Source organism: Phaenicophaeus curvirostris, chromosome 9 (genome assembly GCF_032191515.1).
Source record: "Phaenicophaeus curvirostris isolate KB17595 chromosome 9, BPBGC_Pcur_1.0, whole genome shotgun sequence".
Lineage (NCBI taxonomy): Eukaryota > Metazoa > Chordata > Aves > Cuculiformes > Cuculidae > Phaenicophaeus > Phaenicophaeus curvirostris.
This window is the reverse complement of record NC_091400.1, coordinates 9,729,020-9,873,198: the sequence shown is the minus strand read 5'-3', so window position 1 is coordinate 9,873,198 and position 144,179 is coordinate 9,729,020. Positions and strand designations below refer to the sequence as shown.

At 42.3% G+C, this 144,179-nt stretch overlaps 2 protein-coding genes across 2 annotated transcripts; one reads left to right on the top strand and one right to left on the bottom strand.

Moving 5' to 3' along the window:
- The first annotated feature begins 47,712 nt into the window (after positions 1–47,712).
- On the top strand, positions 47,713–100,528 carry PDZD8 (PDZ domain containing 8). The gene is made up of 5 exons (XM_069863187.1): positions 47,713–48,652; positions 67,598–67,720; positions 72,397–72,499; positions 94,760–94,922; positions 95,970–100,528. Exons 1-5 carry the CDS (start codon positions 47,811–47,813, stop codon positions 98,216–98,218), a joined length of 3,480 nt encoding a protein of 1,159 aa, XP_069719288.1. The 5' UTR covers positions 47,713–47,810; the 3' UTR covers positions 98,219–100,528.
- A 2,444-nt stretch (positions 100,529–102,972) lies between these two features.
- Positions 102,973–133,366, bottom strand: SLC18A2 (solute carrier family 18 member A2). Its single transcript, XM_069863769.1, has 15 exons — positions 133,227–133,366; positions 131,121–131,472; positions 123,020–123,078; positions 121,088–121,171; positions 118,590–118,682; positions 118,080–118,169; positions 117,945–117,988; positions 117,809–117,869; positions 115,777–115,872; positions 110,583–110,661; positions 110,290–110,341; positions 109,783–109,846; positions 108,162–108,281; positions 106,257–106,390; positions 102,973–103,612 (listed from the first exon to the last, which is right to left on the bottom strand). The coding sequence occupies exons 1-15, from the start codon at positions 133,345–133,347 to the stop codon at positions 103,508–103,510; spliced, it is 1,554 nt and encodes a 517-aa protein (XP_069719870.1). The 5' UTR covers positions 133,348–133,366; the 3' UTR covers positions 102,973–103,507.
- Positions 133,367–144,179: the final 10,813 nt, after the last annotated feature.

The window sequence follows — 144,179 nt, the reverse complement described above, 5'->3', positions numbered from 1 at the left end:
AATTCTCCCTTCCTCCCCTCTTGTGTGTGTTTCTTTTTCTCTCCTGAGAAAGCAGCTGAATTCTTTCCTGAGTTAATTGTATCTTTCTGGGTTGGATGAGGCATATCTCATTAGAGGGGAAGAGAGATTTAATGTGAACTTCAAGCTGCCTTCTCCATGCTACAGAAAAGAAATCCCTAATCAGCACAGTATATATTTTGTATAATTGCTCTTTGACATTCCCCCTTTCTTGCTAATTAAAGTGAAAGAAAAGGGTGGTGAAATGTTCCAGGGTGTTTTTATAGGACAAGAAAAACTAAAACCTTCTTTTGTTTATAAATACAGAGCATTTTAATAGTCCAGAGAATCAGCTGTTTCCAGAGGCGCGCTGATGAAATGTATTATTATTTCTCTTTTGAGCCAGGCACTGAGTGGATCTGCAGTTCCCACTCAGCTTTGCAGGGGTGCAAAGGACCTTGGCGTCGCCAGTTGCTCCCCAGCCCATTGTGGGGTCAGGAGAGGTGATGCAGCAGACCTGCTGAGAAGCACAAAAAGGACTCTCTCCTCCTGTGTGAGACCCTCAAACCAACGTATTTTGAGTAAAATACTGTTTTCTATAGTGAAATACATTTTTTTCCTTCCAAGAGTGAAAATTAAAGGAGTAAAAAGTGAGTAGAGTGTGAGCAGTAGCGTGGTTCTATAACTACTGCTGATTATTTTTAGCGTTCTGGAAACTGTACAATGATTTTTTTCCAGTTTTGCTCTAGCAGTAATTGTTCCCTCCTCCCTACAGGTTTGTGTTTTAGAGACTTCACAGTTCATCCACACCTAGCCACCTTTCCTGACGTCCAGGCATGGAGATGGTCTGGTTGCTTTTCTCCCCATGTTCTTGCGAGGTGAGATGGTACCAGGGCATCACTACCCGTTCTTCCGACAGGACCTCCTTCATTGTGATGTAAATACTTGGCATCTTTTTGAGCCAAGCAAGACTTACTTTAAAAATCTTCCATCACATAAAAAGCATGGATGAAAATGTGTTGGTTTAGCTAAGGAAAAATGTGTTGGAATATGCACAGCGTGTGGCCCTGCTTTGAGAGGTCCCCAGGGTATTAGTTCGTGTTGAGGCCCACAAAGATGATCTGAGGGCTGGAGTACCTCTGCTATGAGGACAGGCTGAGAGAGTTGGGGTTGTTCAGCCTGGAGAAGAGAAGGCTCCGAGGAGACCTTAGAGCAGCTTCAAGTGCTGAAAGGGGCTCCAGGAAAGCTGGGGAGAGGCTCTTGATCAGGGAGGGCAGGTGTAGGATGAGGGGAAATGGCTTTAAATTGGAAAGAGGAAGATTTAGGTTAGATTTAGACTAGACATTAGGAAGAAATTCTTCACACTGAGGGTGGTGAGGCCCTGGCTCATGTTACCCATAGAAATTGTGGCTGCCCCATCCCTGGAGGTGTTTAAGGCCAGGTTGGATGGGGCTTGGAGCAACCTGATTCAGTGGGAGGTGTCCCTGCCTATGGCAGAGGAGTGGAGCTGGATGGGCTTTAAGGTCCTTTCCAAACCAAACCATTCTGTGATTCTATGATGTATTCACAGGCCACACACAGAGGACTGCAGCACAAGTTTCTCCCTCCTGCCCTGTTGATGATTCCCACCCTGGGCTGGAGGACTATCCTGCCTCCAGCACACCCAGTTGGGCACACTGGTTCCATCAGCCCAGCTCCAAGTGATGACACCATTCTGCCTTGTTCGATAACACCTTTGTTGTGATGACATTAGTTTGCATGATTACCCTCTGTGAAAGACCTAAAAGGTCATTCAAAGCTGCTGATCAGACAGAGGAGCCAGACTAGTGAGTTGCTGACAGATTTATAGCTTTTAGTCCAATCAAAAAGCTGTTTATTGCCTTTAGAAGAGGCCTGTTTGTTTCTAATTTTAGAAGTAGATTTGGGAAGTGGCTAGTGTGGCAGCAAATTGTGAGTATGGGACCTGAAATTTTCCACTAGTGCTATTGTTATTATTAATTACTAAGTATTATTAATATTTGGCCTTATTCTGCCATGGCAGGGCAGGAGTTCAGGATACCACCCAAAGAATCATAGAATCATAGAATGCTTTGGGCTGGAAGGGACCTTCACAGGTCATCCAGTCCAGCCTCTTTGCAGGAAAAAGGACATCTTCAACCAGATTGGGTTGTTCAGAGACCCATCCAACCTGACCTTGAGTGTTTCCAGGGATGAGGGCTCCACTACCTTCCTGAGCAACCTGTGCCAGTGTTCCACCACTCTCATGGTAAAAAAATTCTGCCTTGTATCCTTTCCTTTTTACCCGGATGCTATCCACCTCCTCTGGAGTGTTTAACTGCCCCCTTTCCTATCATAGAATCATAGAATGGCTTGGGTTGGAAGGGACCTTAAAGCCCATCCAACTACAACCCCCATGCATTTCTTATATATATATATATAAGAAATGTGGCTCTACATACCATGGCCTGTTGGATGTCTCAGGCACTGCTGCATGAAATGAAAGCCTTATTGTTTTTCTGCCTCTTTTTTTTTTTTCTTCCTCTGTTTGAATATTAAATGCCAGGGAGATCGGTAAAGATTTCAGAGAAACAAATTGATGTTTGGCCTAATAAAATACTGTACACAGTTTTCCTTTTTGCTTTTACTTGCCAGAAGAGTGTGTGAAAAGCTCAGAGAAGAACTATTCCCTTTTTCCTGCAGAGAGGCAGGAAACCATTAACATACAGTGCTGGAGCACAATATCCTCATATGCCCTTTAAAATTAGCTCATAAAGACACAAAAATGTGAGATCTGTACATTAAGATTAAATTGAGAAGTCACAAATGTTCTGGTAGGAATTGTTCTCTCTTAAGCAAGGTATCTTGTTGTGAGCTGTCATTATTTTTTCATGTCATATGTAACACTTTCTTTTAATGGTTCATGTGCTGAAAGTATGCAAAAAGGATAAAAACTATCAGATTTTTGGATTTTAATCCATTTTTTGAGAAAAGTATTTCTAAAATATGGTAAAAAACCCTCTAATCTTTCAAGGTCAGAAGGGAATTTAGGTCAGAGCCCCATATATGGCAGGGGGTTGGATCTGGATGATTTTTAAGGTCCCTTCCCACCCAAACCATTCTATGATTCTATATGATGCTTTTATCTTTAAGATAACCCCAAGCATTTGGGGACTTGATTACCTTCTCTTTAAAATATTTCAGTACTGGCAAGTTTGCAAGTTGTCTCTCGACATTTTGTTTTGGGGCCACATGGTGGACTGACAAGCCCCACACTCCTTTGCCTCCTGGTTTCTCCACACCAGGAGCTGTGTTAGCTCTCTGGGCAATTTATTTGCTCTCTCTGCCAAACAACTTCTCCTCATGTGTCCTCAGGGCCACTGGTGTAATGTCCCAGAGCTCCCAGTGCCCCCTATTCCCTCAGTGTGACCTGCTGATTGACAGCACCATTCTCCTCCTAGTCAATAGTGATTCATAGAATCATTCAGGTTGCAAAAGACCTCTAAGTTCATCAAGTCCAACCATCAACATGACACCACTGTGCCCACTAAACCATGTCCCAAAGTGCTACATGAACATGTTTTTTGAACCTCTTCAGGGAAGGAGGCTCCACCACTGCCCTGGGCAGCTGGTTCGAATGCTTAACCGCTCTTCTGGAACAGAAATGTTTCCTAATATTCAATCTAAACCTCCCCTGGTGCAGCTTGAGGCCACTGTGGGGATAGGCCACAGAAGTTAGCATTCCCTTGGCAGCGTTCATAGAATCACTGAGGTTGGAAAAGACCTCTAGGCTCATCCAATCCAACCATCAGCCCAGCACCACTGTGCCTACTCAACCATGTCCCAAAGTGCCATGTCTGCACACTTTTTTAACACCTTCAGGGATGGAGACTCCACTACTTCCCTGGATAGCTTGTTCCAACGCTTGAGTAAAATAGGGTGTCTGGATCTGACTACAAGTGGTCGTTTCTCACTATTCAAAAGCTGGGCTTCCACAGGAGGTGAAAACTGCAATTTTATCAACCCCATGACTCAGAGGGTCAAAATCTCCCATGCAGCAATTGGTCGCGATGGCTGTCAGCAAAATTCTGTGGCAAACTGGGGGAAAGATAACAAAATTAAATTTACTATGGAAACAAAAGGCAGAAGGCGTAGTGGTTTTATCCACTAAAATCATCCAATTCTCAGCTTACTGAAAGTTCTCCTTGTGTTGCCAGTTTACCATGAAGCAGATGGCTGTCATCGTGCGGCACTTTGGCGGTGTGAGTCAATGGTGCGGTTTCTAAAGGCTCCAGATAGAACACTAACCCATGCAGAATGCTGGAAGACAATAAATAGCTCGAAGTAAAATATGCTGATAATTTTAAGCTGCATAACTGGAAATGGGTCAGTGCCATGGCTTTGGGAAGATTTGTGACTAATTTGGGTCAGTGGAGGTTGAGTTTATAGGTGTCAAAAAGGAGCAGGTATAGAAATTACAGCAGCAACAAATAAGAAGCCCAGTGGCTGTAAAGGAGCTGAGATGTTCTGCCTGGAAAAAATACAGAAAGAATTAAAAAATAATCATAGAATCATAGAATGGTTTGGGCTGGAAGGGACCATCTGGTTCCAACCCCCAGCCATGGGCAGGGACACCTCCCACTGGATCAGGCTGCTCAAAGCCCCATCCAACCTGGTCTTGAACACCTCCAGGGATGGGGCAGCCACGACTTTTCTGGGTAATGGTTGAAAAAAGGAAGATCCTTCCTCTCACCGAGATGAGCAAAGCCAAGGAACGCAGGAGTGGAACACTGAAGTGAAATGAAGAGCTTTGCTTCTATCAGAAGACAAAGGAGAAACATTTCAGGGGACAAACCAGGACTGCGGAGAAAACGCCCTGGAAGAGGAGTCGAAGGGACCAGTGATGAGCTGCTCCAGCTGCGTTCTGGGGGCTGTGGAAGCAAATCCTGGCATCTGCCCGGCTGAAGTGCCCAGTCAATGGAAGACACCGTGCTGGAACATCTGCCACACTTGTTTGGTCTTACATTAAAAACAGGGCACAGACAGGAGTGTCAGAAGAAAAACTGCTTTTACTACTGTCTACACTGAGTGAGTGTATGAACAGCTACTGGAACCCAGCAGAGGAAGGCTGTCAGCCTGGCAGAAGCTCGGTCAGATTTTCAGCTGATGTAAATCAGGAGGGCTCCGTTATTAATGCCGAACTGGCTTACAACAGCTGAGGCTCTAGCCGAGCCACTGAAGTGGTAAACAGTGCTGACAGCGAGTTGTGGCTTAAACAACCTTAAATGAACTCCATTAAGTGCTCATTTCTGAAGAGAATGTTGTTGAAACCTGGAAATGAGTCTTTCAAAGGTTTAACATATTTGTCTGTTGTAGAGGGTTTATTTTGAAACCAGATGCACTGAGCAGCTCAGCGTTGCTCCACGTGGCATGGTAAGGACAGATCCTGCTCTCCCCTTCCTGCTGAAATTGGAAGTAACCTCTGCAGAATCAATGTCATCACATTAGTGTCAGGGAGATCAGAGGTAGGGCAAGAGTGTGTAATTCCTTCCAGTGAGATGGAGACGATGACAAGCTAAAACCTATCTGAATAAGTGAAAAATGTTGTGGATGTTGCATTCTTAGAAATAAAACTGGCACACGTTCTGCAGAAATCTCAAAGTGGCTGAAACAATTGATCACAATCGGGTTGGGTGAAGAAATGAAGTTGACTTTTGTCAGCTTGAGCGACTCACAGGCAGTTTTAGTAAAAGATACAGCGGGCAGGGGCAGAACCAAGTGGCAAAACTCAGGACAGTGGTACTTGGGCTGAAGTCTGCCCCACAGATTGGGCTTGGAGAGTCTGGGATGTGGGGCCAGCAGCTGAGCTAGGATTTCAGGCAAGAGATTATCGAAATCTAATGTGCAACCCAATTCAACATTAGTAACAAATGCAAGAACTAGCCTCAGGTTAGAGCTGGTAAGAGGACTCTCCAGCAAAGGACAGAGGCATCTCCAAGAAGAATTGCAATAGAATTTCAGACAATTACAATGAAATTACACAACAGCACAGAAAATAAAACTTGTTGGTTATTATGACTTGTATTTCTGTGGGTTCCAACAAAACAATCTCAGTGTAAATATTCTAAAAGCCATTGGAGCCTATTCTCAAAAAGAAGAATTAATAAAGGCAGATAGAAAGCTCTAGTCAGTGTATTGTTGTTTGTTCATTCAACAACCCTTCCAAACCCAGTGCCATCCAAACAAATCCTACCTTAGAGAATTTACCCACTGAAGGTTTAGGCTGGAGAGAACACAAACCGTAGGCTAAAGGGAAGAGCAGGCGACAGACAAGGTTCCATTTAGGCTGCAGTATCTGGGAGACAGGGTCTGTCTTTTTGCTCTGTTTATGCCATCCACAGCACAATTGGGGCCCTAGGGTTCTCGGGCTTGACTGCAGCAGAAACTATAAACACCAATAACACAATAAGGTTGAAAATATTTTAAGATTTGTTGTCTGGAGGAAATCATTATGCATCCATCATGTGGCAGTGCGAACACATGCTCTGTATGCCTCAAATTGGGAGAGATTTTCGGTGCCTTCACAAAGCTGTTTGTTTTTCAGTTGAAACATGCAGTTATAAACAGCATGCCGATTATCTTTGCATATATTGATGTTGTTTTTCAGACTACAGGCATATTTATTGCTGGGGAATAATAAATATGTTTCATTTTTCACTCCTGCTTCATACTGTATAAGGACAGAGAGATTTCTTTGATTATGAAAGCCTGTTTTTTTTCTTCCCAGATTGCTTGTTGACATGAATAGTCTTTGTCTTTTGTTTTCCCACATTGCTGGAGGATGGTAGCAAAAACACTAATGGATTTGGGACCAGCACCATCACTTAAAGACTGGGAGAGGAGAAAGAATGTCTCGTCTTTCATTACTGATGCCTAATGCTAATTCACTATTTAAGCCATGGCACCAGCACTGCTGCCAACAGATGCACATTCCAGAGGCAAATGAGCCACTGAAGGGTAGAAAGTCTTTCTCAATATGTTTAAACCTGATCAATGGAGACCAAAGAAGAAATCAGCTCATGCAGATTCCTGTATCAAGTCACACCTAGCATCTTTGCCTTCCTGTCATGTAGCAAAACTCAGTCTGGGGTATGCATTGCACAGAAAAAATTAATAAGAAATCAGAAAAAAGATCATGGCGATCAAATATAAAGTTGTAAGCATTATGTGAGCCTTCAAATGCAGAGGGCAAGCATACTATTAAAACCACAAAGCTTAATAATAATAATATCAGTTACAAGCTGTATAGGTAATCAATACTGAAATGTGATACTTTTTAATCAGAGGATCTTTTAAACAGCCCTAAGAGGGGGGAAAAAAAGGAACGATTAAGAAAAGGAGTGTTACATTGCAAGAGCAATATTTGTTACTCAGGAAGTTGAAATCTATTTGTGATACGAGGCTTTCCAAAAGAAAGTAGGTCAAGAGTTAGGATGGTGTTAAGCAATAGAGTTTGTAGCTCTTAGATTGCCAGTGAGATACAAGGCCTTATTTATTGAAGTTAATTCATGTGGCTTAGTCCATTTTCTATGTTCAGAGTATAATAAGGGGAATGAAGTACCTTATCTAGAGGACTCCATCCAGACTTGTGGATGGAGTACAAATGGAAGCTTCCTGACCATAACCTCTGGACAAAACCAACAGCTACCCTAGGGCTAATATGCTGGAGAGGCAGCTCTTTCCCAAAATAAATGGTGTCCAAAATACTTAAAGCATCTCAGCAAACTATTCTTTTGCATTAAATTCTCAGCCAAAGTGGATTATTCCCACACCAGAATATGTTTGGGTTTTTTTCATCTAAGAGATTTATACAACTCCAAACCACCTCCACTGTGCGCAGGACACTGGGGTGATGAATCAGGCTGGAGCTCTCACTCACTCCCTGACTGTCCGCCCTGTTCAGAGCTAGAGGAGGAAGAACCATTGTTTGCATTTGAGGGTAAGAGAAGACACACAGAGACTGTGCTGTAGGAAAATCTTCAGCTAAACCTCTATCTTCCATATACGATTGCCTACACTTAGCCTATTCAAGGAAGTCTTTGAGAAAATACCTAAGAGGATTTTTGCTTTCAGATTAAGAGATTTCTTGATGATTTTACCCAGAGCAAATCAGCAGGGGGTGAGTTTAGCTGCATTTTGCCTACACCAGAGGAAGAGAGGCTCACTCTTCTGCAAATCAGCCACTAAATTAATGAAGACATGAATGTATGTAAGGCTGAATCTATTAGCTTATTAAAATCTCCTCTCTCAGAGCATTTCTATTTCTCTGTGTCTCTACATCATAGGCACTTCTGTTTGTAATTTCCAAAGCTAGGAAAAAAGAGAGATTATATCTTTTTTAGGGGTTACCCTCAGCTTTCAGCAGTCAGAAACGATATGCATGGTAGTCAGCTCAAAATCCTATAGGAAGACTAAAGACCACGATGTATGTAATTAATAAAATAATGACCAACGTCACTGTACTCATCAAATATAATCTGAGGTGAGTGTCACTGTTAGCAAGGAAGAAAGAACCTAAATGTGATGTCAATTTACGTTTTGCTGTGTTGGATGCATTACTGGAATCTTTGTTCTAAAAAACTTTGGCCGGGATCATTCTTACTCTCCTGAGGAAAAGAAAATGTTTTGTCAATGCCAGCTTCTTTGACTCCCATTGTTTCACTGCCTTTGGGAACAGATCCTTATTTTTTGCTTTATTTTTTTTAATTCTCTTTAACATCTTCCGATCTAATGAATAGACTGGTGCAAGAAATCAGCACAGAAAGGAAATTGTGCTGGTGGAAAATAAAGAAGCTACAAAAAATAATGTGGAGGCCATTTCAGGAGAAAGTAGAGGAATTTGCTGTAAGATGAAGACTTTTCTCCTAATGCTTTGGATGCTTCTTTGAGCAATGCAGGTAGAAGAAGCTGAGGGGGCAGGGGAAACACACTCTCTTCTTTTCCTTTGAAATATACCCAGAATCTTTCTGCTGTGGTTGGGCTGAGGTTCTCAAATACCTCCTGCACAGCTTTTGTGCTGCTGAAATAGAAAGAAAAAAGGCAAAAAGAAGTGACACATTCTGGTCTGGAGTCAGAAAAGCAGGTAAGCATCCTCTGGCCTCCCAAATGGTTTGGTTATGTGACCTCTCACACCTTCCTGCAGGAGGACACCGTGGATGTGTCCAAAGAGAAACCTGTCTTCCAGCTCTAGAAGATCCACAAGGAAAACAGGCCTTTTCCCAAGCAGGATAAGAACGACCTGCATTGCAGAGTCCTGACCTCCCATTAACCATGTGCTCATGAAATAGGTGTTATGAGTTTGCATTGTCAAGAAATTAGGTTCCTTCCAGGAATTTCTATATGCTGAAATATCATGTTCTTTTGCGTTATTTCAGCAGCTGGTGTATGTTGGTTAAATGGATTTAAAGATGAGCTACCATAAATTCTCCAGTCCTATAAATTGTAGTGGGTGGAGAGCAGCCTTTGGCAGCAGGAGTTTGACTACCAACAGCCCTGAACAGTTGTACATCTCACCCCAGAGAGCTACAGGGCATCCCTGGTCCTTCTGCTGGCTCAACCACTTCAGTAACGCATGCAGGACCTTATTGCAGAGCCTGGACCCACAGCCGTGGAGGAAAGACCTTGGCTGCTCTGAATGTCTTCTACAGCATCTTGTCTTTAGGGATCTTGCTTTGATAACTTCTTATTTGTTTTTCCTTTCCTTCCCCCAACCCCAGCTACATTTCTGTCAAATCTCAGTTTCCACATGAAGTTTTGCACCAAACTGGGTGAAAGCTCTACGATAATATATTTGTAATAAAATACTTTCCCTTTACTTTAGTAAACTTAGCGCTTCCCTGTGAAAACAAACTCTTTAGTTATTCAGGTGTGACTAGTCATGATATTAAATCACCATTCTACCTCCTCAGCGTAATAATACATTTATTTAAAATTTCATTTTAGAATCTCTCTTTTGCTGACATTTAATTTTGCCCAGGAGTAACACTATCATTAAAGAGCCCAGGTGTAAAAATATTACGTTTTGAGTAATTATGTACTGTCCGTTATTACTCAAAACTAGAAAAACTATCAATATTTCTCAAAATTGACTGGAATTACTAAGTTTAAACATTTAAGAGGAATCATTTAAGAGCTACATTGCAGCATAAATGCCTGTGTGCCTCTGCCACACTCAGCCCTTTGCTGAGATCCATTTTTATGTGAAGTTGTAAGCTTTTGCACAGGTAAGTGGGATTTTTTTTTAGCATTTTAACATTAATATTGCTAAAATATAGGTCTATCAGTCAAGGAGAGATGAGGATGAGTTTCATTTTTAGTGAATGACATTTTGACAGGTTCCTATCTACGGCCTTCAGATGATGTTCTGGGCCCCTCACCACAAGAAGGATATTGAGGCTCTGGAACGAATCCAGAGAAGAGCAACGAAGCTGGTGAGGGGGCTGGAGAGCAGGTCTTATGAGGAACGGCTGAGAGAGCTGGGGTTGTTTAGCCTGGAGAAGAGGAGGCTGAGGGGTGACCTCATTGCTCTCTACAACTACCTGAAAGGACGTTGTAGAGAGGAGGGTGCTGGCCTCTTCTCCCAAGTGACAGGGGACAGGACAAGAGGGAATGGCCTTAAGCTCCGTCAGGGAAGATTTAGGCTGGACATTAGGAAAAAATTTTTCACAGAAAGGGTCATTGGGCACTGGAACAGGCTGCCCAGGGAGGTGGTTGAGTCACCTTCCCTGGAGGTGTTTAAGGCACGGGTGGACGAGGTGCTAAGGGGCATGGTTTAGTGTTTGATAGGAATGGTTGGACTCAATGATCCGGTGGGTCTCTTCCAACCTGGTTATTCTATGATTCTATGATTCTATGTTTTGGTCTCCCAAGTGAAGCTCAGGCTCCTCCAACAGGAACAGTTACGACTGTAGCAGCATTCAGTTCTTCTCTTACTTTGATATATTAGAGGAACTTGAAGGGCCTGACTCTGACTATGGTAAGACAGACTGGAATGAATCTCTATGATATTTGCAGGGAAGTTTACCAACTAGCAGGTAACCAGTTAGGTGCCTTCTTTCATTCATGGACAAACGATCTCCAGTGAATAAGACTATGAGCAGTTCCTGTGAATGACTCATAGAATCATAGAATCACCAGGTTGGAAAAGACCTTTGAGGTCATCAGGCCCCACCGTACCTCATGCTGCCCTCACAGGTATATTAAATGGGTGAGTCAGTATGCATGGTTGGTTCTCTCTTGCTCCACAGACCACAGCAGCAACCTAAAAGATTCACTTAAATGAAATATCCAGCTTGCACATGTTTGATGTTTCATTAGAATAATCCACCCAGTTGACATAGACACTACAAGGGCACATGCATTTGGAACTAGAGTTTGCCGGAAAAAAAAAGTCATAGAATGCTTTAGGTTAGAATGGACCTTTACAGGTCATCCAGTCCAATCCCCCTGCAGGAGCAGAGACATTTTAACCAGATCAGATTGCTCAGAGCCCCATCCAACCTGACCTTGAATGTTTCCAGGGATGAGACCTCCACTCCCTTTCTGGGCAACCTGTGCCAGTGTTTCAGCATCCTCACTGTAAAAAATGTTTTCCTTATATCCAGTCTAAATCTCCCCTCCCTTAGTTTAAAACCATTATTCCTTGTCCTGTCACAACAAGCCTTGCTAAGAAGTCTGTCCCCAGCTTCCCCGTAGCCCCTTTCAGTGCTGGAAGCTGCTCTAAGGGCTCCCTGGAGCTTTCTCTTCTCTGGGCTGATCAACCCCAACTCTCTCAGCCTGTCCTTGTATGGGAGGTGCTTCAGCCCTCAGATCATCTTTGTGGCCTCCTCTGGACTCAGTCTAACAGCTCCATGTCCTTCCTGTGCTGAGGACTCCAGAACTGAACACAGGGCTCCAGGTGAGGCGCTGTGAGAGCAGAGTACGGGGGGAGTATTCCTTCCCTCACCCTGCTGGTTACACTTCTATTGATGCAGCCCAGGACACGGTTGGCCTTCTGGGCTACGAGCACACATTGTTTGCTCATGCCCAGCTTTTCGTTCATCAGCACCTTCAAGTCCTTCTCCACAAGACTGCTCTCAATCACACTATCCCCCAGCCTCCATTCAAACCGAGGATTACATTTAGTGCAGTTAAAACTTTTTATTTGGAGAAATGCTTGTAAAGATGTTTGTCCAACTTAAAACTCTTTTTTTCCTTATGGTCGGGAAAACATGTTGGTTCTGGGAAGAAGATTTCTCTGGGGAAACTGGGGAAGATTTCTCTGGAATTTCTAATCAAAATGAAGAAATAAATGCAACAACAATAAAATCTTGTGGTGACCCACACGAGACAGGAGAGAGCTAGCCTTAACAGTAGGTCTTGACAGGCAGGTGTCAAAGTCACTCGGCTAATACGTGCTGTGCTGAGGGGATTTCTTTTCCTCTGGTTGTTCGTGTAAAACATCAGGGATTCATGGCTTCATTCTAGCACAGACCAGACCAGACCATTTTTACAATAGAAGTTTTCGTAGGGTAGAAAATATTAATTCGCCTTTCATCACTCTGAAAGAGTATTCCTGAGGGCAGACAAAAATCTGCACTAAATACCAGCTGACTTTGTTTTTTGGCTTCCTTGCAATGGCCAATTTTATCTTTTTCAGGCTAACAAGAGTCAGTTCATTCAGTTTGACACTGAGGTTTATACTATACTCTGCTGTGTATTGTTTGGGCAGTTGTCTCAGAGTGCTAGCAGGGGAGAAAAAAACAACTAAAAGGACAACCTCTCTTGCAAAACTCTTAAAAGAGCTGAGGTTTGCTTCCAGGGCTGACCTGTAGCAAGGCAGCACTGTGTTGTAGTCCAACCTCCTTCTTCAGGCAGAGATGTTTGAGGTGAGGCAGAAGATCTGCTATGTTATTCCTCCTTTCATAATGCTCATGAATTGGTGAGATTCTCAGGCGCTATTGCAAATTTTCAACTATATGTTCTACAATTTCTTCCCTCTAGGATTTTCTCCTCTACTGGCCTTTCAGCACATCTGCATCTCTTAGATTCCTCTTTATGTCAATCATAGAATCACAGAGTGGTTTGGATCAGAAGGGACCTTAAAGCCCATTGAGATACACCCCCTTACCGTGGGCAGGGACACCTCCCACTGGGTCAGGTTGCTCAAAGCTTCACCAAACCTGGTCTTGAACACCTTCAGTGATGGGACAGCCACAACTTACCTGGGCAAGCTGAGCTAGGGCCTCCCCACCCTCAAAGGAAAACATATCTTCCTAAGATCTCATCTCAATCTCCCCTCTTTCAGCTGAAAACTGTTCCCTCTCATCCTATGACTATACCCTCTGGTAAAGAGCCCCTCCCCAGCTTTCCTGTAGGCCCTTATTTTTCTCCCCGATTTCTCTCAGAAAGTTTCTGCATGTTGTTCTGCCGCTCCTGTCTCTGACTGGTTGGTATTCTTTTCTCTGAGCTGCAAGTGGTTGGCCTGGCGGTTTCTCCCATCATGTTTTTATTAGGCATCCTCAAGTAACATTCCTGCATTTGCACTTTTCTTCCCAAGGTTTTGTTTACCTTCTCTATCTGCTCCAGGGTTGCATGTTTCGGGGCTGTTGGATTTCTCATAATTGCAGTATTTGAGTATATTTTTTGTAAGGGTTGGCTTTTTATCTTACTAAGATGTTTGTTTCTCTTTTGCTCCTGCATTGGACTGTTCATTTAAAAAACTTTCTTTTAATCAAATGTAAGGAATTAAAAATGAGGAGGGAAAGCCCAAGAATTTAAATTCCAGTCTCCTTTCTACCACAAGGAATCAAGAATTCTTTCTATTTAAGACAGTCACAGATTTTATCATTGTGACTGGTTTCCATTAACTTTGCAAGTAGAAAGACATTTAGTAAAGTTGAAAGCTGTCTCTTATGTGATGACAGACTTTGCCTGTTTTAATATTTTTACTGGTTAACTACCAAATCCCGAGTCTACCACTGTCTACAGCCAACATTTAGTGTTTACTACTCCTCTGGCAAGAAATATGACTTAAAAATTATATCTTCCATACTTCTCTTGGAAATATATGGCACTTTGTGTTAGAAAAACAACAGTTTCAATGTGTGAAAGAAATTGCCACAGCAAGGCATCCACAGGAGAAAGAAACAGCAAGAAAAAAAGGTGTAAACGGTCAGGTAGAGAGTCTGCTTTGGCAAACACAAGGTACAAGAAAGTCTACTTTAATTAATATTAATGCATGCACCTCATGAACTGGTTATGTAGACTGAGAAACTGGTTAAATTGAAAATGGTGCCGTGTTGGGATGCGGTGATGCCCAGCAGGATTTTGTTTCTGGAAGTCGGGACCCAGTTTACTCCTGTTGAAACCCTTGTTGTTGCCACCAGTGAGCAGAACAAAGCCCTCTACTACCACCCCTGGTACCTTGGCCATGTGCAGCTGATCCCACTCCTCGCCTCACTCAGGAAAATGGGAGCAACAGAAGCCAAAAATTCTGACCAGCTTAAAAGAGACATTGAAATGTATACAACATAGTGTCGTCTCTTCTTGCGTTTACCTCAATGTCTGGCAAATTTAATTCCACAAAAAGAAACATCCCTGGAGATACTGTGATTTATTTAATATTTTTCAACATAATTAATATTGGCTGGATGAAATAGTTGACTCCAAGACCAGGTCCAACCAATGTCAGGAAGGCACTGCCAGACCCATTCTACTGTAAGGAGAAAAAAATCACATCTGTCTGGGAGAGTTACGTTCTCCCAGAGCACATAGGTAGAGCTGATGTCCAAACAGCACAGCTTATTCACAGCAACCCAACTGCAAACCACTACTGGTGGCTCCCCTGGTCCTCAGTGGCTGCTGGGTGGGGGGCACAGAAGCAATGAATCTCATCTGGTCTGCTTGATGGTGCAGGAGGTGACCTGAGATACCTCTTTGCCCACTTGTTTTCTGTCTCCATTGAGCAAGGCAGGCAAGGCATTTTGCTCTGCCCCTGAAATGAGAAATTTGCTCTTTCTGGCTCTTTCAAACTTTGGCTTCTGTGCTGCAGTGTCTGTCTGGCACCATTGTGACATAGGGTGTGTTCCTTAGAAGTTCAGCAAAGCTACCTTCATCTTCTACAAACAGGCTACCACATGAGTACTAGCAGATATCCATTTGATATAGCAGAGAAGTCAGATTCAGATAGAGGCCAGAGAGGAGAGGCAAGATCCTCCCATGGTCCATTTTCTATCTGCCTAGCTGCTGCTTCTTACAGTTTTTTGAGAGAGCTTTTCTGTTACAAATGTTCTTTTCTGATGTCCTTCCACACTGCTTTGAGTTGCTGGTCTCTTCTCCCAAGTAACAAGTGATAGGATGAGAAGAGATGAACTCAAGTTGCACGAGGGAGGGGTTCAATTGGATATTAGGAAAAAATTTCTTTACTGACAGAGTGGTGAAGCCCTGGCAGAGGCTGCCCAGGGCAGTGGTGGAGTCTCCATCCCTGGAGGTGCTAAAAAAGTGTGTAGATCTGGCACTGTGAGACATGGTTTAGTAGGCACAGTGGTTCTGCGTTGACAGTTGGACTGGATGATCATAGAGGTCTTTTCCAACCTTAGTGATTCTGTGATTACCTCAGCATCTGAGCTTCTCAAAGTCTCCACAATAAATTGCAAAAAGCCAAAGTGGGGTCAAAAAACTCTGCTCTGCAGAACTACAGTTTTGGCTTTTAATCCGGAGTGTTTGCTTCTCTTCAGATACAACTGTTGCTAAATTCATCCTTAGTTTATTATTGGAGAAAGGCTTTCCTGTTTAATTATTAGAAACAGACAATCCATAATGTAGTAAAAGCTGTGAAAACTTAATCCTGGATAATTTTTACTCTCTGAGAAAAGTCGCTAGGACTGATCTATTCTTTCAGTCAAGTACACCCTTTTGGTTTTTTTTAGCATTCCTTTCATTATATTATGAGCTTCTTAAGGATAATGAAATAATTGCTTGTCTCTTTGATTGATCTTTGTTTTGAAAGGAAACTTTAATAGTGTTATTTAGAGAGCAGGCTTACAATATAATACAATTAAAGGGAAACATGACATTAAAACACATTAAAGTACATGTTCCAATAATTAGACCTACAATTCTCATCAGCCACAGCACTGTGCAGGGAGGAGTCACTGTAAGAATTTATGAGGGAAGAATACATAGTATTTTACTTAATAAAGCAAATATATTAATAATGACATTTATTAACATTACATAGCTGAAGCAATAATGAACAAGCTCCTTCCCAGGCTGCTCTGGAAAGCTGTTCTCATGCTACACAGAATCCTAAATCCTGGGGCTTCATTTTCTTGTCCTGAAAACATGTAAAAAATAGGGTAACTTGCAATCAGTTCTAAATTTGGCCCTTCTGTGAAAGATTTTGTGGTTCTTCACGATGAGGGTGGTGAGGCACCGGCCCAAGGCTGCCCAGAGCAGTGGTCGCTGCCCCATCCCTGGAGGTGTTCAAGGCCAGGTTGGATGGGGCTTGGAGCTCCTGATCCAGTGGGAGTTGTCCCTGACCATGGCAGGGGTGGAACTGAATGGACTTATAGTCCCCTTCCAACACAAAACATTCCATGATTCTATGAGTCTGTGAAAGGAGAAGCAGGGTCGAAACCTCTGCTGAGGTTTCAGTGATGCTTTTGTAAAAGCAGATGAGGATTCACTAACAATAGGGAATCTTTTTAGCATCCACCCACACATGGCACTAACAATGCAAAACCACATCAGCAGTTATATAGTGTCTGATAACGTAATTTGGCAACTTAGGAGGGAAAGTGAAGACACTGCGTGAACCAAGGAGGCTTAGGTCATGCTCTGTACTTGTCCAAACTAGAATTACAGGTTTAACATTTCTGCTTGAGAGGCTGGACCACTGATGAAAGCTGACCAGGGGTATTTCTGCAGCGTGGATAGGATCTTCTGGTCTTATTTAGAGGCATCCAGGCTGCAGGTATGCTTAAGGAGCAGTTCACGTCTGGGACTATCCGAACTTCTGAGTTCACACCGGAAAAGGCCATCATCCTTGTTTTTCAGGATGCCTGCAATTCAGCATTAGTAAACACAGATGATGGCAATTATGCCTTTAAGGGAATCTCGGCACATTGGGACTGACCGGTTTTCTGATGAAGAACTGAGATAGCAGGAGAAACCTTTATCCCGTGGCTGAACAAGAACATCTTGAATCTGTTTATGCATGTATGAAAAAAGTTAATCAAACCTCTATGGGCTGGATTCCACAAGGATGATAAACACTCTGCAGACTTCATAATCCTACACAAAAAATATGGGTTAACCTGGTGAGCTGTTGGACTTGATATAAACTTGAGGAGCAAGGCTGTGGGGCATGCATAGTGAAAGGCTATCACAGGGAGAGGTCAAACCTTTCCTGTGCGCAGAGCGAGTATTGAGTCACTCCAGTTTTACCCACTTGGGTGTCTTTCACTTTGTGTTACTAATAAAGCCAATAAATATTAACCTCCTCTTTGCTCTTACTAGATGTCCCAGAGGTCAGAATCTGATCTCTGCCAGGATGAGTAAGGATGCTGACTCAGTGGCAGATAAACCTTCGAGTTTCAGTTCAAGGAGGATTAAGAGGAAATCAAGCACTGGTTTCTCTGGGAGATGGGTTAGGGGAAGGTGAGCCCAGCCTCTTCTCTGGTTGGCTGAAACAGATGATAGTTGGATATAGAAGTGGTCTGGTTTCACCTGCAAGGTCAAAGAAAGCCTCCTGCTTGGTTCAGTACCTTGTCCCAGCATCCCTGCATCTGAGGAGGTGTGGAAGGATGCAAGCGAAACAAGTAGCTGGCCAAACCTCTCTCACCCCACCATTCCCTATACAGCAAAATACTGATGATACACTCCTCCAGGGGGTGGATTCAAATCCACTTCCCCAGAGAGATTTGAACCTGCATCTCCCACACCTTGGCTGAGTGCCTTAAGTATTTGGTAGAGTATCTGGATATGCTTTGCAGCATTGTAAACCTAGGCCAAAAATAGTTTCCGGCTGCAACTCTATGACTAATTTGACCTGGGACCACTTTTGGGGGACAAATATTTTATTCACACAAGAAAACTGATTGTCTTTCCCTGTTAAGAAGACAGAGAGGAAGAGGTTCTACTGCTACAGAAAATGAGCCATGAGATCTTGTAGGCAAGGTCAGGAGGCTACACTAACATACATGACCTTTTCCTAAGCTGCAGTTTGAAAAATCTTCCTCAGCACAGGAAGGACACGGATCTGTTGGAGTGAGTCCAGAGGAGGCCACAGAGATGATCTGAGGGCTGGAGCACCTCCTGTATGAGGACAGGCTGAGAGAGTTGGGGGATTTCAGCCTGGAGAGGAGAATGCTGAGGGGAGAACTTAGAGCAGCTTCCAGTGCTGAAAGGGGCTCCAGGAAAGCTGGGGAGGGGCTCTTGATCAGGGATTGCAGAGGTAGGATGAGGGGGAATGATTTTAAGCTGAAAGAGGGGAGATTGAGATGAGGTTTTAAGAAGAAATATTTTCCTGCAGAGGTGGGCAGGCCCTGGCCCAGGTGGCCCAGAGAAATCATGGCTGCCCCATCCCTGGAGATGTTCAAGGCTGGGTTGGATGGGATTTTGAGCAACCTGATATGGTGAAAGGTGTCCCTGCCTATGGCAAGGGGGTTGGAACTGAATGGGCTTTAAGGTCCCTTCCAACCCAAACCATTCTGTGATTCTTACTCCCATGTATCACAACAGCACCAGCTTTTGGAAGGGAAGGGAGCTTGACCTACCAGCTCAGAATATCTTATAGCGTTTTCTCACTGTGTTTGTTACATCAAGGCACGAGTAGCTTCATGTACTTAGTGAGAAATTTGTAAAACAGTTTGCTCTGTGTGACTTAAATGGGTAAAAGTACTGATCCTAGGTTTTAAAAGGCATTTGCAGACGAGTTTTTATGTCCAGATTTAGTCTTATGAATAAATAATTCAATTTTCACATGTGCTATAGTTGCAGGTGGAGGCCAATATTTTTGAAAATCAAGATACTTACTGAAGGGCTTGAAGGCAAACTTGAAAGATGGTGCTCAAGGCCAGGTTGGATGGGGCTTTGAACATCCTGATCCAGTGGGAGGTGCCCTTGTTCATGACTGGGGGCCTTGGAACTGGACAGTCTTTAGGGTCCCTTCCAACCCAAGCCATTTCATGATTTGCAAAGGGAGTTAGGTGCCCAGTTTCTATTGAGACAACATTTAGGAGTTTCACAAGCCTAATTTTCAGGTATCCATTAGGAAAATCTCAGCTTTGCTGTAAATGCCTCTGGATTCCTTAGATTTCACTCATTTGGCAGCCAGGCACCTAGTCCTGTCGTCTGATCTGAAAGAAATTTGCCAAGTTCCCTATAAGTTATGTAGTCTTTCTTTGGAAAATAAATAAATCATTCAAATGGAACTACTCAAATAGCTGGGCACTCAGCCAGATACAGTATGCCTAGCTTAGTGGCAAAAAAGCTACGGCACATATCCTGTATTGTCAAGGACACTGAATGTTTTGGCTGCCCTAATAGAAAAACAATAATTCAATCATGTATTATAAAGGAATTTCCTGGAGAAGTTTGGCCCCACTCAATCATCCTATTAGATTTTTCCTTAATGTGCAAGAACGGCACATTACATTCATTACATACATTAGCCCAGCTACATTTCTTTCCAAATGGGTTTCTATAAAGTGGCTGAAATGCCCCCAAAAATACATTTTGAAGATGCCTTTATGTGTAACTCAAATAACATAACAACAACACCACAGTATTCCACCACTGTATCAAAGAATCATAGAATGTTTTGAGTTGGAGGGGACCTTAAAGATCGTCTAATTCCACCCCCCTTGCCATGGGCAGGGACACCTCCTACTGGATCAGGCTGCTCAAAGCCCCATCCAGCCTGGCCTTGAACACCTTCAGGGATGGGGCAGCCACCACTGCTCTGGGCAACCTGTTCCAAGGCCTCCCCACCCTCATTGAGGATAATTTCCTCCTTATGTCTAGTCTAAATCTTCTCCCTCCAATTTAAAGCTATTCCCCCTCATCCTGTCACTACATACCTTTGTAGAAAGTCCCTCTTCAGCTTTCCTGGAGTCCCTTTCAGTACTGAAAGTCTCCTCAGAGCCTTCTCTTCTTCAGGCTGAACAACCCCAACTCTCTCAGCCTGGCCTCATCTGGGAGGTGCTCCAGCCCTCTGATCATCTTTGTAGCCTCCTCTGGACCCATTCCAACCGTTCCATATCTTTCTTATGTTGAGGATTCCCTGTAACTCCTTCTCACAGTGGAAGGACACATTCAACACAACTGGCTGTAAGGATTTGAGAACTCAATAATAAGCCCACAGGGCTGTGATCATTGTTTTATTTTGCTGGCAGGGGGCCACAAGGCTCAGATATTATGCAAAGATGCGAGAGGATGTGTGAGGAGATAGTTATGCTAATATATGTCATTTTCCCCCTCCCTGGAGTAACTGCCTTAACATTACATGTGGTGAGTTGTCCTCAGCAGTTCCAAATCACCGACACCTGATGGCTCTGGCACATTAAATAAATACCCAGTTCAGCATTTCTCTACTCACAGAGCGTGAGGAAAACATACAAAGTGCTCTGCTGCAGCTCTACAGCTGTCACCGAAGTGTTTTAGATAGCTTTCAGGTGGATAGGAGTTAGATCAATAGCAAGTCTTTGGAAAATATAGCTGCAGAGAGCTCTTGATGCAATTTTAGGGATTTATCTTTCCCAGAATATGGCCTTGCACACTTGGTCCTGGGCAGGACCTGGGATTGTGCTGCTTGAAAGCAGCTCTGTGCTCCCATCAGGACCTGTAATGGGTCTATAATGAGGAGACTGGAGCTCCCCAAGTAAAACCTCCAGGGAGGTTTGTCATCTCCTTTTCATGCAACTCTAGCTAGAACCCCTTCCCTTAAAGCTTCTTGAAGACCAGAATGTCCCCTGTTTGTGAAGACTGTCCTGCATTGCCTGACTTTCTCCCAGCTGCAAAACTACAACTGTCGGTAAGCTCCTGTGTTCACAGGGTACATTTTGATGTCTCAAGGCCCTTTAAATGTTCCCACAGTCACCTTCCTCTCATGAATCTGCTGTGTGTCCTGCTGCCTCTCTCTAGCTCAGAGACCTGGATGCTGCCAATTAGCCAAAGAACCATGATCACCTTCCATTGGGGTCCTAGGCCAGAAGAACAGCACTTTGTGGGCAGCCTAGAGGCTGTGCCTGCAGGTGTTCATCTAACCAAGCAGCACGTTATCAACATGCACCCACCTTTCCTACCTCATCCCATATAGATGGGATGGTGGACCCAAGCCACCAAGTTCTGGTGTAGAGCACCTTCTCTGTCGATAACATTGCACGCTTTACAAGTGGGCAGGGATGGGCTGGAGCACTATTTCAGTAAAACGTCACCCCTGAACTGAAATTATATAGAATTCCATGTAAAATAGGCTTCAAAAAAACTAGTAACACAGGAAACTCTGCTGAAGTGCTTAGTTTTTTTTTTTTGTTCATGCTTTTGCATATACACAGTGCCCTAACCAGGCCAGGACAAAGCCGTGGGCATGGAACAGGTGGCCATGCTCAGCTACCCTGGGCTGGGTGCTATTTGGGTGCTATTCTCCTTCTCTTTCAGGTTTACCAGACACTTGGAAGTCCAACAGCAGAAGTCTTGACTGATGTGGACACAGATAGCCGATAATTACACCTAGGGAGTGAGTGCAAACTGCCATTTCAGCTGTACTTGGGGCTGGGAAAGGCTTACTATTCTTGGATATGTCACAAAACCACTTCAAGTCTTTACAATGCCTCTCTGAAAAGAGGCAGAAGGCTCCAATATACCAGTGGTGCCAGTGCAAACAGTTTCATAATTGCCTTCACTCAAGCGGCTCCTAATGATACCCCTGGACCCTGCTTTGTGCTCCAGTACCCATTTGCCATGGCATATTTCAAAACCATCTCCATCTTATGCATATGTAAATGCACCTACTTTGCATTCATGCATGTAGTACAGGTATCGCTTTCCTACATCTACAAGACATTTACTGGTGCACATGCATGTCTTCTGCATACTTAGAAATTATAACAACAAGATGCATGTGCCAAGATTCTTCAGGAAGGAATCTGAACTGGGTAATAACAAGACAAGCCAGAAATTGTGGAATATGCCCATAAAATAATGCTACACACGCTAGAGCTGTGTGTTGCATTGCTTCCAGTGCTGGCAGTGGGAAAAGGCAGGATGCTTGGTGATGGCACCTGCAGTCCTCCTGCACACACAGGGGTTTCAAGAAAGGTTCCCTGGGTGTCTCTCTGTAGGCTGCTGGTGCGATTTGCCTATAATATAATAAAGAAGGTGTTTGGACTGCCTCTACAGGCTTCAAAAATGTAAAAAAATTATGTATTTGTAAAAACCTTGGCTTGCCTGATGAACTGGAACCTTATTAAGTGCCTTTCACCTGAAGTGCTGCGTTCAGTTCTGGAGTCCTCAGCACAGGAAAGACATGGATCCATTGGAGCAAGTCCAGAGGATGCCACAAAGATGATCTGAAGGCTGGAGCACCTCCCATACAAGGACAGGCTGAGAGAATTGGAGTTGGTCAGCTTGGAGAAGAGAAGGCTCCAGACAGACCTCAGAGCAGATTCCAGTGCTGAAAGGGGCTCCAGGAAAGCTGGGGAGGGGCTTTTTATCAGAGAGTGCAGGGATAGGATGAGGAGGAATGGTTTTAAGCTGAAAGATGGGAGATTGAGATGAGATTTTAGGAAGAAACATATCAGGAGGAAACCTGATAAAAAAAGTAAAACTAGGTAGTAATTTGTTACTTTTGCTACAGGCACATTTTTCCACCTTGTATGTTTTCCAACCTTATTTTTCTCCATCACTAGCATTTACACAGCCTCTCTCTGAACACAACTCTACAGACATCCCATGATCACAGGCTGCATTCTGATTTCTCGTATGTTAAAGGAATACAGTATGATGCCGATTACTTCAGGGGGGAATGACTGGATTTATACCACTGTATCTGAGATCATAATTTGACTCCTTGTCAGTAATTGAGGTCATGTGTCTTCCTTTTTAACTTCAGCACTGCAATGCCTATGCCTCGTGCTGTAGGGTGAGCTGCTTGAACCATCCCGGATGACTGACTCATGAACATTTTTTCTAGATGAATACATGAGAGTTTATATGAGAGCAAGTAATTGCTCTTCGTATGTGGCTGGGATATTATTTCATTAAGCAAACTACTCCCTGTTCATGCAGAAGCCCTACAGATCAAGCATCTGCTAGTGCCAAATTAAGGTTTCCGTGGGGTTAGAGCACAAAGTCAAAACTCTTGGGTCCTTTTTCATTAATTCCCTCAATCTGTGACTTTGGACAAATTCCCTAGGATCTCAGTGCATCAGTTACCCACCCATAAAGTGGACTGAAAGCTTACTTTACAAGGGAAAAGATATGTAAAAGTTAAGCATGTGGGGCCAAATTCTGTCCTCTTACTCATACAGAAACAGTCCCTTTCTCTGTGCTCCTTAACTGTTTGACTCCATGACATCAGTGAGGAAAGCCGGACTTGGTGTAAGTTCCTCTGTTTACCCCTGGCTCTCCAGGTTGGTAAAACACACTGAAATTCTGTGCTGAAAGCTGCCCTATAAACATGAAGTGTTCTTGTGGCTCAGGTTCAGTCTTTGTTTGGGTACAGATTTGACATCTCACTTCCTCAGTTTATGAGACAGGTTGTTATTACAATGCTCTTTCCTACCTCCTAACACCTACTTAAACAGAAATAATTTCTTCTGCTCTCACATTCAGGGCTCAGAAATCTGTTTAAATTTTCCTTTTGACATGAAGGAAATCATTAAAATCAACCTCAATCCCTCTCTCCCTGAGGGACCACTGTCTTGTTACACCCAACCTCTACAAGCAAAACCTATAGCATGTCTTTAACTTTGCTTTTCTTAGGAAGGACCTCAGCTTTTGAGACTGAAGAGACTTCTCTGAAGCCATGAGCAGTTTGGGAGAGCAAAGGCATGGGGGAAAGGAGAAGCTGAAATAAGAAGCTCTTGTCTTTGAGCAGGAGTTTTAAAATACCTGAAAAAGAGAATTAAGACTTCAGATTGAGGCTTTAGCACCATGTTATATGGTTTTAAGCTAAAAAGGGGGAGATTTTGATGAGATATTAGCAAGAAATGTTTTGCTGTGAGGGTGGTGAGGACCTGGCCCAGGTTGCCCAGAGCAGTGGTGGCTGCCCCATCCCTGGAGGTGTTCAAGGCCAGGTTGGGTGGGGCTTTGACAAACCGGATCCAGTGGGAGGTGTCCCTGCCCATGGCAGGGGGTGGGACTGGATGGGCTCTAAGGTCTCTTCCAACCTAAACCATTCTATGATGCTATAAGTGATATCCTCTAACAAAAAAATTACTGTATTCAGGGCAAGTAGGGCATTATCTATGTTTCTATAATCAAAACTGAGAATCTCTTACATCCATGCACGTGTAAGTGGCTACGTAACCTATAAGGCACTAGAGGTCTGTTTTGATATATGTTCTCCTTACAGTAGTGACTTTTCTTCCCTATATGCAATATTTAAGCTGTTGTCCTCCAGGTTAGTGATATAAAATGGTTATTTTCACACTCCCACAGCTGCAGAGGTGGCAGGTTGTGTTAGTACCCGGATGGGGTCAAACGGAATGGCTCTGAGCCCTGCAGACACCCACCCAACACCCCCAGCACACACCTCGACCCCAGACACTTCTTACCTTGCCTCACACAAGCCCAAGGATCCAGAGTCACCCAAACCCAGATGTCTTCCAGAGATCTATTAGTGCACACACTGAAGAGCATATTTATGATACCACAAATATTTAAGTGTGGTCTGTGCAAGTGGGAGGAGAAACTGCTCTCTCCAAAAGCTTTTGGCCGCAGGATTTCGCTATCTCGCCAGCCTCCACGCATCCCCCTGAAGCTGTGGGTTTGGTGGGAAGGCCTCAGATATTCATCTGGCATCTTTCATAAGGCTCATAAAAAGAGTTGTTGAGAAGTCTTTAGCATAAGTATTTGAGTTTCCGCAGGACAAAGCAACACTTCCAGGAAAGGAGGGCAAAAGCTTGCAGCTGGTGCTAAGGCATTTGGGAAGTTATCTGCCAGGCAAGGGAGTGGAGAAAGAAGGATCCTGCCAATGTGTCTCCAAAAGCTCTAGCCAGCTCCTTCCCTCTTAGCTTTCTTGTTAGGAAAATTCAGCTTTACTAGCTCAATATACGGTATGATTGTGAAATGAAGCTGATGAAAAGGCTTGCTTGGAAGTGCTCAAGGCCAGGTTGCATGGGGCCTTGAGCAGTCTGATTCAGTGGGAGGCGTCTTTTCCTATGGCAGGGAGAGTGGAAGTGGAAGGGCTTTAAGGTCCCTTCCAACCCAAACCATTCTATGATTCTATGATTCTATGAAAACACGATTTCTATTTGATATTCAGTCTCCTGTGTTGGACTGATAAATGGCTTTTCTGCAATGCATTCCTTTATGGAATAGTGACCTTTCTGCCTAGCCTGAGCAAGAGCTAAACTGAGCCTGTGTGAAATTGAAATGATCCTTGCCCCAGAGTTTACATCTTCAGCTGTAAACAAGGGATCAGGTTTCTTTCCTTAGGCTGAGCAGATTCTTACTCTGGGAGTAATTCTACTGAAACCGATGAGACTACTTGTGGAGATGAAAGATGTACTGGCATGGTGTAAAGGCCGATGGCTTTGGTTCCAAATGTAGAATCATAGAATCATAGAATCACAGAATCACAGAATCATAGAATGGTTTGGGTTGGAAGCAACCTCTAAGATCATCCAGTCCCACCCCCTGCCATGGCCAGGGAGACCTCCCACTGGATCAGGTTGCTCAAAGCCTCATCCAACCTGGCCTGGAACGCTTCTTGCTGGGGGGCAACCCATTCACTTTCTTTGTTTATTTCTATATTAAAAAGCTTTTAACCCTACAGGCACTGCAGTATTTTGGGACTGAAGTGAAACTGACTGAGCTGTGTTGGGTGCTGGGCTCTCCCAGGGTATCTAAAGAAACCCAGCACGTGGCACAATGCAGCAATTTTGACTGAAATGACATTTTGTTTATTCTGTTTGGGGTTTTTGGTTGGTTTTTTTTCTTTTCTTCCTCCCTCCAGCAAAACTCCCATTCACACTGGCAAAGTGAGCTGTACTTCACTGGATACCTTATCTTAAAAAAAAAGGAAGTATCTTTTCCAGTAGCAGAAGAAAAAGGCAGATTCCATGTGCGTGGTCTTGCTGCTCCTTTTTCTGAGCAAAGCCAGCTGATTAAGTGAAGTACCTGCTCTGTGCACCCTCTCTGCTGTTACATGCAAGTACTTCTTTCATTACCCTTGATGTTAATACAGTACCTAATGCCATTTCCCCACGGCATCAATACGGCTCTGCTCATAAGGAAACAGGAGGCAAAGAGGAGCTGTGCAGAAGACCTCCTTGGGTTATCCTTTAGCTCTCACTGAAATGGGCTGGAAATTTCAGAGTGGAATTATTTTTTTTATGCTGGCAAAATGCCAGACAGATAAAATCAAAATGAACCTCTCAGCAGCAATCAGACAAGTTTCTCAGGTTTCCAGTGAGCTCAGTGGGCTGGTAGGCTGCTGCAGAGCTTGGTGATGGGGAGAACTCAGTCCCGTTAGATCTACAGCTCTGTTAGATAATTGGGAGTTGGTCACCACTATCTTTACCTGGCTTTGTCACTGTAAGTAATTCATCAAGTGGATGTAATCCATGCTCTACCAAGCTCCTGCACTGAATGAGGAGGCTCCAAGGCCATGATCTGCTCCTTGAGAGCCTTTAATGGGCCTTGGGAACCCTGGAGCTCAGAAGTCCTCTGGTTTGAAATCACCTGAACCACTGTGAACGACAGTCCACCACGAACTGGTTCACAAGAGGAAGATACCCACTCCAAAAATGACATTCAAAACACTTCAAGGTGGCAAGGACAAGTTCAAAGGCAGTAATTTTGGGCTACCATTAACAACTTAATTCCACCTTGTGCGTAAAATCAGCTCTCCATCCCTCTAGCCCTCTGGTCCTGTTCTCCTTTCTCCTCCCAGGCTGTCAACCAGTCTTTAAATGGCTCAAGGAGCCCCCGCTTGCCTAACGGGGAGGAATCTTGGAAGATTCTAATTATTAATCTCTAGAAGCCACTACTGAGTATATATCATTTCTCTTCCAATTTTCTTTCTTAAAAATAGATTAATAGTTTTATCCTCTTGTTTTTCAGCTTGAGGCAAAAGAGTCTAACAGAAATTTTCAGCTTGCATGATGAAAGTTTAGTGAAGCTGTACCAAATGGGAAATAGGATCCTCTCCTGGGAAGCACCGAGCAAGCTTGGCATGAGGTGGGACTTGGGATGCGCTGACAGAGGGCTCAGCATAGCACTACACCAGTGGAGCTGGAGAGCAGCATCCAACCACATTGAGTGTGTAAATGATCTGCCCTGAGGTGCCAGTGAAGCAAGGCTGATTCCTTGTTTAATGATATTTTCAGTGCAATTGCTCCAGAACCTCCTCAATTTCCCTTTCCTTGCCATAAAAACCCCACTCTGTCCTCCAAATCTTGATCTAATCTTCCCTGTTCCTTCCCTGGTGCCCCATTTCACCTGTTTCTATCAGATTGCCTCTCCTCTTGTCTGTGGGGATGCCAGCAGGGCAGAGCAAAGATAGCACGGAAAAGAATCTTTTTGTCCTCTCATCTCTGCTACCTCCTTCACTGCAAGGCTTCAGAAGCAGATTCACTTCTCACCTGATGTCTATGCAAGCATCCAACACAGTGGGATGGATCTATAGAGAACTCATCTTAGTCACCTGGCAGGTGCTTTGGGTCTACTGCTTTTTAAAATTGATGCTACACGGGATCAGTCTTTTATCCTCAAGAAAATAAGATCTGCACTATTTCCATAGGAGAGGCAGGGAATGTGGTGATGAGCTGGCACTTTGCACAACCCCAGACAAGCACGGAGCTGGATCCCAGCACTCGCATTTACCTCCTGGGGTCCCAGCATCCTTGCCTGCCTCCTGGGGTCCCCAGCTCATGAGCCCAGACTGCACAGAGGTTCTTCTGCTCCACACTGGCCCTGACGTGGTGTCATCACTCTAGAAGCTGTGTTTTCTTCTCCTTAATCCTGAGGTCTCTTCCCCGATGAGAGGAAGCTGTCTGGCAGCACATGAAAACCGTCTGCGTGTGTGCTCCTGTGTAGTCACAGGCAAGGTGAGGGAGGTGCTATGCTGACTTAGGAAAATAAGTTGAAAATCTCTCATAAACAATAATAATAAGAAGTAGAATAAGTAGAATAATACTCCATTTTCTCCAACTTAGACGGGGGTTTTGTTTTGCTCTCAGAAAAATCTGCTGGTCCTCTGAAATGGATCAGTAGTGACATCAAGTGGCCACAAACCGAGACAGCGATAGCAGTTTGGGGTTGTAATAGAGTGCTCTGGATTTAGAATCATGGAGTCACAGAATGGTTTGAGTTGGAAGGGACCTTAATGTCCATCCAGTTCTAACCCACCTGCCATGGGCAGGGACACCTCCCACTGGATTAGGTTGCTTCAAGCCCCATCCAACCTGGCCTTGAACACCTCCAGGGATGAGGCAGCCACCACTGCTCTGGGCAACCTGTACCTGTGCCTCCTCAGTCTCACAAGAAAACATTTCTTCCTAAGATCGCATCTAAATCTCCCTTCTTTCAGCTTAGATACATTTAACCACTAGTTACATGTACCCTAAAAGTGTTCTGTAAGCAAAAAACTATCTACAGTTTTTACAAGTACTGTTGCCCAGGGAGTGAAGAAAACCACTATATCCACTCAAATTGTCTTTCTGAGCTACTGGCATGACTTCATGTCCTTGAAGCTATTGCTTTGATCTCCTCCACACAATGAAGTATGTTCCTCCCATTGAGGCTGATCTTTGAAAGAGCTTAACTCTCTCAACAAGGTGTTTGGAAGTAAGTTAAAGGAAAATGTCCTACAGAAGAGTTTGGGTTGCTTTTGCAGGTTGGTACTTTAGTTTTTTTTCCAGTTTTCTTACAGAGCTTTATGGCTCTTGGATGGTTTCTGTTTCTCTGCTCAGCTTCTTATGCTTCTTCTGGAAATGCTATTTGAACTGAGGGGCTACCTGCCAGTTGTGCAGATGGTGTGGTTTGTGTGTGATAGGGTGAGGGGACTTCTAATAATGCTTTTTTAAAGGGAAATGTGCATGAAATAGAGACTTTCCCCAGCACAGACACCAGCCAAAACTTTCATAGCATTATTTTCAGAGCTTTAGAAATGGCCACTAGACCTAGGTAGTTCAAGTTCAGCTTGGAAATCCTACATCATGAGTGCTTCTTTTCTACAAAATTATTTTTTTTCTTATCATGCTATCATAGTATTCCTACCCACAACGTGCTGAATACAGTGAAGTGCATACTTTAAGCATCCAAATAGCTCCCTGACCTTGAGCAAGCAGACACAGGAGCTCTGCCTTGGATTGCAGCCACCCTGATGCACTTCTTGCTGATGCATGGTTGCAGAGTGACTTAACTCCTGATGGGGAACACACATCAGGCCACTAATGAGTGAGTCAGATGGTTTGTACAGTCTAAGGAACTTAGAGAAGGACTCCTTTCTCTTTCTTGGAGTGTTAGAAAAATACTGAGCAGCCTAGCGTGTGGTCAGGAGAAGAGCCCAGCGTGAAGTAGGCACACAATGTTTTTTACTGACTAAAATGTGTATTAGGAAATGCTCAGCTCTCCCTTGGAGACAATAGGCTTTTCTTTAGGAAAGTGCTGACACCGTGGCTCCATAAAGTAAATCTCCAGTAAAATACTGTTTCTCACTTGATCTTGCTTGCAATTTAAGAAGTTAAAATTTACACCCACTCTGACAGCCTCATGCCGCTCGCTCGATTCTAATCTGAAGTAACTGCTGTGGTTCAGTTCAGGGCTGAGAGAGATAATCAAGTTACTGTTGGTTGGAGAGTGACTCTGTGTTTGTCAAGGCTGGGGGTTAAACCACAGGCATACTTCTAGACCCTCGCAAACACGCAGCAAAAATGCATTATTCTAAATCTTTTTTATTTCCTGATATTTAAGTGAACGCATTTTGCCTCAAATATGTGACAGGCCAAGAGCATCTGGCTCCACTGATGCTCAGTAAGTAACTCTTTACCCTGCAGGAGCTCACTCATTTTTTGAGACCTGGGCTTCAGCGATGCTCTTGCCTGATTTTTGGCACTGGTGTTTTTGGTTTGTGCTTGAGCTAGGATTTTATATTTAGGTGCTTGAGCAACAAATTCTGTGCAGAGATCCAAACCTTTAATTCACAGCCATGGGAAGCATTGGAGTAAATTCTCCGCTCATTTCTCGTTGTTAGCATTTAGAACAAGGATGCTTTGAGGAATGACAAAGTGTGTGTGCTGAAACTAAAAAGCCAGCCTTTCTGATCCTATTAATGCTTTATCTGAGGTAGCAGCCTGATGAAACATCCTGCTTGTCTGTTTAGGATGGTTGCTTAAGGACAGTATGATTACTGACATTTCTATCATGTCACTTGTTCCGTGATTGCAGGATGGCTGTCATTTCTCTTCCATTTCTTTTAATGTTTGTTTATTTACTTGGCAATGCTTCATTTTCTTTGGGGATTAAAAGATGCTAAGACTACAAATAGGACACAGATGGCAGCAAGCTCATGTTATTTAATGGTAAAGCACCAAACAAATGCAACTATTTATACTCAGCTAGTACTTGCTAAAAATCCTATCATAGATCATTCATACTAATTTCTAACAGGTGTTAGAAATTTGAGGTTTGAAATCTTCAGAATATCTGGATTATTCTCCTTACAGGAGATTTTGGGATGACTTCCCAAAAGATATCCAAGGAACTTACCACCTCTCTCCAAGAAGTTGAACTGAAAATTACCACCTCTCTCCTAATGTGCTGAACAGGCCTAGTAAAGGGGGCCAACAGAGCTCCCTTCAAAGACATTTGAGAAATACAGAGGGACTAGTATGGCACAAAATTCTTAACTTATGATAAAATATTGTGCAACTGTCCAGAAATGTCTCAGCTCTTGAGACACCCAGGAAAGAGGTTACAGGCTTGGTGATGGTGTCACCACAAGAAGTGGATCCCCCAAGAATGAGTGAATTCAAAGCTGATTTTAAGTGGAGCTCTCCCAGGATCTTCTGAATGCAGACAAGTGTATTGCTAGCTGGCTGTCACTTATTTTCTCTCAGCTGTTCTTTTAGGACATCTCTTGTAAAAAAAAAAAAAAACAGTTCATTGCACCGTTATTGATTATCTACGGGTGAGGAAACTCAGCTGTGTGGATGAAATTGTACTCACACTCTCCAACAACTATTTAGAGTCGTGCTCCCCAGTGATGGTAGCAGTTGCATTATTGTCATAGAAGAAAAAAAAGCGTTCTGATTCTGCATATTTTCTTCATGATGAGGGTGGTGAGGCACTGGTATGGGTTGTCCAGAGAAGCCGTGGCTGCCCCATCCCTGGAGGTATTCAAGGCCAGGTTGGATGGGCCTTGAGCAGCCTGGTCCAGTGGGAGGTGTCCCTCCCATGGCAGGGGGTTGGAACTGGATGATCTTCAAAGTCCTTTCCAATCCAAACCATTCAATGATTCTATGATTTTTATGATGAGGTCAAGTCTCCTTGTGCTGATTCTAGCTCAATGGGGGCTCAGTTAGGGCCCAATAAAGGAAGAAGCTTAAAGTCATTTTTGTTGTAATGATTGCCTGAGTGTGCCTACACAACTACAAATCTTTCCTGTTAACATCAATAAGGAGCACTGAAACCAATAATTTAGACAAGATATAATGGCATATTATTGCCTGTGAAGGAACTGCACTTAAGTTTTCCGGTATCCTTCTACTGCTAGATTTAGTATTACATTACAGGAAGCCTGACTGAACAAACCTTGGCAAGATACAATGATCTCATGTTCGTCTCTGTTCTGTTTCACAGGCTGATGCGCTGATGCTGATCTGTTTGGGATAAAGTACGGGCTGATGGGCTGACTTCGCATCTTTTGCTGTTCAAAAAGAACAAAGCTGTAGAGCCCCACATCCCAGAATACCTAGGATGAACCTTTGGACTGTATTTTGTGACTTCAAGACAAGAATATTCCTCAGTCTCCAGAAGAATCTCCACAGAGGGTCATGCATTTTCATGATGCTGTTTAGTCAGTAAAGCTTTTAATACCCCAGGAAAGCTCAGGGACACAGCTATGAGTCTTGCTGTGGTTAACTCCTGAAGCACTTTAGTAATATTCTGGAATAATATATTCCATGCTTAGCTTTTTGTTTTTAAAAAAAAACCCAACCAAACAAAAAACCCAACAAAAAAAAATAAAAGAAGATAAATCACAAACTCCAGCATCTGTAGTATGAGAAGACAGAGGGTTCCTTCCATTCTTACCTCCATGAAAATGTATTTTTTTTTTATTATAACCACTCATCCACTCAGCTGTATTAGTCTACAATATTTCTTAGCCATAGTCTGGTTGGTTCTATGCGTCCAGCAAAATCTTGCCAGTTATTCCTTGCCATCTTTATCCCGTTTACAAATAACAGGCTATGTTTTTCAATTTCTCCCCCTGCTACTTCCTCACAGCACACAAGAACATACGCCCCGTCTGCCAGAGCAGCTCAGGACTTAATTTCCTTAGAGGAGCTAATCAGCACAGGCGCCAGCTAAAGCAGAATGAACCAAGGCGATTGCAGAAAAGTCATTGAAATTTCTGTTCTCAGACAAAAATAAGAGAAGAAGAAATGCATGAGGTTTATTGAGCATGAAATCTTCAGATGCTAAGGATTAGATAGTGCAAATTCTCACCATCCATCATGAATTCTGGACTGGAGAAGCACTAAGCTCATCAGTGGTATTGCTGAAACTCTTAACAGTTTGGTCTCAAGTGGAAACAGAGTGTTATGGAAAGGAGATGTGTTTGCATGAAGATAAGCATTCCTCAGAAAAGCTGTCATCCCAAACTCTTAATGGCTACCAAGAATCCTTCTTTTATTGTTTACCAAAACCCTGTGTTTCTAAATGCTTCTCTATTAGAAAAGAGTACTTTGTATTGTTGGTAAATGGGATAATAAGGAAGTGTGAAAGATGAGTCATCAAGCCACAGGGAAAGAAAATGTAGTGTGAGCAACCGCAGCACCCTCACTCGCCCTGTGGTCCTTCGATAGAGCATAACGGAGTTTCCTGCAGCTGTGGCCTCCAACAAGAGCAATATTCAGCTCACCCTTGCAGATGAAGTTTAAGGATATTTATTCCAGCTGTCCCAGATGTGCCTACATGACCAAGTTATCTAAACAGCTTGTAGTTTACACGATAAATTCATCCTGATCTTACAGGTGTGATGTTAAGGCTTGAAGAACTAAGCCCATCTTCTCATAACATTCAGGTGACAACACTCCTTCTGAAGATATGGAACGACTCGGCTGATGTCTGTGGTGAGAGTTAGGGTGGGAATCCTGGCATTGCTGTTCTAACAGGGCTGTCCTTCTCCCCATGTGTGGAGATTATGGAACTCTCCCATGTGGGGAGCACTGGATCAGCTCCCCAGGGAAGCAGTCATGTTGCTAAGCCTGATGATATTGCAGAAGCGTTTGGACAAGGCCCTCAGACACATGGTGTGAATGCTGGGATTCTCCTGTGCAGGGACAGGAACTGGACTCAATGATCCTTGTGGGTCCATTCCAATACAGGACATTCTATGATTCTACGTTTGGTATCCAAATTACTACAGTACCCTCCTTGAATGCTGGGATGGGTCAGATTCAAAGCAAAATCACCCTGGAAGCTGGGTAAGTCGAGCCCGGACACAGAATAACACAGTAGCAAAGTGTTGAACCAAAACGATGAGCAGAAAGGGAAGATGGGGCTGTGCTGCTGAATTCTGAGCATCACATATTTCTGTAGGTAACACTTGTGTCAAAGAACCAAAACAACAATAAAATGAACTACAAAATGCAAACCAAGTACACACCATGATTAATGCTACTAAAAGTGGGCAAAGTAAAAAGGAAATTCAATGGTTCGTGGTAGGATAATAGAATCACTAAAGTTGGAAAAGACTTCTAAGATCACCCAGTCGAATCATCAGATCAATACCACTGTGCCTACTAAACCATGTCCCAGAGTACTCCATCTACATGCTTTTTGAACCCCTTTAGGCATGGTGACTCCACCATTGCCCTGGGCAGCCTCTTACAATGATTAACCACTTTTTCAGTAAAGAATTTTCCCCTGATATCTAGACTAAACCTCCCCTAGCACAACTTGAGGCCATTTCCTCCCATCCTATCACTTGTTACTTGGGAGAAAAGACCAGCAACCACCTTGCTACAACCTCCTTTTGGGAGTTGCTGAGAGTAATGAGGTCTCCCTTTCTCCAGGTTAAACAATCCAAATTCCCTCAGCCACTCCCCATAAACCCTGGGCTCCAGCCCTTTTCCCAGTTCTGTTCTCCTTCTATGGACACGTTCCAGCCCCTCAATGTCTTTTTTTTGTAGTGAGGGGCCAAACTGAACCCAAGACTTGAGGTGTGGTAGAGCAGTAATAACTTGTTTTTAAATCTTCCTTGCATATGTGACCTGTGCCTTCCCCTCTATTTGAACCTGTGCTTGCTCTCAGTGTCACCTATCATGTATCTACTGAACAGTGTCCCCTCAGTAAGTGCATCTTTCCAATAAAAGATGCTAAAAAGAAAGATGCTGTGGGAAGAGTCACACTGAGGAGAGGAACTGCAGGAAGTGAATAAGAACTTGGCCTTGTGGAAAAGCAATGTTTTCGCTGTTTTGAGAGTGCTTCACAAACAACTTGGCACACACTATGAAAATGTCCTTGATGGTGCCCTTTTAACCAACGAGAAAGCAGCTCAAGTTACAGCATCAGATACGCTGAGCAACTGGTGCGGAGGAAGTATTAATGCCCACAAATCTCCTGTGTAAAATCAAACACAGACAATTACCTTAGTTATGAACCACGGCGGTGTAACAGGCTTCAGCTAGAAGCCTGTCCAGCTGCTCTTTGGCATAGATCCTTCACAGACCTTACAGTTGTTCCTAAATCTTCAGATCCCTCCCTCCTCCCCCATCTGCTTGGCTGGTAGCCCTCCCGGTCACATTAAGCATTCACATAGCTGCTGAAGGCTGCCCTTTTCCTAGAGATATGGGCAGTTTGGCCAAATCCCATCCACAAGCTCTCTCCCAGGCTTTCCCAGGAAAACAGCATAGGGTGTGAGCGAAAGGGAGATACAGTCTTGAGAAGGAGAACGTCTTAGGCAATCATCATTCAGGACAGAGCTGTAATTACCTAAAGAAATCTGTGCTTCCTTCCTAATAGAGGGTAAAGAGAGGAACCCCTAAATTCCATACAATCATAGAATGGTTTGGGTTGGAAGGGACCTTAAAGCCCATCCAGTTCCAACCCCCTGCCATAGGCAGGGACACCTCCCACTGGATCAGGGTCTCCAAGCCCCATCCAACCTGGCCTTGAACACCTCCAGGGATGGGGCAGTCACCACTGCTCTGGCCAACCTGGGCAAGGGCCTCCCCACCCTCACAGCAAAACATTTCTCCCTAAGACCTCATCTCAATCTCCCCTCTTTCTTACCATGTAATTTATACGTGTCTACCTGTGATTCTCCTCCCCTGTCTTTGACATCCTTTGTGCCGAAGCTGCTCTAGAGACAGAACAGAGGTATGTGAGTATTACTAGAGTGGATAACAGCTGTGTACATGCTCATGCTTCCTGGCTTGTGCTCCCTCTGAAGCAGATAATTCCTACATAGTACAAATAGCATTGCCAGACTACATTTTAAGCATTTAAGCTAATGAAACAAAGATTAGCATCTCTGAAGTCTATTAACAAACTTAGAGGATTTTTTTACCCCGTATGCCTATTTATACATTATTAATGAAATCCAAGAGTTTTGCAGTGTATGCCTCTACTATTCCTATATCACTATGTATAAATTATTCCTGTTATCGCCCTTGCTAGTTGCCCTTAAGAATGAAAAAGAGCTTTCTGCTCCTTCCAGAAATTAAGCTTCGCTATGGCACCAAGCATGGGGCTGAGCTTGGTCTACTCTATGTTTTATCTGCCTGAAAGGTGCATTCTTCTTGCAAACTACTTTGCCTTCCATAAGGGTGAAGAATCCAGCAGAAAGCAACAGGATTACCCTGAGGAAACAAAGAAAAATGCCAGGTATGAGGTGGTCTGGGAGCCCACATCATCCTTCACTCAGTCTTTACACTGGAATCCACAGGGGACGGAGCTCTGGGAAAACAGATCTGAAGGAGGGGTCTGCAAGAAAAACACACGTGCTTCTTCATGTCTCAGGATGAGTTCTCATTCTTCCTTTTCCTCCCCCAGAAGCAGTCATCTCTGATCCTGGAGATAATCTCTGTTGTTCCTTGTCTCTTAACCAAGCTCTGCTCCTGCAGCAGCTCCTCTGCTGCAGCGCCTGAAGGAATGGTCATGGGAGCTCAGGGAAGTGCCTTCCAGCTTCCTTCTCCTTTTCCTCACCACCTTACCTGCAAACTCTCCCTCCCCCAGCTGTGCTCCTGAACACAATGTGCTTCTGCAACCTCCAGTTCTCTACATGCTTTTTGAACCCCCCCCCAGGGATGGAGACTCCACCATTCCCCTGGGCAGCCTCTTCCAATGCTTCACCACTCTTGTTCCGATGCTACTAGTTTTGAGGATCTTTGGCCACAACCTTCTCAAGTTTTCCTCCCTAGGTCCTTTCTACCCTTTCATCCTCCTCCCAAGAGGCAAATGAGCTCTTACAGGTTCATTTTCCAGACCAATCATGTGTTGACAAGCCATTATGCAATATTTAGTAAAGTGAGCTTGCAGTAATCTGCAGAAAAACGAGGCAGGGATCATCTTTTCAAGCCTTGACAAAGGAGTTTTGCTGGATGACTGGCTCACAGCAGCATTTGCAGTGGTAACAGTTACAGTTGTATTTAAAAAAACATGAACATGAGACTAAGGTAGAACATTTAAAAATAACTGTTCTTAATGTTGCTACGGAGACCTTTGTTATAGCCATTGTACGTGATGTGCATTGATTACATTCCATGTAGGCAACGTTTCTCTCTCAGACTAGGAGAAGCTGACAAGACTCCTACTCATAGAAACATTAAGATTGGAAAACACCTCTAAGATCATCCAACCCAACCATCAGCCCAACATCAATGTACCTACTAAACCATGTCCTGAAGTTCCATGTCTACATGCTTCTTGAGGAACTCGGGATGGAGACTCCACCACTGCCCTGGGCAGCCACTGCCAGTTCTTCACCACTCTTTGGGTAAAGAAATGTTTCCTAATATCCAATCTAAACACCCCCTGGTGCAACTTGAGGCCATTTCCTATCACTTGTTACTTGGAAAAAAAGACAAGCACCCACCTCTCTACAACCTCCTCTCAAGGAACTGTAGAGAGCAATGACATCTCCCCTCAGCCTCCTGTTCTCATGGCTAAACTGCCCTAGTTCTCTCAGCTGCTCCTCATAACACTTGTTTTCCAGCACCCCCAGGTCCTTTTCCGCTGGGCAGATTTCCAGATGCTTTTCTCCAAGCCCGGAGCAATGCATGGGGTTGTTGTGACCAAAGTGCAGGACCCAACACTTGGCCATGTTGAATCTCATCCAACTGGCCTCAGCCCATCGTTCCAGCCTGTCCAGATCCCTCTGCAGAGCCTTCCTGCCCAAGGTGGTGTCATCTGCAAACTGACTGAGAGAGCACTCAATCTCCTCATCCAGACCATGGACAAAGATACTAAACAACACTGACCCCATCACTGAGCCCTGGGGAACAAACTTGTGGCTGGCCACCAACAGGATTTACCTCTGTTCACCACAACTTGTACAAGATGGTATAGACAAGCACACGGGCTGTGGAACTAAACAGTTGAGAGGAGGTTTACTTCGCTTTTCAACTCAAAAATGTGTGGATGTGCAGTTCCAGTACTCTATTAACAGTTTTTTGCCCTTCTTTAATACATTGCACCTTTTCTAAAGCAGAAGTGCTTGGGATCATTGTAATTGGGGTGATAAAGGCACCAATCCTATTATAAAACGAGGGGCCGTAATTCAGAGGGCTGGCAGTGCATGCATCTGGAGGACTCTCAGTTAATAACTATCAGAGCGGTTTCAACACATGGCATTCAAACAAAAATGGTATTGACCGCATTAAAGATTTTATTTGTCTTCAAGCCTAGTTGATTAGCTCACAGTGGCTAAGGCAGAAAAGGTATCAGTGGTGCCCGTGTCGTTACATGGACTGCTTTTTTAAAATGCTTTTGAGAATATGTTGCAGATCAAAAGCGGTTAAGTCAAAATCTTGGCGAAAAAACCCTCCGAGGTTTCATTACCATATTCTAAGCTTTACCCATTCCAATAAAAATAACAGTATTTGGAAACGCAGCCCTCACAGAACTTCAGTTTCACTTTTTATATGACAGCTTTCATCTTCCTGGCTTTTTTTTTTTTCTTAATATTGACTCAGATTAAATAACCTTGTACGGATGACAAATTTTAGCAGAAATTATTCAGGAAGCCAAGCTTCTTTAGGGCTTATTTCAGTGAAGTTTTAAATTTCATATTGAAAATATTTACTTCGGTTTTTCCATTTGTTAGACAGAGAGCTCAATAAGTAAATTCAAACAGAAGCGTACAGGCTGCATTTTAGGCAGTCGTGGTTGTCGAGACATGCTTCTAAAATTATGGGAATAACTGAAAAGTTGTAGGCTGGTAGTGGGAGGAATTTCTAATTTGCAGCGATACTAGAATCACAGAATCAGAGAATCGTTAAGGTTGGAAAAGACCTCTAAGATCATCTGGTCCAACCAACAGCCCAACACCGCCATGCCTGCTAACATATGTCCTACACACTTTTAAACCACCTTCAGGAAAGAAGACACCAACACTGACCTGGGCAGCCTCTTCCAATGCTTCGCCACTCTTTTTGTAAAGAAATTCTTCCTAACACCCAACCTAAACCTCCCCATGTGCAACTTGAGGACATTTCCTATTTTTCTATCACTTCCTTTTCAAAGAACTCTTATCAATCTGGGCTAAAATTTCTGTGATCCTCCCTCTGGCCTGGAGAATCAGGGTGGCTTCCCTTAAATCTCCTCCTGCTCCCTTACCTAGTTTTTCTTTCTGGCTGAGCCAGCGTCTGGATACACGGGAGCTGTGAGCAGCTACAGACATCCAAGGCCTGTCAAGGCATGTCACTGATCCCAGGGCTGTAGCTGGTGAAATTGGATTACCTGGTACTTACAGAAGTAAGCACTTTCTGGAGACCAGGACACAGACCTCAGGCTCAGATCATGGAAGTGCCAGGTGGTTCTTTCCCACTACCCCTGTGCAGCCCTTTTGAGCCCCCATCATGACCATAAAGGCTAAGAAAAAGCCTCGGCACACATGTTCGGCTCTGACCTTATCACAGGGTTGGTGACCTCCAGAAGAAGTGAGGAAGCTTCTCACCGTGGCCTTGATGTTGCTGAGCTTACCTGGAGGCTAATGAGAGAGCAGAAACACTGTGACCGGCTTCTGCTGGGACTGGAGGCAAAACCCCCAGCCCAGTAGTAAACCACTGGCAGACCAAGGTAGGGAATTATACTTTTAATGAAGTGCAAGTGAGGCACAAAGCCCTGCATGGACCCTCATGTCAAAAATGACTTTTGTCTCTGAAGGCATATTAACTCTTTATTCACTGAAGCCTTACACAAACTCAAAATTGCTTTTAAATGCAGTTTCTTGATGCCCTTCCATCAGTCAGAGGCTGTTTTGCACTAGGAATAGAGCCAAGTATTAAAAAAACTCATGTGAGCTTATGGAACATCTAAAACATATTGATCAGAGGGTAATCAGACTTGAAATGTATTAGGGGAAGTAGCTAAAACAATCTCCACTCTGAGAAAGACGATTTTGGAGCTTGCAAGAGAGCCTCAAGGAGGCTGCCAGGAATTCTTACCAAGGATGGTGAATCTGCTTCAGACCATGTAAGGAGAAGGTGCTTGAGTGAACACTAAATGACATATGTGATGATAACTATCCCAAATATACCACTTTCTAAAGCTTAAGCAAGCCAGCTTTTACATGAATACCAGAAGTCAGCAAAGCAAATGCAGTAAGAAGCCAAATGCTTGTGACAATCCTCGCTCATGTCTGCGAATTAAAGAACAGTTCCTGGACTTAAGAAGTAACAGCAGGCAGGGAATAAAGGAAACCTTCCGTTTGCCTGGATACTGGTAATATAAAAAGACTGAATTTATATATTTACATTTAAAATGGCTTAAAAAAAAAAATCTTGGACAAGTTATCTCAGAGCTACAGTTCCTAAGTGGAGGATCTTGTTTCATGATAGAATAAAAGCCTGGGCCTGGGTGAGACAGTGAGGGAATCCCTAATTAAGAGCCACGATACTTTAAGCTTGAACATGAGCCTCTTGAAATAAGTAAGTATCCAAAGCACCTTTACATCCAAAATGTTAAGCTCCTGATTAAACAAGCAGAACATGCTTTTGATGATAATTAAAGATGAGCTTCAGTCAAAATACTGGATTTGTATTTGGGCCAAACTAAACCTTGGATGAAAACGCTTGCTCTCTTTTTGTTTTGACACGTTCTGATCCCAACTGTTTGGGCTCTAAGATGTTATTGCCAACCACTCAAGTGCTTTACTTGTTGCATGTAAGATTGCAAAGCTGTTTTGTAACCAACCAGAGCATCTGTGTTGGATCATAGAATGGTTTGGGTTGGAAGGGACCTCAAAGCCCATCCAATACCTGCTGTGGGCAGAAACACCTCCCACTGGATCAGGGGCTCCAAGCCCCATCCAACCTGGCCTTGAACACCTCCAGGGATGGGGCAGCCACCACTGCTTTGGGCAGCCACCACTGCTTTGGGCAGCCTGTGCCTGTGCCTCCCCACTCTCACAGTAAAGATACTTCATATTAGATTGGCAAACTGAGACATAATGTTAAAAGCCACTTTTTTTCAGGAGTGAATGTCAGTTTGGGGCACCTGCATCTTTGGGCAGTCAATAGAGATTTTTGTTTTTTTCCTTCTGCTGCACACAGTACTGACAATTCCAAATTAAACTCTGCAGTTTCTCAAGTACTTCAGAAATTTGAGGACAAAATGTCTCAGGTAGGATCCAACCAAAAAGCAACATTTAAAGTGTGTTCCAGTCCTTTTCTGAATTCATAGGATACCAATAACCCCCCTCTAAATTTCTCACTTGGAATGCTTGAAAATGTCTAAAAGTTGTAGGGACAGATTTTTCAGTAGGATAAATGAATACATTCAATGCAATGGATCCAGCCGATGATCTTCTGGCAGTTCTCCAGAGCACTAATACAGCCTAAACAGAATTGAGTCACCCAAACCATAGTTTCTGACTGCATCTATGAGTAAAGGAACTTGGCTTATAACAGTGAAATGTCCTTGAGGGGTTTGGAAATGAATCCTGAGCCACAAGAGGTGGGCTCTCCTCTCTGCAAGGAATGGGCTCTGAGGGATCACGACAGATGAGTTCCTCCAGGTGAGCTGCACAGAATCTTCCCAGGGACCAGCTGGAGGTGGGGAGAGCCCTTTCTGCCAACATTGGAGTGGACTCATACTACAACCTGCCCCTTCAAAGGCAGAATGAAAAAGAAAAACCACAAAAGGAACTTTGATGGCATCAAAGGAAATCTCACACACTCTAAAGCCTTTTTAATGAGGTTCACTCCAATAAAAAGAAAGATCACCTGATAATAAGATGACATCGTGCTTGGCAGAGCTCAGAACTGGAACTGGAAGCAGTTCTGATCACTGCATTTCTTTTTTTTAAACAGATCTTCAGAACTGGACCAGACTGGCAGCTCCCAACAATTAAAAGAAAGGACACCCTGCAGCAATCTGTCAGCAGCGTAACTTCCAGCAATGTGTGTTGAACAGCCTTTAGTGAATTTTTTTCTTCATAAATTTACCTAATCACTTCTAAATCCCATTTCATGCAGCACCACAAGAATGATAATCTAATTTGGGTCTCTAAGACATGCAATACAAAAACAACAGGAGGCCCAGGAAAGAATGAAACACATCTGCCAACAGATATTAAAAAGCAGGTAAGGACTCTAGTCCAACAACGAAGAAAAGTACTGAAATCGCTCATTACAAAACAACCCAGCACTTCCTGCTTTGAATAAGAATCGATTTAGACTGCTCTACAGTTTTGAAAGAAAAACCCCTCCTGTAATCGCTTTTCTAAGCTTGTGATATGGATGCGTCTTCCCTTGGTGATGTGATGTAAACTTTAAAGTGTGCTTATAGTGTACTTCTTTGGCTGATCCATCTGTCTGGGATTAACTAAAACTGCTCCTAAACCGGAAGATCCTTGGATCAGTCATGAATGAGATGAATCAAGACAAATCATAGAATCAAAGAACATCCTGGATTGGAAAGGACCCACAGGGATCATAGAGTCCAGCTTCTGTCCCTGCACAGGACAATCCCTGCTTTAGAACCATGTGTCTGAGGGCGTTGGCCAAATTCTTCTGGAATATTATGAGGCGTGGCACTGTGACTGCTTCCGTGGGGAGTTGTTCCAGTGCTCCACCACCCTCTGGGGGAAGAACCTTTTCTTAATGTCCAATCTAACTCTTCCCTGGCACATCTTCCTGCCATTCCCTTGGATCCTATTATTAGTGTCCAGAGAGAAGAGCTCGGTGCTGCTCTTCCTCCCTTTGTGAGGAAGCTGTAGAGCACGATGAGGTCTCCCCTCAGCCTCCTCTTCTCCAGGCTGAACAGACCAAGTGACTTTAGCTGCTCTAAACCCTTCACCAACATTGTAGCCTCTTCTGGACACTTCCCAGAGGAGAGCTTTAGATCCTTTTTATGCTCTGGTGCCCAACACTGCACCCAGTACTAGAGGTGAAGTCACCCCAATGAGGAGCAGAGCACGACAATCCCCTCCCTCGCCTGGCTGGCAATGCCACACTGGAGGCAGCCCAGGACACAGTTGGCCCTCTTGGTTGCCAGGGCACCACTGGCTCAAGAAAGGACAAACGCTTCCTGAGTGTCACTACTCTCTGCTCAGAACAGGTGAATTGGCTTGAATGCATCCCCTGCCTGTGAATTTATGCCACTTGCTTTCTATTAAACTAACGGGCTCTCTATATTTTGCAATCTTTGTAACCTATCGCTGGTGCAATCTCCTGTAAAACGCTGAAGATCAGTTTTGAAACTTAGGGGTTTGTTGCTGTCCTGTCCTTAACAGACTTGCAAAAGGAAAACAGCTTTTTTCATGGTTTACATATAGGTGAAAAATCCCTTTTAATAAACTCTCCCCTAGTGCTTTTTTAAAAAATTCAAATATACATATAGGGTTGTTATTATTATTATTGCATGTTTTGCATCCTATTTAACAATTTCCAGCTGTTCCAAGTGCACATAGTTGAGTATTTTCGACTGTTTTACAGAGCTCTATGTAACCAGGGTGGAAACTGCTGGGATTGCATACACCTTTCTATTTATTCAGGCTTCCACAAAATGCAAATAAATGCTTCCAAATTGAAGCCAAAGTAAAATATGCTCTTAAGGACCATTTTTAGATGGTATTAAGATGAATCTTTTTTTATTCCTCTACCTGATAAATTCAAATAATTCTCTTTCCTCTCTTATTTCAATCCCATTTTATGTTATATAACAGGTTTTGCACATCCTTTTTGTATTCATGTTAATGCGTTTGCTTCTATTTCCCTTTATTCTTTCATTCTCACTGAAAATGCTAAAACATGACCAATTCTTGCTTCCTAACTCGTCTTTAAGATAACACAGCTTCTGTTGAAAATATTCCTGGGAGAGGAGAAAAGCGATTACTAGGCTGAACATTTCACAGGCACTTTAAGCTGCCATCAGGTGCATAAAATGTGCCAAATTTCCTATTCTGTGTATTTAACAGAAGAAAATACTCAATTGAGACATCTGCAACGTGACTTTATTTCTCCTGCTGTTCCTCCTGACCCAAACCCAAGCTACTCTTGCCTTTCTGAATATATTATTACTCCTTATCGGAAAAGCCATTTAGTTGCAAATCCAAACCCTTTCCATTCTTGCCGCATACGCCTGTATTAACCCTGGTAAGGGCCAGTAACAGAGCAGCTCAAACGTCGGGTTAATGACCTCTCTGGTATTTCTATAGAAATGCTCTGTTCAACACCCAGGCACTTCAGCTTTCAGTCACAAGACCTATAACAAATTCATACTGTGAATCTCTCGTTTCAAACCACAGCATTGCATCACCAAGAGCTTTTTCAATCCTCCCACCCCACATGCTTTATGAAGGGGGACGGGGAAGAGGGCTTCTCTCTCCCTGGAGTTTTAATTTAATATTTTCTTCTCTTTGCATTTTTAAGCAGTTTTGAACAACTGATAATGTCAGCTCAAGTTTTCTTTTATTCTATTCAAGTATAACATCATATAAGAACTTTTAAGGTAGATATTTCACTAAGAAAGAAAACAGCCATAAAACCCCCAAGCCCTATGATTTACGCAACTTCTGCCTTGACTGTGGCTGCCTTTCAGAAATTATAAGGCTTCTATTTCAAGATTGAAAGAGAAGACAGTCCCTGACACTGGGAAGCACCTGGAATAACAATGTGCAGCTGTCACAGCATGCTCTACAGCTTTGATTTGGCCTTTATATGAGTTTGCTGGATTAGAAGAACAGCTTTTGGGGGGGGGAGTATGTCTGTATTTTCAAGTAAAAATATGGTTATTTTATATTGCACTTCTGTTAACCAAATCTGAATGTAATGAGCCAGTCTCTTAAAATGTCCAAAACTACTCATTCTGAAGTCTCCACAAATTCTTCCCACTCACTGTAGCCCTGTATCATGTCGCATTTCTTCTTTCTACCCTTCTTCATTGTACTTAAAGTAATTTTAACAAATGTCCATTCTTCCTGTCCCTCAGCGTGATTGGCTGCTGCTCGCCTTCTTCCTACCCTGATTACATCCGCTGCCTCCCCTGAAAGGGTTGTGCGCACTGTGGGAGGTGAGATGCTCTCCTCTCTTTACATCTCTGACTTCAGTGACTTTGTCTGCCCTACAAAGCCACGATTGTCCTTGACTGTCACAGTAGTTCAGTCCTACATGCTGAAACCAGTGATCTCATGTACCTCACAGCCTGAAATATCACCATATTGTGCAAAGTTCTCAGCTTTCTTTTCTTCATATTCCTTTCCTCCGTATGTTTGGTTGTTTTTCTTCCTACTTCATTTGTGCAATGGCAGGTTTTAAGCATTAGTACAGAGCTGGAGAGGATCGACACAGATTTATATCTTATGACCAATAACGGCAGAGCTCGATTGTGTCATTTCTGTATTTTCAATATTTGCTAGATACGGCTCTCAGCAGCAGGGAACGGAGGTTCTAAGAACCATAGAACCATGAAATAATTTGAGTTGGAATGGACCTCAAAACCCATCCAGTTCCAACTCCCTGCCATGGGCAGGGATACCTCCCACTGGATCAGGTTGCTCCAAGCCCCATCCAACCTGGCCTTGAACACCTCCAAGGATGGGACATCCATGACTTCTCTGGGCAACCCGTTCCAGTGCCTCACCACGCTCGTAGGAAAATGTTTCTTTCTAACATTCCATCTAAATCTCCTCTCTTTCAGCTTAAAACCGTTCCCCTCATCCTATCCCTGCACCCTATCCCCGTATCCCATCTCTATCAGGAGCCCCTCCCCAGCTTTCCTGGAGCCCTTTTCAGTACTGGAAGCTGCTCTAAGGTCTTCCTGCAGCCTTCTCTTCTCCAGGCTGAACAACCCCAACTCTCTCAGCCCGCTCTTGCATGGGAGGTGCTCCAGCCCTTGGATCATCTTTGTAGCCTTCTCTGGACTTGCTCCAAAGATCCACATCCTTTCTGTGCTGTTGCAGAACTACCACAAAAACAGATTTTGTCTCTTTGCCCCTCTCCAGGGCAGTTTTACTAAGAACTCCTCATCTACCTGGCTATGTTTGAGGAGACCTAAGTGTCCTGTCTCTCTCATCATTCTCTGTACACGTTCCTCAGGCTACCAAGCGTCCAAGGAAACTGTTCACCTTCCCACGGGTGGGCGGTTTTCCCCTTCACCTCCTGCTCAGTGGCAATGCCTTCGTCACTCGTTAACCTTCCCAGACACCCCCTGATCAACACTGAGCAGCACCCAGGTAGCACCAAGAGGAGTTGAACCGCAGTCACAGCCAGCTGCCAGAGAACCCCCTGGCAAGGGAGATGGGGAGAGGGGAAACGATGAGAGAAGAGAGGGGAGAGGAAGGGGAGAGGGATGATGGAGAGGAATGGTGGAGAGGTGAGTGAATGGGGGAGAGGGTTTAGGATGGGGAAGAGCAACGGGGAAGAGGGGAGGTGATGGGGGAGAAGGAGAGGGATGGGGAAAGGGGTGGGGGAGAGGAAGAGGGATGGGGAGAGAGGAGGTGATGGGGGAAAGGGATGGTGGAAGAGGTGAAAGAATGGGAGAGGGACGGGGGAGAGGTGAGACTGCTCCTTGAATACTGTGTTCAGTTCTGGGCCCCTCACCACTAGAAGGATGTTGAGGCTCTGGAGCAAGTCCAGAGAAGAGCAACAAAGCTGGTGAGGGGGCTGGAGAACAGGCCTTATGAGGAACGGCTGAGAGAGCTGGGATCGTTTAGCCTGGAGAAGAGGAGGCTGAGGGGTGACCTCATTGCTCTCTACAACTACCTGAAAGGAGGTTGTAGAGAGGAGGGTGCTGGCCTCTTCTCCCAAGTGACAGGGGACAGGACAAGAGGGAATGGCCTCAAGCTCTGCCAGGGGACGTTTAGGCTGACTATTAGGAAAAAAATTTCACAGAAAGGGTCATTGGGCACTGGAACAGGCTGCCCAGGGAGGTGGTTGAGTCACCTTCCCTGGAGGTGTTTAAGGCACAGGTGGATGAGGTGCTGAGGGGCATGGTTTAGTGTTTGATAGGAATGGTTGGACTCGATGATCCAGTGGGTCTCTTCCAACCTGGTTATTCTATGATTCTATGACAGGAGAGAGAACCGGAGAGAGGGATGGAGAGGGAAAGGAGTGGGGAGAGGGGAGAAAATGGGAGAGGGGAGAGACTGGGAGAGAGATAAGTAAGAGGGATGAAGAGAGGGACGGAGGGGGAGAGGGACGGAGGGGGAGAGGGACGGAGGGGGAGAGGGACGGAGAGGCGAAGGGATGACAATGGAGGAGAGAGACAGGTACGGGGGACGTGATGGGGGAGGGGGGAGAAAGGATGAGGAGGCGGGAGAAGGGAAGGGAGGGGGAGAGAGGGGGAGGAAGTTGGGGGAGAGGGGGAGAGGGGAGATGATGGGCACAGGCGCCGCCGTCCCCATCGCGCGGCGCGGAAGAAGGTGCGGGCGCGCGGTGACGTCACGCCCGGCTCCGCCAATGGGGCGGTTCTGGCCACGCCCCCAGCCGGGCAGCGGCCTCTGCCAATGGGACGGGGCAGGGCGGCCGGGCTCGGCCAATGGGGAGGCGGAGAGGGGAGAGCTCGGCCAATGGGGCGTCTCGGCGGCGCTGGCCCCGCCCCCTCCGGCGGCGCGTTACCCGGATGTGGCGCGCGGGGCGGCGGGCGCGGCCCCCGCCATGGCGGCGGCGCGGTGAGAGGGCGGCGCGCTGCGGGGCGCGGCGGCGGAGAGGATGCCGCTGGTGTATGTGATCGCGCTCTCGGCGCTGGCCGGCTGCTTCCTCACCCTCCTGCTGCAGCTCCTGCTCTTCTACAGGAAGGCGCCGGCGCCTCCCGACGCCGCTCGGGCCGCCGGTGGCCTCGTCTATGCACGCGTCGCGGCCGAGCACGGCCTGAGGGAGTACCTGCAGGGCTCGGAGCCCGCCGGCGGCCGCGCCTCGCCGGAGCCCAGCCCCGAGCCCGGCGCCAAGCAGCCCCAGCAGGCGGCGGAGCCCCCCCCGTCCCCCTCGTCCCGCGAGGAAACGTGCCACTTCCTCAATGCCATCTTCCTCTTCCTCTTCAGGGAGCTCCGCGACACGCGCCTGGTCAGGAGTTGGGTCATCAAGAAGATCAAGGTGGAGTTCGAGGAGCTGCTGCAGGCCAAGGTGGCTGGGAAGCTGCTGGAGGGGCTCAGCCTCAAGGAGGTCTCTCTTGGCAACACGCTCCCCGTCTTCAAGGCTGTCAAGCTCATCCGACCCGTGCTTTGCAATGAAGACGGGTGCCCCGAGGAGCTGGGCTTCGAGATAGACCTGGAGTACAACGGCGGCTTCCACTTGGCCATCGATGCCGACCTGGTCTTTGATAAGTCGGCCTACCTCTTCGTCAAGATCTCCCGGGTGACTGGGAAGCTGAAGCTGGTCTTCACGCGCCAGCCCTTCACACACTGGTTCTTCTCTTTCATGGATGACCCCGTGATAGCGTTCGAGGTGAAGTCTCACTTTGAAGGGAGGCCCATGCCACAGCTCACCTCCTTCATTGTCAACCAGTTCAAGAAGGTCATTAAGCGCAAGCACACCTTACCCCATTATAAAATCAGGTAAGATATTCTGTGTCCTCGGTGTTACTTTGGGAGACGTGCGTTAGCGTTGCTCTTTTACTCTTGATAAGTAGAAAGAGGTTTCTGTTGGTGTTTTACAATAGGATTGCTTGTATGTTGCTTGTCCAAATGCTTTCCGTGAAGATAACCATAGTTTTCTATTTATAATAGGCAAAGAAGCCAGTGCACAGTGCAGTTGCTACATGTCCTAAACTACATAAAACTAATTGGTGGAAATAGTAGATATCGAGTATTTTGGGATTCTGTCATGTGTCTAGTGGGCCCATATGTCCAACAGGACCATGATAGCCTCCTTTGGAGAAAGTAGAAGACTAGCACTGTTGAACGCTGTGTGGGTTTGGTGTGTGCTTCTCCCAGGCCTCTGCCACTGCTGAGCCACCTGGGCGGGACTTGCAGCTTACCCTTACCTGTAGAGGTAAGGTGGTTGTTATTTAATGTGAGAAAGGATGAAGTTCCATCTCTAGGGAATAGTCTTGAGATCCCATGGTAGATGATTTCCTTTCTGGTTTGCTGAATTTCATCTATAACTTCGAGGGAATCCGAAAGTTGATAAGAGAAATATTGCTGCTACTGGGGCAAGTAAAAGTTTGGGGGACCTCTTGGTTTGTTTTGGTAATATAGCATGTTTTATAAATGCACACAGTGCAGCATAGATCACATTATAGACTGAACATAATAAAACATGCAGTGATGTTTCTATAGCAGAAGTGACGAGTGACATCTTTACTGTGATTCCACCCTCATTTCTGATTCAAAGATGCTGAATGTCTTACCACTGTTCAGGTACCATGTTCCCTCCCTGTCCTGTGGCTTACCACTCTTAGGATAGCATGTTTCCTTTATCTTTTGTTTATTCTCTGTAGTTTGTGTTATGTGTTGGATAAGTACTTTTTTGTTTGCCACCTTCTTCTGTAATAAGCCTTTTCTCTGAAATTCCTCAGAGGTGAGTAACTGAAAATGCCTGTTGGAATTTTGAAATGTGATGGGATTTGTAGTGGTGTAGTTTTTAATGCCTTTTCATTTTTAGCTAGTTCTTCTACACTTAAATTTGTAAAAGCTCTCATGAAAGTGGATGTGCAAAACAGCCAATATTTGGAAAGCCCTGACAGGGCAATGTGTAGCTTCTTCGAGTAGTGTGGTGGTCCTTTCTGATTTTTGAGGCAGTGAATTGTTCTCCAGAAGAGAGAAATCCATGGGCAGCAGGGAAGCTGTCAAGAACGAATTAGCTTCCATTCTCTTCACTGTGTTGGAAAGAGGCTGCAGTTGTTCGGGAGAGGCTGGGGTAGCACAGTCACTGTGCAGAGGGAGCACTCTTGGCATAGCTGGGAAGCGCAGGTACAGCAAACTCCCTAGATAGGTCTTTAGGGTGCCTGTGGAACCAGTGGTGATGTGCTCCTCCTCTTCAGCAGAGGAAGATGAGCATCTTCATTTTTCCTTTGGGGGATGCACCTGGGCAACAGGGTGCTCTGATCATTTAATTAGAGGTAATGAATTTTTCACATATTCCTCAAGCTTTATGCTGACACATTAAAGGGCCTTGAAGGGGAAGTAAGGAAAGAAGCAGAGCACAGTGGTTAGGGTAGGAATGAGAAGTGTGAGGACAAAAGGTAAATGACACTGAGAGCAATGTAGGAAATATAAATTATTACAGAACTAAGAAGAATAAACTGTTATTTGAAAACATTCTCTTTATGTTATAAGGAATTGGGAATCTGTGGATGCTTGAGAGGGAAATGCAGTACTAAAGATATTTTTCAGACTGGGTAGTAGGCTGGTAACACAGTGAAACAGTGTCCAACCCTGTATATGATGCTTTTGACCTTTAAGTTGTATGCCGTGTTCTGAACATGTCATTCTGACCCACTGTGTCATGGAGGGGGAAGGCAAGACACTGAGCTTAATGCGCATTAATGCAATTATCTTAACGAAGATCGCATCATTGGTGTCCTGACTGTCTAGAACTTTACCTTTAAAGCTACAAGCAGGAACACAGACCCTTGCATAGGAACCTTTAGCTGTCTTGGAATCTTCAGCTGTCTGCAGTTGCCCAAAGTTCTGTGGAACATGGGCCGAAAACACTTATTGCACACCAGTGTGTCTCAGATGAGGTTATGTAGGTAGACCCCTAGACAGCAAAACTTGTTAACAGCTGAGTAGTAATGGTGCACTCTTATGTGGTGGTGTAGTTGAGAGCTAAACCATTTTGCTCTAAAGATGTGAAGTAAAATGTTTAAGAGTACATTGGCTTGAGATTCTGGTATGTTAACATATTCCTTAGTAAAGAATGTATAGGAAGAAGTCAGTTTCACAACAGCTTAATTACCTGTTACCTTACTTGGAGCTTAGCAATTTCTCATCTATAGGGAATGTGCTTATCCCCTCCCCGTTTTTATGCTGTGTCCTATTAGAATTGCCTTTAAGTACACCGTTGGTGTTTGCTTGTATGTGTAGTTCAGAACCTTTATGGTCTCCCTACTCTTGCTCAAGTAACTTCACAACTAAATCTTTAAACAGCAGTAATTACAACCTTGTAAACAAAAGCACTTGGAAGAGTTCTCTTTTCAGCTGGTTAAGAGAAGCACTTTGTTACGCAGCTAGCTTCCAGACTGAAGTACATGAGGTAGTTTTGTCATGTTTCAAGATGCTAAGTAGCATTAAAAATAAAAATATGCCATTTCCTTTGCTTTTTGTACAACTTCTAGAGGTTATTGCTTGGTAGTGAATGGCATAAGAGGAGAACTTGTGTCACGTTGATTTTGAACATCCTGTAACTAAGTTTGCGTAAAGCACATCCTTCATTCTCTGTTGTTTAATTGTAAAATACTGCATTAAAAAAATAAGTGTTGTGTCTTCACATGTGTGTCTGTTGCTGCAGCCAAATTACACAGGTACTTTTGTAGTCTTTCCAGTTATGTACAACACTTTATGCAATGAAGCAGTCATTACTAAGATCATCTTCTTTTGTATCATCCATTGCTAGGAGTGGTCTTGTGTGATGTGTGTAACTGTGGCTTGAAAGCAGAAGGTGGCATCTTGCATTCCTAACACCCTCTTAAATGTCTGTGAGGGGAGGCAATGCAGACTAGTGAGTGCATTTTAACATTTGTCTAGCACTTCATGTACAATTTTCTCCGTAAAAGCAATTGTCTGTTAATTGCAAGAAGGAGGGATGAACGTGATGTCTAAACAACTAAGTAGTAATTTGCTTTTTATTCTAACAGTGCGTAATCACTTCCCTTTTGCACTTAAAGAAGTGTGTTTGTGTCTGGGAGAAAACTCTATCCTGAAGCTACTCTGTGATTGATTGCTAATTGCTATCTCCTGTAGAAGAATTTGGTGAAGTCTCTGGAAGCAAGGCTGCTGGTGAAACTTAGTGAATGGTGGGCTTTTCTTTTTAAGTCATCATTGATAAAGGATTTGTGCAATTCACTTGGTAGTAGTGAGAGTTCCTACTGTTTTACAGCTGACTTTAACGTATTTGTTGTTGATGTGTAATAGAAACACGAATAGCTTTTCTGAAAGTCTTGTGATCCATCAGAGGTTTCTTGTTCAGATGTGAGGAAGATCTAAAATGACAAGGGTTTTCTTGTCCTTCTCCAACATACACGGTCTCTGGTGCACTCTTGAGAAACTAGGTAACTGTGAGCCAAGATTTGTTTTTTTATAAGTAGCTCTGACTTCAGTCACATAATAAAGAGCTCATTTATTTGGCTTTGCATAATCTGTGACTATTTTGACTTAAATAAGATGGGAGGAAGTGGCCTCAAGTTGCACCAGGTGAGATTTCAATTGGGTATTAGGAAAAAATTCTTTACTGACATGAGTGGTGAAGCATTTGGAAGAAGCTGCCCACGGCAGCAGTGGAGTCTCCACCCTTGAAGGGGTTCAAATAGCATGTAGACATGGCACTTTGGGACATGGTTCAGTAGGTTGGGCTGATGATTGGACTGGATGATCTTAGAGGTATTTACCAACCTTAATGGTTCTATGATTCTAACTGTTTAAATTATGCTACATTAGTTCTAAGATAAGCTGACAGTTGTGGAGCTTGGGAATGAACACGGGAAGCGTTGGCTGCCCATTGGTTGGTAGTGATGTCAACTGTTGGCGTTCTGTAGGGTGGCTACTGACCCAACAGCTGTGTCTCATTGCCCCAAAATCTCGGCAACCAGATTTAGTCACTTGGCCATCAGTGTAGGTTGACTTAGCACTGGATTTTTCACATAGGTTTCTTTTACCAGAGCAGGATGGTGGGTACCAATTACTAGCACAAAGTGGAACTTATCTAATGGCCAGAATCCAGCCTTTGTTTTATTGTATACACTAAAATGGTTCTTTAAAAGTAGTACCAGGGACTTTGTCCGTGTTGGTTTCAACTTCCTATATGATGTGCTTTTAATAGTAGGATAAAGCGATTAATGCTGAGCTGTAGTTACTAGTACTGCCATAGCATGTTTAGTATTTAGAGTTGCGTAGCAAGGGGTGTTTCAGGTGTCTCTCTCCTTGCTGGTGCTTTTGTAGGTGTCACAGGTTCATCTCTGTTAGTTCTCTAATGAGCTATACCTTGCTCATTAACCTACTATTAAGCTGCTTACTAGTGGTGACCTTGGTTTCCCCCCATTGTCTCAGGTGTATCGGTACACAATTATGCCGTAATTTCTAGCCTATTCTCAAGTCAGCTGCAATTTTGTTGTTTTGAACAGGTCTTGGTGTTGCTTTGTGTACGCTTTGCAGAGCTTTGGCATTTTGGGCTCTTTCTAGACAGCGAAAATACATTTTGCCATAATGAAGCAACAAAGCCCTTTGTGTGTCTATATAAGGTGAGGAGGATGTACTTGCAGTCTTGGGTCTCCCTCCAGAATTTAACTTCCCACAATTTCTTAATCAATGTCTTGAAAAAAATCTGACAGCTGCAGGGCTTTTTTCCAAATTTAAGGTCTTGCAAGTTCATCTGTTTAGATTCTAAGCAGATTAGTTATTGTCTGATCAGTGAGGCAGTTCTGTGTATTTTAAGAATACCTGATTTCTCAGTTCGTTACATTAGAGAACCTAATATTTTGTATTAATACCAGTCTGTTTGAGAAACTATAATTTGCTTTATTTTAATGAATGCTACCACAGAATGGAATAACTTTCTTTTCTTTAGAAGTAATTCCACAAAGGATTACTTCTAACACTACTATATCTGGTACTTAGATGACCTCTTGATGTCCCTTCCCACATGAATTACCCTTTAAGCTGATTATTTGCAGTATAGTTAGGTATGTTGAAGAGTTTGGGGTATGTTAAATAGTTTTGTGCTTTATTTGGAAGCTGCAGCTATATTGAGCTTCACTGGGAAGAACCATTAGAGAAGCCTATTTTAATTTGCCATTATAGAATGCACAGCAGTTTCTTATTTTTGGCAAAACTTGAGCTGAGAAGTAAAGTAAGCAGCTATTGATTTGGAGTGTGTTTTATAATAGCAATGACTTCATGATATGGTAATAGAGTTATTGGGAAACATCTACAATTTAAAGTATATATTATTCATATGATATGGTGATGCTCAGAAATACCAGAAATAACAGTAGAGATGGGGACTGTGAGCGTCTGACTTCAGAAATCAGCAGCCAGTAGCGATACCATCTGCTCTACAGCTCCTTCAAAAGGAGAGGACATGGAGAGTTTTCGCTGAGTGGATTTCTGCTCTATTTGTTATACAAACCTCTCTCACTATTTAAATCCGTAAGGCATGCTGTTTCAAGTTCTCATTCCTGTTTGCTGAAAGGACAGAGGGGCTTTTCTTTTTTTTTTCTGTTCATGCCATACTTATTCTAGGTGCAAAAATCTCCTATACAGGATTTGAATCTTTCTGCTCTGCAAAACCTGGTGTTGAAGCAGCACTGTGATACTTGGGGTTTTCAAACTGTTCCAGAGAGTTAATGCTCTAAATGATGCCAGCACCAACACTTGTTCTGCTAATGGCAAAGTAGTGGTGACTGGAGTCAGTGGATCTGTCTGCATTTCCATACTTGGAAGATTTATCATGTAGTGCATGGACAAGTTGTTATTTTTATTCATACAGGAGTCAGGTAAATGGTTCTGTGGGCAACCTGACACACAGTAAACAAACCCAAACCCCAGAACATTAAATATTTTCCTCTCTTCAAGGGAGCTCCATGTGCAGAAGAAAGCTTTTTGTAGTGCAGAGCTTCTTACTGTCTATTTTGGGAGTGGCCTGCCTCAGATGTACTTTATTTCCAGAGGGGTCATTAAGTACAGATTTCTTCAGATTAAATGACAGTATGTGGTACAAAGTATGTATATAAATCTCCTTATGCAGATAGCAAGCTCAGAACCTTGGTTCTAGGGGCTTTGAAACCTCTATAGTTGTCATCCCCAGCTCCAGCATTTCACAGGCTTTCACACTGGAAAGGTAATTCTGAAAGAATGCCGGTTTGAAACTCATTAATTTTGAGGTCAGATTTAATGGGTGACCAGCCACATTCTGTGTATTTCCCTGTGTACAGGTTGTGCTCTTTACAGGTTAAGAGCCAGCCTTTTCCTCTGACTAGTCAACAAATATTACATTTGTGTAACTAATTTGAAGTGAGAAGCTAACACAATGCTGACCAGTGATGGGTTAGTGAAGAAACTGGAGGAGCAGAGGCGTAGTCAGGGGAGAGAGGAAGTCTTGGTTGGAGGGAGAGATGGGTGAAGACACGAAAGAATGAGTTTTAGTGATAACTGTTTGTGTTTGCAGATAACATTCCTATAGGCATTAAGGTTAATTGGTCTGTAAGGGAAAATAAAACCTCCTTCAGATTCTCTTGCTTGTAACAGTATCTAGAAGGTTCTTTGTGTAATAGTGATAAAAACAGAATTGCATCATTTAACAGGTCTGCTGTTTTGTATTTAAAAATGACTTGATCTTAGTCCTGCAGTGAACTTTTTTCATGTGGGTAGAACATTAAGGCTCTGGAAGATCTTAGTAATATTTATTTGATACTTTATGGTGTTTTGTGTGCCCTGAAATTGAGACTTCGCTGTCCTGGTCATCTGATCATAAACATTTCAGCTGATGTTGCTGCTCAATGAGAGCAATACTTCTTATTTGGTTGTCGTAATTTGAATAGCCTTCATTTATTCTAAATAAAATATGAAATAAGCAGTAACATTTTGTATTTTTGAAAGGTAACTGATTCCAATGTAAAGGGTGTGTAGGAGTTACTGACATTACTGCGCTGTAGGCATCTGATGAATGTCTGAGTGTGGTTCTGGGTGGTCTGTTGTAGCAGAGAGTAGTGTTCAGGCACTGGAGTTGTGCTGTTCTGAATCACTTTGAGTTTCTGTGTATAGATAACGTGACAGTCACAAAACCGAACACAGGATTTTCCTTGAAGGAGATTGCTTCAAGGAACAGAGGCACAGGATTTACCTGTGAAAAGGGGTAGCTAATACAGCTCTTAGTGTCTCATTTGGTGTCAAATTAGTCTTGTAGCACCTACTTTATATGTATTAAGCATGTGAAATAGTTAATATTTTTATGTTTTTCTTGATCAGAAAGCTCTTAATTAAGCAGCCTGGCTAAGAGCAGTAGGTTTTAGTAATCAGTAGAGCAGTGTGGTGCTGCAGGGATGGTGAGGTTTAGTTTCAGGCTGCTGATCTTGCTATTGGAGCCAGTCCTTTCATGTTCCTGGGTTTCTATGGGAAACTGCTTATTCTGCATTCCTGCAGAGATTTCCTGAAGTCACCCGATGTGCTCCGGTGTTTACAGTTCATGCTCACTCTTGTTTGATTTAAAACTATTTCAACATTTGGTTATTCTTTATATTATTGTTCTTTAGAGAATAGTAAAAGGCTTCAAATTTAAAACTCCTTCTAGGATTAATAAGCTTTATTGTCTAAAATAAATATGGAGAGGTTGTTATACCTATGTGGTTTGTTAATTTAAAAGATAATGTGTGCCACTCCAGTCTGCTAAAATCCATTAATTGTGGAACTACAGAAATCTTTGCATGAGGATCTCAAACTGTGCTTTTGTCCAAAAGAAAGCAATGATTCAATATTATAAATGTTAGCTGGGAGCAATTAGCTTTTCGAGCAGGTTCCATTCTGCATGATACAGGAATATCAATAGTTGATATAATTAAGAAAAAATGCTCTGCTGAAAGTGTTTTGATGTTGGAGGGTTGAAGAGGCCTTGTTCCCAACAGTGGAAATGAGTGTGGCTGCCAGTTGATGTGAAGGGTATTTGGGTGTTGCTTTATAAACATTTGTCATAGAATCATAGAATAACCAGGTTGGAAGAGACCCACCGGATCATTGAGTCCAACCATTCCTATCAAACACTGAACCATGCCCCTTAGCACCTCGTCCACCCGTGCCTTAAACACCTCCGGGGAAGGTGACTCAACCACCTCCCTGGGCAGCCTGTTCCAGTGCCCAATGACCCTTTCTGTGAAGAATTTTTTCCTAATGTCCAGCCTAAACCTCCCCTGGCGGAGCTTGAGGCCATTCCCTCTTGTCCTGTCCCCTGTCACTTGGGAGAAGAGGCCAGCACCCTCCTCTCTACAACCTCCTTTCAGGTAGTTATAGAGAGCAATGAGGTCTCAGGTTAACTGTGACATCTTAAGCTAAACACAGAACTGATAAATGCTTTTTTTAGTAGTTTCTGCTGCAGTCACTGAGTTTCTGGTTAAACTAAAGAATTTACTGCTGGCATGGTGTTCGTCTCAGTTAAGAGTCATAAGTAAGATCCACACAAGTTTTGAAAGATTTTCCTCTTATTATCATCACTATTTAATGAGTAGCAGTTGTTTCACAAGCTGATTGAATCTAGGCTAGAATTCAGACCTTAGATGTTCAGTGATCCTGGCCAACGCATCTAGTGAACAAATGAAAAAGCTCTGTGATGAAGGCTTCAGCAGTTTGAGGTGTGAAGGAGGTTTCTGTATTAAAGTTCCCAACCAGCAGTGAAATGAGTGTATGTGCGATGTCATGGATGCAGGTGTTCTGGATGGTTTACCCAGCGAGCTAGGCACGTGCTGTGTTGGGTTTGGTAGCTCAGGCTTCTACATCGCACCTGCATCTGCTTCCTGAAGGACTTCTGTTTCTGGAAGGATTCTTGTGGAGCCCTGCCTGGGTTAACGAACCCTCTCAGGTCTTACGAGTGCAGCTCTGTTTGCAGGACCTAGCTGGAGCCCAGCAGCATTTTAGACCTGTCGTTGGCCTTAGCTATGAAAACTGCTCAAGGAGATACTGGGTGTAGCAGAGAAGAAAACCTTTTTTTTTTTTTTTTTTTTTTGTGAGATGAGAAAAAGGTAGAAATTGTTTTCAGCTCTCTGGAGAGCTACTTTGTTCTTTTTTTTTTTTTTCTCACTAGCTGTTTTAATTAATTTTAACCTTATAACTACATGGGAACAACTTACCTTTTAAGTACTTCATTTCCCCTGTGCAGTTTGCAGCTATGCTGTAGTGCAGCAGAACAGTCTGGAAGGAGTGGCGTGCCCAACCTTCATTAGAGATGTTCCATTTAATGGAAAACACAGGGATTCTACTACAGAAGAATGCAGTTTGCACAGTTTTGTGGAAGTACCAGATGTCATAAAAATCTGCCAGCAATAAAGGGTGTATTATAGAGATCGGCTGCTGATACAGTTAATCAGACCGTTACACATGCTCAAAGGCAGTAATTAATTGCCAGATCTGACTAGCACAACATTAAATTAGGATGGTCATTTGAGAATAGTTTTTTGGTTTTGGCACTTTTGTGTTGCTTTAACTGTCAAACCTACTAGGACAATTAGGAATATAAGTTTACAAAATTATTTCTTAATTTCTGTCCCCATATTTTCAATTATCTTTGGATCTCATGGAAATCATAACTCTTACATCCTTTGCTACTGACTTCCTTAACTTAGTCTTAACACTAGGCTGCAATATATTGTCCTGTGTCAGTTTTAATCACAGAATGGTTTGGGTTGGAAGGGACCTTAAACTCATCCAATTCCAACCCCCTGCCATGGGCAAGGACACCTCCCGCTGGATCTTGTTGCTCCAAGCCCCATCCAACCTGGCCTTGAACACCTCCAGGGGTGGGGCAGCCACCACTGCTCTGGGCAACCTGGGCCAGGGCCTCACCACCCTCAGCATAAAGAATTTCTTCCTAATGTCTAATTCAAATGTTCCCCCTTCCAATTTGTAGCCATACCCCCTCGTCCTATCACTTGTAAAAAAGCCCCTCTCCATCTTTCCTGTAGCCCCTTTCAGTACTGGAAGGCTGCTATAAGTTCTCCACAACCCCTGCTCTCTCAGCCTGTCCTCATGGCAGAGGTGCTCCGGTTTTCAGATCATCTTTGCAGCCCTCCTCTGGACCTGTTCACACAGTTCCGTATCCTTCTTATGTTTGAGATTCCAGCAATGGATACAGGACTCCAGGTGGGGTTTAGCAAGAGCAGAGTAGAAGGGAAGAATCGTCTCCCTCGATGTACTGGCCACATTGCTTTGGATGCAATGCAGGATTCCCCCTTCAGAAGGAAATATTAAGATCTGCCTTTGTAATGGCATTAAGTGCAAGATTATTTTGTTTGCCATTGTCACTGAAATGAATGTGCTAAGACTTAAAATACTGATACCACATCTGTAAAACACTTTAGATGGTGCTAAAAGCTTTGAAAATATACTTTTAATGTAGTATTTTAAATGTAAGCCATTGTGTTTTAAGAACTAAAATGGACTTTAACATGCATGTCGCTAGTGTGGTAAATGACCTGAACCATTATTCCTGATTACCAGAGCTAAAATAGGAAGAGTCACAATTAAGGACCATAGTCTTGCAGTGAGGTGGCAGAAGGCTTCATGGTGGTGGTTGAATCAGTGCTGTGAATGAGCTGGCAAAGTGATTAATTCCTAAGTAATTCCTCAGTAATTAAGCAGTGGAAATGCTGCAATGTAAGTCAAACTTCAACAGTTTTCATTGTTATTATAATAACTCGGCGTACTTGCTAACAAAACTTAATGCAATATGGTAGGATAAATAAAACAAATCCTAATGTTGCCAAGCAAAGACCCCAGTGGATTACATGGGGAGGGTGGGAACAGCAGTGTTAGTCAGTAGTATTGTTCTAAAACAATACTACAAACACTCAGATTGTTTTTCTTTTTTCCCCCTTTCCTCTGAAAGAAGGGCAAATTAGAGCAAATATCCAGATTCGTTATGGGTGTGGGGGGAAAAGATCATGGTAGTTTGAGCAGCTTCTTTCAAGTGCAATCACAAGGCCCAACTGTAAGTCGCCATCAGTTGTGCAAGATTTCAAAGTGCAGGAATCCTTCCCCCTTAATTAGTCTTACAAGCCCTCCTGTATTTGATTAACAGTGTCACAGTTCATGTCCAGATTGACCTTCTGCCTTATTTGTTTGTTTGCAGTACTGGTCAATTAGTAAGATGCTTTGACTCCCAAATGGTGACACCTCTGCTTTGGGGACAGCTGGCAACTGTCCCCATCAGTGCCCTCCCCACCACTGCAGCCTGAATAGCTGAGTTGTCAGGAAAACAGATCTTTCACTACTGCTGCTTATGGTTTTAAAAGGAACTGTCATCTCAGAGTTGAAAATGGTAGTTATAATCCTGAGCTATGTTGTCTCCACTGTTTTGGAAGTCTTTAAGGGTGTGAACTCAACCGTCTCCTGTCTTGTCAAAGTGACTCAGTAAATGTAGATTGAGGTGAAGCTTCTGTAGTTTGAGCATTTTTGAAACTTACTGGAGAAGTGAGGATAAACCTCATAGTTATCATGTCTAGGACTCAGAACAGATACAAATACCTTCTCGCTTTTGGTTTGAAACTTACTGGAGAAGTGAGAATAAACCTCATAGTTATCATGTCTAGGACTTAGAACAGATACAAATACCTTCTCACTTTTGGTTTACAGCTGTCAGAGACTGTTCTCAGCAGCGAGATGGTCATTTTTTTGTCTAAAAGGATATTAGTTTTCATATGGACATAGTCTAGTGTGTAAAGCAGAGGGCTGAAATTCAAGCTCAATGAATGAGTCGCATACGGAACTTAGACTTCTGTTAGAATATCGACATAGTTTTCCTCTGACCAGGATTGCAGAGAGATGATGTTTGTAGAAAGACTCGAGACCTCCTAGTGGGAGAATATACTGCTGAAGTGAGAAAAAGCATCCATTTCAATAGCAAATCTTTAGGACTTTCCTTGCCATATTTACAATCACTTCTGTCATCTAAGCAGGAAAAAAGTTGTACTTTTTGGAAACCTTTTTGGAAGGAGCTGCTTGACTCTTTGCATTTGTTCTTTTATTTGTCCTTGCGGAATTGGTCTTAAAGGTAAAAGTGTTTGCCTTGAGTGTCTGATTTGCGATACACCTCAGCAGTCCTGATAGCATGGAAAGAAAGAAAACTGGTTTAAAAATCTGCAAATCAGTGAAATGTCTTGGAAGGAAAGAAAAAAAGAATAAAAATATTTGCTTTTTTTATTGAGGTCTTGGTTTAAAAAGTGACTGTTCATATATTGAGAACTTGTGTGTGTGAGCCTCCCACATGCCTGTGGCAAAACATCCTGTAATGCAGTGGGTGGGGTGCTAGGACTGAGTCGCAGTTTTCCATACAATTTCCTAGAAAATAAACCCGCTCTCTCATTGCAATGTTTTCCAGGTTGTTTGTTAGCCATATTTTCATGGGCGTGGGTAAAGCTGAAATTAGATTTCTATAGTGAATAAGAGTATAGTTTGAATAGCTGCTCAGTTCTGCAGCTCTATTTCTTTGGAAATCAGTGGAAGCTGGAGATTTCCTTTGGCAAAGCTTTCTTTTTAATTATTTTTCGAAAGAAGGATGTGTTCTGTCTTTCTATTTTCACTCTGAAGAACGATATAAATGACTTGTGCTATAATCCCTGAGCCTAACAAGCTTCAACGTTAGCCCATCAGTATTGTTAAAATCTTAGTAATATGATCATGCCTTTTTTAGGAGTAGAAGTTTACTTTTGTAGAAGTAAACTTCATCTTAAATTACACACAATGTAAAAAAATAAGGACTTCTTATGACTGAAAAAATCTGGTGTCAATCACTCTTTTTGAAATGTAGACACTTTACAAGTACATGACTTATATTTCTGTGAATCGGATAAGAAAGGCAGTGTGAAAATGACCGCATTCTGATCTGTAGTTGGTCGAACCTTCTGAGTGCTCCCAAAACTGAACTTAAATTCAGCAATTATTCTTTGAAAAATACTTTACTAGAATCTTCAAATCCAATAGCGTTGACTGTGGTACTTTGATGCTTTACTAAACATGATTCCACTTTGGATTTTATTTTCACTTAGAGTGGTAAAAAAATTTCTGTGTACAGAGTAGTGTTGTGCTAAGGACACTTCCAGTTTTAGCTGATCTCTTCTGAGATTTCAGGTCTCTCTTTGCCTTGTTTTTTAAGATTTAAATGTTCGGTTAAAATAACTCAATTAAAAAATTCATAGACCTGATAACGTTTAATCTTTCTGGCAGTAGAGTAGCACTGGAATTCATATAATGCAAGTGATTAATGTGGTCTTAAATGGATATCCAGTAACTTTTAGACCGCTGTTTGAGATATCAAATTTCCTTTATAAAATGAGAGAATATTTTAAAACTTACCCCAGCAGAGCATTCTCACTTTTAGCCAAAGCTCTGCAAAATTCCAGCCACCTCCTGCGTTTAGAAGTGATGCTGGAATTCTGTCTGTATCTCCAAATAGGAAATGGAGTATGGGGAGCTTTTGAAGTTTGCTTCTATCTGTTTTACCACGATTCGGGATATTCTTAACAGATGCCATGAACAGAAGTGTGTGCTTATCTTTGGCCAAATAAATGGATTTTTTTTTTTTTTCCAAGTTGTTACAGATTTCCTTGTGCAACTGAAATATTGTAGTTAATGTAGGTGCTGGTGGGAGCAGTTCATTTAGGGAATAGGTTAAATTAAGAGACTTGTGTCCTCTTCTCTCTGAAGAAGTTGGGTAAAGGACCATAAAACAACTATCACAGAGTAATGAATACAGATTCTTGAGAATATAGGTCAGACATTTCTGAAACTGCTGGATTAAAGCCGTGTTCCAAGTAGGTGAGTTACTTTCCGGTGGAACTGGCAGCTGGAGGGGAGAACAGAGTTTTTCAGGGGCTGCAAACACCCAAAATGAAGGGAACAGACTGGGTTTGTTTGGTTTTTTTTTTCTTACATGCAGTTTTGATCTAGACTTTGAGGCAGTGATGAGAGAACAGCAAAGGAGCCACTGAAGGAACTCTGAAATGCAGCACGAATGGAGTGTAGTAAGGAGACACCCTGGCTGTGTGCAGGGTCTGGAAACACTTTTACTGTGCTTTGTATGTGGAAGAGTTTGGTATTAGGCTATTTCAGCATCTAACTTTAATCCTATATTTTAACTGAGTAACTTTATCTTAATTCTCTTACAGTATCATCATCTGACCTGATTTCTCATGGGAAATGACTGGTTTTGCTGTTTGTGTCTTGTGGTATTTTTTGATAAACACTTTTGCTACTTGGTAGCTTTTCTTAAGCTTAAAGTTTTGTTGTTTTTTTTCACTTGCCAAAATTTCACGTGAAGTTTGATAGATGGATATTCCTCTTCATATTCATATTACTAAGTTAAAATGCTGAGGGTTAGCTAACGTTTTCTTAGTAGTGTGCTATTTGAATTTCAGGCTTTTCGAGAAATTAAATGATACGTTTGTGGAGGGAGACATAATTTGAAAATGAGACTATAAGCATCTAATATAAGGTACTTATAAAGATTTTTGGTTTTAATAGCATGACATATCCAAGCACAGGTTTGGGGCAAGGGTGTAAGGGGAGCTCTTTTCACAATGTGCCTATTTTGTCCCACTGGAAAAGATGAAATGTTTACAAATGCTTAACAAATAAGATTTAAAGACAGTAAAATCTTTCCCCCACAAAATCTACCTTACTTCTGGTGCTTGTTTAGTATCACTTCACAGGTTTAGAATTGAAATGGAGACTTAGATATGGATGGAATAATCATGCTTTGTAAGTCAAGGATGTAGGACGTGAACATGAGTTTTGCCTTTAAAACAGAAAATACTGGTTTTATCTTATTCAGAGTTTGCAAAGAGCCCTGAATTCACAGGAGCAACCCTCCAGAACTGACCAGAGCCTGGGGTGGCTGCTGTGATGGGGGCAGAGACCAGCTGAGATTCACTGAGGCTTTTACTTTGTGGTGGAGGCTTCTTTACAGCCTTTGTGAATGGAAGCTTACTGATGGGCTTTCATGATCTTTTTTCTTTCTTTCTTCGGCTATGTGCTGAGTTTCTTTATGGCATTTATTAAAGAACTGTGGCTCTTTAAAGATGGGCTGAATGTTAGAGAGTAGCAAAATACACTCTTTAAGCTATTACAGAAGTTACAGCAAGTAACACAAAGTATCTAGTAAGTTCTACATTGTAATAATGAACCCAGAATGATGGAAACCGTCTCCTTTACATAGGAAGGTTTGGGACAGGAAGGTGCTGAATTGCTGAAGGTACCACAGTCAGCAGAGCTTGGCAATCAAGTTTGTCTCTTGTTTCTCTCACTGAATTGTGCTAGTGGCAGTATTAGCTAAAAGCTGACTCTTGGCGCTTTAATGCGGTGGAATACAGCTTTGCTTTCATATTAAAAGCATGTTTTGTTCTCCCTACTGTAAATAATTTATGAAATAAAATTGACAATTACGTTTCATCTGGTGATACGACTGTTTTCAAGCAGGAAAATTAAACGTTGCAGAGATGGGTAGTGTAGTTTCTCTGCTGAGAGAACATCTGTCGCTGTTGTGCTGCGCTCCTCCTAGGAAGAAAACAATTGCGGCAGGGATCGCTCTGCAAGAACACGATCCTCAGTGCCCTTTGTTATATGTGGCTGTGTTTTTAGAAGGTAGGGTAGCTCGCAGGCTTTCCTTACCACAAGTTAACAGACAGGAGAACCTGTGATGCTTAACTTGGTGAATGTGCATGGATTGCTGCTGGTTTTACAACACAAGCGTAGAGTCTTGCTGTGTTCCCGACTGTTGCTGTCTGTGTCTGTTCACCGGTTCCCATAGGAAAATCTTTCCAAATAAATTTGGACTGAAGTAGTTTGTCAACGGTTCACTTACCTAATACATAATTAAAATCTGCCTGAAATAGTAATTTGTTTAATTTTGGAAACGTACAAACTACACCAGTGAATGACCTTAAATAGATACGTTCTGTGTGCAATTAATGTGGGATTTGTTGCTCTTTGTATGTTGCTGCTGCCAGTGGAACTAGGTAGCATGTTATTTTTTTGGCTAAGGATCTTGCACGTTAGTTGCAGTGGTAAGAATGTGAGCGTAAGCATTTGTTGTAAATGAAAAACAATATTCAGACTGCTTTTTAATCCTATGTTTGTGGAAAATTTAACCAGTGTGGCACCAAGTCCAGCATACAAATTTAAGTGCCTTGTGTATTATTGTATATAACTGCATCTTTGATTTTTTTTTCCTGTTTTAATTCATTGTTGTATTAATTCAAAAAGTCTCTTTTGAGAATAGAAATAAAAGTTCTAGTAAATTTCAGCCAAGAAAAAGGCTTGTTCTGAGGATTGTTTCATTACTCTGTGCTGCAGCAGAAGATAGCAGTGTGTGCTGTGCTTTATGCTTTGTTCTGAAGTTGCTCGAGAAATGATGGTTTTGGTTTGAATGTGTATGTAGATGCATCTGACTCATTACTGGAGTAGTTTAGTCTCTTGTTTTGATTTTTTGTTCTTATTTCTATTGATAATAGGTTTGTCCAGGTTTGTATTTGTGTTAAATAGCCTGCAGGCTGTTTTATGGTGTGTGTGTATAAGGGAAAGATGTTATCAATGCTAACACTTCAAAGCCTGGCATTTAGAGAAATTCAAACCTCCTGAATCCTCTTTCTGTCTGTTCCTCCTGCCCAGAAATCCTATTGCAGTACCTCAGTGAGGCTCCTGATGGGTGGTCATTAGTTACAGGTTCCCGTTGAGAGAGGGCTTTTCTCTAATAGGTTTTGGAGAAGTTGTATGGGCAGTTGTTGGGATGAAATGAAAAGTTGTTTATTTGGGCTGAAAAAACCCCAAACCTAGGAGTATTTATTCACTCAAAACTTAGCATCATTTTCCAGTGTGCTAGTGTTTTGTAGAGTGAAAAGAATGGTGTTGTCTTGGTGATATTTTCCCTGCCCTTGTGATGCTTACAATTTCTTTGATAATTCAAGAATGATAAAGGAAGATTACGCGTAAAATATTGGACCAGATAGTAAAGGCACAAGGTGTATTTTCTGTTGGTTATTTATGGTATACTTGTAAGCCTAAACCATAGCCAGTGTGATTTAACAGCTTTCTATTTCTCATACACTGACTTTTAAAAACAAAAAGAAAGGAACGAAGTATTTAAAATTGATTTTTTTTTTCACTTGACCAATTTCAGAAGTTTCCTTCCTAGAGGAGTTAATGAGGCGGAAACTTGGAACCAAATTAAAGTTAGAAGTTGAGTTTCAGGAAAATAGCTGGAGTGGTGAGTTTCGTTTATTCACAAGGAGAACAAAAGGAATGTCTGCCTTACGGCTCTGTCTGAGCCCAATTCTCATACAGAAATGAAGTGTCTTGAATTGGAGCACTGAGCTCCCTCCCAGAGTATGTGCCGACAGCTCACGGACACACAGTTATGGATTTGGATTTCTGAACCTCCTCAGCTCAGATCCATGCGACTATTTCCTGAACAGATTGCGATCCCTGAATGTGACAAGCAGATGCCTCTGATTGAGCAAACAGTACTTATGAAAGGCTCCTTTCTCGTGAAATGGCAGATCCATCCCGCAGGCAGTGGTGCTCGTGGTCTGCTGTTTGTAAGTCTTCCCAGCAGAGATCATCTCTTGAGAGGTGGTGTCAGTGGCAGCAGATGGAAACCAAGGTGCAGGGCAGTGCTAGGACACAAGCAATCAATAAAAACAGAAAGAAGAAATACCCTGCAAGTGCTTTTCCAAATATTTCATATGACAGCCAGTGTAGATTCCACAGTACCTTTCCCTTTGCAGTGTTGTGGCTCTTGCTGTTAGGATCACGTGTGTGTGTCTGCCATGGGATGGGGCAGCCGCTCCCTCTCTTTCCTCTCCTCAGATCTCGGCTGTGTCCAACGCTGAAGCGCTATCACTTCAAAACAAAATCAATATTTAAAACTCCGCATATTCTAATCAGAGAGAGAATTATGGAGTGAGATAACGTGTGTAAAACATAGTATTTTAGACATGAACTGCTCTTCCTGTGAATCACATGCTGTGAGGACGGAGATAAAGCTCCAGGGCAAATATTTAGAATGCCTTTAGAATATATTTGTTTTAATTCAAGAAGACCCTTTGAAAGGAGCACCCAAATGTTTATCACAGAAGGAGAGAAGTATCGGTCTGTGTAATTGAAGGGACTGTTCATCAGGATCCACCAGCCCTCGAAGTAACATTTTACCACCAGGCCCCATGTCGTAACATTTTACGCTTTAAGGTCTTAGTGTATTTTCACCTTTCAACGCTGTGATGTTTTATGCAGATGAACTTAAAGACCTGTCAAGATATTTACTGCAAAAGGACTGTGTTAAATCCCATATGCAGTCATATTCTGTGATTTGATCAGCTTCCCATTTTCTCAGAGTTATCTGTGCTGGTAAGTAAGTATAACTCAGTGTATTCCTGTGAAGCTATCTTTGTGTATATTTATATCACTGTCTGCATTCAGAAAGCTTTAGTAGCTTCTACTTGTTCTTTTTGACCAATGACTATGTAGGAATGGCAGTATTTCTCTTTAGGAGTATTAAAGGTATATTGTAATCCTTTTTTCCTTTCTCTTTATTTCTGTGTTAATGCTGTTTACATCACTTGAATTGAGATGAATTTGTTCTGTATTTTTCAGATTCAAGCCATTTTTTCCATTTCAAGTCATGCCACCTGATGAATATGAAGACAGAGACATCTGTATACAGGATTTGCTATTGCAAGAAGGTCGATTAAGAGTCACGTTAATTGAATGTGCGAGGTAGGTTTTGCAGTCTTGCTCACTTCTGACTAAGCAAGTACATGTATTTAATTATGTAGTAATTACAGCTACAGTCCTGTTGTGATTCAAGTAGTTGCAGCTTTGGGGTTGTAAGTGAGTAAACTCTGATCAAGAAATATATATATTCTTTTTAAAGCAAAAACAAACCAAAGTTGCAGGAAGTTTCTCAGGTCCTTCTGCGTTGTCTCTGGGCACATGCATTTGCCTTTCGTTTGACTTTTGCCTGTTTGCAAGCTAATCTGTGCCTCCTTTTTGGCGGGGAGGGGTGTGTTGTTTTGCCACACGAAATTCTGAATCTTTCCAGAACAGTATTAAATGTTGTAATTATCCTATTGTGTTATGTTGTAAGCAAAGGGAAGTAATTGTTTCATTCAGTCTTACATTAATCCAACTAACTTTTATAAGGCACTATTTATTGTCTTTGTCTTCAACAAAAGAATTGAAAGAAATGAAATCTACTTCCTATGTTCATGGGAGAGAAAATAATTCTTTTTAAAGCTGGGGAAAAGGTGTTTAAGCAGTTGGATTTTTTTTTTTTTTTTTTTTGTCAGACCTCTTAGTTCTTGGTTTATGTTAAATCTTCCCCTAGTAGCTCTGAGGCTTTGATCCATTCATGTGCCTTTCTGCTCTTTATGAACTAAACTCTTGTTTTGCAGCAAGATTTATTCTTTTAACCTCTACTTTTCATTGCTTGTATAGTTTTATGAGCTCCTTTTTGCACTTCTCTGTAGCCCAGTACAACTATTTGCCTTGTATTTGATGCACTAATGTGGTTTGTCAGTGCTAGGGATTCACAGAAAATATTCCTCTGCTTCTAAAGATTGTGGGCCACAGCAGGGATTTATTGTGATAACACTGCTGCCTACCTGTCTCCCTGGCTTTGTGATAACACTTTGTGTGAATGATCCAAGAACACTCGATGACTCTGTACTCCTTGGCTGTGAGAAACATTTCCTCCTTACCTGTACTGAGCTCACGATCTCTCTTTCTAGGCAGCCTCCAGTTCTGGTTCAGTAGCATCCTCATTTTTCCTATGAGAGAGCCCAAAATAACCATCTTAACTTGTGTGCAGTTAAGGTATTTTAGGTTTTGAAAGTATTTTTAAACACTCTCAGAATGAGCCTGAAACACTGTGCAACATTGCTGGGACATCACTGCTGTTGCGTTTCTTTCTGCTGCCTTTAAGAAGCCAGATTGCTCAGTCTGAAATTGCCATCCGACCTCTCTGTATCTTCAGCTGTCACAGATGCTTATCAGATGGCTGAGAGAGGATGCAGTTGCTTGCTTTCTAAGCTTCAGGTCTGAATTAATCCGAGTGTTTTATGCAGCTTGGAATTTTGCAACAAAACACTCTCAATCTAAATGCCTGCCTCTGGGTCCCATAGAAGTTCCTCAGCTCTTCCAGGTGTCCAATTTCTTTTTGAACTAAGCTTCCAACTGCTGCCCGCGGAGTCATCCCCCTCTGTGTGGAGGTTCTTGCTTACTTGGCACCCAAATGTATTGATGAGGCTTGACCATATAAATTCCCTTTCTGCTATGCTGCTGAAAGAAAAACTCAACTTTGTGCATTTAAAATATTAAATTAATGAAAGAATGGGAACTTTGGTGTAAATAATAAGGGATATGTTTTGCAGATTTTTGTCTGACCTGTTGAAAATGTAAGTGAAATGCTCTCACAGAACTCAATCGTTGCAAAAATGCTGATATCTGTCATACCCTTAATTTTTTTAAGGAACATAGGAGAACAAAACTATGTGCTATTAAGTCTTGCAGCATTAATTTTTTTAAAAAGATACTATGAAGAAAGGCTTAAAGCCTATGAACTGATTATAGACAGTGAGAATGCTCTTCCAAAACAACTAAATGAGCGTTTGTTTCAGTAGATAACCTTTGTGGATATGGACATTTCCTAAGGTAGTTATTTAATGAAATACCATAGAGAGTACCTGGGACTGCCTTGTCAAACAGAGAGTTTTATGGGTTCCTTTCCTTTTTGTCTAAGAGGACTTCAGTGTGTGGCAGTGGCACCTTTAAGTGTGTGAATATTGAATCTACTTTTGACATTCTTAACGTTTAGGAAATGTTCTGCTTACTTCATCTTCTAAAGTACTTGCGTACAGAGAGACCACAGCTCAAATTTAAAGATTAGGAAAGGATTGTAAAGGAAAAATTCAGCTTGCTTGTAAGTACTTGATAATACACAGCATGTTACTAAAGGCTGGTGTGTACTTCGCCTGCACATACTGGATTCTTGTTGGATTTGCAGATCAGTACTGCATCAGATCAGTGGCGTCATCCCACAAAAAGCAGGAAACTTGATAGCCTAATATTACATCCTGCTTTCTGGAAGACAATAAAGGCTTGCTAAAGTTCTTAGCTTGGCTCAAGCATTGAGGTGACCACAGCCACCACATGCTTCTGTTGCCCTGTATCAGAGGGCACATGCTTTGTATCCTAATGTCCTTGTAGCTCTCACCCTGGAAAGCAGGACAGCTACAAAAACCTGTTCTCATACCCATAGCTGCTGTTGAATCACTTTGTTACTTCACGCTCCCTTGCTGCAGGGAACCATCCCTTTTAGAAGTAGGGAAAGAATTGAAATTCACTTTCTGGATGCATATTTTAATTACTCAGGTGGTAATTTAATCACAATTCCTTACTGATTTAATTGTAGCCGAGTATCTTTTAGGGTATTCTTCTTACACCCTTTCATACTGATTTATAAATCTTGTGTCTGTATGGTATAGTTAACTCCTTAAAGTCCAGGTGGTTTGGGTGAGTTGTGATGCAGTCCTAATGTCAGTTTTTATCTGCAGCTGCATTACAGAATACAGTACCTCTGTTTGTGTGCTGGTGTGGGTATTATTCAAACAAACACTTCCTTGGTGTTGTAGCAAGTAAAATTTCCCCTTTGTTTGGAATTCAGTTCCCAATTTCAGAAAGACTCCAGCCTGAAGCATCCTCAGACCAGTGCTGCTCTTTAAAGTTCAAGTGTGTAGCTTCGTTGTCTTGCCAGTGCCTTTCTTCAAGCTGGGTGTTAGTAACCTAATGTAAGGTGAAATATCATTATGGTTAATTGTTTTCTGAGAGACAATTCTGGCTGAAAATTTCATTTTCTTCCTGTTGTGAGACACCTCCTGTCCTTGTTCTTCTCACTGAGCTGTCATCAGTACAAAGCAGCTAAATAGCTTGCTGTACTGATGGTTTAGAGGGACGGTAAGTACTCCTGGAACATTTCCTGCAGCATGTCTGTCTCTTTCTCTCTCTAACTGCATTGAGTAACTGTGATTTTGGTCTATCAGCTTCATTGTCTGCTTCCTCCCGTTTCCCTGTCTCGCTCTGCTTCCCTGTCTTCTGCAAAGCCAGGGGGAGAATTTCTACCACCCTGTGTCCTCTTTGAGGATAACTGTTCACACCTCCCTTCCCTTCAAGTCTTCTGTGAAGTGAGGTGACCAGAATAAGGAATGTATGCAACTAGTGGCCAGCTGTGGAGAACCTTTAATGAACTGGTATCAACACAAACCAGGGTTCTTCACAGAGAGACAGAGAAAAGAAGTATTGCTTTACATCTACTTGTGCCGTGCAAGCTGGAGAGCTGTTGTAGCCACAGAGGCGTTTTTCCTTTGGGACTGGTTCAATTTTATCCATTCTAACTGTTGGTAAAAGTTGTTTACAATAGCTTATCTTAATCTTCAATGTATGTTTGCTCTATATCTGCACATCTGGAAGGTGAGGCACTTTTTGATTGTAAATATTTAACCTAGAAACATTTAACAACTTCAAGATGGAGCGAATGGGTGTGTTTTTCTGACAGCTTTTGTCTGTGTCATCTGAAGAGTTATGTAACACTTCCCAGTCACAAATAAGATCCTCTGGGTGAAAGCTTAGAAACTGTCCTTTTAAAATGAGAATTTAACGTTTTGGGGGGGAATTAAAATCTTTGAAATCAGAGTAATATTTGTTTGCAGTTTTTATTTCAAAGTATTTATCTGCTTCTAGCTACTGTGAGATCAGCTGTGTACAACTATGTTGCTGTTCTATTGCCTAGAGATTACTGTTTTGTCTTTTATAGGACCTGAAGAGCTTTATAGCCTTCTCGAATAGGGTGTCATGCCTGAAGAACCACTCTCTGGTGTTATGAATGTTATAAAAGTTTATGGATATGAGAGGACTACAGTATAGTTAAGTAGAAACATAAGCAGTAGGAAACTAAGACTTTCATCTACAGTAATGATCTCTGCAGCATATTGTGAAGTTTAAGACTAGAATGGAAGACTCTTGTGGCTGTTTTTTAAAATATAAAAGTTATTTTATGGAAAAATACTTATCTGCCCATTGAGTATTTTATTTAAAAAAAGAAAAGAGAAAGGGAAACACAATAGGAAAAGTAAAAAAAACCAACCAAAAAAACCCACCTAGCTAATAATTGAGTTACATTTGATATTTGTGGAGTTCTTCCACTAGAGGGTGGCAGTGTCTTTCCTTTGGAGTAAAGCTGTGCCTGTGGAATCTTCTCTGTGTGGGGTTCTCTGTATGTACACTTTGATTATAATAATAGTGTATAAATGAGGAATGATGAGTTTAATGAGATAGATAGGGTATGTTTAATGGCATTACAATTTTTACTATAAGAAATTCTTACTTTTCTATTTCAGATTACTCATATTTGAATCGTATGAAACAGAAACAAATGTCCACTGCACAATGGAGCTGAGCAGCAGTGTTTGGGAAGAAAAATCAAGAAGTTCAATTAAAACGGTAAAAAAGGGTATAATTTTTGCACATTGCAGTATGTCTTATGCTCTGAATACATTGTCTAGAAAGAATGTGTCTTTGGGCAAAGCCAAATGGATGGTATTGCAGGAAAAAACTCTAAACAGAACAGAGCAGTTCTTTACTTTTTAATCCAAAGTATTTCACTGTCAAACTGCCACATGTGGATAACATCATGTTCATCAACCTGGCTTGATTATTTTGTCACCTGTCCATCTGCATTAAAAGAAGCATGGTATAAAATGTATTTTTATAGTGCTGCTGTGTTTGGGTAGGGCAGTGTTTAGAAGACAGTGAGTAAGATTCACCTGCCTGTTGCTGGCTGGTGGTGTTTTCCCTTGTGGTGTGAGTGAAGACAGGTGTGCTCAGAGGATGCTGATGAGATGACTTTCTCCTTTTTCCCTGCATTTTGTGACAATGCAGGCAATTGCCATAAATTTCTAACATTGATCATAGGAATCCAACTTTGCTAAAGACAAATACTTCTTGCTAAAGGCGAGTGTCTGCAAATATGGGAAGTAGTAATCATGATGGTATTGTGAGCTAGTCTTTTACTAATTATCGTATTTGGTAATATGAGTTTGGCAGCACACAGCCTTTAAATTGCCTTTCTTTTTGTGTATGCGTGAGGGTGAGTTACCTTTCTTTTTTGCTCTTCAAACAAGAGGGGCAGTGTAAGAAAGTCTTTCAGTTTCACATTAGAGTGATATTGTGCTAGTCATCAAATTGAATTTGGCTTATGCTGAGCAATAAGTAATGTACTTATTGAAAAAAGAACCCAGAAGCTTGAAAAATATTTTGTGTTAACAATTGGTTTCATGCAAAGAAATCACTGGGACAAAAATCAGTGTCCTGCATTTACCATCTCTGTGCAACTAGCTTAAACCCTGTGTCTTTATTATATCTGACTGGAGTTACGCTTTGAGACCAGCCTCGTTTCTCCACTGGAGCAGTAAGAATCCAGAATTTCAGCATCTCATTTGGTTTCTGCAATTAAATTCAACTTTGCATTGTTTTTAAAGCCCCTTGTGACAAATGCTGTGATACTTGTCAGCTTACTGGGTATGATATTTTGCCAGAAGGATGCGTGGTTGAATGGCAGACACAAAGCCTTTTTTTGTCTTAGCTGCTGTATTCTTAGTCAAGTGAAAAACTTGAAGAGAGGGTAGAGGTTCATCTGTCCTCTCTTAGGAACCCTTAAGGCTGGGTGGCAATGAGCTTTGAGTGCAGCATGGAAATGACAAGCGGGGAGCATGCACCTGCAGTGCAGACTGAAACAAGAGAGAATGTTCCCAGAGTGTGGTTCAGCTGTGGACATCACAGAAACTGGTAGCAGCTCAGGACCCCATTCTCCTGAGTTAACTCTGTCTTGGTGCCTCTCTACCTGCACCTAAGGCATCCAGCAGTGTTTGTGATTGCAAGTTCTCTGTGTCAGCTCCCTGAGTTGGTTTCCTGCGTGATAGCTCCAGTGCTGGTGGAATGGAGAAAGAAGGGTGGGATGGCAGCAGCTTCAGCTAGTTAATCACATTGGTGCTGGCGTAAAGCGTTCCTGGAGCCCTCAGAGGGGTTGCTGAGCTTGCTGAACTCTGGAGGTTGCTAGACTTCATTGAAGTACTAGGTAGGAGGTAATTTGAGTAATTCATTAAATAAGAACGTCTGAAAATCTGTTTTATGCAGTGGTTTTAAATTTTGCTTAGCTTTTCCTAGTTTGTTTGAATCTAAAGGTTTAAGCCTCTTCACGTGATCAAGTAAGGATAAGGTAGGAGCAATTCAGCCTTCACAGCCTGGGCAGTTCATAGCCTTAACACTTTCCCGATAGTAATAAATACTTCAATATTGCCAACAGATAAACGTCACGCACAAAAAACCCAAACAATATCAGGATATGGACCCAATTGTGCTAATACTTTCTCATGTGAATGATCCTTTGTTGAGATGAGCTGCGTATGAAACCACACGCGGGTCTGCAGGGTTCATCCTTTTGCAGTTAAGGCGATGGTGCACTGATTTGCTACTACGCTTCTCTGTAAAAGATTAATTTGTGCATGTTTTTAGAGAATTCTCAGTAGCAATAGTGGAATCAATTGTTTTATGCTCTAGCAATGAAAGAGGGAAGAAAAAACTCTGCAGACAGCGTAGCACCAGTGTGTGTGTGTGACAGCAGATGGCAGCAGGACTAAAGTGATAGAGGGTGGAATGGCTCCTTTTTAAAACTACAGAGAAATACTCAGGAACTTGTCTCCTGTTCCAGCATCTAAAATGAAATAGCAATTTTTTAAGATTTCTTAAGCTTTTGGAGATCTGGACTGTAGTATATGGAAGAATTTTCTATGCATCGGGGTTGCAATCCTTCATTAGGCATTGTTTGAACGCAGTGTGCCAGAGCGCAAAGGCTCCTTGGTATGAGTTCCTGCATCTCTAGCTCTGCTGTCAGTGTGAAGAATTCACGTTGCTCAGACATCTCAAAGTTTTGGCCACTGATTTTTAATATGCTGCTCTGGAAAGGTTGATGTGGTAGAATATGGAAACTGAAAATTAGCAACTTGCAGAGTTAACTTGAACATTTAACCTGATTTCTTAAGGCAGAGACTTACATGATTTCATAGAATCATGGAATGGTTTAGGTTGGAACAGACCTTAAAGATCATCTAGTTCCAAACCCCCTGCCATGGGCAGGGACACGTCCCACTGGATCAGGGGCTCCAAGCCCCATCCAGCCTGGCCTTGAACACCTCCAGGGATGGGGTGTCTGTTGAATGTAAGGTGAAAAGCAAAGAGTAGCTCTGCAAGTTACTCTGAGTGGTTAAATTGGAAGTTACAAAGAAAAAACATTGATATTTTCCAAACAAACAGTTTACTTTTATATTTAGTTATGATTTTTAGCTCTAATGCAATGTTAATCACAAAGCAGGTAATCATAATACCTAATACAATATTCAATCTTTCTTTTAATGCCTACACATACAATAATTATTTCAGATGCTGTTGCTGGAATTAATAATTTCAGAAGCTATGGAGGAGAAGTGATAGGCTAAGTTGAAGTAAAAAGTAGAAAGATATGTTCTGGTTTAAAAAAGTCTTACACAGGCACGTCAACGCATCTGCCGATCCAGAGTGTGTCCCACAGCATTCCTGAGGGAAATTCTCATAACATTCTATACTTTCTTGCATTTTCATTCTTTTCATTGTTAGTGGCAGTGACAAAAGATTAGACAAGTTTTAATACTTCATAATGAATTTCGGCGAGACTTTAATCTGATCTTATTTATGGAACATTATGAGGTGTCAAAATTGGTTTTGAAAGATGCTAGTGCGTTATTGAACATATCTCAAGCATTATTGAAGTGTCTAATATTGAGGTGCCTTAGGCTTCTGTTTATCAAATCATTCTGGAACACCAATATGACTTCCAAGAGATTCCAAGAGTTGTTCTGTTTTGCCTTGGAGCCCCTCTGTTCAGAGTGGACCCTGATCTTGTTGCACTCAGTGAGAGTCTTGCTGCTGGCTTTACCTGTGCCACTGCATCATGGAGGGTTTTGAAGGAATAACACAATTTTTCAGCAGAAACTGAAGCTGCTCTATGAATAAAAGGAAAATATAGTCTGCCTTTCTTAAAAGTGGCAGAAGAATGGAAGTAGAAATGATTTTGAAGTATGAGTAACATAGAGCTTGAAGTACCCTTACATTGACTGGGTAATACCTTGACTGCTTTGTGGATGCCTCGCATCCTGTGAGTGGCAAGTTCCTCTGGGTCCAGCACTGCATAGAAGAATTAATAGGCTGTAGTTGTATCAAACTAATGATCTTGTTTCTTATGAACTGCTCCGGATGTCTTGGTAGTCCTATTGCCTTTCTTTGAGAACTGATTTTTCTGACAGATAAATTAGTTTTCTACAAATTGTAGAAACTATTGCAAAGAGATGGGTATCTTCTGATGCTCTGACACCCAGGAAGCATTTACAAACACTAAATGGTGTGTGCTTTTTATTGCAAAGTAATGGGGGAGAGGTGCTTGACTGCAAAACAAAATTGATCTGTCCCAGGTTCTCTCTGAAGTATTTATTTTTCTTAAAAATTCAGGAGCACAAGAGAATCATAGCGGATCTTCAAATAATCAAGTCAGATAATGTAATAGAAAGGTGAGGAAACACATTTATATTCTGATTTCAAGTAATGCATTGTCTGAGGAGGTACTGTAGGAATGGCCACTGTTTTGTACTCCTAAAGGCAGTAAGTACTGGGGCTCTTTTGTAGGTTGTGGGGTTCTTTGTTTTGGAAACCCCTTCTGTAAATCCTAAATTAGCAATATAGAAACTGCGTTACTTATTCTGCAAAGCAAAAATGTCCATCTATAACACCACGTCTAGTAGCCCATGAGATTTACTTCTGCAGCAATTCTCTCAGAAGCACACAAATATCCTCCAAAGTTGTCTAATTATAGAAAGAATTGAGGAATTAAGATAAGCACCTCAACACTTTTTTAGGAATTCTGCATGATGTTTTCTCCAGATTGTTCTGAACATTGTGGTCAGCACTGGAGTTAGATGAAGGGGGTGGCCAGGGTGCAATACTGTAACACTTTGTTAGTGAATTTGTGTGTGTTTATGTGGCTTCAAGTTGCACCAAGGCAGGCTCAAATTAGACCTAAGGAGATGTTTCTTTACCAGAAGGGTTCTCGGGCACTGGCAGAGGCTGCCCCAGGGCAGTGGTGGAGTCACCATCCCTAGAGCTATTTAAAAGATGGGTAGATGGGGTGCTCAGGGATCTGGTTTAGTGGTGGACAGGTATGGTTGGACTCTACAATCTCAAAGGTCTTTGCCAAACAAACGATTCTAGGATTCTGTGTGCACGTACACAGCCTCAGCCTCCATTTCTTTTGGTGTGGTTGTCTTGATGGATATGGCCTTTTATAGGTCAATTTAACAGTAACTGAAATTGCTGTAGGCAGGCTGTTTGGTACCTCTTTATAAAAACAAAGCAGTATTTCTCAGCCTTTCATAAAGGTAAATTGCCTTTACCAGGGATTTAGGGAAACTTAAAGGCATTCCAGTACTGTAACATATGAATGTAAAATGAGAAACAAGGTAAATCAAATTTGGCACCTTCTGAAATGAGTTGCCTGAAGATACTAAACTATAATGTCAAAATTTAAAGCAACTGTAAAACGTTAATTTATAAATACATGGAGTTAAATGCCTCACAGTTGGCATTTCAGTGTGCTTATGGAACAGCCTGCCATTTCAGCCTTTAATCCTATCAAAAGAAAGAGGGAGGATTAAAGCAAGGGAAGCTTTTTGAAAATGTCACTTTTTATGAAAATTCATGATCTTGTAAAATTTGATAATATTTGTAAATACAACAGGGAATAGTCCTGAGCTTTGTGCCTTACATAATGTTCTGTAATCCGCCTTTCAAATAAACTTGAAGGCCATCAGGATTTTTTTGGTCTCATCCTAAACATTGAAGCTTTCTGACTTGTGGCTTCAGAAGGCTTTTTGTGATTTAATGAAAGACCTTCTGTGAAAATGCACTGTAGATCTTTACTGCTCAGAGGCTGTTGAATATGTACATTACAAAAGGGCAGACAACGCAAACAGCTTTTTTTCCTGGTACCTGTCTAGTCAGATAGTTGTTCAGAACCAGATGTTGTAGTCGCAGCCTGACCTGGCGGTACTTGTCTGTTTATAAATCATAGAATGGCTTGTATTGGAAGGGACCTTAAAGCCCATCCAGTTCCACCCCTGCTGTCATGAGCAGGGATACCTCCCGATGGATCAGATTGCTCAAAGCCCCATCCAACCTGGCCTTGAACACCTCCAGGGATGGGGCAGCCACCACTGCTCTGGGCAACCTGTGCCAGTGTCTCCCCATGCTAGTTGTGAAGAATTTCTTCCTAATGTCTAATCTAAATCTTCCCCCTTCCAATTTAAAGCCTTTACCTATTGCTCCATACCCTCCTAAAAAGTCCCTCCCCAGCTTTACTGGTGCCCCTCTCAGTACTGGAAGGCTGCTCTAAGGTCTCCCTACAGCCTTTTCTCCATGCTGAACAACCCCAACTATCTCAGCCTGTCCTCATAGCAGAGGTGCTCCAGTCCTCAGGTCATGTCTGTGGCCTCCTCTGGACCTATTCCAACAGTTCCATATCCTTCTTATGTTAGAGATGGTGGAACTGAACACAGGAGTCCAGGTGGGGTCTCAGGAGAGCAGAGTAGAGGAGGAGGATCCCCTCCCTTGACTCATTCAGTCTCTTGTGTACTGCATCCTCGGGCATGCATCTTTTCCTTCAAAGAACGCGTGTAAAAGCTACAATGGGCATGCTGTTTTAGTGTGTCACTAGATGTGGTGCTGATGCATTTTATTCTTGTAATCTATTCTGCTGCATGTCCAAATATTGGATGTATGAAAGAGTTTTAAGTAGGTTTTACAGCAGCTGTGTTTCTCATTTGCAAAGAAATTGATTTACAGTGATAGCTGATCTTGCTAAATAAATAGATGGTTGATGCAGGAAAGCAGGCTTTGTTTGCATAAACAGTGTGGCCCATTGTAGGAGAGATAAGAGGGTTTTATTGACCAGAGTAAACAAAGCGGTTTCTGGGTAATTCGGTGTATTTCTGGAATGATTTTCTAAACTATTCTGTACATCCTATTGCAAAATTCTACAGCCAAATGAGCCAGCAGCTCAGGCTGGAGGCTGCTGCACGTGGCTGGTATAGAAGGGGAGGACTCACTTAAACAGACATCCACAGCCACTTTTGGAAAAATAAGCTGTTGTCATTCTCATAAGAAATGAGCTTATTAAAAATAAGCTGTTTGTCATTTTTTGTCTTTTTCCTTCTAGATTACTTCTTAAATATGTTTTCTCAGAACACTTTAATAAAAGTCTACCCTCTCCTTAAATTTTTCCTTTTTTAAAGTTTTGTTTCTTTTCAGATTGAGAGATTATGATCTGTTCCTATTAAGGAAGTAAAAATTGGATTGAAACTAAATTTATGCATTTGTATGAATTTACTGATGTCCCAGTGTTTCCCTACCAAAGCAAGACCTGGCCAAGTAAACTGCTGAACGTTGAACACTGTTGTCTTCCACTGGTGACCGATTGACAACTAAGAAGGGAGCCTGTGTTAGAATGCTTAATTGTGGACTAAAAATGTGTTTTCTGGGTTATAACAACACAATGAACACAGAGTAAGCTGGGGAGATAAGAAAGAATCTTGGAAGAGGTGCTGTGAATAAAAATATTTGCTAAGAAATATTGAGGTACTGGCATTTTGTGCTCTTATGCTCTCCTAAAACTGGATAAATTCTGTGTGGGACATATCAGTGTTTGACACATGGCAAAGTTGTAGGGGTGTTTGCTGACTGCCGTCTGCTCGTTGGTAACTTGTCTGAGTTGATGAACAAGGTGTTCATCATCAAGAAGTTCATCTTGGAATTCAGGAGAAGTAAGTTATGTTGTAGTTTCTGCAGATTTTCAGGGAATGGGCAAGTGCTTGTGGTTATCGCAGAACAGGTGAGGTTTCACTTCTTAGCCATTACTGCCTTCAGCCATCTGTATCCCTTGGTTCAAAGTATAAAGAATTTGCCTGTTCATAGACTTTGAAGTGCAGTAATAACGACTGAGAACTCTTCAATTCTATGAAATGTAAATGGGAGTCTCTTGGCTGTCGAATTGACCACGCATGTTAAAAATGTAGATAACTTGTAAATACAGTAAATGAGCCCTGAGAAATTGGCTACTTTCACCAAAGATGATGTTTATCAGAGCAGTTGCAGCAATCTGTTTCTAGGTTCCTTGGTAGTTAAGTCTTGCATCTCTGGGAATATCCTAAGAGCAGGCTGTACAGCAGCTTGTAATCTACGTGTACAATCGCTTTACATAATAAAGTGAACTACATGTGAAGTGAGCAGAGGATTACAGTGTTCATAACTTCATAGCACAAACGTGTGGGCCATCTCCACTGTAATCTCTTCTCCTTTCCAACCAGTGATTTTTCACTGGTCTCAAATCTGTAATAAGTGGAGATGAAAATACACAGTCTGGGAAAGAAACCAGTAGTGATGGTGTGTTGGTGAATATGTTCTTCAGTCTAGGTTGCTTGATTTCTTGTGTGCCTAAAACAAAGCAGCCACACTTGCATTGGTAATAATTTGTTAGGTCTTTGAACTGTTGCTTTACTTTAGTAGAGTCAAGTCTAGTGCTGAGTGTTTGAGCTGAGAATTTTGAGGATGTTCCTGAGTTTTTTTTTTTCTCCTGTTAAAGTACGGAGACGTGAGAGAGGTGAAGGGAGTTTGTTGATGGGTAGGGTTGGCCTTGCTGTCCCAAAACCAGTCTGAATGTGCTTGAGTTGCAGGCACATGGGCACACAGTTTTGACCTGAAGAAGGGCCTCCATTGAGATGTGCTAGGATGTGTTAGGAGGAAACACTGTACTCCATCATCAGCGTGGGAGCTTGGGAAGGTGAGGGCCTTGCTTATTTATGTGGCTGGGCTGGCAAGAAAAAATAAGGTGCTCAGGAAAGAGTTCAGCAAGCCAGAATTTCCTTAAAAGCTTCCATAAGGAAAGTACCCTGTGTGCTAGGAACTGTATTGCTTACCCAAACCAGTTCTCCAAGCAGCAGTCAGATGTAATATCTGTTAATTATTAAAGGAGAAAGCAGGCATGGTAGTAAGGGAGAGTAAATAATGGCTGTTAGCTTGTTGCAGTCAGGAGACCAGGTGCAGTGGTGAGTTCAGCTGCATAAATAGAGAGCAGAGATGTACAACAAGAATGGTACTACCATCGCAGTCAAAGGAATTGTAAGGTCTTGGGAGCAGTGTGGCCATAAATATTTGCTAGTGTGGAATCTTTAAAGTATCTGATTGATGTATGTGAACTGTACATTATAGAGACTCCCAGGAAATGTGGTTGGACCATCAGAAATGTTCAACAGCTGGCTTCAGCAGAAAGATTGGCTTGGTTTCAAGCATTTCTTCATATATGTATATAATATTCCAAATACAATTTAAATGGTATTGGGGCAAGGTATCTGCTTTGTTATTCAGTTGGAGTCAGAATGATTTAGGTCAGGAGGGCTTTCTGGGTGTAACCTGGTGCTGACTCCAGCAGGTCAGGGCTTGACTGGCTCCAGCTGCTCAGGACCCTGCTTACTGCCAGTTGTTTACGACATCTTTCTCATCATATTTTTTCCTCTCACAAAATACTATGTGATGGACTGTGCTGTTCCACAGGGAGGGAGGGCAGCAGAGCTATCTGAACTCACTTCAACTAGTTAAATACAAGTAATTCATAACAAGAGTGATTCAGTCCTGGGACCAGTCAGGAGGATTTGTATAGGGATGGATTCAGGTGGGGTGAATATTTTGTGTTGCAGGGAGTCCAGACAGTTTTAGCCTAAAAACACTGTAACGTTTCTTCGAGGCTATGCTTGAGCTCACCGACCTTCTGGGGAGAAAAAATTGTACATCTGTAATATTTTTGTCTTATTAAATTTCCACAGTCTGGCTGCAGCGGGTGCTGAGCCAAAAAATGGGAGCATCTATCATGGATTTTTACTCCCTGCAAACAGTATTTGAGCAAAGAATTATTTTTTTAAACAAGTCTTTTTTGCCAGGTTTGATAAATGTTTCTATTTCCACTAGTTTTTGAAGCTTTAGTTGTTGGAAGAGAATCTGAAATAACGTAGATTCTCAAAATATGTTTGTAATAACTAGGAATGGGCTGTTGGCTGCTGTTTTGAGCAGAGGTGTTTGGATTCTGGCCAGCTGATGTGTAGACGTGCATTGGGAACCACAGGCTTGGTTACATCCGATTGAGGTAACCAAGAATTGTAATTAATTCCAGAACTTCAAGAATAGGTGGAAATAATTTTGTAAAAAGACATGAGAGAATCTTGCAGTAATGTCCAATAATTAGAATGAAAGTAAACAAGATTTACCAGAAAGTAAAGTATTTCTATATAAGTCTTCAAATGAATCATAGAATGATTTGGGTTGGAAGGGACCTTAAAGCCCATTCAGTTCCACCCCCCCACCGCTATGGGCAGGGACGCCTCCCACTGGATCAGGGTGCTCAAAGCCACATCCAACCTGGCCTTGAACACCTCCAGGAATGGGGCATCCGTGACATAATTGGATGATGGTCAAGAAAGTACAGTATCATGGCCTGATATCAAGTATTCAAATTATTTTGCGCAGAATGTTTTCATCAACTTTTTGGATGCAATTTTCCATTTATTTTGTGTGCTAAAGTTCATTCAGATTATGTAAACTGAAGTATTCTCCATACTTAAGAAATCAAAGAAATAAATCAGTCATGATGTTAGAACTGATACAAATCCCATCCCTGTAGTATGTAGAAAGATATTTACCACCTTACAAATATTTACCACTTCTAAGGAAACAGGAAAGATCTGTTTAAGGGGTCCCTTCCAGCTCGGAACGTTCTCTGTTTACATGCATGTGCATTTTACAGTCTTGTCCTACCCCATCCCTCACTCAGTACAATTTAATTTTAAAATATATTTAATTTGCACTTCTAAAATAAAGGAGTGAATTTTAAGTTCTCTGGGTAGGGCAGCTGCTTGCAGTCCCAAGCGAGCCCTGCATCTGGTGGCAGGAGAGAGAAGGGGAAGAGGGAAATAATGTTGCATTATTAAATTTGCTGGATATTTTTTTCATATATTTCACCAGCTGTCAATAAGATCTGTTGCTGATTTAAAAATAATAGAACGTCAGACTGGAGTGTGTGAAGTTATAGCAAGTGCTGAAGTAAAAGAAGATGTTTTTAAGCTTGACACAATTTCCTCATCACTCTTTCACTTGCCTTAAGACAGGAGGCTGAGGAATCGGTGCTTGTTTTTTCCCTGAGCCCAAAAAGACCAGCCAAAATAAATGAATTTTCCTTCCATTTATGGGTAATGTCCTACTCCTCTTGTAATTATATCTTTTTAACACCTATTAAGGTGTTTCTGAAAGAATATTTGTTTTCTCTTAGCACTTTTGTGTGTTTCTTCGTTAGTGCTTTGGGGTCTAAAATTGTTTTATAGAGAACCTGGATGTCCTGCTGTCTCCAGAAATAATGGGAGGAGGTAAATTATGGGAGTGAGTTCCACCAGAATTGTTACTAAGCTTTGTAGTAGTGCACAATCCCAGGCTCAAAATGTTTAACAGAAATCTTTGTGCCATAGCCAAGTGGCTTTTGTTTGTTTTATTTTTTGGATGAGCATCATAATAAAACTTTTCCATAGCCTAGAAATGGAGGATATTTAGTTCTTTATCTAAGTAGTTACAGCAGTTCTGCTTTACACCTACAAGGGAGAAAATTCAAGTATTGTAGTTAGGCAAGTATATGATCATGTTGATTGTACAGAGAAAGCTGCAACGCAGACTCCTCCCAAACCATTCTATGATTCTGTGAAAGATTCAGACCTTCAGATCCTCATGAAGCCTTTCTAGAAGTCAAGCTAAGTTGGATAGCGTGTGGATTCCAATTCACAGCTAACATTTAGTTTTTGAATCACTCTTCAAATTTATCACAAAGCCATCTGTGTGTGGAACCCAGAATATTTCTCAAGTGCAAAGCAGATGTATCGAGGGATTGATTTCTTCTGCAAAGTGAATTGCCAGTATTTGACTCTGTTGGCATAAAGGGCTTTTTGAGTTTAATAGCTGTGGCAATTTTTATAAGTGATGACCAGTAACGGTATGAAAATCTGGCTTCTAGGTGTGCCGTCGTCTTGGTGCTGCTGATTATAGGTGACATCGAGCTGCTGTTTCAACTGCCTGGCAGCGACTTGTGCCCTGTAACCATAAACAAATTGATTTGATGTGATGTGTGCAACAAAATAACCAGGAATAAATATACAGCCATGGCAATCTTTACTGGTTAGAGAAATGTGTGTTTGCACTGTTTTGTCCAGAACTTAATGGAAAACAACTCAGTGTGATTTGGCTGCCTTTTTACTTAAAGATTGTTATACACAAAACCTTGGCCTCCTTGCAGCAATTATTCAGAACAGATATAAATCCTCATATCTTCTGGCCTTGGTAATATAGAATTTGAGAAGAAGAGTGATTTTTCTGGTTTCACCAGACAAAGGGTGGGGTCAGGAGGTTGTGTGCAGCAGAACTTTGCTTTAGTACAGATGGATCTGCGGTTTAATCTCTGAAGAGCTGTTATTATGACAAATCATTTCACTACATCTGCTTTAGTTCCTTTGGGTTTAACCAGTTCGGTGGGAATGCTGGAGTCTGAAAAATTAGCAGGCCTTGCAGGATATAATTCAGGCTGTGCTTTTCTTTAATAGCCCTCTAGCCATTTAATATTGATGAGAAATATTAACAGTTGTCAAGAAGATGGTGTGTTTATGCAGCACAGAAATCGCAGACAGCGTTCACCTAAGTCCTACAATATTTCAGATTGTAAAATTACCTTGATTCTAAGTATGGTTGAGGTTTCTGTTTCTTTGACTGTGTTATTGCTAAGGGTGTAATTTGTATTACTTGAAATTACAAGGTTCTGTTTGTTAGAGTACGCTTTTTTACCAATTTTTTGCACACTCGTGTAAGTAATCATTGAGATCTGTCACATATTTAATAAGAAATGACACTGATTTCCTCAGTGCTGGTACTGAGCTTAATCTGATAATCCTGTTAGAGCTGAGGGTCAAGTAAGGGGTTAGCCAGGCTGATGGGCTGGGGAGAGCCGGGAACACCAGTGCTGCACCTGTGGCTCTGGCCTCTCCTGGGGTTGCCGTGCTCCCAAGCCCTGCTGCTGCCCCCGGCAGCACCCAGCACTTCCACCAATTCTGCTTCTGTTTCTAATCCTGGCCTTTTGCTGACAATTCCCAGGTGAGAAATATTTTTGAAGCTCCTACTCGCTCCAGTAGATGTGCTGTGCTCCAGATGTGAATGCTGGCATTGCTGCTGCTCTAGAGCAAACGTCTCTGCTGCAGAATAAAATCAGCCTATAAATAATGCATTTATTCTTTCCATCAACACTTTTCCTTCAGAAATGTAACTTTTAAGCCCTTTAAAATGTGACTTTTAAGCCCATTAGTGAGATCTAAGAGTTATAATGAGTAAGAAGTATTGTATGTTCTCTCTCCATGGAAACAGGGATCTATGATGCTTGTTAATGTAATGACAGTGGATGATAACTCCTCGTATTTTGAGTTGGCAATATGCATGCCAGTAATCAAGGGGTTGGGACCGTTGGGTGCGACAGTCAGCACTGTCAAGCAGTTTCTCTGTGTGGAGAAGAAAACTCTTCCCCATGAATGTTATTTCCATTATAAAGAACTTTACCTGAGACTCTATTTGGAACTTATTACATGAAGATTAATAGGAGTTTTTATCACTATTAATTAGGCACCTCAAAATAAATGAGTAATTACTGTCTGTTCTGGAGGGTTTGCTTTTAGTGTATATACTGGAATGTTTTTCTCTTATTGGCTTTAATCTCAGAGGAACAAAACCCCATTGTCCTGTCTCTGCCCTCCCTGATCAAGAACCTCTCCTCAGCTTTCCTGGAGCCCCTTTCCACACTGGAAGCTGCTGTAAGGTCTCCCCGGAGCCTTTCTCTTCTTCAGGCTGAACCACCCCATCTCTCCCAGCCTGTCCTTATACAGGAGGTGTATTTGCTATCAGGCTACCTGAGTGTTTCAGGAAGTGCTTATATGATGACTGAGCCATTCTTAAGCAGTATCGGAGGAAGCCTGGTTTTCTGTCAAAGACGTAAATGGTGAATATAAGATTGGGGAGCGGGGGTGGAAATCAATCTTTTCCATTTTTTCGGGGCCAAAGGAAGCCATCACAATTTGGCTTAATAAAGACTAAAAGGATGTCAGTGAGTAAGCACTTAAAGAGGAGCTACATTGGTGTTTGTATTAAATTGCTCTCCAAAGAAGAGCTCCAGTAAAACTGAAGGTCTGTGTTTTACCTGCTGGTGACGTTTTGAAGTTAAATGCAGGTTTTCTGCTTGTTTGTCTTCAACTCCTCCATTCAGCTCCTGTAATTGCTGTTTAGTCAGAATGCCTCAGCAATTCATGATAATTGCTAAACAGTTTACTTTTTGCATGTCACAGAACCTGCTTCCACTGTACAAGTGGAAAGTGCAGGTTTCAGTAATAGCTGCTTAGAAGAGAAGCTGCAGTGAGCAGAAACAGTAAGGGAAGTAAGATTTAGCTCTTTATTTCGCTCCGTAAGCCTGTTCTGGATTTCACTAATGTCAAATGTTTGTAGGGCTCCTTGTAGGGCAGACATGCAGATACTTAACTTCCATACTGTGAATTGTCACATTTATTTCAGACAAACAATGCGTAATGATGCTGTCAGATGTGTGCCTAACGTTTGCAGTATTGTGGCCTTCATGAATTATTACTGTGAATATGATCTTGATCCAATATGCAACACACTTCACAATGAAATTACGATCGTATTCCGTAACATATTTTTTGATTTTTATAAGATATAGTGTAGAACAGGAAATAATGAGGTCCACTAGCTTGCTGTATAAAGTGACTAGTAAAAAAGCCGCAAGAAATGTATCCATAAATTAGCTTATTCCTTAAAGTGAAAACAAACAAACAAAAAAACCCACCAAAAAAAAACCCCAAAATGAAAACTGCTGCCTTCACCTGAGGTGGCTGTGTCTTCCTTTAGCTGGAAAAAGTAACAGCAAATGGTCTAACTTCTATTTTTTCCCTTTTTTATTGTCATTAAAAAAAAATCTCATCTTCCTAATATTCCACAGAAAGCCAAGTTGGTGGCTATTCCGGACCTTACAAAGAAAGCAGAGGTGGCAAGTTCATTGCTTCTAAGCCTGGTTTCCCTTTCTGTGACAAATTTGCTGTACAGACTTTTTCATTAATAACGCTGTTTGGTTCTTTTAATAGAATGTGTGTGCCACGCTTTATTTTATTAATTGAGGTGGCTAAAGTGTGACGCACCCATTAATGGGGAATTCTGTTGCTTAAAAACAGCTTTCAGTATAGCTTGGAGAAAGTTCTGTTACACTTAAACACTTGAAATGGACGAGAGGGGATTAAAAGCAATGGAGAAATGAGAAAATCAGAAATCTCCACTCTCAGAGCAGCGAAAAGTAGGGCCACACTGCGGAACAGTGATATAACATTGATAATACCTGACATATCTCAGCTGCACTTACTTCTCTGTGCTAGGATTTAGCCTCAACATTGAACTCTGAGTGGGCTGATTGATCTTTTGTGACTGCTTTGCCATCAAAACACAGGGTGGCGGGTTTGAAGTCAGCGTGTACGCTTCTGTTTCACTCACAGGAAAGGAGAAGAACTGATTACTTACTGGCCGTTTCCAGATGCCGGTAAATGGAACAAATCTTTTGAAGGCAAAGGTGTTTCATGTGTGCGTGTCGGGGGATGTGTTAGTTGGTTTTGGGTTTTATTGTTCTTGGTTAAGGGGAGAAGAAATGGGAAGGTGGTATGCAGGTCGCGTGCATCAGCAGAGATGGGAGATCAGGGAGAATGGAAACTATAGCTGGAGAAAAACACATCTTTTTCTGGAGCTGAGCTTTTCACAGCTTAAAGAGGGGTTTTAAAAAGTCCAGTGCTATTAGGAGTACAATGTTTCTTTCTAAACTGCTCTCTGGATGCTTTGTTTTCTAGTGTTTAAACTTAGCCATTTCTAAAGTGACAGTTTATGTAATTCCCCTACTTCATCGGTGGTCAGAGCTCCCTTCAAGAAGTCTGTGGTGGCCACGCTGAACTTGCTGAGATACCTGTGCTGGTGGATGAGTCAATCCATTACATTAGACGGGGGTGGTTTTATAAAACTCCTTTGGAATTTCCTTCTGGTTTGGAAACATGAAGAGCCCACAAGATAATGATTTTAGTATCCATTCAGTGACACCCAAAAAGGCACAAAGGTGTGCCAATTCTATAAAACTGTGTGCAGGGAATGATCAGTAGTGCCATCAATACCTCATTTTCTAGTTAGTCGGTGCTTTAGTTGGCTTTTATACTCCAATCTGCAAGCATTTTCAGCTGATTCAAGAATACAATTATATGTGTAAAGATGCAAAATTGGCAATATGGAATAAAACTAAAAAAGCTGAAGAACATATTTTCTGATAGTGCAAATATTTGTGCTAGAAAAATTGTGTGAATAATTATTCTTCAGATGATTTTGGGTGTTGGCCAATTCCTTTGTTTTACTGCTGAAGGCTGTTTTCCAGACAGAATGTATTGGTTGGAGTTCTTTGGTGTAAAAGGTGATCACTGTAAAAGGTTGGCTTTTGGTGGACAACAGATGAGGCGAGTGAACGGCTGCTGAGAACAGCAAAACCCCTCTAGAGCCAGGGGTTTTCAGAGAAGACTAGGAGTTGCAATGGAGAAAAGCAGGACACTAGGGAAAGCAAAAAACAAGCAAGTAATTGCGTCTAAAATGTGAGGGATTACCCTGGTCCAGAAACCCACTACGGTGAATGTTGAGTAGGGTCAAGGGAGGGTTTAACTAGCAAACAAAACGGGATAGGATGGATTAAGAAAATGCAATGCTGCACCTAAATAAATTCCATAAAATGCCTGTGGAGGAAGATTTTTGAAAAAAACTTTCCTATTTTTAATATTCACTGTAACTCGGCCCTCTTTGCCTTGAAGTTTTCTTTTTATTGATATCTGCTTTATGGCCAAAGCTCACTCTGCGTTTATTAGCTTTTCCAAACTGGTTTGGCTTTGTGTCTTAAGTTTTTGGTGGTTTTATCGAATTTATTCTGCCCAGCAAAAAAACCTGAATTGCTCAGATGCATGCTGTAAGACGAATTGTGCAAGAGTGAAGATAGGAATCTTCAGGATTGCTGTTTGACAAGTGAGTTCTTTTATAAGCAGCATATTTTTTTTGTAAGCAGCATATCTTCCTTTTAATCTCATATTGACAGTTTTATTCATATATTTAAAATTCTAATTTAATTTATAGACACACATATATAATGTGTATATTATTTTGAAAAAAAAAACAAAGAAGTCCCCCCATTCCCCGTCCTGGTATATCAGGAACAAATGCACGCTCATCCAACATATTTCTCTAATATGTTTCGGCAAGATATAATAAAAACGTTAACAGGGGACAGGAAACCAACATATTTGAACTTAACTGAATCAATGTAAACCTGGGAATGAAGGGAAAAATGAAGATTTTTAGCCAGGTCTGGTATTCAAGGTGTGTTTCTTTGGTATCGAAGAAGCCTCACAGAGCAAAAAATAGGATCTTAGTTATTGTCATAGAAGTCTTGATACAGAGTTTAGGACAGAAACAGCTTAGCTTTTAAGATATAACTTCAATTATGGAAATAATGAAAGTCAGTTTTTCATCTGACATGGTGTCAGTTTGTGATATGCACAGTGTGGTACAGACCACGGATAGGGGCTGGGAAATATTTGTGAAAATAGTATTCTTTAGTTGATCTAAAGTCATTGAAATCAGTTTTCTTACGTGCTTGGGTGATCAAGCTTTTCTTAGCATTTAGTCAAAAGGATGTGACATGCTACTAAATTCTAATTAAAGCTTTATTATGTTAATGTTTACAAATCACAGAATGCCATGTTGGAAGGAACCTCAAGAATCATTTGATTCAACTTATTGGGGTGATCTGTAGTTTCAATGAGATGACCCAGCACCCTGGCAAGCTGAGCCTTAAATTGCTAAGCAAATATGGAATATCCGTCAGAGTAAAATTGAGTTTTAAAAGTTCCTGAAAATAAGTAATTTAAAAGCAGGAGTCTTATGTTCCAATTCTTATGCTGTGGCTTAATTTGGTGGCTTTTTAGTTTTATCTGCATCTAATAGTTTTTAAACTTCACCTGAATGACATGGCACTATGAGGTTGTCATACATACTTGTCTAGGTGTTGTAATCTCTGTATTTATTGATGGACACTATTTATTATGTCTAACATTATATCTAACGTTAACTTACATTGTAATTGTGAGGCTACAATTTTATTGATGACACTCTCACCTCCCTGTTCAAAAATAACTTCATAGGTGCCGTTTTGGAAGCAAATAGTAAATGGGATGGAATCACATTTCTGTTTGCCTATAAGGGAGGTGTTTGCTTATAATCCCTTTTTCAAGTTCTTTCAGACTGATAACTTAGTGAAGCTTTTGAAGATTAATACTGTATCCTGTGTTGACACTAATCTAAATATTTGACCATTTAATTAGTATTAGCAAGCTCTAAACTTCTGAATGATCGCTATGTAGCTGTTCAGTGTCAGTGTGTTAAAAATGGTTGGAAAAACTGATTTTTCACTGTCATCCAACATCTGTGACAAGGCTGAGGTAAGGAAGGGCTGTGATACACAATGTAATTTTGTGCTGCATTGTATTTGCAGAGCGTACTCCAGTATTGAAGTGCAGGTGACGTGGGGGGGAGGGTGCTGTGCTCTGCAGTGGCTTGTATGCTGATGCATGTAAATGAAGTACAGCTTGCAGTTTGAAATCAGTGCTTATAGACTTTGTTCTGTAAAAATCAGGCATTCACAACCTCGCATCAAAATGTTTTATTAACTTTAAAGTGAGTGGACATCTTGTGTCCTCTTCTTGGTGTTTTTTTCCGGAGTAATAAAACACTAAAGGAAATTACTTCTTTTCATTCCCCCCCCAAGTCATTCCTGTTCTGTTGCATCTTAATCTCAACAAGTATTTCATAAATAGTCTAAAGGTTGCTTCCCTTTTTAAAAAAGGTTCATTTTCTAAGTTCCATGACACACTTCAGCTCTAATTCTTTTAATGTATATTGTTCAAACTGTATGCCTTCCCTTCACAAGCACGGAATACTGTCTGTTTGCCTTGCTCCTTATTTAAGTAACTACTAAGGACTGCAGGAACTCATATAATAGAGCTATTAATTATATAAAATTAAAACAATCTTGCTTTAATATGGTATAGACAATTGGTTAAAATTTACCTTTCTCCTAGGCTCAGCTGTTAATTTTTCCCTCTTGCAGCAAGCTGCCTTGATAATAAATGTCCTTCCATTATCAGCAATTTTCTTCTAAGCTCTGTCAGCTGATTTTTGTCTTTCTGATGTTTCATGTTCCAGCAGATCTTTGGCTCTGTGTTTATTATCAAGAGGCAGAAAAGCATAAAGTAGCTGTGCTTGGGTGTACGAAGGTGCTGCGTTTTGTGAGTGTCCTTGTTGGGGTGGGGGGTGTTTGGAGAGTTTGAAACAGTGTTTACCTGCGGGTGTTGGTTGGGATCATCATTTGATGAAACATTGATATTCACTGAGAGAAAAATGAAGGAAATTATTCATCTGGTTTGGGTTAGTAAATAAGACCAATATAGTCAGTGAGAAAGCTTGTGACAGTGCCAAAGTTAATAAGAAGTTGAGATGAGCTTTGCTGTTATGTTCAAAGGATCTCTTCTTCCACAAACATCAGATACTTTCCGTCAGATACTGGTGGAATATCAGAAGCCTCCTTGCCATCAGTGAGTCGTACGTGCTGTGCTCTGCGGTCAGTGTCCCTGCATGGGAGCCAAATGTTCAGAGATACCAGAGTGTCTCCAGTCCCAGCTGCCCTTTTTTTCTTTTATGTGATTTTGCCCTGGGAGAGGAGGGAGGGAGGAAATGCTGGGAATCACCTTGGAGGTTTTGAGTCTTTTACGTTAGAGAATATTACCACTGTTAAGTTAACCACTGTTGAGATCTGCTCAGAGAAGTCCTTGGATTCAAAGGAAGCTCAAAAGGATTAAGAGTCTGTATGGACAAATGCTGTAAGGAGCTCCCAGTAACAATTTTCCTTTTTAATGTCTAATTATGCCATTTTCCCATCTCTTGTTCATCACACGGTTTGTCGTGATTGCAAGTACTAGCAGTGGTTAGAGGTCATTGGTGCCTTTCTTCAAGGTGCTAAATGTTATAGTACCAGGTCCTGTTTTCCCTCTCTCTTTTTCAAGAAAGGCTCATTGCTTTCTGAAGAACAGGTCTTTAGTTTTTATCTAGTAGACACAAGGATTTGGGAATTGTGTTCCAACCAAGATTGAGAGCAAGACTGGTCTGGTGGGAGGTGTCCCTGCCCGTGGTGGGGTTGTTGGAACTGGATGAGCTTTAAGGTCTGTTCTAACCCAAACCATTCTCTGATTCTGTGAAAGGAGCCATCACAGTGAAATGGAGTTCTTGGGGTCTGCAGTGAATCCCAAAAATGTCTCATTGTTGTTCAGTGATAACATGCATAGCATAGGGGAGTAATTTTAGGAGTTTTCATTGTGGGTTTGTGTGCTGCCGCAGCAAGTTCACATCATTTGTGTTCTTGACCAATAAAATGTTCAACTAGTTCGGTTTGAAATTGTTCTAAGTGTTCATCGTGTTTCCACACAGCAAGTGAATTGCTAGCTTAAAGCCATATTTTTTAATATATATGTGCATATATAAAAGGGACAAATGCAGAAGTTTTTCTTTTCTTTAAAAAAGAAGGTTCTCTTTTCTTCCACAGTTATTTTTAAACTTTTTTTCATTTCTTAACAGCTAAGTAATTTTAATATTCAATTATGTATCAGGGTTTCTTTGGTGTAAGTGGGAATGACCTTAATTAAATGAACAACAAACCCAAAGTAAACCCCCTTCCACCGTTGTTTCTGTAGCCAACTCTCTACTTATTTGTGTTTTGGAAGGACTGCGAGTGTTGAAGCTGCAACTAAGCTTGTATTTGGTTTTATTATTCTTGTGTATGTTACTGGATATTCACAGTAGATGTTAACAAAGTCTGGTAGAAAGTATTATCTTCAAGTGACTGTGGGAAATGCAGAATGTCAGTGGCAAAGCTTAGAAAGTTGTTGCAAGTCTTCTTCAAACTCAGTGCTGTTCTTAAGCCAGTTGTTAATTAGCGGGGCATTTTTATATCTGTAAAGAACTGAGCAATGAACAAAAAAAAAATGCAATTCTATTAGCATCACAGGAGAGTAGCAAGAGCCATGCAGCCCAGGAGAGAGTCAAGTGCCGAAGTTAAATAACCCACTTCATCTGTGGAAAAGCATTGTATAAACCTAAGCAAACGAACACGTCCTCGGCAGAGGAGAATCAGCTCCAGACAGTTCAAACACAGACAATTGAATAACAAGAAAGTAAATGCAGAGTGGAGGAGAAGGCTGTCTGCCTCTATTCAGTAAATGGAAACCAAATAAAATATTTCTATAGAGGTTTTCTACAAACAGTGTCTGTCTCTCTGTTCTTGGGAATCAAAAAAAGCAAATTAAACTTCTCTCCTCGGAGCTGAAACAGACTGTGAGTTCTCCTTTTGAACAGAGAGAGTGCACTGCAGTGGAATCATAGAACGCAGTCATTTGAAACAGCCCAGAAGGAATGCCCTTTGAGGAAAAAGCGTGGGTTTGGGGTTTGTTTTTAATTCATTGAGGACAGTGTTAAGAAAGAAGTTGGCAAAGCTCTCAGACTTTGAGATGTGTAAACAATTGGTTGCTACTTAGATATGTTATTCAGTAGGGACTTACAAATTATAACGGATCCCTACATGAGCATGGGGTGAGACTGCGACAGGTTTTTTGTTTTCTTTTTTAAAGAATAAAATGTTTGAGATTTTTGAGTTAAATTTGATCTCATAAGATAAATATGAGGAAAGGGTTCTGAGTCTTTGAAGAAAGTTCTTAGGTTGTCATTTATTTAGATATGCTCTAAATATACTTTAGCGATGTGTAAATAATAAGTTTTTCTACTCCAAATACCTTTTGTACTGAAGAGGTACAGGAACAGGTTTTTATACCATAAATGCGATCTAATCAAAGCACAATACCTAGGTATTCCTTAAATACAACTTCTTTCCAATAAAATGGATGATGAGGTTGTGGCTTTGTTAGGACTGGGGTACTTGAGTATGAGCCATGTATTGCTGTTCTTTCTGATTCATATTTGTACAGGCTTGCTCAGTGTCGTATCAGCATATAAACTGTGGAAGAGATGTACACACCTCTATACTTATTTATTTATTTAGCTGCCAGTTCCTTGCACAGCTTTCTAGTTTGGCATATTTGGCCCTTCAGAACTGGTGACGCTTGGTTCCATCTCTCTCCCAAAGCACAGACCGTATTGGCAGACAGCAAATCCATTATGTGATGCTCAGTGAAGTCATTGGATGTCCTAATGTAACTTTCTTCATAATATCACTTAATTTTAGTTTAAACAAGATCATTAGTGACTGGGAATCCTTGCAATCAACTAAATCGACAGATTTTTAACTCTTAACTTCTTTCTCTCTAGGCAGAACTAGTGAAAGGGAATCTGCAAAGCGTTGGACTCACGCTCCGGCTCGTGCAGCCCAAGGAAGATGATGCAGGGCACGTTGTTATTGAAACTGTGACTCCAAACTCACCTGCTGCAGCTGCTGATCTACAGAGAGGAGACAGGCTTCTAGCGATTGGCAGTGAGTAATAGTCAGCTTTTAAAATAAGCATTGCCTTGCAAAAGGAAAGGATGTTTCTGTATACAGTTCAACTAGACTGCCTTTCTCAACACCTACAGCTATGCCTGGCACTCAGAATAAAACCCAACATTTGTGTATTTATGGGCACTTAAGGTTATCATTCACTTAATTCATTTCCATGCATGTTTATTTGCTCTCTGCTATGTAAAAGCCAAAATAAAGTTGAGTAAACATTTGAATGTAAATGTATTATGAACTACTCTAGTAGTGATGCAATGAGATTCTCTACAGACCAGAGCTTAACCAGCGCAATGGGTTCCTGAGGTTACGTACTGCCTGAATCCCCATTGCATTGCCTTAGTGATTTATAAGTGTTTTAAGTTGCTCCGAAGAGGGAATTGATGATTGCCCTAGAAGAAGGGAGTGTTCGCTCTTACATGATGGCCTGCATGACTTTATTTGGACTGTATGCTCATTAAGATATTTTAACTTGCATATAATTTGCTGAATCTTACCATAGGCTGCAGATGCTGTTAAAAGGGTCTGAAATCTGATGAGAGAGGGGGTTCAGTTCCCTCAGGCACACTGAGAATATAGCATCGTGCCTGTACTTTGTTAACACATTGGAACTATTTTCTTTGTTAGCTTGCTTCTGTAATTATAACCATATTTAAAGATGCCTGTCTCTTTTGAATCCTTTGTTAAATGCCTGCTGCTGAAAAGTCCAAACTTATAATCAAAGGTTAGAAATGTTAGCATATAAAATCAATGTTACTCTATAAGATTACAGCATTAGTAACAAACAGGAAGCTGGAGTATGTATCCTAGTATAATTTCCAGCTCCTGAAGTGATGTATTTGTAGGAATAAAACAGAAAGGATCCATCTGTTACATTTTAATTAAGCTTTGCTGTCATAATTGACTTCCTCTGTTGGTGAGCAACAGTTACTATAATAATGAAAGATCTAAGCATGTTTGTTGACTATTTGGGGCCATTTAGATTGTTATCATAATTAAAATATAATCTTTCTTTTTCTTTTCTAATAGATGTTAAAATCACGTCAACTGTCCAAGTGTTGAAGCTCATTAGACAGGCTGGGGACAGAGTTTTAGTCTTTTACGAAAGGCCTGTTGGGTATAATCAGCATGGTTCAGCACTGCAGGATGGATTTGGACAACTGGAAGACTCTGCCTTCTTGACCCAGCCGGAAGATGACCAAGCTAATTTATCAACTGATGTTGATAACAGAGATTTAGATTTAGATTTTGAAGAACTGGCTTGTGAATCGCCTGACCAAAAAGAAGATCTGCCAACGACCGTAAGTCCCAAACGTTCAGTAGTAACGCTTGCTGCTAAACCACTTGGAACTATATCTCCAATTCTGAATCGAAAACTGCATTTAGGAAACTATCAGACAACATCAAAGATGCAACAAAAAGATGGAGCTAAAGTGGCAACACTCAAAACTGTTGAGAGTTCAGAGTCACTACAGCAATCAGGTAAACAACCACAAGGATCCGGTACAAAGCCTCCTGTGCCACCTCGACCACAATGTAAGTTTTTGTCTACTAGTGAGTCTCAAAATTTGTTAGAAATTGGAGGTGTATCCTCTGAAAAACCAGAGAGGCCACCTCCACCTGCAAATAATGGAGAGAAATGTACAGAGAAGGTAGTAAAGAACAGTGATCAAATGGAAGACCCAATAGTACCAAAAGTAACAGCACCAAAACAAGATACATCAAAAGAGGGACTTCCAGAAAATGCACGTAGTTACAAAGATAGTGCAGATGATCATAAAGCATGGGAATCACCAGAAATTCCTTACAAAGCCCAACAAGGCAGATGGCCAAGGACGAGAACATCCTCCTGTCTGTTTGAAGTAGAAGGATACCATAAGTACCTTAACGTTGCACTGTGGTGCAGGGACCCTTTCAAAGCAGGTGGGTTCATCTGCTTAGGATATACAAGCATAAAACTTGAAGAAATCGCTTTAGATGCTCTAGTTACATCCTCAATGGAATATGCTGGAACGTTTAAACTGGATGCTCCTGCATCCAAAGCAGCAGTCACTAGAACAGCATTGCGGAACTTGACAACGCACAAGGGATTCAATGAAAAATTTTGTTATGGTGATATAACTTTACACTTCAAATATTTAAAAGAAGGTGAAGTCGATGATTCAACCTTTCTTATGGAGAAGGAAAGGGAATGCCATTTGGAAGAAGAAGCTCGTACAGTCCAGAAAGAGGATCCTTATTTGGGACAAATTGTTTATATGGAGAACACGCATAACTTTCAAGATACTCAGTTTCAGAACCCAACATGGTGTGATTACTGCAAAAAGAAAGTGTGGACTAAAGCAGCTTCGCAGTGCATGCTCTGTGCTTATGTTTGCCATAAAAAATGTCAAGACAAATGTCTAAATGAGATGCCCTTTTGTATCGGAGCTGCGAAGCGGCTTGATCGACCTGTGGGAGGTTGTAGAACGGAAGGGCAGGAAGCTCCCCAAGCTGCATCCTCTCGTGTTGATTCGGAATCTAAATCTGTTAACAGAACTACAGGTTTGACCAGGCATATCATCAACACAAGCACTCGCTTGTTAAACCTGCGTCAGGTTCCCAAAACTCGCCTTTCGGAGCAAGGAACAGAGCCGGTAGAACCTTCACCAAAGCACACACCAAACACTTCTGATAACGAAAGTAGCGATACTGAAATAAGCGGGCCAAGCAGTCCTTCCAAACGTGCAGCAGGTACTGGGACAAAGCTGGTCCAAAAAGAGGGCGGTCTGGATGACAGCGTCTTCATTGCAGTGAAGGAGATTGGACGAGATCTCTATAGAAGTTTACCCACAGAGGAGCGTTTGCAGAAATTGGAATTTATGTTGGATAAGTTGCAGAATGAGATAGACCAGGAGCTGGAAAATAATAATTCACTTGTTAAAGAAGAAAAGGAGACAACCGATGCAAGGAAAAAAGCCTTGATTTCTGCTGCACTGGTTAAGTCTGGTGAAAGACTGCAGGCCCTTACGCTGCTAATGATCCATTACAGGGCGGGCATTGAGGATCTCGAGTCTTTGGAGAACATGTCAGTAGAGCGGCAATGCAAACAAGTGACTAAAGATGCAGAGGAATGCAAACAAGTGACTAAAGATGCAGAGGAATGCAAACAAGTGACTAAAGATGCAGAGGAACACAGACCAGCAGAAGAAACTGATAACGAAGATGTCAGTCTGACGGAGGCTCCAACATTCAACATATCGGAAGAACCAGTTGATCCTCTTGATGCAGTAGGCTGATAGTTATGTATTTAGCCTTTGAAGGGTTGGACTAAAAGATTACTTTGCACTTAAACACACAAATTAATTTAAAACACTGGTATAATGTACATGTCCTGCTTCTCCACAGTTATTTGCCTGTGTAAGAGTATGGCTAGTTATGGTTCTTTTCCAGCTACAGCGCCATCATTTGGTTAAACTGGCTGGGTGAAACTACAGTTTGGGGTTTATATTGGAAATTTATTTTTAATAACTTATTTTTATTTTTTCTAAGTATGAAACCTTACCATTTCATGTCCATATGTGGTGTCCTTTGTGTTTTATTTGCCCCCTTCTCCCTCTTCTATTTTATTTTTTTTTGGAGCCAGTGTTTTCAACAGAAAACTGGCAGAAGTTTTGAAACGTTTTGTTTCCATTCTATGATGAAAAACAAATAAGCTTGTTGCATGCCGAAGTTGATGACTGACACAGAAATCACTGAGGGACCGGGCTTTACGGTGTTGATCGTGGTTAATGTGCATCTTGTAGGTAGTTGTGTCTTTTTTGCCAAACATGCCATGAGAGTAAACAAAAGGTCAATATTTACTGCAGTTAACGTTGCATATCATTTGTTTTCTATATTTTTAATACAAGAACTTCTCATAGTTCGGAATTAACATGAAATGTAGTAGTGCTATGCTAGAAATAGTCCTTCTTAGAACTTTGGGCTATTGTACCATAGTTGAATAATGATATGTGTCAAAGGACATACCAGTATCTCGTAATGATTTAATTGGGAATGTTTGAGATAAGAACCTGGCTTCCTTAAAGAGCAAAATGACATGTTTTAAGTGTTGTTCTTCACAGGAGTTGGAGGTTTAATTGCATTCTATGAAAAAGCATGTAATGGTGGTTTAATTTAAAAAAATAGTAATATTTTGCTGCAGACTTTTCAATTTCTGAAGGCTTAAGGTACAAAATACTTCACAAAATGGTGTTCTCTCAATGCTTTTGAGTAATCATAGAGTGGTAAGTTCTGTTCAGCTTCTTGCACAGAGTAGACAGAGCAGAAAGATCGCCTTTGTCAGAAGAATGTCTTATAATGTGTATAACAGGTTTTGTTGGGGTCAAAAGAAGCGAGCCCAGTAGAGATGAGGAAGACTTTCAGCCAGCAGCTTTTGAAAAGGACTGTCTGGTCTTGTGCTACGTGTGAACTGTGGATCTTAGCATCACCTGGCTAAGGCCATTATTTTTTTATTTATTTCCTGTAAACATGTCTTGTTCCATCTTCTGTGTATAGAAATGCCACATCAAATACCATCTTTATTTTAGGTACTGTGTTAGGTACTGGTATCATTATCACTGGTAGTAGAAAAAAAAGCCTTTGTGGAAATGGAATTGAATCTGAGATGGTAAAATAACTCATTGAAATCTTCAGGTAATGTGCCTCTCCATTGAATTTTTCTTCTTGGTTTCTTTTGTGATGGGTAAAATAACAAACAAAAAACCAAACAGAACAGATACTTCCACTCATGCAACTATTGCACTTTTTATGAGTTCTGGGCAGTTGATACTTAGGTGATGTATGGAAAACACTATCCATGCTAAAATAAGCATGTGACACACTTCTGAAATTAAGCTTCAGCAAATAACCGCACAAAATTAGCTTCCCTTATTGAATAAAAATTATTTAACCTATACTTGCTTGAGATGCCTATTAAGAACTTCCCCACTCCATTCTCTTGGTGGCTTTACCATTGGTGGTGATATGTAGTCAATCTCCATCAGTGTTTGCTTACGGACTATAAAAGGTTTCAGATATATCCAAGTACATCTTTCAAACCCTGATACACATGAAGGAGCTGTGAAAACAATGCAAATACTCATTTAAAAATGCATTCAAATGCATTTAAATTGACTCATGTAATGCAGTGGGTGAGAAAAGCTGGGCATAGTTTTCCTCTTAGAGCATTGCTAATGATGATTGTGAGAGAGAAATCCAATGTAGTGCAATATTTTTACATCTGCCGAATGGGAAAGAGCAAAATAGTTGCATTTTAGTGATTAAGAAGGAAAACACAAATTCCTGTTTGGCATTAATTACAATAAGCAGTGAATCTCAAGGGGAAAATTGTAATACTACATTCCTGGTGTAATCTTTGCTTCGTGCTTGACTGTAAATAGCTGAAAATAAAAAATACCACAGAAAGCAAGAATATCTTGACTTAATGATATCCAAATAGGTGGCAGCTACACACATTTGCAGAAGATCTGCCTAATATGATTTTGTTGGCTCTTATTTTATCATGAGAATAAGCTTTAATAAAATAGTTTTGCTAAATTATCAACTTCTTTGCATTGTGTTAATATATTTTTTTTGTTTATATTGCAGTAGTTAAGCATCTAAATCTACTACTTAGAGGAAAGGTTTTGGGGAGAAAGCCACACATTTTGTGTTAAACAAAACTACCCATTGCTGGGTTAATTGGGCTTTTAGGCATTCTTATTTTTATTCTACACAGTTTAATAGTAGACATAAATATCTTTCCCAATAGTGATTCCAGTTGATTGTTCACAGAGCTAGAGAATCTTATGAAGTACTAAGGGCACTTGTGAGCTTTAAGACCTTCAGGCTCTGCTCAAATCCTATTGCTGTTCATTTATTGGTGATAGCAACGACCACCAGAGTTAGGGCAGGGGAAGGGGTTGCCCAAGAAAACTTCTGTCTTGCCCTGTCCTTCAGAAAATCTTAATGCATAACTAAAGAAATCATTACTGGTTTACTAATCTAATCATTTTTTTCCCCTTATAATTCCTTCCCTTGGGCTTCCCCCCCCCCGCCCCCAGTGAGAAATAAAGCATGCGTGGAAGCTTACTACTACAGGGGAAAACCAAGCTGTGGGAGCAAATGAAGCAAGTGACTTTATTGCACTTAAAGTCAAACAGAAAATTACACAAAATAGGAAAGAAACCCATTTTTTGGTGTGCATTTGCTGTGACCTGAAGTTACTGCCTGACTTGGCCAATAGAGTTTGTGTTGCATCACTTATTCCTCCAGGGTAGGAAAATCTGAACTTTGTCAGGGCCTTAGACCAGCATTCCAGTACCTGAAAGGGCTACAGGAAAGCTGGTGAGGAGCTTTTTAGAAGGGCGTAGAGTGACAAAGTGAGGGGAAATGGCTTTAAATTAGAAAGGGGAATATTTAGATGAGATTTTGGGAAGAAGTTCTTCACAATGAAGGTGGTGAGGCTGTGGCCCAGGTTGCCCAGAGCAGTGGTGGCTGCCCCATTCCTGGAGGTGTTCAAGGCCAGGTGGGATGGGGCTTGGAGCCCCTGATCCAGTGGGAGGTGTCCCTGCCCATGGCAGGGGGTGGGACTGGATGGGCTGTGAGGTCCCTTCTAACCCAAACCATTCCATGATTCTTCACCCTTACTTAAAGAATATCCAGAGCGGGCCCTGGTGCTGCACCTCCTGGCTTTCTCTATTTCCTCTGCCCAGCAGCCACAGGATGGGCTGAGCGGGGAAGCTGTCACAGTTACTGAAACAAGTCATGTGTGTTTATGAACTGGAGGGAAAATGATGTGTCCCAAGTTCTAAATGGCCTAAAAATGAGATGTGCTTTCCCCCTATATGTTAGCTTTCCCCCCGTCTAACACACAGCAAAATACAACAAAGCATGAGGAGGATTCTTTTTTTATTACTATTATTTTATCTTCATTACAATAGATGATGAGTTCCTTTTAGATAACTTTATTTTAATGGGGTCTGAATGCATCGTTATTGACAAAGCAATACTGGAAATTTGATCCACTCTATTGATCATATTTTTCTGACCACGGTATATACACTTTACAAAACTCTATGTAAACATCATCTCTATGTTGTGGTACATAAACCAGCTGCAGTTACAGGAAAGAAGGCACATAAAGATTTGAATTGTACAAATGAGGAGCTACACCACGGCTGAGAAGGATATGGAGAGGAAAGTGGCCCTGCCCACACAGCGGGGTTGGAACTCTAAGATCCTTGAGATCCATTTCAACCCAAACCCTTCTATGATTCTGTGAGAGGGGATGGTTTTAAACCACTTTCTTCCAGAGGCTAATTTCTCCCCATGCAGGTGGGGACTGACTGACAGTGCTTTACCTGTATCAGACTAGTAATGTCCCCAAATGGGAACAGAAGCTGGCAACAAACATGTTTTTTTTTTTTTTAGAAGTAAAGTTAATATTAACTTCTGTTTTTCAAATTAAATACATATTTAAGTACATCTGAGCCTTGAGCAGCCTGGTCCAGTGGGAGGTGTCCAGGGGGTTTGGAACTGGATGATCTTTAAGGTCCCTTTCAACCCAAACCATTCTGTGATTCCATATTCAATTTCTAGATGTAGATGCAAATACATGTAAAAGTTTTTTGTTTGAACTGCTCATCACCTTATTTTCAGTACAGGCTAAGACTAAATACAGCTTTTCTTAACCAGTTACTCAAGATGCATCTAAAATAAAATTGAGATATGTTAAAAATACAAGATTCAAAAGACAGAAAAAGTTTCTTCGTGCTGTTCTTATTCCCCTAAGGGTATAAGAACAGCACTCATTCGTACCTATTTGTCTACCTGGTGTTTTGGAGGCTTCCTATTGCACAACTGGTTAATTAAAACTTCGTTAAATAGTCCTGACTACTAGCAATGCGCTCATCTGTTGAAAATGGTTTCCCCCAACATTCCACAAGAGGTTCAGGGAGAGCTCATGTTTTACATTTGGCAAAGTTATGCCTTTTATTTTACTCATGTATGATCTAAAGTCAATCAAAACACTCAGAGTGGTGTCTGTGGTCTGAAATCCAGCCTTCAGGGCCTGCCTGTGTACTTACGAGGGTACCATGTAAAAGGATGCAAATTAATAGATGTTCCTTGAGTTTTCCTTTTTTTTTTTTTCCGCAATTAGAGGAGAGAGACCCAAGCTCTCAGCAGCAACTTATGACTCCAAACAAAACATGGAATATTGAGTTAATGGGTTGGATTTAAAAAACAAATAGTGAAAATTCACGTTTATACAGCTTTATACTACACATTTAATCAAAATATAGTGTGATATTCAATAAAATTAAATACAGAAAATAAAGATTAACACTATACAAATCCTCTATAAAAGCTTTCCCCCCCTAATAAGGCGGTTGGCAGTCTGGGATGGATAATATACCTTTGGTTTGCTCGACGGTTTCACTATTAAAGGTACAGTACAACTAGAATCTATATCTGGATGAGATGTTTCACATGAAACACTGCATTTTGTACACCAAAAATACATTATATGGCTTTTCATGTTCATTTTAATCACTTTCATATTCTTCTTCATCGCATATGGGGTAGGACTGGATGTTGTTCTGGGTATACATCTTTGTTTTCACAGGACAGTTGTGATCCATGAGTATCGCCTAGAAGAAAACAGTGGGAATATGAACATCAGTGCTTTGCATCCAGCTGAGCTCCGTGGTTGCCTCCAACCCAAAGCCATTCACCAGTCAGGGATTCACCCTTTCAAAGGAGAACCCAGATGGATTTCAATGAGAGTATATCAAGTCCATAGGTGGGATCTTGGCCCTGGAGACATCACCAGCCACTTTCTATTACTGTAGTGGAAGCAGTACTTGAGCCCGTGTTGTAAGTTCAAATACATCTGCCTGCTCTCCAGTTACAACAATTTAACTCTCTGATATTGCATTGCCAACTCTTAAAAGACAGACGAATGAACAAGGAGGCCTGTTGCCCAAGCCAAGACCCCCTTATGAGCTTTGCTTTTCCCCACCCCTTTCCACAGAGCTCCAGAACAGCCTAACCAGGCTCTGCTGGGAGCGTTGGACACAATACCACAGCTCAACACCCCTGGCCACCTAAACCTGGTTATCATAGTCGAGGGCCAGCCACAATATCTCATCCTTCTGGGTGAATTTTTCTAGGAGCCTGCACTCGCAGCAATTCTGCAACTGATTCCATGTTGAGTGTGATTAAAGCCCAAGCTTAATTAATTATGCAAAGAGCACAAAGTAAGGACTCTCCTTTAACTCTTTCTGAACCCAAAAGAAATGCTACATCGGTTCCCTGAGAGCAGCCACGCTGGAAGTATGAGTCACCTCTGTGTCTGCCCAGGGAAGTGGTGGCTGCCCCATCCCTGGAGGTGTTCAAGGCCAGGTTGGATGGGGCTTCGAACAGCCTGGTCCAGTGGGAGGTGTCCCTGCCCATGGCAGGGGGATTGGAACTGGATGGGCTTTAAGGTGCCTTCCAACCCAAACCATTCTATGATTCTGCGATTTAAAGTTATTTGGGGGGATGCAGATGTTGTGGAAGGTGTTTAGGCAGTGGGGAGAGATCCTGTCTCTTCAGCGGTCACTGTTACAAGGAAAGCCCATGATAAATGTCATATTTCTACCAAACAGCAGCTTTTCTGTTCCTCAGCCTTAGTCAGTGTGTTAAAAAAAAAATAAATCAGTGCAGTCCGCAAAGGTCAGGAGAAAGGATTAACTGGAATCTCTGGGATTCTGCAGTCCAAATATGTGCAAAATGAAAGGTCTTTGGCCTCACATTTGCCACTGTTTCAGTCAGATTCATTTTTTTCCAGCTTCTGCTCTGCTCCTGCCAGTACAAAGAGCGAGCATCTTTCACAGCAGGTTCTGTTCCTACCTTGCAGGGATGTGGGGCTGCAACTCAAGACCATGGCCACACAAAATTAAATTGCCTTTTCACTCAGATAAACAATTAGCAACTACATTTTATGCCCAAGGATTTTCCAGCCCTGGAGTCCCAACAGGGATTGTTCTGCCTTGTAATTCTTTTGGGAGATTCCCACTTTCTTGGTGAGCAGAGGAAACCTAGTGAGCAAAGCAATGGGTCCCATCCTGCAGTAAGAGGTCTTCTGAACCCGATTTAGTATAAATCTATAGGAACAGCAAGTCTTGCAACAGCAGAAAAGGGGAGAAGATGAAGGACATTATAAGAAAGAGCAAATTGAGCTGCACAATTGGGAAAGGAAGGGAGAGAGGAGAATAGTAGAGAGAAGAGGGAAACAGAGGAAACAGAATACCAAAACCAAAGCAGGGATATTTTTTGGGGGTCACAGGCTGAGCAAACAGTCATCCAGAGGAGACACATTTGTGTGTGTCCTGGGGTAGAACTCATGGAATAACCAGGAGAACTCCTCACTCTGGGTCTAGGGGAAAATAGACTTAGATGTATACAGAGAGCAAATGTGAATATTGATGAGGGAGAAAAGCCTGTCAAAAGCTGTTAATTGCAGTATCACTAATGACTTGGGTCTCTTAGCCTCCAGTTTTAGGGATGTATCACAACACATTCACCTGCTCTGGAACTCATCTGCAAGGAACCAGGCAAGATCACTGCTTTGGCCAAGCAGCTGGGGAGCAGGGACTGCTACAGAAAACCAGTCATTGTCAAAGTTATGTTAAAAAAATTATCAGGATAAGACTTATGGTACAGACAGGATAAGAAAAGCTGTTAATTTATAAGGGCAGATGATCTGCACGGATAAAGAAGGAGGAGGAAAAAAACATCGTGCAAAATATACTGCAGAAGAGCATGGAGAAAAATAGATTGAGACACACAAAGTGCCAGAACAGTCAGGCACTTCAAGGAACATAAAAATGCCTTTTATACTGGCTCCACCCCAGCGTATGCTATTGCAGGTGAATGAATGTCTGCTGGACCCTGTTTGTTTTACAATATTGAATATGGGACTTTGTAAAATGTAACTAATAAAACGCTTTCCTTTTTACCTCCTGTATGTAGAAAGAAGCATAGAATCCCTAGGTTGGAAGAGACCTTTGAGATCATTAAGCCCAAGCGTACCTGTTCACTACTAAATCATATCCCTAAGAAGGGGAAACCTCATTCCATAGTTGATGCATGGGGCTAAATAAACTGTGCTGGTCCTGTACTGGGGGAATCAGAGGCAAAAATGCAGAAATAAATTCTTATGTGTTTCACTGAAAACAAAACAAACACAAAACCCAAAACCAGCCCAAAATATCAGAACCCAAAAGGAAAAAAAGAACATGTTCTGCTTACCATTTTCTCCTCTTTGGCAGGTGGACTTCGAAGGAAAAAACAGAGAGGAGCGAAGAGGATATCCACGATCCCTATAATTGTCATGAGCCATGGAAATCCAATGGCCTTTGCGATGGCACCACCAGCAGAGGGACCTTGTGTAAATGAAAATGGCCTTTTCTGAAGATTGCTCAAAACCAGCATTTGCAGCAGTCACTTTAAACAACAGTAATTTTCTATACAAAACTCACGTTTTACAAATTGATTTAGAATCATAGAATCACCAGGTTGGAAGAGACCCACCGGATCATCGAGTCCAACCATTCCTATCAAACACTAAACCATGCTCCTTAGCACCTCGTCCACCCGTGCCTTAAACACCTCCAGGGAAGGTGACTCAACCACCTCCCTGGGCAGCCTGTTCCAGTGCCCAATGACCCTTTCTGTGAAAAATTTTTTCCTAATGTCCAGCCTAAACCTCCCCTGGCGGAGCTTGAGGCCATTCCCTCTTGTCCTGTCCCCTGTCACTTGGGAGAAGAGGCCAGCACCTTCCTCTCTACAACCCCCTTTCAGGTAGTTGTAGAGAGTAATGAGGTCTCCCCTCAGCCTCCTCTTCTCCAGGCTAAACAACCCCAGCTCTCTCAGCCGCTCCTCATAAGACCTGCTCTCCAGCCCCCTCACCAGCTTTGTTGCTCTTCTCTGGACTCGTTCCAGAGCCTCAACATGCTTCTTGTGGTGAGGGGCCCAGAACTGAACACAGGATTCGAGGAGCGGTCTCACCAGTGCCGAGTACAGAGGGAGAATAACCTCCCTGGACCTGCTGGTCACGCCGTTTCTGATCCAAGCCAAGATGCCATTGGCCTTCTTGGCCACCTGGGCACACTGCTGGCTCATGTTCAGTCAGCTGTCAACCAACACCCCCAGGTCCCTCTCCTCCAGGCAGCTTTCTAGACAGACTTCTCCTAGTCTGTAGCACTGCATTTGAAGAATGTAAAGACATGCTTGTAATATACTATAAGCCTCTCCTGGCTCCATAAGCCACATCAATTGAAGAAGGTAGATACGCTCCCAGGGCATCTGCATCAGGCACTCACAGAGGCAGGGGGTCAGGGGAGAGTTATTCCCCTCACAGACCATTAGGGGCACAGTGGTGGTGTTAGTTTTAAGTGTTCCAAGGCCTCTTTCCTGGGAATATCCTATTCCAGTTCAGTATCTGCCACCTTCAAGCCTCTTACAGCTAACAAGGCTGAGCACGGCATCACATTGAGGATGGGAACAGATGCCAGAACACAATCAGAGTCACAAAAACATAGAATAGTTTGGGTTGCAAGGATCTTAAAGCCCATCCAGTTCCAACTCTTCTTGCCACAGGTAGGGACAACTCCCTCTGGATCAGGTTGCTCAAAGTCCCATCCAACCTGGCCTTGAACACCTCCAGGGATGGGGCAGCTGCCTGGACCAGGACCTCCCTCTCCTTACAAGAAAACATTTCTTGCTGAGATCTCATCTCAATCTCCCCTCTTCCAGCTTAAAACCACTCCCCCTCATCCTATCTCTGCTCTCACTCATAAAGAGGTGCTCCCCAACTTTCCTGTAGCCCCTTTCAGCACTGGAAGCTGCTCTAAGGTCTCCACAGATCCTCCTGACCAACCCCAACTCTCTCAGCCTGTCCTCATACAGGAGGTGCTTCAGGCTTTGGATCATTTTCATGGCGTCTTCTAGACTTGCTCTAACAGATCCGCGTCCTTCCTGTGCTAAGGGCTCCAGAACTGAAAGCAGGGCTCCAGGTAAGGTCTCACCAGAACAGAGCAGAGGGGGCAAATCCCCTCTGTCACCCTGCAGATCACACTTCTTTTGAGGCAGCCCAGGACAGGTTTGGCTTTCTGGGCTGCAAGTGCACATTGAAAAGGAAAGGGCTGGACTTACCTACAGCAAAGCCCATGCAAAGGGCAACATCAGCTATTGCATACACGCTGCCATAGACCGACACATGACGCAGATCTACAAGGTAACCCATAATTGGCATCATGGAGGAGTCCACCATTCCTGATTGTGAGGAAGGGAAATGCATTTCAGGAAAATGCTATTATTGTTTATTTGTTTTTTCCTATCTTGGCCAACTATGTGCTAAAAAGGGATGAAAAAAATGACTAAATGTACAAGAACAACTAAGTAAGCAAAAGTTTTATCTTAGACTCAAGATCTTCGCTCTGTTTGAGGTCAGATATGGACATGTATAGACGTGTGTGTGACACTTCATAGAAACATAGAATGGTTTGGGTTGGAAGGGACCTTAAAGCCCCTCCAGCCATGGGCAGGGGCACCTCCCACTGGATCAGGTTGCTCAAAGCACCATCCAACCTGGCCTCGAACACCAGTAGGGGTGGGGCAGCCATGGCTTCTCTGGAAAACCTTTTCCATTGCCTCCCCACCCTCACAGGAAAACATTTCTCCCTAAGAGCTCATCTCAATCTTCCCTCTTTCAGCTGAAAACCTTTCCCCCTCATCCTATCCCTGCACTCCCTGACTAAGAGCCTCTCCCCAGCTTTCCTGTAGCGCCTTCAGGTCCCGGAAGGCTCTTATGAGGTTCCCCCAGAGCCTTCTCCAGGCTAAACAATCCTAACTTTCTCAGCCTGTCCTCACAAGGGTGGTGCTCCAGCCCCTAGATCATCTTTGCGGCCTCCTCTGGGATGAGCCAGAGGACAAGAGAGATGCGAGCTTAGGGCATACAAACGACTGCTCAGTAACTATCCATGCAAAGGCTCCTATCTCATATTACCAGCCGAGTACCTTTGAATTAGGGGTAAGTTCTTGTTATGAACTTACACATACTGTAGGTCTAAGAGATTGCATTAGACTCCGGTCTATCAAATTCATTACATTGAATTTAACTTGCCTTTTGACCCAAATTTTCATTGCCAGCAAGAAACCACATGAGACAACTGACAGCCTTGCTGAGACACTGGGGATTTGTAGTTGTGTCTGTAGCTTCTTTCCTACCTACACATCCCATGTACATGAAGATGCCCCAGAATGTCCGCTGAACAGCCAACTGCTGAAAGCCAAGCTGTGACCCCTGCTCCAGCCTGACTGCATGGTCCAGCATAAGCAAAGCTCACAAGTACTACTTGAAAAAGAGTACATGCACATGGGCTTGGGAATTCCTAATGGTGAACAAAAAATGAAGCCTGTTTATTCCTTTTTTTTTTCCCTATGAACAACAAGAAAGACTTGGTTTTGGCCAGGGCACTGCTTTAACGTCTGAAAACATGGTATAAATTCATGGACAGTTTGAATGATCTGTTTAGGTCATTTGGAGCGATTCTTGACTGGTTTTAGAATCCAGCTTGTCTGACAGCAGCCTCCTTCTAACTGCCTGAGCAACATCCTTTAATCCTTCTTGCTTTACCTACCAGCCTGGGCCACAGCTCAAACCTCACTGCTGTAAGATCAGAGCAGCAACGAAACTCATTTTTCTTGTAACTTCAGCTGAAATCATTCTTACACAACAAACAGGCTCGCATGAAGTCATTAGGATTTGTCTTACCAATGGCAAGTCCAACTCCAAAATTTGGTGCTATAAGGCCATAGATGTTTTTGGCAAATGGCACCTGTAAAGGAAATTTCAGGCAGTTAATTGAAGCCACACTGCACAGGCTAATGAGGTTGGTTTTCTATTTCTAAGATAAAGTCTCAGAGCAGTTATGGCACACAGAGATGGGCCAGTAGAGTCTGATCCTTGTTCTGGGCTACTACTTTGGGCAACTGGGCCATTAAAGCACTGACACTCTGACTGTTACGAGCAAGAATAAATTAATGAGTGACTGCTCAAACAAGGATCATCCTCCTCCTTTCAAAGCCATTCTTCTTTCAAAATAATGGAAGCACTGAAATTTGAAAGCACTCAAAAGTGTGATCTGGAATCTTTTAACCACGCATCATTTAATAATACATCATAAAGAAGAAACTTCAGAAAAATATCACAGGGAAAGCACTTATTTGAAGAAAAACACATGAACATTTATATGGTTTGAAAGATCCATGGTCTACTTACGCATAAAATACTTATTCCCACGATTAGCATCCCAAGTAAAGCACAAAGCCACCTATCAAAGGACAAACATCACTCAGAGATCGGCAACATCGAGGTGTTAGAGCTCTTCTTGAACATTTCAAAGTCTGAAGTGCCAAGCTATACAACCAAAGTAGCAATCTGTTCAAAAGAAGCTATTTTACTACCACAGAACAAACTTTAAAATGTCTGCCATCAATAAATTGCTCTGGGAAACACTGGAAATGGCACACGAACAGCTTGGAAGATTATTAGCATTTTTAAATTAACCATACCTTCCCATTTTGTGTGCAAGTATCCCAAAAAGATTAGTCCCGATGAGATAAGAGATACTGGCTGGAAGAAAAGCGATGCCTGAAAAACATGAATGAGATGTTTTATCAGCAAGGATTCTAGTGAAGTGTTAGAAGAAACTAATAAATTCCAGACACTGCAATTTCTATTTGAACGCATCTCATAGACTCTTTGTACATAGCTCAAAAAATCAAATATCCGCTGTGTTGCAGCTTTTTAATGAAATCTAAGGAGTTCATCTATGAAACGCAGGAGCGATGTCATGCCTTTGAGGAGAGTTTTTCAACAACAGCTGTAAGAAGTGGTGTGTAACAGGGGACGGAACAACAGAGCAAAAAGTTTATACTCATAGAATCCCTGTGTTGGAGGAGACCTTTGAGATCATCAAGTCCAACCATACCCATCCACTACTAAATCATATCCCTAAGCCCTTCATCCACCCATCTTTTAAATCCCTCTAGGGATAGAGACTCAATGAACTCCCTAGCCAGCTGTTCCAGTGCTTGATAACCCTTTCCGTGAAGAAGTTCTTCCTAATGTCCAATCTGAATCTCCCCTGGCACAGCTTGAGGTCATTCCCTCTCATCCTATCACCTGTCACTTGGGAGAAGAGACCAACACCCACCCCTCTACAGCCTCTCTACTCACTACATTAAGCTTTGAGATAGGTCAAGGAAAGCTCTATCTCAGTTCCATGGCTTATGGAGCATATGCTCAGCACATGCAGCAAGCCCAGACTGGTCAGGGGTTGGAGAATCCCTCCTGTGAGGAGGGAACAGCAGGGATGCCGCTATGGCCTTGCAAGTCATGGTCCCTCACCACACCTATGGATACTGTGATGCCTCATGTTACAGCAGAAATATTACAGCAGTGACTGAAGCCAAGCGTATACCAGCTCTGTAAAGTGGAAGAAACATTGCAATCATACATTTGAAATTATTTAGTCAATATACTTACAGTAAAGTTAATTATAAAAAACCGCAACAGTTATTGATTTAAATTAAAAAAACCCCATAATTATCAACAGTAAGTTGCAGATGAGGACACCCACGTAAATCCTGTCCAATCCCAGATGCTCTCATCTCCCCCACATCCACTCAAAACCAAACTGCTGGGACTACCAACGTTTTCTAGTCCTTAGGTTTCCACAGCACCAGTGGTACTTGGAGTAGAACCTGGCTGCATGGTGGCCAGAAGTATCTCTGGTTCCAAAGCCTCTCTGCACATGGAAGTCACAGGGAAGGACCCAGCCATATGGGGAATGTCAAAGGAATAAACGCTAAGGGAAGAGCACAGTTCTGCCTGGAAAGCAGCAGGAAGGACGATGCAAGTGTGTGAGAGGGTAGGGACTGCCCTCAAAGAGAAGACATCATATGAAAAGGCCACATCTTGAATCCCAAGGCTGTACTTCCAATCCTGTGTTCAATTTTGGGCCCCTCACTACAAGAAAAGTATTGAGGTGCTGGAGCTCATCCAGAGCAGGGCAATGGAGCTGGGGAACAGGGTGGGGAACATGTTATGACGAGTGGCTAAGGGAACTGGGATTGTTTAGTCTGGAGAAGAGGAGACCAAGGGGAGATCTTATTGTTCTCTGCAGCTTCCTGAAAGGAGGTCTTAGCTAGGTTGCTGTTAGTCTCTTCTCCCAGGTAACAAGATATGATAGGAAGTGGCCTCACATTGCAACAGGGGAGGTTTAAATTGGACATTAGGAAAAACATCTTTACTGAAAGAGTGGTGAAGCGTTGGAAGAGGCTGCACAGGAAAGTGGAGTCTCCATCCCTAGAGGTGCTAATAAAACCCATGTAGATGTGGCACTTCGTGACGTAGTTTAGCCGGCACGCTGGTGTTGGGCTGGTTGAATTGGATGATCTTAAAGGTCTTTTCCAACCTTAGTGATTCCATGCTTCCAAAAATATCCGAGAGGCTGAAGAATAGGGCAGCTCTGCTTGATGCTGGATCCTTGTGAAATGGTGGTGAATGGTTCATGTGTCTTGGAAGAAATCAGACACAGGATTTTTCGGTTGTTCCTGTTAAATTTTGCACCTTCTTAAATAAAAACAAAACTGGCAAACCTGACAAAACTGGGGAAGTCTGACAAATAAACACATGCCACAACAAGCTTTCAGTTTGATGACTGTTAAATCAGGTAATTTAGATTTAGCCAGCAACCAAGGCATTATGGTACATAATCAAACCCATCCCTTTAAGTGTATATGCTCCTCATCTTTCACCAAGGCAACATAGACTTTTCTAATTTCCTGCCTATGCATCTTCCTTCCTATCACTCTGATATTCATGAGAAAGAAAAAAGACAATCAAGAGGTAATTTTTAGAACAGCAATATCCTGCGATTAAAATCCTTGTGGGTGACAATAGTGATGCTGCAGAAACGTTTTCATCTGTGTAACCACAGGAGCTTTGGTACTGCTTGGAGGCATCTGTTTATACCGAATGTTCACATAGAACAGACCTTCAGAGCTATAAAAAAACCAGAATACTACAAAGCCTCATTAAATCAGACTTGCAGGTTGGTGTGTAAGCTGTGGTATAGGGAGGCAGAACCTTAATTTTCTAAATAAGCTTTATGCACAGTAACATTAATTGATCAAATCAAGGATTTTATACCTTCTCCAGATCGTGCTTCAAACAGCTGGATCTCCAAACAGCATAAGATACTAATTTGCTTAAAACCCTGCAGTTCAAGATATAATTTAAGAGGCTTAAAAACTTTAATTAATGCCTTCTAATCAGACAAAGCGTAATGGAGCCAATTACGTATATCATTAAGGGGTAAAATTAGTCTTAATTTAAAATGGATATTTTCCTTCTAGGAACCTCTGTTCAACTAAGGGATTTGTAAATCTCATTTCTGTTGCAACAGTAACATGAAGCTCCAGAGACGGAGGCAGATAAGCAATCCTTTTCATGAGGTTTAAAATACCTAAGTTTGCGTGTTAATTTTGCTGTATTTCAGGCTAGCACTCATCACCATGTTCAACAAGACAGTGGCACATTACAGACTGCTGGCTATGGCCACCCTTGAGCTGGGTTTGCATTAACAAGAACTGAAGTTTGTTTTTTCTCTATGGTATAGGGACATCTGTTTTAAGATAGAGTAGGGATATTTGTTGGATGTCAGCTGAACATCGTTTTCATGATTTTTTCTTTTTGTCATGGGGCCACAACAACCCAGTGCAGCACTACAGGCCTGGGGAATAGCTGCTGGAAAGCTGCCTGGTGGAAAAGGACCTGGGGATGCTGGTCAACAGTGGCTGAACATGAGCCAGCAGTGGCCCAGGTGGCCAAGAAGGCCAACAGCTCCTGGCTTGGATCAGCCATGGTGTGGCCAGCAGGAGCAGGGAAGGGATTGTCGGCACTGGTGAGGCTGCATCTCAAATCCTGGGTTCATTTTGGGGCCTTTCATCACAAGAAGGACATTGAGGGGCTGGAGTGTGTCCAGAGAAGGGGAACGGAGCTGGGGAAGGGGCTAGAGCACAGGGGTTATGGGAGCAGCTGAGGGACCTTAGGGTGTTTAGCCAGGAAAAGAGGAGGCTGACGGGAGACCTCATCACTCTCTGCAGCTCCCAGAAATGAGATCGTAGTGAGGTATGTGTTGGTCTCTTCTCCCAAGTAACAAGTGATGGGATGAGGGAAAATGGCCTCAAGTTGCACCAGGGGAGGTTTAGAGTGGAGATCAGGAAAAATGACTTCACTGAAAGACTGATGAAGTACTGGGGGAGGTTGCCCAGGGAAGCAGCAGAGCCCCCAGCCCTGCGGGTGTTCAAAAAACATCAGGGTGGTGTTGGGCTGATGGTTGGACTTAATGATCTTACAGGTCTTTTCCTACCTTAATGATACTGTAATTTTATTTTCTTTCAAATGCCATAGGTTAATACTAAAAAATAGCCTGATAAAATGACACAACACAGAACACTCATTAACGTTATTGAATAGCTGTTGCATTTGTAACAGTAACTCTTTCCTACAAACTATTAAAACCGTAAACATTGCTGAGACCAACAGAGATGATCAGCAGTACATGGAGTAGTACATGGGGAGATTTAGGCTGGACATTAGGAAAAAATTTTCACAGAAAGGGTCATTGGGCACTGGAACAGGCTGCCCAGGGAGGTGGTTGATTCACCTTCCCTGGAGGTGTTTAAGGCACGGGTGGACGAGGTGCTGGGGGGCATGGTTTAGTGTTTGATAGGAATGGTTGGACTCAATGATCCGGTGGGTCTCTTCCAACCTGGTTATTCTATGATTCTAAGTACCTGACAGCCAGGCACTCCCCACCCAAGACGACTCACATCAACCTTCCACACATAGTTTGACACCCACTGGAAGTCAGTCCTTCCTTCCTCTCCTCCCCTTGTTCATCTCCAAGAGAAATTAACTGCCCCAGTTTTCCTCTCCAGTTTAACCTGACACATGGGACAAACTCCCAGTTTGCTTGTGGATGCTGGTTTCCCAAGACTTTGTTATAAGGAGGTCCAAGTTGGGCCTCTCCCATTGCTTTCTGTTGAGCAGGATGACTAAGTAACCACTGAAAGGGTATCAATTCTATTGGATTCAGAGAAAAAAGCTCTGCGTGTCCTTGGTGGCTGCATTTTAAGTCAAGTTCATCCCTTTTCCACACACTGCCAGGCGCAGCCCTGACAGGGGTATGTGTTGACATGGGCATGCTCAGAACCAAACATAGTGCAACTTCAGATTTCTGAGGCTGCCCACTCCTGGCAATTCAAACTGAGAACTGTGGAAGGATTCCCTATGGGAAGAAACCCAAACAAATTGCTTTGCCCTGCTGGGCTGGCTCTGCAGCTCACAGGGCACCTTGCAGCCACCCCAGCCAACACCCACTGCCAGATGCACCGCCGGGGCTCCTAAAAGAGCTGGGACCAGCCCAGTGCTGCGGCTACCTGCATCTATTTCTCCTTGCAATGCAAGTGTTTCCCTTTACTGCAGCCTCTATCGCAATAAAATCAACCCACCACCTATTCCTCTTGCAGATCAGTGTTTGCAGTTGTGCAGGAAGAACACTGACAATTTAATGATAGCAAAAAAAAATAAAAAATCACCACCCTGAACCTCATAAAGACACCATCACTAACAGGACCAGAACTGAAACATTGATTAGACAAATGATAGAAGTGCAATTAATATACTGTACTTTACCAAGCTGCCACTTTTTTGAACACATGGTCTCCATCATCCAGATAGGTAAAGCTGGTTCAAGCATAGCAACAGCCATGTTTGCAAAGCAGATTGATCCTAAGGGAAAGGAACAGAGAATAAAAAGTAGCAGTAATTATTTCTTTTTGCTATGAGCAAGAAGCCATGCAACGAATGGATGCTTTTACATGAGACATTGTACAGTCATATTTGTCATGCATCAGATGTTGATTTACGTTAAACAGAACAGAATGTGAAATCGCTGAAGACTTTCTATATGTTTCTGTTCTCTTAAACATTCTACAATAAAGGCTAAGCTATCTTCATAATGTTAAAGTTTGCGGTGAGCTTGATGACATTTAGAGAGTTCACGAGGTCCGACTGTTGCACAAATGATTAGCGAAAATGACTATCTTTTGGTCTTTATCTGGTATCCTGGGGCAAAACTGGAGCCCTGTTGTGCGAGAGGCACAGGTTCTGACCCTGCACCTCCGTCATCTGAGAAAGACTACAATGAAATGTGGAGGTCTTGATCCTAAAAATGCCAAGAGACCAGCACAGAGATGTTTATCCCCTTTAAAAGGGAATTTTGTGTCAAGATCCTTTAGCTTAACAGCCATTAAGTCCACGAAGCAAAGCAAAGGTTTGGCTGAGCTTGCCCAACCCTATGAATTTCAAATGCTTCCAAACATCTTTTGAATTTCTGGACCTTTAGTCACCCAGATGCAAAGGATAACAAGCAATGGAAATGCTGAGTCAGCCTTGCCTGCTGGCTCAGCTCTGCCTTGTACTACGCCTGCAGATCCAATCTCCACAGGGTTTGTGTCGATTTCATCTGTTCTCAGTAGTGCACTTCAGCTTTTGCACGGGGATTATTAAACCCCATCATATTTCTTCGGAATGAAGATGCCTTTCTCTCTTACTCAAAAGACCCTGAAGCAGTCGAAGTGTAACACAGGGCAACAGGACGTATCCCCTCTGCTAATCCCTTATAAAATGGCTTTCAAGGCACTTTGGAAGTCACTGCTGGAAGCGTCAACCTCAAACTTGTGTTCCCATTTTTCTTCCTAGTATTTACAGTCTCTGAAGTTTAGGAAAATATTCTAGACTCTTAGAGTCATAAGAAAAAATCCTACTTTGTCAGAGGTCAGAGAAACATTATTTCTCCTGGAACAAACTCCTCATCATACAGTTCACAACGAAATGAGCACCAATGTCATTCTTTGCTCAAACCTGTCAGAATACATTAGACTGTGTCTACGATTCCTAAAACGAACTTGCAGGCAGGCTGGCTCACTCCCTTCCTGGGGCAAGGAGCAACTGTTCAGCACTGATTTACCCTAAAGATGAAAGGTTAGAGCTAAAGATAACCTTTCCACTCTACTGCAAACTCCACGAGGGCAGAGTCTGTGAGTAGCCCTGGTGAAACGCCTCCAGGGTTGCCTTTTCCGATGAGGCAAAATCAGCCATGCTCAAGCAGCTTCCTTGATGCTGCAACAACATTTCAGGCCACACAAAGTGCAGCCGGAGGAAGCGGGGACATTCCAGCAGAGATGGCTTAAATGACAAAGCTCTTATTTTACTCTTAACAAATTTCACAAAGAAATGAGCACATGTGCATTACATCTACTTCTCATTAGGTCATAGAATCATGGGATGTTTAGGCTGAAAGGGACCTTAAAGACCCTCCAGTTCCAACTGCCTGCCATGGGCAGAGACACCTCCCATGGGTTCGGGCTACTCAAAGCCTCCGTAACCACTGTAAAAGACAAGGTACCAAAGTAAATGCAGGGACAGGAGATGGACTCAATGATCCTAGAATCATTCTATGATTCTACAATTTCAAACTTTCTGCCTGTTATACTGCTGCTGGGATATTTATCCTGTATTACCAACAGATGATATTTTATTTCAAGCTTTATGATAACGCAAAGAACAAATGACAATATTGTTCAGCCAGCTCAGCCTGAGACATTCCAGGATGCCAGCTATAACAACAGGAGTTGGTTTAAAGAAAAAAGAAAGGATCTGGTACCTGCTGCGATAATGATATATGGGTCCTTCAAAAGGGTCAGTAATGGTGTCCCCTTCTGACTCTATGAAACAAAAGCTTGGGATTAGGAAAGGCAAATTGTCATCCATTGCCTAGAGGGTTTTACCTTAATACTTACTTCTGCTTGTGCTCTGGATGGCTGCAGCACAAATAATTGGACAGCTGTGAAAAGAAATCAATACTGTAACATTTCTTCAAGATTGGAGTAATATGGAAGGGATGCATTAGGTATTGGCTCGGTGGATTTACTGACCTCCATCCAACAGAGCGAGTGCCGCCAGCACAAGGAAAGGAGAACTCTTCCCCACAAACTCGTACATGACACTCCCGAAAGGCGGACCCACTGCCAGGGAGAAAGAAAGGACACAGTTGTGAAGCCACATCTCTGATCCTGCACAAACATCCTCCACAAGTGTCTGGACATCCTGCTGTTGGCACTCAATGACCAAAAAGCTCCATTTAAAAATCCCCACAAAGATCACGGACTATGACAACAGCCATATCCTTCACTCCCCAAATTCTCTTCCACGTGGAAAAAAAAAAAACCAACCTCGAACACCTCAGAGATTATCACTGGACATAAGGATCTGCATAAGTAATGTGCTGCTGTGGGAAAAACTGTTCTTAACATGCACCATGAATCTAATCTGGAGACAGCATGATAGCATTGTGCTCAATGAGACTCTTGTGCTGCTTGCATAGATCGTGGTTTGGGAAGGCTGGGGCTGCAATTTCAGGCCAGCAGACCCTCCAGCTCACTGACCTAATACTCCCATGGCAAGGCCTCCTAGTGCAATTCCCATTGCGTTGCCTCGCTCTTCATCATCTGTGTACAAACTGGCAAGCATACCCATCCCTAAAACAAAAAGAAAAGAAAAAATGACAACACGAAATCAGGCATCTCTGTACTACAGTTCATGGTCATCACCTGTCAGCACTGCTGAACATTATACAGAGATGACAGCAGGTATCTGTATGTGTGTGTATATATATATATATAAATAAATACATATGTTTCCCTCCCACAGAATTCACTTCAAAGCAAATGGGGGTTTGGCAGTGTAAATGGTCTCCAAGACCACAAAGGTGATCTGAGGGCTGGAGAGCCTCCCACACAAGGGCCGGCCGAGAAAGCTGGATTTGTTCAGCCTGCAGAAGAGAAGACTCCAGGGCTTTTTCTCATGGAGAGCAGGGATAGGAAAAGGGGAATGGTTTTCAGTTGAAAAAGGGCAGGTTTAGATGAGATCTTAGAAAGAAATGTTTCTTTGTGAGGGTGGGGAAGCCCTGGCTCAGGTTGCCCAGAGAAGTCCTGGCTGCTTCGTCCCTGGAGGTGTTCAAGGCCAGGTTGGATGGAGCTTGGAGCAACCTGATCCAGCGGGAGGTGTCCCTGCACCTGGCAGGGGGTTTGAACTGGATGGGCTTTAAGATCCTTTCCAACCCAAGCCATTCTATGGGATCTGAGGTGTCCCTAACTGCCTTTGGCCCCTGTAAGGGATCAGAACTTCTGATGGCTAATTTTTGTACAGCACAGGAAAGAAGGTGAGGGTGAGTGATCACTAGCCAGAAAGGAGCAAGGAGGATGAGCAAAGACTTAGGAAAACTTCTTTGAGGGACAACTGCAAGGCTTTCAATCTAAAACCAGAGAGGAGAAACCTGATATGAGACAAGATAACACTCTTACAATATGAAAAAGAGACACAGAGATAAAGAAAAGCAACTGTTCACGTTCTCTCAAGGATGAGAAGCAGAAATAGGTTTATATGACTGTAAGAGGGCCTTAGATGAGACATCAGAAAAGATTTCCTGCCAGTAAAGGTAGTTAATCACAATGCTGGACACTGGAGGCCTTTCTGGAGGCTTCCGAGTACATGCCTGTCAAATATGCATGAGGAATGATGGATACAAAGCTTATCCTGCCTTCAGGAAAAGGGTGGACTAGATCGTCTCTTGGCCTTTTCTGCTCTATTTTGCAGGTTGTCAGTGAAAAAAAGATCACATACTCATCTGAAAGCCATAGCTCAAGGTGCACACTTGCACCAGGACCCAGTTAAAGTTGAACAATAATTTTGATTCTCACACAATAATTTTGATTCTTGCATGTCTTCCCCTTGGAAAGCTTGAATTGTAACCTTAACTGGTACAAGGAGAAAAGAGGGATTTCCTTATCTCTACTCCTCTGCTTGTCCTTGCCTCCCCTATTCCCGGCTCCTCATCCCAGCCACTGCCTCCTCCCTTAGCCATATCCCCACTCTTCCCACTACTCATCCAGGCTTAAATCTCTCTGCTACTGAGTTTAAAACCCCTCTCATGCATAAGGTGCTTCTTGCTCAGTTTGAATGCTCAGTCTGGGGTGTTGCACCTCCCCAGCTGCCCCAAGCAGCGCTGCTCAGGCATGGACTGAAGCAAAATCCCTGCAAAAAGAATCTAGGAGGAACCCAGCTGCCAGATTCTCATTAAGTTTCTGTGTGAACCCCGCTTATAGACCAGTCCAACTCGGAAGAGGGAATTTTCCTGAGGAAGCCAAAAGTCACATTTTTGACAAAAAGCTCTCTTCACTTTCCCTCCCAAGCTAAAGTCATATTTCTGCTGCCATCACAGGAAGTTTTTCCAAAGAAAGACTGCAAAACGTTCTAACCTGAAGAAAATACAGAATCACAGTGTGTCCTGAGCTAGAAGGGACCCACAAGGATCATTGAGTCCAACTCCTGTCCTTGGACAGGACAACCCCAAAATATATTTTCTCCAGTCTCAGTCAAGGTTGAATAATTTGGGCTGAAGACACATACTCCATTTCACCAACTAACTTAAAAATTAAAACTCTGTATTGGAAATCTGGTCCAGGTAACACAAGCCCACTGGCAGACGGCATGCTAAGTCCTTGAAAAGACCATTTTATAACAGAAATTTCAGTAACAGACAAAGCTGCTATCCTTCCTAAAACAAGTACTAACATAAGTTCCTCACGACCTTTAAAATGTCTAAAAATGAATTTAAAATGTTGAAGACACACATACAGCAATCCCAGGGAGAGCGCAGTTCATTTAGTGCTCTGCCTCACTGCAACCCAAATACCAAGGAAGCCTGAAAAAACAATTGCTTTTGAGCTACTTTATATGAAAGGGACAGAAAAAGCCCATTAGAATTATTTCATTGAATATTTTTGTATTAATTATTCAAACCGCAGACAAAATACAATTCAGAAAATGACTAAAAAAACCAGAATTGGCGGCCAGCATTTTACTCAATCATCTCTTCTCTTACCTGCCACTGAAGAGCAAGAGGAACCCACTCCTTGAAGGGACCTGGCAATAAACAGTAATGTGTAGCTTCCAGAGAAGGCAAACACTACAGGAAAAATAAGTTTTTAAAATCACATTAACTCTAACAAGGTTAAAAAGTAAGATTTCTTGAAACTATCACAACAACTTCACACCATTTAGTCATGCATTTACAGAGACTTGTGCCACTTTCAATGCTAACTGCATTATTTCCTCTTATTTCATTTAGATGTGTCAGTGTTGAATTGCTCTCAGGTGTCTGAGCCTCCCAATAGCACAGAATGCAAGCAGACAAGGAGTTTTAACTAATTACTGGGATTTGATTACATCCTGCTCTGATTCAGCTGCACACAGAAGCAACAAGACCTTTCTTTCCAGCCTTGCTCCCTCACACTGCTTTACTTAAGGCTGCCTGGTCTGAAGCTCCAGGCATTAGGATTTAATGCACGTGCACCCAACATGCATGCATTGATGTTTCTTCCAATAAGTAAATAGGTGGATAGAGGCTTTACTCTGTTGCTGCCAGCTCTGCAACAGGTGTTGCGCTGGTTGGAAGTGCAGAGATGCCAACTCCACCCATTTCTGGGGTGTAGCAAGTTCCTGATCCTCCCACCAGCAGACCACCAGAGAGATTCCACCTCAGGAGGTGCCTCTCTCTCTTCCCAAGAGATTTTACCCCGTGCTCCACTTTGCCTTTTAGGACAGAGCTCCGGAGTGCTGCACTCACCAGTCCAGCTAAATTCAGCATCCACAATACTGGAAAGCAGGAGTGCCCCAGAAACCCATGCACATCTCTGTGGAACCTGTGTCATGGTCAGTACCATTAAATCCACAGTGAGGTTTTGAAAATTTTTTTCAGCTCCTATTTATTGGCCACCTGAGGAATTTTGCCTGATGGTTTATAGCTGGGGGAAGCTGTTATGCAGCAGCTAGCTCGAATATCCAAGATTCTCCCATTGTGCCTCTCAGGCTTTTCACCAAATCTTATAAATATCCCTACCCATGTGGGCAGAGGAAAAGCAAGATAAAGGAAGGAAGGATGTCAGCAAACCTTCCTTCTGCCATCAGTTGGATTCACTACTCTTATCTATATCCAAACCAAAATTTGTCTAATGTGTTCCTAAAAAGGGGAGTTTTCAGTGACTCTTAAGACCAGATAATCTTCTCCAGCACTTCAGCCCCCCTGATGATTCAGTATTAAGCTTGTTATTCCTTCCCTTACATACAATGGACGTAGAAAACTGTTTGTTCCCTTTCTTTTAGTCTAAATCTTACACCTGCCTTCTGAAGCAAAGCCAGTTCCTCCACCACTCCTCACAGGCTTCAAATGATCCTTGTTATTCTCCTCTGTACTCTTTCTATCTGGGCTGCAACTAAGTGCCGTATCAAATCCAAAGATGAGACACCAGCTGAGTCTTTATTAATGCCATTTAGGGCAGACAAATCATCTCAGCTGACTTACAGGATATGCTCCCGTTTGCACACCCCACAGCAATATTTAGCAACACTGTGCTATCGTTGACTCATCTTCTACTCATGAGCTGCTGTAGCCTCATGATCTTTGTGATAAGCCTCTGCGACAGCTACCTGTTATGGCCCCTGGGAGAGCTCTCGTGGCTGAGAGCCCTCCCATGGCTATTGAACTGTTTAAAACTGCCTGAGCACTGCTTCAGACTACAAGAATCTGAGAGAAAGGCTCAGCTGAGGTGGGATGGAAGGTGGTGAATTCCTCAGAGCACGTTCCTAAGAGTGTACTCATCAAATCTCGTCGACACCGCTATCCGTATGGAGGAGCCACCCTTAAATCTTCCTTGGAAATCAGTCCCTCTACATCAACAAGGAGAATTCCTAGTGATATAGATCATCGATTTAAAAAATGCATCTGGGCCAGACCAAATAAGATGTGGACACTTACTGATTGTTGACACAAACATGATGCAGAAGCCAGCAAACAGGGGGATCTGGTAGCCTATTCTGGAAGACAAAATGGACGTTCAGATTTCTGGGATTGTTTCACTGACATTTCAAATTAAACTTACTCACAAGTGCCCACACCGCAAAACCCCAACCTGTAGTTCCTCAGTAGGCTTTGAACTGCTTATTGTGGACCTCATGATCAAATTTGTCTGTGTTACAAATGCCTTTTTATCCAGCACAGCAGACTGAAACCGCTGGAAGAAATCCTTCTCTCATTAGAATCTGGTTGCCCTGTTCTTGTTCCACTATAATTGTTCAAACAAAGCCCCTCTGGGCCTCCATGGGCTCATCAAGAGTATAAGAAGGGAAGATTTGTCTGAGCATGCTGAGCTTTGAAATATCCCAGCAGTGTTTCATTGCTCATCTGTCTCATCCCCATGAGACACTGACTATTAATGAGACACAGTCAAACCAATGGCTTTTTTACTGGGAAAATTTGTCATGGCTTTGTTGGAATTTTAGGAGTAAAAATGGAGCCGATCAGAGCTTTCTTCATCAGCCCCCTTCTTCACCAGGATCCTAAACAGCCTGTAGAAATGCCTGGTGGCGTAAGTATTCTGCAGGCTTCCAGGAAAGAAAGAAAGGACCTTCTGTTTGGGATGCAAACACATATTTTTGGCAGCTAAAAATTAAATTTCAACAACAACAAAAAAACCCACAGTCTACTCTTTTCCATACCAGTAAAAATTTACCCCAGAATTAAGACCAACACCCAGGTAGCTCTGAAGACAACCTGTGTATTCTATTCAGCACACATTATTCGCGGCTTCTTTTTAATAAGATTCTACATCCTTTTCGTATTATTTAATGGCCAGATTCTTCAACTATAGATGATGCCTTTCAAAGGAGAACCAATTGACTTCAACTTCCAATGCCCATTTTGGCAGTATTAAGTGTTTATATTGGCAGTATTGTCTTAAGAACGTCAACCAAATAATGGAAGAGTCTATAATTCCTTTTTATTTTCAATAACAGCAGCCTGACATAGATAAACCAACCTAATTATTCTCAGCTTTGTTTTTTTGTTAATATGTTTTTCATACAATTAAGGACCATGGGTAATGGAAAACTCTCTGAAGCACAGGGCTTGTTGTTCATTATATGTCTCATTGCAACATTTGTTTGAGTTTTGTGAATGATGGAAGTCTAGCACGCACACTTTTGCATGACACAGAAACCTCTAATGATGAGCAGTGAAACTATTTTGCCTTAAATATCATTGCCACATTAAAATTATGATAAAAAGTATTGTGCAGATTATTCTAGTTGAAGTTTATAAGTGGGTGTTACCAGTATTCCATAGGAGACTAGTTACTCTTGTGGTTTCTTAACTGGACCAGTATCTCCAGAGGGAATTAAATCCCTGGCAGTGTCATAGACTTCCTCTGTGACCTGTGATCATTTTAATCTCTCAGCACCTTGATACCTGACTGTAAAAGAATAATGAACTTTTCTTTATCTGCCTTATTTAAAGGGGATGATTTTTCTAAGCTTGTCTCATCTCTCACACTGTGTATATTAGATATTTTACAATGGGATGCTGATCCCCATTGATGTGTCAGTGTACCCGAGGAAATAAAAAGTTATCCATAAACATGATCTTCTGTAAACATGAATGAGTCAAACAGAGAATATTATCATGCTAGTCCTAAATGATACTCTTGTCAAGATAAAGCACATTCCAATTCTTCCAACAGGGTTTCCTGGAGAGTTTCTGGTGATTGAAAGCTGTAGGAAAACAAGTATTTTGGAAGTCACTTTTAATCATAGAATGGTTCAGGTTGGGAGGGACCTTAAAGCCCATCCAGTTCCACCCTCCTGCCATAGGCGGGGACACCTCCCATGGGACCAGGATGCTCAAAGCCTAAGCTAACCTGGCCTTGAACACCTCCAGGGATGGGGCAGCCAGGACTTCTCTGGGCAACCTGGGCCAGGCCCTCCCCACCCTTACAGCAAAAGATTTCTTCCTAATATTTCATCTAAATCTTCCCACTTTCAGCTTAAAGACCTTCCCCCCAGTCCTACCCCTGCACTCCATGATAAAGAGCCCATTTAAGCATTATTGTTAATTTTTGCAGCCACAGGTATTATTCCTCCTTTATCCTGGACAAACAGCATCACAGCAAGGTATGAAGTGATACATAGCAGAGGGCGACAAGGGAAGAACTGGTATGGAACTCAGTCCTACTCTTGCTGCCCAGCAGAGTGCAATGCTTTATTGCACTGCCAAGGTCTAACACATACCTTTTTCTCCTTGCAGAATCTGACTCTGGGGGTTGAACTGGATGATCTTGAAGGTCTCTTCCAACCCAAACCACTCTATGATTCTTTGCGGACACGGTGAGTCCTTTCAGACAATGTCTGCATTGCCAGTAGCGCATGATGCAAGATGATTCAAAGATACACAGGCCATGCATTTATGCTGGCTTAAACAAGTCATTATAATCCTCTGGAAAGGCAATAATTGCCTGGTACTTCACCTACAATTTGAAGATGCCTGATACTGGTGTGCTGCCCCTGCAGGAGAACGCTGAACCTCCTGAAGTCACGGTCATCTTGCTCAGGGGACAGTCTTAGCCACATGCAGCTGGCATTTAGTTAGTTATGCAGATTGCCCTTTCCTGCATAATCTGAGCTGCCTCCTCCTGAAACAGCAGCACTAATTAGTTGGTAATTGTGCTACTACAAGTGTCTAACCTGCAGCTGCTTTCACTGATCTGACCAACAGCTATCAGAGCACAGACTGGGAGTTGTTGTTATCAGAACAATTACAGCATATAACATAAATAATGTCAAAAAGGAGAGGTGCTACCTGTAACAGCCAATTATTCAGTGTCTCTGACCCTTGGTCCTGGGCCATTCATTTTCTTGCCATGTGCAACATGTGAACATGCAGTTTCTTCTCAGCCATGCCATGCGCTTTCACAGTTACCTCTACTGTTTGTTCCTCGTAACAAAATATAATATTTCAGCCTGTCTTGGCTCTTCTTTTTTTCTCATTACCACATTCAAGCATGTCATTTTCTCAGGCACTCCTTTCAAAACCCTCCAAGAGATTCTGAAGCAGAGTCTAGCATGTTTCATCAAGGCTACCTGCAGTTAAAAGCGCTTCCTACAAGTATTTCTGATCTCTGAAAAAGCCAAAGGCATTAGCTGAAGGAGGGAGAAGAAAGGCTGCCACCAACAGAGAATGCCTAAATTACCCCATTTCAGTGCCATGTTGACCTGATGCAGCAGGGCTCTTTAGAAGTGGATTATATCCGTTAATAAGTTTAATTTACAATCAACCAACCAATTGATGGGTCCTGTGCAGCAGTAAAGTAAAGGTTACACTGACTAGGTTAGCAGCTGTGGATGATTACAGCCTAATTATCCATCCATTACAGTGCTGCAAATCCACCAATTTCAACTCTTTTACTATACAGCTACACTGGTATCACTGTGACCACCGCTGGTTAAGTCTGCCCTGGTGAAGACTGCAGAGGATGTATGGCAAGAGGAACATTTTCCTTGAGGTTATGAGCTGGAGAAGTGCTGAATGTGTGTGAAGGTAAGGAAAAATGTGCCGAGTTAGCAGGGACAGGGAGTGTGATCCTTGCATTCTCCACCTCCATGCTCTGTGCTGTAACACAGCACAGGCAGAGGAGCTTTGTTCAACCTGCAGTACTGGTCATTTCAGTCACCTGCCAAAATCTGAAAGGAAAGCTTACATAGGAACTGAACTTAACTAAGTAGTTATAGATGTTATTTATTTATCTTCCTCATTTTTTGCATGCGTCTTGGTGAAGCACTAGCAGAGGCTGCCTAGGGCAGTAGTGGAGTCTCCATCCCTGGAGGGGTTCAAAAAGCACATAGAAGTGGCACTTCAGGACATGGTTTTGTAGGCAGGGCGGTGGCGGGCTGATTGATGGACTGGATGGTTTTAGAGATCTTTTCCAACCTTAACGATTCTATGAACATATCATGGTCCTAGTCACTCTCTCTCATGCAAAGGAGCTCAAAGCTGTATATGGATAAACACAAGTCCAAGGTTGGACTCGATGATCCTGAAGGTCTTTTCCAACCTAGTGATTCTGTGAAGGCTAAAACTACCTATTTTTTCAGACAGATAAATAAAAGGAGAGATAGAGAGATATAGCAGGACAGACGTTCATTGGGTCTGGTGTTTGTGATTGTTGGTCTGGCACAGCCCGGTTCACAATCTCATTCACAGAGCTTGCTAAGCGTTTGAAAAAAAAGATGGAGCAAATCAGTTGTTTACAGAGGGCACAGCAGCCTTTTACCTACTCCTTTCACTGGAAAAGATCAGGCAGATCCTTCAATCTCCCCTTGCCAGTGCATCCTCCTCACAAAGTGCCCTTTTATCAAGTGCTGTGCTATCTCTATAGTCTCTTACCAATTTCACTACAAGGAGAAACATAATGTGCATCCAAGCCACAAAATCCTATCAGCTCTGCCCTGAAGCGATGCCAGAGTGGGAAGTGCAGCGATGACATCCAATGGCAAAGCCATCCCCTAGCCTTTCCTTTGCTAGGACTTTGTTACATGAAGGAAAAAATGTGTTGTTTCATAAATTTCAAACTAGTTCACAATGCCAGGTGGGTGTCTTGTCAGGTGTTCTATGGAAAGAGCTGGGCTTTAAACAAGAAATATTTTTAGCAGAACTTACTTCTTGGATGAAACCCAGGTAACAAGTGATAGGGTGAGAGGAAATGGCCTTAAGTTGCACCAGGGGAGGTTTAGATTGGATATTGGGAAAAATTTCTTTACTGAAACAGCAGAGGCTGCCCAGGGAGGTGGTGGAGTCCCTGTTCCTGGAGGGATTCAAAAAGGGTGTAGATATGGGACACAGTTTATTCAGCATGGTGGTGTTGGGCTGAGGTTGGACTGAATGATCTTGCAGGTCTTTTCCAACCTATATGATTCTATAAACCAACTCTGAAATTTATTTTTAAAAATCTACACCTCCAGTACTTACGGAAAAAAAGGGGGAAACTGCCTACACTGCTTCCAGAAACCCTCAAATAAAGTAATTATTGGCACAGACTCACATGAATAGAACATCCTGTTGAATCCTGTACCAACTCAAGCACTCAAAGCCAGTGTCTACTGAAAGTTGGTAACTCCCTACTTGATTAAAAATCTAAACTGCTTCTAAGCAACTGTATCTTATTGAAAAATAAAAACCATGAACACAGTCTGCTGCCTGTTTGCAAAAGAACCTTACTGGGCATCTTCAGCCGTGCACGCTAATCCTGAACTAAGCAACCAGTTCTCCTTAAGCAGTGATATTCTGCTAAAATTTTGCAAAAGGAATAAGGACAATAACAATTATCACCAAACAGCTTATCGATGGCAAGGAAGGGTCTTTATAATGATAACTCAGATATTTTCTGTTTCATTTATAACCACAATTTTCACACTGTTTTTTGATGATAGTATGCATTGTTATTAGGAAATGTCTTGGGGTTTTTTCTTTGCCCATGACTTCTACAGTTAATTGATAAATGTGTTAACTGATATTTTCCACTGAACATTTCTCAGAAGAAACACAGATACTGGGACCAAGATACAAATGACTCATGAAAGAAAACCAGTAATCCTCAAATCTAATTTAGGGCCACTTTGCCACTAAGGCTCTTATTTCTGCTGTATGAGAGAAGAGGTTGTTGCACACACTGCTGGGGTGACGTGCTCCTCAATTTTTCTCTCTCACTTGCTCAGCATCTGAGCTTACAAACCTGTCCCTGTGATTGCAGTCACATGCCCTCATGCAAAAAAAAACCCCCGAAGGACGTTTCCAGGAGGAAATCTCAGCTCACAGCTCCAATGTTAACATTGGTGTGTTGCCAGCCCTGCTCCCAATAGCAAAGATGCCACTAGAACACCTGCTGCCTCGCCACAAAACCTAAGGATGGATCATCTCAGTGTCCTGGCAGCTGGCTCCAGGGGAGAGGTTCTACCCTGTGCCTTGGCACAAACAGCACCCGGTTCCCATCCTGAGATGTCCAGAGACATGGAGAGGTGTAGGCAGGGACATGCATCCTCTTACTTAGATGACTAACAAAGAGCAGAAATCCCTACAGTATAAGGCAACGGTGCTACTGGAATAGCCATTGACAATGTGGCATTGCTGTTCGCCTGGTTTGGGAGCTTGAGAAAATGGTGCTACTAACAGCAGAATCCAGAGAAAAATAAGGACCAATAAGGCAATTTAGGACATTTAGGAAAATCTAGAATACTTGAAGAATGGTTATGAAAGTATTATTTGACATTATGCTGCTTTACCTGCGGATGAGCTATATTATCATTACAAAATAAAGAAAAGCCGGGTCACAAAAATCCATTTCCCTCCTCAACTTGCAGCAATATTTGTGGGAAAGTACTTTTTCAATGGCATACTTCTGTCTGCATGGGTGGTATGCAGGAGGAGATGAGGTGACACGAGAACGGAATGAAACTGTCTGTCTCATTTAAAGCTTTTGAGTTTAGATTAGTCCCACAGATTGAATGCAGGTTTAAATTCATAATGCTGCTTTGTCCTCAGCTGGGAACTCTTCTAGCAGATTTAATTGAAACACTCTGAGAATTCAGACAGGCTGTAAAATCTGGAAAAGGTATTTTTGTCTTCCAAACCTGACCGATGTAGCATTAAAAGGTGTTGGTTGCTTTGTTTATTGCCACGTATCATAGAATCATAGAATGGTTTGGGTTGGAAGGGACCTTAAACTCATCCAGTTCCAACCCCCCTGCCAAGGGCAGGAACGCCTCCCACCGGATGAGGCTGCCCCATCCAACCTGGCCTTCGACTGCTTAAATAGAACTGTTTTACAAGGACAAATTTCTGCAACATATTATTTTCTGAAAGGAAGATTTCTTCTTATAAAGATAGCTTAAACAAGAAATACGAAAATTAGCGACCTGACTAAATACAATTTGGAGTTTATTTCCTGTGAAGATTGATCTCATATTTAGTTTGAGAAGACTGCAGCAGCTCCTGTGGGGAACAGTTACACAAAATGCTAGCAATAAGATTAAATTAATTATTAACACTGGCAATCTAAATGATATTATAAATACTTACTAGTCTCCATGTAAAATAATGAGTGCTCGGACTGGAGGGGGTGATTAGAAGGTTTTATACCCTCGATCCTGGCTCAAATGGATTTTCTATAATGTACCATTTAAACATCTTTTGTTCAAGATACCACATGTACAAGAATTTAGAGAGGATTATTTGAAGGCTGGGCTAGAACATGTGCTGGTGGCAACCTGTGAGGCATGGAACTCAATGCTGAATAGGTTGCCCAGGGAGGGAGTGGAGGCCCTATCCCTTGAGGTGTTCAAGGTCAGGTTGGATGGGGCTCTGAGCAACCTGATGGGGTTAAAGATGTACCTGCACCTGCCAGGGGTTGAACTGGATGGTCTGTAAAGGTCTCTTCCAACCCAGAGTATTCTATGATTTTACGATCAGCAAAGTGTGACGCTTGTTCATTGTCACTGAAGTCCACATGACTTTCTCGTGGATTCTTAGCTCAGACACCTTCAAATAATTCAATAACAATACCACCACGACCTCCACATTTCTACAAGAGCAAGGGAGGGACCTGAACCCTGCCTACAGTTTCAATACCATGCTTGCCTGATGTAGGTGTAACAGATGCATCACTAGTTCACAGTGCTTTGTAAATACTATGTTGTGGTGGGGTTTGGCACTGCATAACTGTATTGAAGAGGTTTCAATACCATTTCAGCAAAAGTTTCTACAAAAAAACTAAGGTCTTGGGAGCTGGAGAAAAAACGTACGGCACTGAATGTATCAGATATCTCATGTGCAGCTTACCAACGTATTTTGGAAAGGATGTAGGTGTTTAGATGTGTTCACTAAACATATTTCACTAAATTACTCCTCCACATAAAGCAAGAATGCCAGTAAGTCAGGGCCACAATAGAATTAAAAATGCTTTGTTTGAAAAGTTAGTCTGGACTAAGCCATCCTTATCAAATCCTAACTGAGTAAGGCAGCAGAAGTAACATACCTGTTTGTCAGCGGCCCTATGAAAGGGTTCGTGATTAGCTGCACTGTGGCTTTGGAAGCAAACAAAAGACCGACTTGAACATTTTCATTCAGCAGGTCCTTATCTTCCTTGGGGCAATCAGACGGGGAAGGAGTCACATTCGCTATCATTTGTTCTGTCTGAGTATGATGCAGCTCTCTGGGTGGTGTCTTATCAGATTCATTTCCAGTAAACATCGTTGAGTTGTCGTAGTAGGAGAAGATACTCTGAAAATTGTCCATCGTTGATGAGACTACGTTAGGCTTAGTAGTCTGGATTTCTGTAGCATTTTTCTCATGTTTGATGCTGTAAAGGTAACTGGGAATTATTGGCACTGGAAAAACAAATAGAATATATTGGCATCTTATTATCACATTATTTGTAAAGGTAATCACCAAGTTTTCTTCTTTTGCTTTGCCATTGATTAGGAAATACTAAGATTTTGAATTACAGAGATTTCAAACAGCAAAATCACTAAAATAGAAGTTTGCTCATGGGGGAAAAAACACACCCCTAACTCAGAAGTGTACTTTAAACCAAAAGAAGTTCTTTTATGTTAGTCTTTATTTTTTGCCAGTTTTCATAAATATAAGGTTTTTTTCTACAGACATCATTCAGGAAGCAAAATCTAAGTATCAAAACTCATGTCTAAAGAGTGTCTTTGTTGCACAAATGCACTTACTAGATTGTGAAAACATGAAAGACAAGAAGAGCATTGAAACTATTGTTAAACCAAAATATTACAAATGTAATAAAACACATTTCTAAAATAAACCACAAAACTATTGACAAGTAGCAGCCCTAAGAAGAAAAACATAACACATCTATATTAAGTATTCAGAACTAGTGTACTGCTGTTTGCATATCTCATTATTTATTTAAATTTACAGTGAAAAGATCAACCAGAAAGGATCTTCTTTATGTGCTTTATGATCTTAGCTGCATTCTAATTGCATTACTAGGTACCTCAGAAATCAGCATTTCAGAATTTATAAAAACAGATGCCAGGCTCATTCAATTTAACACAAGTGACAGAATCACCCCTCCTTCTTTTGCATCTCTGCTTTCAGTAAGTCTGCAGTCTATGATAATTTTTAGCACACGTTACTGAATAAGTAATTAATGCTAATAACTTTCTTATGAAGTACCTTAATACAGAAAAAAATCCAAAATCATAGAATCACCAGGTTGGAAGAGACCCACCGGATCATCGAGTCCAACCATTCCTATCAAACACTAAACCATGCCCCTCAGCACCTCTGCTTGCTAAAAATGTAGATGTTTTTAGCTGAGGTCTACGTTGTGGCATCTGATTTTAAGGTCAAGTCCCCCAAGAACTTCGAGAGTCTGATTCAGAAGCTGACACTGCAGCATCGTCCTAGAGCTGGCTCTGCACAGCCCAGTTCACTTCCAAGAGTAGCATGGGCATTCCTGCTTGTGCCTGGGAGCATCCATGAACAATCACTTTCTCTGAGCCCTTTTCTTCCAATTCCTGTAGACATTTGAACATGACCACTTCTAAAGCTACCAGTGGAAAATCCTTCCAAGCATTGTATTTGAGTAGATTCCTAAATCTTGACACCATGCCACTGAAGCCAGGAAAAGTTGCATCTTTGACTTTAACCAAAACATGGATTATTTTATTAATCTAACTCATAGAAGTGCCTTTCTCAAAACCCAGCTAGATAAGTTTTCTTACTAACCTTTCATTTTAAGACCAATGTGGGGAAAAAGAGAAACTATCATGAGGAAACAGGCATCTCCAACATTATCTAGCCTGTTGTTTCAGTTGCACGACCACAAGAAGGAAAAAAAAAGATGATGAGCTAAAAATAGTGTTATCTGCCGTTCTGTGAAGTTAGTGGCATAAAGTAGAAAAAAAAAAACAATTATGAAGGGCTTTTTTTACCATTCGTTATCCTGCAATTAATGTAGAAACAAAGCAAGAGTTTGGCGTGTCCTAGAAAAAAGCAGCAGTGCCTGAAAATGTTTGTCTCGAGCGTTAACGGGGAGCAGGGCTGTCACTGGAGATGACTCCTGGCATCAGTCGGGAGGGGGAAAAGCGACCAAAAACCCCGCTCTACCTACCGACTACGGTCAGCAGCATGTTGTCCAGGAGCAGGGCGATGAACACGATCAGCAGGATGAGTTTCCTGGACTGCCTGCTCTCCCGGAGCCAGCGGAGGATGCTGAGCTCGCCCCAAGCCATCCTCGGCGCCGCCGGCTCTGCCTGCTGAGACACAAAAGCCACCAGGGCGGCAGCTCCCAGCGACCCCGGCCCCCCTCGAGCCCCTCACCCGGCTCCGGGGCCCCAGCCAGCCGCACGCTGCCAGCCGGGAGCGAGGAGGAGGAGGATGGGGAGGAGGCGGCACCACCTCTGGTCCCCGTGTGAGCCCAGGGAGCGGTGGAAGAAGCGCAGGAGGGACCCTCCTCTCCTCCTCTCCTCCTCTCCTCCTCTCCTCCTCTCCTCCTCTCCTCCTCTCCTCCTCTCCTCCTCTCCTCCTCTCCTCCTCTCCTCCTCTCCTCCTCTCCTCCTCTCCTCTCCCCGGGATGCTCGGGGCTGCGGGTCGGGCTCCCCTCCTGCAGTTCTGGACCCCTGGGATACTCCCCTCGTCTCCTCTCCCCCTGCAGGGATGCTCAGGGCTGTGGATCGGGTTGCCCTTTTGCGGCTCTGTTCCCAGTTTGAGCCCAGGGAGCGCAGGAAGCGGCGCGAGAGGACACCCCTCCTCTCCCCTCTTCTCCTCCTCCTCTCCTCCTCCTCTACCCTCTTCCCCCATTCTCCTCTCCCCTCTTCCCCTATTCTCCTCTCCCCCCCTTCCCCTATTTTCCTCTCCCCCCTTCCCCTATTCTCCTCTTCCCCTATTCTCCTCTTCCCCCTCGCCCTATTCTCCTCTTCCCCCTCGCCCTATTCTCCTCTTCCCCCTCGCCCTATTCTCCTCTTCCCCCTCGCCCTATTCTCCTCTTCCCCCTTCCCCTATTCTCCTCTTCCCCCTTCCCCTATTCTCCTCTTCCCCCCTTCCCCTATTCTCCTCTTCCCCCCTTCCCCTATTCTCCTCTCCCCCCTTCCCCTACTCTCCTCTCCCCTCTTTTCCTCCTCTCCCCTCTTTTCCTCCTCCTCCTCTCCCCTCTTCTCCTCCTCCTCTCCCCTCTTCTCCTTCTCCTCCTCTCCTCCTTCTCCTCCTCTCCCCAGGATGCTCAGGGCTGTGGGTTTGGCTGCCCACAGCTCTGGTCCTTCTGTGAGCCCAGGAAGCACTGGAAATGGCACAGAGGGGACTCTCTTCCTATCCTTTCCCCTCTCAGGGCTGTGGGTTGAGCTCTCCACCCAGAGCTCTGGACACTGCATGAGCCCAAGGTGCAGTGGAAACAGAGAGGGGCTCCTCTTTTCTTCCCTGCCAGGGCAGGGATGCTCAGGGCTGCAGGTCGGGCTTCCTGCCTGTGGCTCTGGACCACGGCAGAATCACTGTGTGTCCAGAAAGAGAGAGGAGAAGTCACTACTCATTCACTTAAACACACAAGCAGTGTACCCTATTGGCGATCCAACTGGAAATCATGCCACAGATTGATTGATTCTTTTCTAAAATCAGGAATTTGCACCATTTGGCATTTAAATTGTTCGCTTTCCTTGTCTGCATGGAATTCCAAGTGTTGTACCCAGCCATTGGCATTTAGTCCTCATCACTAGAAATTTCCTTTCTTCTCAATCTATGTCAGAAAAGAAATCAACTGCTTTGAACTGTTCAAGAACCAATTAGAACAGGTTGACCAGAGACTTCACGCTGCCCCATCCTTGGAGGTGTTCAAGGCCAGGTCAGATGGGGCTTGGAGCAACCAGATCCAGTGGAAGGTGTCCCTGCCCATGGCAGGAGGGTAGAACTGGATGAGCTTTAAGGTCCCTTGCAACCCAAGCCATTCTATGAATTTAATTTTGGCGAAGATTTACATTCTTTTAAAACATTGTCTTTTGTATCACCTAATGTGCTGCTTGCTTTTAGTCACCTAGTCCTGAACTTTGTGAACTGCTCTTTGCTTCACTGTCTGCTGCTTGTCAGAAAGCAGCTGTAAAGAAGGAAAAAAAAATATGCTTTTCCAGCCATTTCTGATGAGGGACACGATCATCGATACAACTGGCTTCTCTCTGTGTATCATCTGTGTGACAAGTTGACCCTCCCCATCCCCTCGCATTCCCTACCAGTTCTTTCCTCCAGAATATTTCTCCTCTTCATCCATCTGTTGCTGCAGTGCCAACACTCCCACTGACAGCATTTGGTCACTTTGATGGACTTCACGCTACTCCTCTTTTCTACTGCTCTAGTTTATCTTACCATCAGACAACTGACTGATAAATAATGCTAAAATATGAGATCACACCTGCACTACTAGCACGGATAAGAGCATTGGAATACATTTATTTACGTGTATAGATGCCTACTTGTGCATGGATCCTATTGCTTTATTAACCTGGCCCATGAAATGGTCCTTAGCTCTAGGACATGAGCAGGGTTTGCTGTTTCGCAGATGTAAACTGTATTCAGGCAAATAATGATTCCTTCCCTAATATTTATTTATCTTTAATCTTTGCGTCTACCAAAGAAAAGGAATAGGACCACAGCCAAACCGCCAGTTACTTTTGGGGAGTGGTTGGTGATTTGGTTTTCCTATTGACCTTTTTACTACTATGTAATTGCTAAGTAAGATTGGAGGGAAGGAAGGCTTAGGATTATTTCCAGCTGTTATTTGAGTTTTCAACAGAATAGCTGAGTGAAATTTTGTGCTTTGAAAAATGCTAATCAGCTCCACCTTTTCCTTGTGAAGCCTCTACCTTTAATTTGACTTAACTATCCTTTAAAATACATGTGTGCTTATCATACCCAGATTTGATAATATTACCACTCTATTAGTTTTTAGTAAGAAGTATTTATAAATTCTGAAATTAGTTCTGAAAACATATACTGATTTAGGAATCAAACTTTTGAGGACTTATAAATACTCCCCTCCATGTGAAACACCTGCAGTACATCAGGGCATAGGCTGAAATCACAGGGTGTCATAAAGCTGGTGATGAAATATTTGTTCTTATGTGGTATCTGACTCTTTGGCCTTGATTTGCACCAGGGGAGGTTTAGATTGGATATTAGGAAAATGTTCTTTACTGCAAGAGTGGTGAAGCATTGGAAGAGGCTGCCAGGGAAGTGGTGGATTCTCCTTTCCTGGGGGCATTCAAAAAACATGTAGATGTGGCAATTCCAGACATGGTTAAGTATGTTGGTGGTGCTAGGCTTGATGGACTTACAGGTCTTTTCCACCCTTAATGATTCTGTAATACAAACTCCATCGAGCAGTGACTGCTGCTTTGCCTACAGATGCCTTAAGTGCTGAAATTAAGGAAAAACCACTTTTTGTTCTCATCACCCAGGCTGAGAAATGCAGTGCCTTGCTAGCTTTTGTGGGAAAAGTAGTCCTTTTCAAAGCTGTCTCTTTCTAAGATTTACATTTATTTTTAGTGCTTGGAGTTTAATTTGCAATAGTTCATAATTATTTTAGCTTACTGTATGAATTAATCATTTGCAGTTATTGCTGTTGGGGGAAATTCCTCCTATAAATAATTCTTACTATTTAAGCTGCAAGACATATCTGGCAGCTTATGTTTTACTAGTAGCAAGTAATACACTTTGTCAGCTTTTTCAGCATTGCTGGCTCTATCAAGACTTTTTTTAAACTTGTGCCCAACAGTCATACTACTAATTACTGTGTAGTAAGACAGTATTGTAGTTAGTTCCACTGAATAATGCATCTCCTCTTCCCTAGGCATTGAAGATATGCATTGTATTTTAATCTTCTGCCATAGAGCCTGTAGTAAGTGTCTGTGTGAATACGTATGGTTTTATATAAAAGAGTTCACTGGTGCAAGTAATGATCAGAGAGAGGAAAAAAGTGGAATTTTGCTTTTGAGAACATAATTTCTTCCAGTATCTAAAGGGGGCTACTGGAAACCTGGGGAGTGGCTCTTTATCAGGGAGTGCAGGGGTAGGGTCAGAGGGAATGGTTTGAAGCTGAAAGAGGGGAGATTTAGATAAGGTCTTAGGAAGAAATGTTTTCCTATGAGGGTGGTGAGACACAGGCACAGAAGAAGTCATGGCTGCTCCATCCCTGGAGGTGTTCAAGGTGTTAGCTATGTACGGTTACAGGAGCTAGAGTAACAGCTGAATTAATCATAGAATCACAGGATGGTTTGGGTTGGAAGGGACCTTAAAGCCCATCCAGTTCCAACCCCCCTGTCATGGGCAGGGACACCTCCCACTGGATTAGGGTGCTCAAAGCCCCATCCAACCTGGACTTGACCAAGGAGTAAATAATAATAAATGCTAATAATGCTCAATCAGTGCCATGGTTTCCTGGGATGCCTCAGGTATGTATCCTGGTCTTTTAGACTTACTTGAACATTCAACCTAAAGAAACTCAAAACTGGTCCTGAATGGCTGTAACTGCTCCTCCTGTCTTTCCATGCTGGGTTGTCTGTCTGCAGCATGAGAGTAGAGAAGGGCAGTTCCATTTGATCCCACAACCAAGAACACTGTTGTTTCTCTGCCAGCTTTTTGCACCCCGAATATCTTTTCTTCCTGAAAGCAAACACTAGCAAGAGCTACATGATGCTGAGGTTTTAACGTGACTGTCCTCGCAACCTGCCTGTAGAGCCATCACACTGCAAGATGACTGGGAAACCTATTTTTAGTGTTTTCTGTGGCAGGCTTTGTCCAACCACTCTGGCACTACTAACCACAGGTTAGTGATGGTAAGGTCTATGTTTCACTGCTCTGACAAGAGAAGAAGGTCTGCCAAGAAGATAGAAAGAAGATAGAAGAAGATAGGCAGAAAATAGCTAGACTAAATAACACCTTGTTTCATCTGTTCTTTCCAGGCTGATATTCTATTTGCAGTGAATGCAGCCCTGAGGGCAGCCCACTGTTCGCTCCTTGATCAATTGGAAGACACGCTGGCCTCAGTTTTACAAACCTAATTATTTTCTTCAGAAATCTGTCTGAAACTAAAAGGCGCCTGACAAAAAAGATCTTTCCGGTCCCTGGAGCTTAGAGGAATTCAGTCATTGCATGTAAATTAATTTTGTTTATATTGACTGCTTACGTGTCATTTAGAGCTGGTGCTTCTTAGGTGACTTTGCAAGAAAACACAGTCCCCTCTAGGCACAAACTGTGAGCTCTGTATATTAAGAAATATTGTTGGTAATAAGAATGTTGTATGTGTTTGTATTTATACACATGGAGACCTGCGTGTAAATGGTTGCACGTGTGTGTGTAAGATGCACTGTGCATCAGGTGATGGTGCACAGGCCACACACCCTGGAAAGTGTGAAGGCAAAGAAGAAGGCGAGCAGGTTATGGGAGAAGGAAACAACGGCTTTTCCTTCAGTGTCTGGGCTTCAGAAGCAAATACCTTCCTGCACTTTTAGCCGAGGCATCAGCCTGTGCAGTAACTCAGAGTGTACAGGAAGATATAAGGTCAATTTGGTTTAAGTAGTTGCTCACCTTTGACATTTGTTGACTAGTTTAAAGATTTACCAGCTCTCATGGACATCATAAGCCCTTTGCAACAACAGAGTTCTACACTGGAAAGAGGATTCAGCTGCTTCTTTCTGTGGGCATATGACACATTGTCTACGTTAGCACCAATGTGTTCTGCAGAATGGGCCAAGGCTGAGTGCACGAATGCAGGGATCTTCAAAAGACATGTAGACGTGGCACTTCGAACATGGTTTAATAGGCATGGTGGTGTTGGTTGATGGTTAGGCTGATGGTTGAACTCTGTGACCTTAGAGGTCTTTTCCAACCTCCATGATTCTATGATTCTATGATCTCCTGAGGAAAAGAGATCCCTAAAGTGAGATGAGGCAAGTTTGAAGTATGGCATGCATTCACCATCAGCTATGGTGACAGTAGAAGAAAGGAAATGTTCAGAGACAGCCACAGTTAAAAAAACAAAAGAGAAGCCAAAAAAGTTACTGAAGTGGAACTGCAGAAGTAGAAATTTGTAAAACAAGACTATTGGACAGGAAAACACTTTTGCTGGGTCTTTAATCAGTTATAGAAAATATTCTGCTTGAACTCAACCGAAGTTTCTCTATACTTTCAAGACGTAACTCAAGAGTTGGTGAAAGGGGTTAGCTGGCTGCTGCTTATGTAAAAAAGTTAAACCAAGCTGTAACTTTGTCTTTCTAAAGCACAAGTTGGGTGTCAATAAAATAAAGCATGGTTTCATTTCTCATGTTTAAGAATTATGATATTACAAGTAGAATCCCCTAAATACACAATCATTAGTGGAAGTGGCTCCAAAAAGTTGGCCTACTTGAGTAAAGTGTGAGAGAAAATATTATTCACTGTGTAAAGTGCATCCACTTTAAAATGCTTGAGCTGATGGCCAGACCTACATCTAAATATATTATCCTGGATTAAACCTTGTGGAAAATTCATAATGAAAAACAAACAAGCCAACTACACAGAGCAGGCGTGACCTGCAGGCTGCTGAATGCCGTGATTGCTTCCCATAGATTATAATTTTGGCAACACCTGGGCTGATTGTGCTGTGCTGATGCAACAGCCTGATGGATCCTAATGAAATAATTACGGGATAAGAGTACAAAGAAACATTCAGACCTTGCGAGAAAACAAACACACGTAATGCAGGAGCAAAGATACTAGATTAGCTAGGAAATGAAAAGGGTTTGTGTGGTTTATTTGTACTGACGGTGTAAATAAAATCTCTTCAGACCTGTATGTATTCTGTTATATATAAATCCAGACAATGAGAAATGACTGGATTTGGAGGGAATCGATTTTGCAGAAGGACAAAGTCTTAAATAAAACATCCTGGTCATAGGGGACAGGTGAGATGGCAGAAGAAGAGGAGAGGTTTATGCCACTTACCTCTTTCCTTTATGGCTTCCCAGAGGGCTCAGAGAGGGGCGACTGGCACTTTCAGAGGGTGGCTGCCCTTCCTGGAGCCTGAACCATCCTCTCTGCCTGCCCCTCTCTACTCTGACCCTTATGACTTGGAACTAGTCACAAACCCACAACATAATCTCTTGCTGCCTCAGTGTAATGAGTTTAATGCTCTTCACCTTATGTCTAGCAGCCCCACACAGACTTTTTATAGCATCACGGAATCATAGAATCTTTAAGGTTGGAAAATACCTCCAAGATCAAGTCCAACCATCAGTTCAACACCACCGTGCCTACTAAACCATGTCCCAAAGCGCCACATCTACACACTCTTTAAACACCTCCAGGAATGGAGACTCCACTACTGCCCTGGGCAGCCTCTGCCAGGGCTTCACCACTCTTTCAGTAAATAAATTTTTCTTAATATCCGATCTACTCCTCCCCTGGTGCAACTTGAGGACATTTCCTCTCATCCTGTTGTGGACACTCACATGTATAATCCCTGACTTCAAGATGTGGCTTTGCAAAACTGGACCTTAAAACAAGCTAGCGTTAAGTATTTTTAAAATAAGCTTCCTAAACAGTGATTTTTTTTGTAACATTTTAATAGAAATTATATTTCTCTGGAGTATACATAATAGACACGGTTGGACTCGATGATCCGGTGGGTCTCTTCCAACCTGGTTATTCTGTGATTCTGTGATTCTGTGACACAATCTAAGTTTATAACTTACATGAGCCTGTTGAATTATAATTCATAACACAAAGAAACATGATTTACAATCTAGAATGACTGAAATCCTTTGCTTTGTCAAATCTGTCCTAATCTCTTAGATACCTGCATATGTTCCTGGAAATGCTGTAGTAAATGTCTTCAGCCAAATTCCTTCTTAAAAACCTTAATCGATTTTCTTCCACCAAGGGCACTTGTGTTCTTGCATTCGTTTTCAACATTTTGTTCCTTGGATTATACAATCTTCATGTGAGTCTAAAGATACATGCCCTGCCTGGGAATATAAATTGCACTGCTGTGCTTAGTCACAAATGGCTGAGCACAATGAGATTTTACAATAAGCCAGAAATGTCTGTGTTTTGTTGTGTCAATAAATGTTCCAGTGATGCTCTTAAAGACAATAAATTACTGGTAATGGAACACTATCCTCAGCATATAGAAGTCATTTTCCACTTCCAGACATTCTCAGATTAGGTTTAAATTGCTATTAGAAAAATCCTAAATGTGTTTATTTGAAGAAAATCTTTTTAATACCTAAAAATAATCCAACAGTGACTGGTTGGAGCAGAGTTAGCTCGAGTATTCCTAGGGAACACACTTCACTCCCTTGGAAGGGAACTCAGCTCCAAAGATCCTTCCTGCTGGAAGAGGGGACAACACAGAGAGTTTCATGGCCTGTTATTTTTTGCAGGTGCTTGATGGTCCTGCTCAGCTGATAAGGAAATCTTTGTGACAATTCATAACATAGGTATGAGGCTGGATCCTGAGATGATCTGTGCTGAGGGTGTCTTCATAACGATTGTTCACAGGCAGCCTTTGAGGGAGTAGAAGTAAATGATGGACATTGCAAGCAGAGCAGGATAGGAGGTGGATGGGAGAAAGGCAGAAATTATAAGGAAACAGCAGAAAATGGTGTAGCCAGCAGGAGCAGGGAAGGGATCATTCCCCTGTACTTTGTATTGGTGAGGCTGCACCCCAAATCCTGTGTTCAGTTTTGGGCCTCTTAGTACAAGAAGGACACTGAGCTGATGGAATGTATCCAGAGGAGGGGAACAGAGCTGGTGAAGGGTCTGGAAAACAAATGTCATGAAGAGCAGGTGAGAGACCTGTTTAGCCTGGAGAAGAGGAGGCTGAGGGGAGACCTCATCGTGCTCTGCAACTCCCTGAGACCAGGTTGTAGTGAAGTGCATGTTGGCCTCTTCTCCCAAGTAACAAGGGAATGAATAAGAGGAAATGGTCTTGAGTTACCCCAGGAGAGGTTTAGACTGGATATTAGGAAAAATTTCTTTACCAAAAAAGTGGCAAAGCACTGGCATAGGCTGCCCAGGTTAGTGGTGGAGTCCCCATCCAGGGAGGGGTTTAAAAGGCGTGTAGATGTGGCACTTGGGCACATGATTTAGCAGGCATGGTGGTGCTGGACTGATGATTGGACTGGATGAGCTTAGAAGTCTTTTTCAACCCTAATGATTCCATGATTCTATGAAAATAAATCAGGAGAGCTGTTTCCCTGAAGACATACTGAAATCCATGGTGTTTTCATCACTAGTGTTCATGTGCTTCATAGTGCTCACAGTCTGAACCTGAGAGTACAGACATGTGAGTTCTTGCACATCCTCTTTTCTTCAACATTGACTTTAGCAATAGAAGATCAAAGTAGGAGAAATCTTTTACTCTTTTTCCTATTAATGGCACAAACACTAAAAATCAGAATAGCATTTGTGTTTACAAGTATAATGAGTTGTGAATATTCTTCAAGATTAGGGATACTTTTCCTGGTCCTATGCCAAAAAATAAAGTGTGAACTGGAGATGTAATGAATTTAACTGAATTTTTATATTGACTTCCTGAGTTTCTTCAGAAAGAAATCCACAAGGGATTATGCAGGAATTTCAGAGGGGCTAATTAACTCCATGCTCTGCAAGAACCATCACTGGCAAACTTAGCCTGTGCTGGATTGCACTGTGCTATCTCACAGACCTTCAAAACACTGAACAAATGATCCTTTCCTGTCAGTGATCAAAAATGATTCTGTTCATTCAAATTCAAAATCTCATTTCCCTTAGGATAAAACCTGCTTTCCTTCTTATTTTATTTTGCTTTATAGAACCAAAAAGTGAAAAGAGAATGAATTGGAGCTGCTAATGGATCTATTCCCACTAGCTTTAGCAGGGTTTGCCTGTATGTGTGATGCTTGGCCTGTGATGGCATAACTGTAAAACAAAGCTTGTCCAGAAAAGTGGCTGCCCCATGCCTGGAGGTGTTCAAGGCGAGGTTGGATGGGGCTTTGAGCACCCTGATCCAGTGGGAGGTGTCCCTGCACATGGCAGGGGAGTTAGAACTGAATGGGCTTTGAGGTTCTTTCCAATCCAAACCATTCTATGATGATTCTATGATTTCATGTTGGAAGCCATCAAAATTGGCTATACTACTTCCTATTCTCTGTTGATATTCTGAGCTTTTATCTTTGTACAGGGTTAACGTGATGGGTAATTTTGTGTAGCACGTACAGGGATCCCTGAGCATGGACATGTAGTGTCACATTGATATATAAACATGTATACCTGTTTGTGTGGTTACATTATTTGTATAAAGTGCGCTCTGTGGTTTTATTTTCAACCCTACTTAACAACGAAATGTGAAACCGTGTTTAATGTGTGCATTGCAACTGCACAATTATGTTGCAGCATATTTGACTGAGCTTTCCCTGATGTCTTTATTGATATTCTCCCTGAGGACACAAAGAGCAAAAGTATTAATGAACTCTGATTCTGACTGAACAGAAGCTGTGTGCATTCAGTGAAAGAGGAAGGAAATATGAGCCAGAAGTCTCCAAGTGGTGAAGAAAGTTCTGGCTGTTGGCAAGCTTGCTGTACATTTTCATGTGATATTCTTCTTTTAAGAATGACTTCTTTCCCAGGGTGTTAGATCTGCTGTCAGTGATAACTTCTTGGGGTCACGGGAGACCTAAGACACACTCTCAGTGGTACATGGGCTTGGGGAGTTAAAGAAAATGCTTTCTTGTACTTTCTTCTATGCCTTTATTTTTGCCATTGTATTCAAATATCGAGACTAATGTAACAGGAGTGAAGTTGCCATGGTGCCAGATAGTTAACAAACCCCTAATTAATGGATATAGTGGCAAGAAAACTTGACTAGTTGTGCCTGGCATATAGGAAATGGGGTGTGTGCATGTGAAGCAGGTGGTATCAGCGAGCAAAATGCTATCAGCTTTCGTGCAGGTGGGAAAAGAGTTGAGGAAGAGCCCTCATGGGGGAGGGAGTTTGTAGCATCTCAGATGACACTCAATTGTGGGAAGCCAATGAGTGGTACCAAGCTCTTCACAGAGTCAGGGAAGGG

What these genes read in the sequence shown, in the direction of transcription:
- PDZD8 (XM_069863187.1), top strand. Translation starts at nt 47,811, where the DNA reads ATGCCGCTGGTGTATGTGATCGCGCTCTCGGCGCTGGCCGGCTGCTTC. An exon ending in ACGTTAATTGAATGTGCGAG is followed by an intron (nt 67,721 to 72,396) that starts GTAGGTTTTGCA and finishes TTTCTATTTCAG; the next exon opens with ATTACTCATATTTGAATCGT. An exon ending in CAAGAAGTTCAATTAAAACG is followed by an intron (nt 72,500 to 94,759) that starts GTAAAAAAGGGT and finishes CTTTCTCTCTAG; the next exon opens with GCAGAACTAGTGAAAGGGAA.
- SLC18A2 (XM_069863769.1), bottom strand. Translation starts at nt 133,347, where the DNA reads ATGGCTTGGGGCGAGCTCAGCATCCTCCGCTGGCTCCGGGAGAGCAGG. An exon ending in CTCTTGCTCTTCAGTGGCAG is followed by an intron (nt 118,683 to 121,087) that starts GTAAGAGAAGAG and finishes TTTTTGTTTTAG; the next exon opens with GGATGGGTATGCTTGCCAGT. An exon ending in TTGCATGGGCTTTGCTGTAG is followed by an intron (nt 106,391 to 108,161) that starts GTAAGTCCAGCC and finishes CATTTACACAAG; the next exon opens with GTCCCTCTGCTGGTGGTGCC.